Raw genomic sequence first — 144,179 nt, 5'->3', positions numbered from 1 at the left:
CTACTTTCTATTTATGTGATGTATGCCATGCTTTTGTTATTGCTTAATGTAAATCGCTCTGGATTAAGAGCGTCTGCTAAATTGTAAATTTCATCATAATTATGACTACTTGTTGCTTCAGTCATTGTCTTCAGTACAAGCACGGTCGGGTGCTATTGAAAGCACTGTATCGGCTTTCAATCTGTTCAGACCCTGGCATGACCCTGTACCTGCCATGCAGATACCGTCATTGCTTGTCTTAAAACATACATTGGCTTGGTTTTGATACTATCTACCTTCCGTTGCAACGAACTGTGAGTGTTTTCGTGCTGGCCATTCCCAGTAGATCTAATTTAAGGACAATGAACAACAGTTGTCTAATGCATCTTCACTTGTCGATACCGGGCCGGCCTTCACCCTGTGCAGTCTAGAAGTATATTTAGGAAGAGCTGCCCTTTCATGTTATGTACATGTGTCTACTATATGTGTATGACATGGAGAGAGAATGGAAAAGCAAAAGGGAGCTGGCGCCGTCTTTGTTGTGTGTAAAAACATGGTTAACATACTGCTGCCCTCACAGCGTCAACAAACAAATTGCCACGGAAACGGCATGATCCAAATCACTGGGCGGGCAGGATTGATTTAATCAGCTGGTGGGTGAAAACCTTAAGTTATAACCCTCATATTGCAGCTATACTGCTGCTTCTGAGTCACATGTACTGTAATAAAATACTAACTTATCCTTCAAAGAGAGACATTGAAGAGCCGTTATACTTCATGTATTGGGCTTGGAGTTCTTTTTGCTAAAACCTGCTTCCAGACATCTGTCAACTATCACAGCTGTTGTTGATGTTCTACAGCCTTGTGGTTAAAAAACAAAGGTCACCCAGGGCCAGTAGACATGGAATTGGATGGGATGTTTCAGCATTCTTGTTTTGTTGCCATGTCATTTCTGCACAAAAGTGCACTGTCACGTCGGTCTAGATGTAAAAGTCAGAAATATTTTCTCTTCATTCATAATTAGATTTTGTGTTTTCTTTTTTTTAGGTTCATAATATATGGTGTCTCTTTGCCGTTACGACCTGTTAAAGTTCCATCCTCTGCTCATCTTCCAGTGTTCTTCCTTAACCCGCCTTTTCTTCATTTCCTCTCTCTCTCATCTCATCGCTCGTCCCCCCCCTCCTCTCACAGACTGGCCTCCATAAACATGGCTGTCAGCTAATGTAAACACCATCTACTCCAGCTTGGATGGGAAGGATGATAGAGAGAGGAAGGAAGGGTGATAGAGAGAGAGTAAGGGAGGGAGGGAGGCAGGGAGAGGGTTCACTTCAGATATGCAGATATGTTTCTTTTTTTTTCTTTTTTTTTTCTTTTTTACATCTGAGGTAGAGCAACATGCACACTGTAGTACATCCTGACCATTCCCACAAAGCTGTGCTTTTTGTATTAGTCGGTAGTAGTTACTTTAAGGATGTTGGGGCAATACGGCTGTTAGTGTTTCTACTGTGGTGCTAAACGGTGTACAGACTAGGGGGACTGGGGATGGGAGCTGTTATCCAAGGCTGTGCTAATGGCTGTGGGGGATAATAGTGAATGAAATGCACTCCATTTGACAGCACTTATGGATTAATATTGCTCATTAGAACAACACACACACACGCACACGCCCAAACATAGCTGTGGTAATGCAACTAATGAATGGATAAACATACCCTCCTTCCCATTTGACAGATATGCATGTGTAACAACCCACCACACACAAACCCACCCACACACAATCTTCATCTCCTCTTTCACGTGCCCACAGAGGTCATAAAATATGATTTCCTTCTCCCTTCCCCTCCCCTCTTCTTTCCATCCCTAGCCCCTAACATACACACACACGTGACACACTCACACTCACACCAACCTACTGAAGGACTGTGGGTCCGCATTTAATGCACCCAATTACTTAGGCCCTGGCCTCATCTGGATGGTGCATTACGTCAGGCCTGGCAGGCTGTATTTTTAGCTGGGAGATGCCATAGGCCCGCTGTCCCTCCTACTCTGCAGATTGAATTACCAGCCTGTTATTGAACGAAACCAACGGATGGCCAGCAGAGCAGCGGTCATCCAATCACATTGTCAGGCAATTGCCTGATGTCACAACGAAGCACATTTGAAGGGCCACAGCCAGTGAGGTTTGGCGATGGGCGGGGGAGAACCACAGAAGGGAAAAGGTTGTTGGCAGAGTGGTGAGACATGGGTGTGGGTGTGGGTGTGTGTGTGTGTGTGTGTGTGTGTGTGTGCATGGCCTTGTTTGTGTTGGTCACACATCATGCGCATATACAGAAGCTCCTATAGGACTATAATGTGGACTGTGGTCTGGTCAGGACACGAGCTGCCAAAAGTTAAATCTTGAGTAGCTGCACCGCAACACTCTCAGACACCATAAATGACTGGCTTGTAAGAGGAAAAACTGTGAGGAGAGCGCTATGAAAATATGCTTGGGTCTATTTTCAATTTTCCTCCCCATGCTCCCCTCTCATTATTTCGGCCTTCGATAATGGCTTACACTTTGGGGTGCAGTTTCTGTGATGGAAGCAATGAAGTTGTACTCTGCACAGCTGAGACATCAGAATGAACTGTTGACAGCTAGACCCCATGCTGCTGCTGCGACACACACACACACACACACACACACACACACACACACACACACACACACACACACACACACACACACACACACACACACACACACACACACACACACTCCTCAGAAGAAAGCCAGGAATGTTGTCAGTCAGATGCCAAGTGTTTGCCCCAACACTCTTAAGCTAACAGCTTGACAAACAACTCTCATTATCTTCATCCTAGCACGTCACAATGGCATCTGAATTTAGATGCTGCTCTTTCTTTCTTCCTTTGAAAGGTTCCTCTGTCCTAATCAAAAGTGTAGGCTAATCGCCTGGTCTCTATCTTCCCCTGCAGAGTTTTGTTTTGCTTTGCTTGTTTACTTCTCCTAGGGAGACTTTGAGTCATTCATCGCCCTATTCATTTGGGCATCAGAAGGGATCAGCAGGAGATCGTCAACGCTTATGGATGCCCCTATTTATGTTGAGGTCAGGGAAAACAATAGTAGGACATGGAAACGGAAGGCTATCAGAGCTACCATGGCACCCTGTGGTTGATTGACAGCTAGCAAGAGGTCAACATGAGGTGACATTCCAGATCAGCATGCTGTCTTTAATATAGTTTTCCACGCCTTTCATTAAAAGTGTCACATTATTGTGCTTCACTAATCTTCCATTAATCTATGTCCTTGTGGGGAAGCATTATTTTGAGATACAATTTCTTTTTTTTTCAACTTTGTTTTCATTTAGGGTTTATAGACATATTCAAATAAACAGAAACAAAAACAAGACGCAACATAGTACAAAGGCAAACGTCACAACAACCACACAGAAACACAGAAGTTACAAAAAACTAAAATCATATAAATAAAATTACAAAATAAATGACTCAAATAGAACCTTTACTTGGGGATACCTTTAACTTTTCCATTCCATTACTCTTATTATATTTCACCTCTTTTCCATTTATATAGCGACCATTTTTCCCATATTTTTTCATAGAGGTCTTCTCTTATTCTTATTTTGAATGTGTGTCTTGTGTGTTATCCCCTGAGCCCCAGCCATATTTAGTTGGCCTGATACTGTAACTAGCTAGTTTTTGTAGCATCCTTGAATCCAGTTAGTTGGTTTGGCTTCAGAGTAATGACAATCCATTAAGGCTTTAAGAGGTTTTCAAGGTTGTCCCAGAAGTTTTGTCTCGGTTATAGACAGGACCAGTGGTGGTGAAAGATTTCCAGCATTGAAACAAGAGGTTGGTTTATTTTCCTCAATGAGGTTTACTTCATGGCTTGCAATATTGTCCCAATATTCCAAAAGTAGGCTACTCTGAGAGTCGGCACTTGTAGGCCTATATACTATATTGGTTATTACTTGTTACTTGCGCAAGCAGAGCGCACAAGTAAGGTGGTCGTGCCGTCTTTTTTTATGCGTATGCTGTGGTATATAATTATATATACTGATTTTGAGAGTGACGTAATGAAGATATGTATCAATGCCGGGGTATAACTGGCTTTCGATGGTGACGTAATAATGATATGTTTCAGTGTCGGGTGGATTAAAGGTAATGTCTCTATGTATACATGTATGTAATCTGAAACCTATCTGTATTACATCACCATCGAAAGCCAGTTATATCCTGGCTTTGATATATCTTCATTACGTCACGCGTTGCGTCTCTGTCACGTGCGTCAAAAAACGAACCGGGGCAATTTTTTTTTTTTTTTTTTAAGATATTTTTTGCGTCTTACGCCTTTTATTGATTTTTGAAGGGACAGACAGTAGGCTGACAGGAAACGGGAGAGAGATGGGGGGATGACATGCAGTAAAGGCCGTGTCGGGTCCGGGAGTCGAACCCGCGGCACACTGCGACTGGATTACCAGTCCGGTGCCCAGACCGTTACGCTACGGCCTGGGCCAACCGGGGCAATTTTAATGCAGTCACGCAACGCGGGCAGTGGAGCCACCCTTTATTGATTAAAAAGGGAACATTCCCTGACGGAGACGCGACGCTGACGCCCGGTGGAGCCCCAGTGTTACACCTCATCCTGAGCACGACCAGGGACATGAGCTAGTATCCGGAATACGCAGTTCCAGTAAACGCACAATAAACAGAGTAATACAGAATTTGAAACCATTTAGACTAGGGGACTTCTCCCAGGAAAGAATGATTGAGCAAACCTGCGTCAGTATCCAGACACAGTGACTCAGTGCTTGCAGTGAGAGACAGACAGACAGACAGACAGACAGAGGGAAGCTAGATTGAGACTGCATAGAGGGGGGTAGAGGTGATGAAGGGGGTGTGTGGGTGGAGGAAACTGGACACGGCTTAAGGAAGTTCCTTCCTGGATGAATGCCTGAGTGATGACATCACTATTCAGGAGAGCATCTAGTAGTAATACACAGCAATATGCAATCTGACTCACATTTTCAGTTATTCTGTTCAGTAACAAACCTCATCATGTACTATTAATTTAACATGTACTATGTATGACTAGTATGTACTATGTATGATGTAGTGTAATAGGTGGAGTACAGTACTGATTCCTGGTGACACATACTTGCATATTAACTTATTGCATACCAGACGGTGATACCACTCATATACAGACAAACACTAATGTCCTTTGCTCAATAATCAAACATGGCTAGGGTGTCTCAAATGTTTTCAGATTCTCAGATTCTAAAAATGATTAATCTATAAGTGAATGACTTTGAGACCCATGACCTGCTATTTTGTTTTCACTGTGCATTTATTGTTTTGACGCCAATCTTAAGATATTGAGCTGAATGTTTGCCATTAGTCGGATCAATAGATATGCATCATCAAAGACACGTGCTGCCTGATAATGGGTCTAAAGGAACTCTCGTAAGGCAGGGGATTGAAGCATTTTCTGCTCATCCTGTAGGCTTTGATGGAATTCATAGATCAAAGCAGCTGAACCTAAGTACACAGCCCATCACAATACTGCATTTATAGAAGTCAGTGCAAGGTGATCTACAAAACAGCTGCTTTGAGTTCCTCAAATCCCTGCGGTTTTCACCTTCCTTCTGAAGTTGGACATACAGACGCACATGCACACGCTGAGACCCCAGGTCCATCACCATTGTGTTGAGCCCTTACCAAGCGGAGCACTGGGAGCGGAGTTGGGTTTTGGGTGGCATGTCTCTAGGGCTGGGCGATATGACGATATATATCGTATTTTCGATAGAAAATGTCTATCACGAAAAATAATCTATATCGCTTATATCGCCGTTTCGTTTTACGGCAGTGTTTACGGCAGTACTTTACGTCACAGCGCTTATATACGGCATGCCCAGCAGCCGACCGCACTGAAAACAGTGAGCCAACACCTTTCGGATGTCTTCTCTATTATATACTCTAAGGCCAACACGACCACAACACAAGGGTGCTTGCACCTAAGAGGGGCAACGTCTTCATTGTATGGATATGGAAGTGGTTTGGATTACATGAAGGGAGATGATGGCTGAGATTCAGAGCGGTGTAAGGGGCACGTTCGGAAATACCACACCGGAGCGCACTCATCTATCAGTTTGCATTGCACAGTGCGCTATTTCCGAACGCGCCCTTAGAGTAACCGGTCATTCACTGTTATAAATGTAGGTTTCATGTTGGGTCAAATTGATAAATTGCGTGAGCCACGCATGTTTTACACAGTTGAACAATAAGCTTGTCCGTCGTCGGTTGCAAACTTCTTCCAAGACGTTCCTCTTACCTGTGCAGTCCTCCTGCTGCGTGTCTTTTATTGTTCCAAATAAATTATTCCATTTGAAAAGTCCTTACTTCAGCAACAGCTTCCAACAACAACAACACAAGACGCTGACTTTGTTGTGATCATCAAAAAAAAGGAAAAGAAAAACCTCCACTTTTCCCATAATACGCACAGCTGGGCACGGAGAGTTGACGACGCGGTCGCGTTCTCTCTCACTCTATCGCCTGTAGTCAATTAAACATCGTTAAGCTGCCCAACGTCTTTAACAAACTAAACTATAACTACAACAGAACATTTTGATTCCCTATACAGAGCTTAACATGAACTGAAACAACTTTAGTGACAAACTGTGACATGAGGTATTTATTTTTTCCTTAAGCCAATTTAATGCAGACACAGGCCTGTACTTCTGTCTGAATGGCAACGTCTTATTTTTTTCTTTTTAATTGTCATAATAATTATTATTATTATTCATAATAATAATAATAAAACTTTATTTGTATAGCACCTTTCATGACATGAAATGCAGCTCTCAAAGTGCTTTACAGAGCAATGGAGAAAAAAAGAAAAGCAAGGCAACGACATTGAAAAACAAGCAGTAATGCAATACAGTGAGGACATGAATAACAAAAAATAAAAGATCAATTAAAAGCAATGTTGTAGAAGTGGGTCTTGAGCTGTGCTTTAAAAATGTCTACAGAGGCTGAACAATTGAGTTCAGCCTCTAATTATTATATATTTTATTTTGTAATATTTTTGTACTTGCTTTGGGCCTGTCTGTGCATGGGCAGGGCATCAGTATTATATTCATAGACTGGATAATGTGAATTTAATTGTTTTTTGAGTGGTGCAACCACTATAGACAGCTATGTGTGTGTCCATGTCCCTGTATCCGAGCACGGAAATAGCATAATTATTGTCACCACCAAGTGTCACTGTTTTGCAGCCTAACACAGACAGAGGCCAGGGAGGAGAGCTTGTACAGTACAGTACAGTACAGTACAGTACAGTACAGTACAGCCCAAGTACTGCCCAAGTACAGTAAAGTACTCGACCTGAACAAAAAACAATTTTTTTAGATAAAAAAATAGGTATCGTAAAAAATATGCTATATCGTGAGTATATCGTTATCGTGATAAAATAAATTCTATATCGTGATATGAGATTTTGTCATATCGCCCAGCCCTACATGTCTCTGCTTTAGAGGGATCATGGCTTGACTGTAGAACAAAGAGGGATGTATGAACCTGATATCCCTGCCGTGTCACGCAAACAGTAACCTCTTTCACACTCTCAGTCCCCCCCTTCCCCCTCCTCACTTTGACTTTACCCCCTTGTACCTCCCTCTGTTTCGCACACACTCTCAAATACACCAGAAACTCTATGGAATCCCCTCCTCGAACGTGACCCCCTGCCCGGGAGGGACATATTGGTGATGTCCGGTCACTATAACGTAGCATGACACTTCTAGAGGGCTCTGCTTACACGTTCATTGTCTCTACATTCCAGCGTGTTAAAGCCCTTTGGCAGTAGCTTGGTATTGGCATCATATGAATAGCAATCAGTATTGATTTATAATCAATCTGGATCAAACAGAGGAGCCAGGTAAGTGTTCTGGGCTCCATGATGTGACACTGAATTGATTAATTGAATACTTATTATTATATCATAATATTCTAATAAATATAGGATTGTGCTATCAAGGTGTCCAATGTCAAGGAGTTAAACTATGTTCTTTAACTCTATGTTCTTTTAGTTCAGTTTTGGGTAGCGACTCGAGAACCTTTGTCTTTTGCTAGGTAATGACACATCTTTGTAGCAGCATAGTATAATGCTACCCATGTTTTAGACAAATTAATTATGAATTGTTGGCGTCCTAATGTTGATAAAACAATGAAAACCACAGATGGCATCATTGTAGGCCCCCCATTAACTCAGGACTTGTATCTTCCAAACTTGAACGCCCCCTGCAGTCGGCATCAAGCGTATAACCAATTTTCCTACTACTGATGGATTATGCAATGATAACCACTGTACTCTTGTCTCCACCTCCTAGATGTGAAGAAGGACTGGTCAGACCATGCTCTGTGGTGGGAGAAGAAGAAAACCTGGCTGCTGAAAACCCACTGGACCTTGGACAAGTATGGCATCCAAGCCGATGCCAGGCTCCTGTTCACACCTCAGCACAAGCTCCTGCGTCTGCAGCTTCCCAACATGAAGCACATGAAGGTCAAGGTGAACTTCTCTGACCGAGTCTTCAAGGCAGTCTCTGACATCTGCAAAACCTTCAGTAAGTACAGTAACATGCAGGACTTGTATAGGACGATATAGGATGTTTCAAATATGAAACAAGAAAGGTCACTCAGGCTGTGCCTGATTCCCAGTGGGTGGGGAGTGAATTATGAGTGAAATACTGTATGACAATAGAATGGAGGATGGATAGGATCAGGAATGAGTATATCAGAGGGACAGCGCATGTTGGATGTTTTGGAGATAAAGCCAGAGAGGCCAGACTGAGATGGTTTGGACACGTACAGAGGAGCGATAGTGAGTATATTGGTACTAGAAGGATGTTGAGGTTGGAAGTGGAACTGCCAGGCAGGAAGCCTAGAGGAAGAACAAAGAATGGATGTAGTGAAAGAGGACATGAAGTTAGTTGGTGTGAGAGGAGGTAGAGGGCAGGGTGAGATGGAGGCAGATGATTCGCTGTGGCAGCCCCTGAAGGGAAAAGCCGAAAGGAGAAGAAGACCATAGAATGGAGCATGGATTTTGTGCTCAAAACCTTCATTCATTTGGCATGCTCATATCAAACAAACGCTGTTGGTGGTGGATGGTGTCTTCTGCTCTGATGGGACGTCCAGTAATGGGTCTGTACTTGACATGCTGTTGGAGCCAGAGACCAATCGTTCTTACCGCTGTTTAATAAACAGAGATTATCACTCTGACTCAGCCACACACGTGCACAAGACACATGATAAACACTGCGCAACACACACACAACTGTGTGTACACTGCACTAGAGGTACACAATTGTGAATGTACACTGCACTAGAAGCACAACTATTTATATACAACATGCATGCGCCCAATCTTTCTTTCTCTCTCTGACCATCGCTAGTCTCTCGGAACAGACTGTTGAGTCACGTCAATAAATTCAAAGGAAAAGATGGTGCTGTTTTTCCTTGATTTGCCGAAGGGTTCTCAGATTTGATCATCACTGACTGTCTTTTTCAACCTTCCAGCCCATATTAAAGTGCCCATATTAAGTGCCCCCCCCATGGGCCGAGTGGCTGAGTACCACCTAGAGGTCCATTATCAATATTTTCTATCAACTGGTACCCTGCTGCCCTGTCAGAGATGCGAAAGGTCACTCAGTGGAGCACAAAGCCCCCCTTGACCCTGTAACACACCCACTTTTCCTAGCTGGCTCCAGATTCTGCCCCTTTGCCCTTGCTCCCCAGTTACTGTCTCAAGTAGAACATCCAGGTGTGAAGATCCCCCCCCCCCACATTGGCATTTTTCCACAAGGCTCCAATAAAAGGGGTCATGCTTTTATTGGCCTTTTTAAGGCAGAAATGGCCAACTATGCAGTTCCATGAAATGAAAAGAACAAATAGCAGATTCAGTGGAACATAAATACACAAAGATTATTTTTCAAAAGGGGAGGTACTGCAGGGTAGAAGCACGTTGTGCAGCTCTTGGTCTGTCCTAGTTTGGAATGTGTCTACCTCTTCTGTAATAAATCTATTTTAGCTCCACAGAAATTCAGGACAAATTGCTTTTGGCTGACTTGGTGCATGCCGGGATGTCGCAACATGACTTACGGTAGCGATGAAGGCCCATGGTAGTGTAATGCATCACTACTAACTTGCATCACTAATGCACTTACCTCACTTTTACTCTCCCCCACAGTCACCAACCGGAAGAATAACTTTTATTCTCAGATTAGCAGGAAATATTCTCCACACTAACTTGAAGTTGGACCTATGTCATATGATTTTATTTGTCCAACTGGTCTACGATAACCTGACTCCGCCAGCTGGTGGCAGCAGTGAGTTCCTCCTCCTACTCCAATCTGGTCCCACTGGGCAGAGACGATGTACTCCGATCAAATGCTGATTGGAGCGATATGCTGATCGGAGCGATATGCTGCCGCTAGAGGCAGGATCAACGCAAGGAGGAGGGAACTTGTGAACTCAATACTGCCGCAATCTGGCGGAGTCAGGTTAGGTCTATGACTCTACACAGCACGTCTTTATCTTTGCATTATCCCTGGACATAAAAGGTGGTTGCACACTGGACTTGTTTTTCGGAAAACCGATGGAGAAATGCAGCAAAAAAATCTGAAATCGCGCCCGGTGTGTGAGGACCTTAAGACCGTTTTTCTGTGTGCTTCCCACTGACTGGCCACAGTGGCCAGCAGCCTGGTTTTTACTTAGTTGCACGCGGGTGTTGTGTACCAAAAATAGAAGATCGACAAACAAAAAATTGTGACACCCTCGAGCAACTAAATAAAACTCAGGCATGAGAGCTGCTGAGCATGGAGAGCCAGAACAGACTGGAAAAGGTGATGACCTGTCCAACTGGCCTTCACTCCAGACAGGGAGAGAGAGGAAGGAGATGAGATATACTACTGGGAAAAGAGGCTGATGGAGAGAGAGAGAGGGAGGGAGAGAGTGAGAGAGAGAGGACGGGAGACGTGAGTTTCCTCTCAGCTGTGATAGTAACTTCTCTCCTCTTTCCTCGATGATTGATTTCAAGGGGCTTTTCACTCTGGACTCTGCAGTTGATCTTGCAGAAGCCGTTTCCTGGTGCAAAACAAATTCCAGGTTCACTCCTTCAGTGTGGGAGTTATTTCATCCTCTTCGTCGCAGTTCCTCTTTCTCGCTCCTGTAAATATCCACAGTATAACACTTCATGAGCTCTGTGTATGCACAGTTTGCACACATATATTCAGTGTTAATATATTATTCACAAATTATTTCTCATCTCTTTTTCTCAATCTCTCATGCATTTCCCCGAACCTCTGATAGTGAATCTCCTACACACGAGCAGAGCTTACTGTACAGTCCCTGCTGTACCTGCTGCTCTACAGTAAGTTAGATGGATCAAACCAATTATCTCTGCTGTACTTCTCCCATGTCCACTGCAGCTGTGCTTAGTCTCACCCCTGACACAGACACGGTCCATCTGGGCCAGCTGGGAATGGGTGAAGACTCCACAGAATATATACTGTACTGGTACTGGCTAGAATCACTCGGTTACACTCTGACTTTGTACTGTGATTTCCATTGGCAGCCTTCAGATCATGCACCGTATTGCCTATTTTTCTTGTCACTTGCACAGATAAAGGAGTGAAGACATATCACTTTCATTAGGTTTACGCTTTATTTTTTTATTTTGCCACTGTAAGGTCTTTCCTTTTTGTGTGCTTTTCAAGTCCAAAGATTTGTTTCTGTTATGGTTTAAATAGAATGGCCATATTAATATATGGTTTGCATAAAAGGCAAGGCATTTAATGGTGAAATCAAGGAAAGGGCATTTTAAAAGATTTATCTGTCGATGAGTCACATTTAGCCATGACAACCTTGACCTGTCTAGACAAATTGGACACTTTAATGTGCGTGTAACCTCACAGATATACAACCACACAGGAACATACAGTACACACAACACAGAGGAAATACAGTCTTCACCAATGACGAGCGCATGACACTGTGGGCCTAGGAGCTTGAGGTGTACAAAGTTCCACTCCAAAATGCAGTAAAAATGAACATAATTTATGGATAATGGCAGTCACACACTTCCACTTAACCACAGTGTCCTGTCTGTTATGCACCATGTTCTGCCTGTGTCCTGACCTGCTATGCCCTCGTTTCCAGGATACTAGGGGGACAGGAGCCATGGCAGTGGTGCCATTAGTTTGCAGAAGATGTTACCTGGAGGCAACAGAGGAGAGACTAATAGTTTAAGACAAAAAAGGCCAGGGATAATGAGGAAAGATGAAGAGAAGCACAGAAGACTGGTTTAATCACTTTCACTTTCATCCCTATTTTGGGCATTACAGTAGCAGATCTACAAGCTCACGGCAGGCTAGTTTTGAATAGTATAAAATAGGGCCTAAGTTAAGGGAAAGGAGCTGAGCAGCTGAGCTAGCTATTAAAATGGGGTAAAGTTTGCAAAAATAAACCAAGATGAAGGCCAAAAGGTCAATTTTCACTCTCAAACGTACTACTTACTACTCGTACTTACTTCCCTCCCCCATCTTTCCCTCTACACCAAATCTCTTCGGCAAAAATAGCTGATCAATTGTTTTGTGGGTATATGTCATGAACCTCCACGTGTTGGGCTCTTCTGGTGAAACTCCTGGCTGTCAGGTGAAAAGAAGAGCTGCACGTCTATTAGAGGAGGCAAGTGGTGGTCTGCGCCCTCCCCTGACCAACAGTGAGGATTGGCAGCGACAGGGCACTGCAGTATAAGCAAAAGAAAAATCGCTGTAAGCTACAGTAATAGGCGTTGCGTCACAGTGGTCCACTTGATTTATGGACCATCGCCCTGTGGCCTGCTTGACTGGCCCAAGTGTCTTGGCCACTGTTTTCATAACACAGAAGTGTGGTTTTGGCCTCGACTTCCAACTCCTAAATTAAAGATAATTATTTTTCTTAAATTGGATTTCATCACAATGTTGGAATGGGGAAGAGATGCTCTTACACTCGCTAGGCTTAAAAGTAAAATGCTGAGTCATGTTGGTTCTTCATACTGACGTCTATCTCCTTTAGTACTAATAATAGTGTATTATTTGGATTAATATTTACATTGTCATCAATTTCCCCATGAACACAGACCCCGTGTTGTAGATGAAGAGTTACTTGTCGGTCCTTTTATTGTTAATCAATCCACCTCAGAACAAGATCTTGATTTAGCGCCCCAGGATATTGACCGATCAATTACACTCACAGCCTTACACTACACACAGCTTAAAATCAAACTCTGCTGATGAAGTGATCTGATGGAGAGAGGCGATAAAACCACCTCTTCTTAACTTTTCTCACCATGTAGGGTCTCTGTCTTTGTACATACATGGTAAACCACTGTGTTATAAAATTAGAATATGACGGTGTTTGTGATTCCTCTGTGGTCGGGTCATACTCACTCCAGTGAATCATGTGTTCCACGGAGTTAGACCAAGCAACCATTGCTGGCACTGAGTCAATCCCCTCCCCTCTCCCTTGGCTGGAAGCCTGGCCACTGCCACAACTCTGGAAGATGGAAGATAGAAGATGTTCTGCAAGTAAGGCTAATTGTGTAGGTGTGATGTGTGTTGATGGAAATCATTTCTATGAGCTTATTTAAACCCCTGAGCCTTAGTCTCAACTTCTGCCCCTCAGCACAGGTTTTAGTGAGTATGTGAGCCAGGTTATTATTGCCATATTTTGCATGTGATTTATATCTCCACAAATGTACCAGACCACTCTTGACTGTTGACATTTTTATTTTTTATTTGTCATAAAATATAAATACTTTCAGAACAGGGTTTTATCTTGTCTGCTTTGCATATTTATTCTACCAATAATGCACTGAAAAGATTGCCATTCAAATTGTAGAATGAGAATGTGACTTAGAAAAACATAAGAAAACATTATATTAACGCGTTTATATATATTATTTTCTTTGAGAGATGGTTATTTGATAGTGAATGATGTTGGAAAGCTACAATACCATGAATCATCATTGTCAGATCTAGCAGAGGGTGTTAATTTACTTACCAATTATGGGCATTGGTATCACACCCAAAAATACATTATATCGTCCATTCCCTACCCTCAAATCCTGTAATCAGCCAAGCCATCCTCACTAGATGCATCATTGATGTATGCCCTATAGATTCCAGCACAGTGAGCACACAGTAGAAAATAAGATTTCCAGGTCAATTTCTGCACGCAAAGGGTTATATTGTAACACAGGATTTCATTGTGTAGGTGGCATTGACTTGGAATGTGTCATGAAAGTGACGTGGATGTTTGACATTGTAGTAAAATGCCACATGCCTCTGCAATGCCTTGGCTCACGCACACAGCCCAAAACACTTGGCCATGCCCCATCTTCACGCAGCCCAACGTGGGGCTAAAGCTAGGCTGAACGCCTGCACTCACATGGCTGTATAAGGGCACAGCACTTGTGCTACAGTCAGTATAGAGAGAGTGGGAAAGAGGGAGGAGGGAGAGTGTGAGCGCCCATCTGGTAGTCCTTAAAACCTCTGGAATGCTTTTGCTTTAGTTACACAAACTAAACAAGCAATTCTCACCAAGCCAAGAAGTCCTGTCTCTCCAGACTCCTCTGCTTTTTCTCGTTCTCTCTCTCCGTCTTGATAAATGTCTCTCTCTTTCTTGCCATCTCTCTCACCGTTCCATATCTTTTAAATTGACCTTGCATGATCAAATTTGAATGGCCTGGAAAGTGAGTGCAGTGAAATAAACTTTCTCAAATATCAGCCACCTCCCTGATTGGTAGAATGGAATTCCAAAAGAGAGTGAATCCAGCCGAAAGGCCCAGCTGTGCTTTTCGACTATGCTCATCTGTCTGTGCAGACACATTCTGGCAGCCTCACCCACTGCCTCGCAGCCGCCCAAAACCCTGTGCTAAAGCGTCATTACTGTCACTGAGGGATGGTTCCTTCAATCCCTGTCCTAACGCATCATTACTGCTGCTGAGGGATGGCTCCTTCCATCCTTGACTCCTCAGCTTCCTTGCCTCCTTGGCTTCCTAGCCTCAGAGGGAGGAGTGACGGATGAGAAAATAAAATCCACGGAGAGCCATTTCTGCTTTAGGCATTATATGAAACCTGGTGTCGGACTGCATATTATAGTGCTTTTACACAGCTCATAGCAAAGCTTCATTCCATTTACACACACACACGCGTGCGTGTGCGTGCGTGCGTGCGCGTGCGTGCGCGTGCGCGCGCGCACACACACACACACACACACACACACACACACACACACACACACACACACACACACACACACACACACACACACAGTGACACACTGTGTGTAGCAGATTACAGTTTACTTTAGTTGTCGCATCTCACGTGTCTGTCAATGGATTTGGTGGTGTTTTGACATGGGCAGTGTTAGTGCCACTAGAGCATTATATAATGATAGTTATCAAACACTGTGTAGTATCAAACAATGTGTGTGAGAGCGAGAGAAAAAACATGCCTACCCTTTCTCAAATGGGTGGCAGTGATTCAGGAGATAGTGGCAATCTAGTTTCCATTTAGGCCCTATGCAATCAATTCATGTAATGTCTATGAATTGATTGCATCGGGCCTAAATGGAAAAAATACCACAAGGACGTTTTTTGGTGCTATCCCTTTTGAACTGAGTGTTTGTCTGTACTCTGTTGCTGTTTTTACATTTATGTTCAATATACTAATCAATCGACAGTGACAACTCCATAATGTTTTGTCCTGATTTCTGCAGTCTGTCCCTTACCTGCTTCTGATGAGTGATTTGGTCTTGCATCGTTTTCTCCACTCTCGGGTGTGTGACTGAATGGGTGAATGTAATGCACATCATAAAGCATCGTTGTTGATAAATGTGCTATAGAAATGAAGACCATTTACCATTTGGGCTTTATAGCCAGTATTAGATTTGTGCACAGCTGTTCATGAGTTTTACCTTTCTCTTTCAGTATCTCTCTCCTCCTCTCTCCTAGCCTTTTACTGTCTTTGCCTTTCTCTCCCTTCTTGACCTCGTTATTCACTGCAGTTAGAGATGTGTGCGTGTGTGTGTGTGTGTGTGTGTGTGTGTGTGTGTGTGCATTTGGTCCTTGATGCTGTGGTTTATTTGAAGCTAGTAGTTGAAAGAATCCTAAATGATGACTTTGTTGACATGTCTGCTCCTCTTGGGGTCTGGGTGGCTTAACACTGTTGCTGTGCAAGGTACTGTTTATGTGACAAATCAAAACTTTGACGGACTCTCTCCCTCTCCCTGCCTATGACTTTCTCCATGCGGCCGTCCCACCCTCTAGATATTCGCCACCCAGAGGAGCTGTCACTGCTGCGTAAGCCTCGTGATCCCAAGAAGAAGAAGAAAAAGCTGGAGGAAGCTGAGGAGCAGGCTCTGGAGATGGATGGTCCTCTGCTAACCCCTGGATCAGGTAATGTCCGAGGCCTTCTGCTCACGAGAATCCCTTCACCTCCTACCACTGGGAATAGGATTCGTCCAAAGCAAAAACTCTATATACAGTACTCTGTGATCGGCCGATCGGTCTCCAAATGATTTGATCTGTTATCGGCAATTTACCCTATCTGGAGAAACCGATCTTCAGGTATATAGTATAATATCATTCTGCATCTTTGTGACAGGCCTAAACATTCTCCCCTTCCTCACCACACACAGGAACAGTTTTGACGTGGGTTTACTTTTTACATATAATAAGGCCGACATTGTTTTTGAGGGGCGCCAGCCCCTCCTATACACAGGTTTAATGTTTGTCTTTAGTTCAATGTTTGTTTTGTTGCCATTGACGATGAAGGGAAAATGTACGTCATAATGTGCCTCATTTCGTCATATTGTCTCTTTATTGTTAATGTCATTCACCTAATCAACATGAGTTATTAGACTTAATATATTAGCGCCCCTCACTTCACACAGGTGTGATTGTTTTTTAAATCTGCCTCAGGTCTAAATGGGTTAATGTCTGCAACAGGTTGACTAGCAGGTTCCTCTGATTCTTTACAGAGCATCTTTCCTCTGCTCTTTTTTCTAATTGCCCCTGTGGTTCGTAACCACTAAAGCTGCAGATTGCTGCACCCTGTCTTCTACTAGTGACCAAATAAGAATGTGTGAGTTTGAGGCCACTGCCGTGGAGCTGCAGACCTGGCTCTCTCCGCTCCTTGGCAGGGTGGACGAAGAATGGCTGAGATTCCACACATAGTTGGTCACGCTGCCATTTTAAACCCAACCCGGGATACACACAACTACACTCACTCCTCCCTACCTCCCTACGTCCCTGCACCAGTGATGACACGGTTACAGCCATGTGAGTTGAGAGTGGCAGGACAGGACAGGACTGGCCATGTTGCTGTCTCATTAGTTAGCATTATAGGGGACACTCACTCACTCACTCAGTAACATGCTAACTCTATAAGGCAATGTGAATGGGGCTCATTGTCTGGTTTGGTAGAGAGCGGCTGCCCCTCCCCTGCCCTGCCCTTCTCCGTCCTGTGCACAAGTTCTCGACCCTTTTCCCACAGACTGGAGTTTTATCAGACCTCTGTTTAGAGCTGCACAGTGAGAGTGAACAAATGGAACCATATGGACCCACAATGGTCCGTCCTGGACCCTCTCAGAGTTATATATGTATAAATGAACACTTAGGATTTCACTTAGGATTTGTTTTTGTGCACTCCCAAATGAACTGCAAGCTACATAATGTGAAAACACACTATAGGACTGCTCTGATGTTTTGCTAAAATCTATATTGCACTGAGCCAAGAGCAGAAGGAGTTAAAGTCCATGTTTATTTCAGGAGCTACCACGCGACATTCACACCCTGTGTTTTGTCTCTTCTCCATCTCAAGGGTGGGTTTCATTACGATCTCTCTGCATGCACTTCCCCTCAGTCTAGAAGTGAACTCCCGCCACCCCCAGTGCACCGCTTGAATAAATACACTGGTTTCTTCTCTGTGGGTGATTGTGGTCACGTTACGGTGGTGAAAAGGAACAGAGCATCAAGAGGAATGTGCAGAATCTGTTTTCCTGTACCGATGTTGTACTCTCCCTATCTCTCTTGTCTTCTCCTTATCTCTTTTTCTCTGACTCACCCCACACACAACACAACACATGCATACATACATTTAGTCACACATCCTACCGCCCCCTCCCAATGAATCACATGCTATAGTAGACTGTATTTCATGGCCAAGTTGCAGAGAGTTATTCTGTCCCCCTGTGGTGAAGGGCCTGGCCTCTTACCCCGGGTCTCCTGATAGGAATCACAAGGGCCAGGCTGTACAGACAGGCAGCGACGCAATCAGCTCACTGCCTGATCAACCAGAACCACTAATCTCACCCCCACAGCCAACTGCTGCTGTTTGTACCTCTACACTCCACCCCACAGAGACCCAAAGGCAGACTATATTATCGTCATGTTTGTCCGCTCCTAAATCTCCCTTTTCCTCTCTACTTGTAGATTTTATATTTTTGAGGTATATATATATATAGTGTATATTTTCATCTTACACAAACTGACAATGACAAATGAATTGACAATGAAAGGAGAATTTACGTCTTATGTGGACGAGCAAATCGGCTATTTTTGTCCTACACAAATTCCCATTGACAATGAATGGATGATGTACGATGATAAGAGCGCCACTTCACTTCACACGGGTGTGATTCTTTTTTGTTTTATGGAAACGTATGTCTTTTGCACACCTGAATAAATGGATGCATAGGTAAAGTAATATAATCAAAGACGTTTCTTCGAACATGGTCTTTGACATTTAGCGAATGTCTGACCATGTGCGCTGCTGCGCATTATCACTTTTCTTAGACTCCAGGCCGACTCCAGGCCATCTTTTAGTTCCAAAACCACAACCTCCGGGTCATTTTAGAAATGCCAGTCCTGTGTGCAACAGAACGATACTTTACAGTACTGCTCGTTTTGAGTTTGAATGCCATGTTGGTTACTAATCCTCAGCTGTTCCTATGAGTCGAGACTATGTTGTCAGACCACTCCGTCCCACTTCGCCTGTCACTTCTACTGCGTCTTTTATAAATAATTAGCCCAGTTTGTCAGTATGGAGAATGACATTCCTTGGATATCCAGCAGTGCACATCTGTGCTGCAGTGTATATGCCAGAGTAGGTCACATTGACCAACACCCTGCCCTGCCTGGGTTTGTAATCAGCCACGTTGAGTTTGAATGGCTATGAATGGGTGCATGGAAATTGAGCCACGATTGGGCAAACTGAGTCATCTGAGGCTGGCAGTTGCTGGCCGTGGAAACATTGCACCTCGTTCTTCTATTTTCCTGTATTTTTCTCTTCTCTTCTCTTCTCTTCCCTTCCCCTCGTCCTTCATCTTTCTTCCATTGCTTTTCTTTACTCCTTCCCTGTCTTTCTTTCTTTCTCTCCTTCCATCTTAGCCTCTGAGATAATATACATCGGACCTGTCAAAGGTAAGCTGTCCTCTTCTGTCCCTTCATGTTTTCTGCACTGCTTTCTCCTCCTTGCTTCGCCTCCCTCTCCTCCTCCAACCCTCACCCCTACAGCTGGAGTACTCAGGGTCAACTGACAAGCTATAACCTTAGGAACCAGCTGCCGAGTCACCTGACTGCACCGACAGAGGAACTCAGCTGATTTTTGGTGGTCACATGACAAAAGCTTTGCCTCCCATCAGAATTCAACTTGAAGCTCAAAACGCCCATTATAACTTCCAGAACAAGCTCATTGCTGATGTTTGTTGTTTTGCTGGCCACTTTGAAGCACACAGGAGCCATAAATGTTTCCAAAGGAGGAGAGAATATAGATAGATATGTGTATATATATATATATATATATATATATATATATATATATATATTAAAAAATAAATAAATATATAATTCGCTTTTATTTACAGTACCATTCTTATTATAATGTACTAGGACATATTGTACTGTATGAAAATCGGACATTCCCTTTCTGGAATGTGTTGGGACTGAGAGCTAGCTCTCAAATGCACCGACAAAAAAAAAAAACTCCTATAAAACCCATCAAAACGCATTGTTTGCATAGATTGGTGGAAATTGTCCTGCTCGCATAACTCATTGGGAAGTGTAAAAAAGATTTTCACATCCTCAATAGAAGAATAAGATTCTCTTTAAATATTGACAGATAGAAATCTGCAAGATAGTGCGTATATTGGTCATAAATTGTATCTCAAATAAAGGAAACACACACACACACACACACACACAAAACGCTTGCACACAAAGAGACATTTGTTGAATCCCCCCAGAGTTTACATCAAGGGTGGTAAACCCTCTACCACTCCCCCTGTGTGAAAGAATTAGGGAGTCGAGGCATGTTAACATTCTCCATGTCTTTCACCCTGTGTTGGACTCGGTTAAACGGATGGGGAGTGAGAGTAAACGTGGGATTGCCTCGTTGCCTGTTGTCTCCATCTATACTACTTCTCTCTGGATACTTGGGATTCCTCCAGAGACCATAGGGGACATGGGAGTACTCTCCATGACCTGATGACCTCTGCATTAGAGAGAAGCCTTGAAAGAACCCTTAAACAGCCTCCCCAAAAACCTTTCCTCTAGGGATGGTGTCGCCATGGCCTGGACCCTGTTCTCATGACCTACACGCGGGCGTGCACACACACACACACACACACACACACACACACACACACACACACACACACACGGCTCACTTCCTGTTATTAGTAAAAATATGGTTTGGTCACTGTTGCTTCTTGACCCAATACACAGACATAAACGAGGAGTGGGGGTATTGGTCAGTGTGTGGCCATTCATCTGGGCCAGAAGTACTCCATAGAGCCAGCCAAGAGAAAGTGTGACAGCTTCTGCTTGATCTTGCATTTATTTATCTATGAAAAGACCAAATCTAGAGTTAATTTATATTGCCGACAGCATGACGCAACAGTCCACTCCAGAACATTATCATTTTTAGGCACTTTAACCACTTAAATTTAAACCCTATATACAGTACTTAGTAGACCAATGTCCCCAAGTTATACATACCGGTACTTCCTTTTCCCCTCTACGCCACTCTCTTCCCTGGAAATACAAGCTCACAACGTGTTGTTTTGTCTATTTTCATCGAATATCTGCCTATTTTTGGTGAATGTTTGCCTATTATGACATGCCCAGAATTGGTATGCTAGCCTAGGATTCATGTAGTTAAATGACGTTTTATATTTACAATGTACAATATATAGTGGGTTATTATTATTTGTTCCATTTTTTTGGTCAACATTCAAATCCATGTGACCTCGCCTCATCTCCTTCCCTCCCTCCTCCCTGCGGCTGGTTGTGCTGTAATTTGCTGTGTGCAGTGCAGTCTGCAGTGCAATGCACTACTGCAGGGTTTTCATTGTGAACAAACGTGATCATATTGTGTGATCATATTGTGCATCATCTGCATGCCTGACGTGCATCAATCTTGCCATCAGCAGAAGGGACCTACTGTAGTTGAAGCCACTCATTTGCAAAGGGCTCGCTGGTAGTCATGCTGTTGACCGCAAGCTGATGTGACGAGGTTGCATCTGTGTGTGTTGTTGTGAAAATGTCGATTTTCTTGGCGTTTATTACTTTTTAAAATGATCAATTCATCATGTATTTTTTTATAGACCAACAAATCAAGGCAAATTATTTTATTTTCTAAAATAACGCGTCACAAGCTTATGTAGATCTGCTTGTATATCAACACTTTTTTTTCCTGTTGCACCCCTAGCAGGCATGTGTGTTGGTATTGGTTGAATTTAAGAATGCACATTCCTCTGCAAGATAGTTTGTACATTACATGACAAAACAACTACGGTAGATATAGCAAAGTGTGAATTATATATTGAACTGACTGCTGTGTGATTGGTGTCAAAGTGACCACTTCAGTCCACCACATCATGTGACTAACCACTGACCGTATGTTTTCCAGGGAGCATCTACTCCAGCCCAGGTCTGTACAGTAAGACCATGACACCGACCTATGACTCCAGAGATGGAAGTCCCTTGTCACCCACCACCGCCTGGTTTGGGGACAGCCCCCTCTCGGAGGGCAACCCCAGCATTCTCGCCGTCAGCCAGCCAATCTCCTCGCCCGACATCTTGGCAAAACTTTACAAGCATCAGTCCCTCCTGGACAAGGCCAAAATCAACCAGGGGTGAGCCTTACTTCAGTGGAATTCACGAAATGTCCCATTTGTGGAATGCAACTGGGCGCAACTGAGCCTTCACACTGTGTTTTAACACGGTGAATGTGCATTGTGTCTTTGCAGGTGGTTGGACTCGTCCCGGTCCCTGATGGAGCAGGATGTGAAGGAGAACGAGGTCCTGCTGCTGCGGTTTAAATATCACAGCTTCTTTGACCTCAACCCCAAGGTACGACCCATAGACCCTTACTCAACCCCAAGGTACGACCCATAGACCCTTACTCAACCCCAAGGTACGACCCATAGACCCTTACTCAACCCCAAGGTACGACCCATAGACCCTTACTCAACCCCAAGGTACGACCCATAGACCCTTACTCAACCCCAGAGTACGACCCATAGACCCTTACTCAACCCCAAGGTACGACCCATAGACCCTTACTCAACCCCAAGGTACGACCCATAGACCCTTACTCAACCCCAAGGTACGACCCATAGACCCTTACTCAACCCCAAAGTACGACCCATAGACCCTTACTCAACCCTAAGGTACGACCCACAGACCCTTACTCAACCCCAAGGTACGACCCACAGACCCTTACTCAACCCCAAGGTACGACCCATAGACCCTTACTCAACCCCAAGGTACGACCCATAGACCCTTACTCAACCCCAAGGTACGACCCATAGACCCTTACTCAACCCCAAGGTACGACCCACAGACCCTTACTCAACCCTAAGGTACGACCCATAGACCCTTACTCAACCCCAAGGTACGACCCATAGACCCTTACTCAACCCTAAGGTACGACCCATAGACCCTTACTCAACCCCAAGGTACGACCCATAGACCCTTACTCAACCCCAAGGTACGACCCACAGACCCTTACTCAACCCCAAGGTACGACCCATAGACCCTTACTCAACCCCAAGGTACGACCCATAGACCCTTACTCAACCCCAAGGTACGACCCATAGACCCTTACTCAACCCCAAGGTACGACCCATAGACCCTTACTCAACCCCAAGGTACGACCCACAGACCCTTACTCGATAGCTGGATAGTTATATGGGTGTACGGAGGCTAGTCCTAGTGGTTCACAGGGCTAAAGAACGTACTACTATACATACACACATCATGGGTTTAACAATGTGATCATGGACTCATGATTTGTGTTGTGCTCCCACATGGCTACAGTACAACCACCCCACCCTCCCCTCCCTTTCCACTGTACTACTGTATACTCTAACAAAGCATACAATAAGCTTAAACTATTTTTAGAGGATACACAGTGATGACACAACAAAAACATATTTCTCCGTTGTTCACACAGCAGACCACATGATTCTCTATTGTTTTTTTGTTCTTTTTTTTAACCTGAGGAAAGATAATTACTGTGTAATGGCAAGCTCACTGATGATTTTAGGTTGGCTAACTAAAAGGTCCTTACTTTTCTGTTCATGTACTTGGAACTAAAGACTTGTGGTGACGCTGTAAACCCCACCCATCTGATACTCCCAAGGATGTGCAAAGTATTTCACCTACACATAGGTTGTGTGTCCTCCTGTGCATGCAAGTTGAATTGGGGTGTGTGTAACTGTTCTCCACTCATCCCTGCAGTATGATGCCATCAGGGTGAACCAGTTGTATGAACAGTCCAAATGGGCCATCCTGCTGGAGGAAATCGAGTGCACAGAGGAGGAAATGATGATGTTCGCCGCCTTGCAGGTAAATAGACGTGTGTGTGTGTGTAGGTGGGGGTGTGGAGGTGGGATGTGTTTGTGCGTTTGTCTGACTGTGCATGAATGGGTTCAGCAGTGCATTGTCAGTGTCTGAGCAGTCTGAGGACCTGCAGTTCTTCTCATTAAGCAAATTGCCTTTTCAACCACAAGCTAATGAATTGGATGGGCGTTCAGCCCAGAGCTGAGTCTGTTCTGCTGTGGTATGCATACTAAAAGTTGGCTATTTGTTACATTGTTGCAGAGAGAGAGCTAATCAGGGTATTATCGCCCATCCTCCCTGTGGGCTGCTACAGTATTACAAGGCTTTTGAACAAAATGTCCCCGGTGAATTATTCATTATAGTTGATGGTTAACAGTAATTCACTTAGCCCCACTCAATTAAATGGAGTATATTATAATGTTATGAATATGAACATATACTACTTTAACTGACTGATCCACTGAATGGCCATATAAGTGTGAAAATATTTAAATGACGCAACAGGGACCCTGAAGAGTCCTGTCAGCTTAGCGGTTTAGCAGATTTGCCCCCTGGTCCGCCCCTTTTGAGGGGCGCTAGCTCCTCCAATGCATGGCTTTTGAAGATTACGTCATGTGGCACCACGTCTTGTCGTCTATGGACATTTTAATGTTTGTTTAGAGCACTTAATGATGTAAATAATTTGCCAGCCAAGTCTATAGGACTTTAATGTTTGTTTAGGGCACAAAATGACGACGTAAGACCTCATGTGGCCAATATAAATACATTTTGTGACTGATTCCGTTTTATACAATAAAACACACTGCATTCATGTCTTGTAACCTAGTGGCAATGAATCTGAAATCGTGTGGCAGCCACAGTGGGTGCCCCTCACTTCACACGAGTGTGATTATTTTCAATCCTACTGTAACAAATCATTTCTTGTATTGTTTTGGTTGCAGATTTTTACAACACTTTTCTAAAATGAGATCTAGTCTTGAGGCATTAAGGAGCTTCTAACTTAACTGTGTACAGCAAACGAAAAAACACAAAGCCGGCCTGGACCGGCCGAGTGGTCCAGGCACCAAGGCTGGTAATCCAGCCTGACTGCGTTTTGCCGGTTCGAGTCCCGATCCCGACGACCTTTGCCGCATGTCTTCCCCCCCATCTCTCTCCCCCTTTCCTGTCATAATACTGTAAAAATCTATCAATAAAGGTAAAAAGCCCAAAACATATCTATAGACAGACATCTGTCCCGCTAACATGAGTGCCCTTCAGTAACTTCAGCTTTGTTCAAAAGTTTGTTGGAGACATCAAGCACATGACTGCTTTTATATGAACAGCGTAACGTAATGATGGAAGATACATGCACAGAGTTGAGGGGAAAGGGGGAAGTGAATGAGACCCTTTTGCCCCCTCAAGTTGCACCCTCAGTCTGGGGGTGCTATTTCCGACCGTCGTAAAGCTTGGGTGCCAAGACCTGAGGACGCCACCCTGTCCTCACCCCTGTGGTAATTATAGAGCATCTTGAGCCACTGGATGGAGACCCTCAGCACAGACCACCCACCTCCACTAGCCTGAGACCTGCTCAAATTCCTCCACAAGTCCACGTAGAACACTCAGAGGTGTTAGGTGTTTTTCATCAAGGATAGTTATAATTACACCTACAGTACAGTAGCTGGTTTCCGGTTTCCCCCTCATGAGGCGCTAGCTAAAAAGGCTAATCAGAATGGTGTGTTTAGATTAGCAGCTAGTCTGTCGCTACCTGTCTGTTAGCACCGTGCCACCTCTATTTCAGTTGGGTAGTATTAGGCCGATGTTTGCGACAGCTAACATTTCACCAGCCTGGGTCTGAAGGGGTGTGTGCAGGGGTGAGCCTCACTGAGAAGTGATTGTCTGAATGTCTGAGTGTTGTAGGGGTGACTGACGTTAGCAAGGTATAATCTGTGTCCGTGTGGCTTTACTGGCTTGGCAATTACTTGGTACACACACACACACACACACACACACACACACACACACGCGTGCGATAAACAATATACATAGACTTGACAGGCATAGACATACGAGAACCCTTTGTTCCACATTCTGTAACCTTACCTTACTATAGCTTATGTCTTTCTCTCTCTCGCACTCTCTCTCGACAGCTGTTCATTCATATATTGGAGGGGGATGGTGTGGGGTTGACATTATAAATACCATTTGTCAACAAGTTGTATTTAGTGTTGGTGACTCACGCTAGGAGGAAACCATGGTGAGATCTCCTGTAATGGGAGGATCATGGCCAGTTGACTTGCTATTTCCATTGTTAGAAAGAAAAAAGTACAATTCCTAAAACCCACAGTATCGCCACAGTAAAGACAAATGTATAGTTGGTTACAGTTGAAAGATGTGCTGAGAATTTAGTGTTCAGACTTCAGAGCCTCCTACTCGTTTCCCCTTCTAAATCATTGACCAAATCCCCTCCCTCAACCTCCATAGAAAAGCCACTTTCTCACAGATCTCAAAAAGTCTGGTTTTGTCTGGTTTTACATGGTGCATACTGGCACCATTTGCAAGCATAACTCCTAAATGAGCCCTCAAGTATTTATGAGGTGATTATCACAGAGCAATTCGCTTTATATAAAAAGGTTTAGTGGTTGCCCACCAGGGACATGCATAGCAGGAAGCCCTATAGAAATCAGCAAAAATGTCGAATAAGGCATTTGACGAGCTGGCAGAATGTATCTCAATCACTTGTTTAATGCCAAGGACTAGTGATTGTATAGTAGCATTCATATAAGGCTGGTTAAGAAAGACATTCACAACAGAAGGATGCACATTGGCAATATGTAACTTATCCAACCCTGAATTTGTCCTTATGCCATTGTACTCTATTATTATTTTTTTTATTACTTTTTTCGGACAGTGCATCATTAACAAATTAATGGCACGGCTTTCGGTGTTGCTCGACGGTTGACCAACAGTGGCCGGGTTGATTATCTATATTTTCTGAGTTTGTTATTGTGAAGTGTTTCTAAAATTCTGTATAAAAATTCAACAGACCTCTTTTTGTCTTTCTCTTCCTCAGTATCACATCAACAAGCTGTCAATCATGTCTTCAGACAACCACATGAACAACAGTGAGAAAGAGGTGGATGAGGTGGATGCAGCGCTTTCAGACTTGGAGATAACCTTGGAAGGAGGGAAGACCTCCAACACGCTGGTATGAACAACATCCATCCATGCTAGATCTTCTCATTCACTACAGTGAAGTCTTTAAGGCCCTGGATTAAATGAAACAAACTTGTATCAATGTATTTGTTCCACTCCCATATACAGTAAACATGAGTCCCACACTTCCAACTTTGAAGTGTAGTGAAATCACAATCACACAGCTATTTTAAACTACAGATTCATGAACCAGAATTAGAGAAGTCTTCTTTTGATGGTAGATATATCCAGCACACATACTGATCCAATGGCAGGGAGCTATATTATGGCTACAGTGAGACATCACACTAACTTTGCATGGGTCGCTTAATATAACATTGTTCTGTCTGCCCCACCTGGAAAAGTTACATTTATACAGAATTTCACAGGAAGTTGCAAAAGCAGTGTTGTCTTGAGTATTATTTAACAATAACTTGGGAAACCTAGAGTCAGAACTGAGGTCATTGTTTTGGTTATGTTTGACCACCATGTATTTGTTCATAGCAACATGAATTGAACCGTCCCCATGGCGTTTGTTCTTCTCTTTCTCCTAGGGTGACATCACATCTATTCCTGAACTAGCTGACTATGTCAAAGTGTTCAAGTAAGTCCAGATCTACAGAAAACCACTCATTCACTTTGCTTCTGACTCTGTGACACACTCAAGACCCTCAGGTAGTGCATGCAAATACTTTTTGCTTTTGTCCAAAGGATGTAGCACCTATCGGGCAAAATCAGGAAATATTTTCTGGCTAACTGGGAGAAGTGTTGCCTGTTTTGCATCAGCGTAATGAGGGTGGATTGTTTGCCAACAAACATTTGCAAGCTGATAGCCTCGGTACCAGGCTTTCATTTTTGTTGGTGCAAAAATTGAAAGCCTGGAGGAACGCATTGGCCGCTCTGGTCTAAAAGTGGGAGACAACCCTTCCGGGTGGGCGTCGCTCCAAATGATGTGACGTAGCGCTGCACTAGGGGGGAGAGGAGGGGCCGGGGGTGACGGACAGATCGATGAGATCCAATCAGGGCGTGCGCAAATCTCAGCCGCGACCCGCCCCTCTAGACCAGAAACCTAACACGTTAGCTCAGGCTAGCAAGCTGAGATTACATTTTAAAGTTTGGCTTGGGGAAACTCATCATCACAATGGGTCTTTTTAAAGCATATTTCATTTTTTGGATCAAAGCCCTTGCTGACAGGCAGGTAGCCCTTGCGGTTTGAAAGTCTCCTAATGTATATAAACTGCAGGTGGTATTATGTCCTCTATAATGGTCTCTGTTAATGTTCACGCCCAATGCTGGCTCTTCTCCCATTCATCATGCTGACTTTGCACTAAAGCCTATAAAACATTCTCTCCCTTCCTCTCTACTGTGCTTACTTACCGTCTCCCCTTCCCCAGCATCTCTCTACTTGTCTCTCTCTACTGTGCTTATTTACTGCCTTCCCTTCCCCAGCCCCTCTTGGCCATTGATTTAGAAAGGATGGGTTTTTACATTTGAGGTTTGGTCTCTGTGTTGTCGTATATTTTCCAGGCCTAAGAAACTGACTTTGAAAGGATATAAGCAGTACTGGTGCACGTTCAAGGATATCACAATTTCCTGTTACAAGAGCAAAGAGGAGGCACACGGGACACCTGCTCACCAAATGAATCTTAGAGGTACAAAAAAACATTAAACATGCACGCGCACACACACACACACACACACAGGTTACAAGAATGAACACAGGTTAAAAGAATGCACCACTTTTCTTCCTCTTGACATGAGGATGTGATCCATAGTGGTGTGTGTGAAGAATGAGTGTGACCTTTGACCCCTCCCTCCCTCATTGAACTATGGCTTTCACTGCATAGGCTGTGAGGTAACACCAGATGTCAACATCTCCGGTCAGAAATTCAACATAAAGTTGCTAATCCCAGTTGCCGACGGCATGAACGAGATCTGGCTTCGGTGTGATACGGTGAGTTTTGCACACTGGAGTTGACTTACATATATCCTACATATAAATAAGGAAACCTCTGCCGTCTGTCACTCTGTTCTGGATGGTTCTCCTCAGTGGGTTGAGCAATTGATCTGAACTTGCATGGCATTGACCATGAGCACTAGCAGACAGTGACAAAGCTCGTTTTTCACTTTCCCAAAATACAAGCTATAAATGTATTAATTTATGTTGGGTAGCAATGTAATAAGGTGATTAAACTCCCTGTCAGTGAATTATCTCCCGACAATGACCACCTAGCCAGATATTATCCCTTTACATAATGTTTAGATGTTTATGACATAACATAACTCATTCAACTCTCTCACTTCCCCCTTGGCTCGCCACAACAGGAGAAGCAGTATGCCCACTGGATGGCCGCGTGTCGCCTGGCCTCCAAAGGAAAGACCATGGCGGATAGCTCTTATAACCTGGAGGTGCAGAACATTCTGTCCTTCCTCAAGATGCAGCACATGAACCCTGACCCCCAGTATATCGCCGAGCCAATCACCACCGACATAAACCCAGAGTGCCTGGTGTCCCCACGTTACCTTAAGAAGTACAAGAACAAGCAGGTAAGTCCCGAGAAAGAGTTGCAGTCAAGAATGTTGCCGATGGTGCATGGCGAGATGGTGGATACTAGTCCCACCAGCCACAACCAAGTGACACATAATAATAAACTAGAATAGCAGGATCGTAATGTAGGGAAATGGTCTACTGGTAAGCTGTCCTGTAACGATAAGGTCACAGGTGTAATTCACACAACAAAATAATGTCTAATTATGTGTCAAACGTGTATTGACACCCTGGATAAGAGCCACAGCTAACAGACTATCACATGGCCAGGCATGTTGCTCTTATATCATACACAACGGGGTGCCAACAGGGTGGAGTTTCCCATCCCTGCGTGTGACATGAGACCAAAATAACTACTGTGTGAATGTGGACAATAAATAGTCTGAGATGTAAAACATGTCAACAACGTACCATCCTCATTTTGGGCGTGGTGTAGTTTGTTAATGTGAGCAATAGGTAAAACAACATGGAGGATATATTTAATGCACTGATCTCTAGAAAGAGAGAAAAAGTCGGCGATGCAGCATTTGTGTGTTTTGGGGGAGGTTGTTTACATGTTTGATGGGTGGATAATGGGGGTGACATGAAGAAGTGTCTGGTGCTTCCCACATGGGTGCCTCCTGGCATCTGAGTTGTCTTGCATTGGAATGTACCCCCCCACTCCTCCCCTTTTCTCCATTCCTCATTCCCTCCCTCTCTCCGAGGGGAAACCAGGACAGCAGACAATCCTCCCAACTTGCTTACACAAGTGGTGTTTCTTATGTCAGACTCCGACCATGTGCTTAAACGAAGGCCATATCGTGTTTCTCGTCTCCTTTTGTTAATTCTGATTAAGAAAAACACTAGATGGACAGGGATTCGGCCCCATGGGCTGCTTATACCCATGCATCGTAACGTCTTCGTAGATCAGTGGTCTCACAGGATGTAGAGCAGCCGCTTGGGAGTCAGAAGTTTCCCCGAACCTTCATTACTCCTGGCAAGAAAATAACTGCTGGGTGCCTGCCTGCCTGGCATGGTTTACTCGCCGTCTGTGTGTGAATGTGAATAGGTGAATGTAATTATTCTGCATATTGTAAAGCGCTTCAGAGAATTGCAATATTTACCATTTTGTGTCAGAGGTACAGTATATTTGCCGATTACATGCCACCATCTGGTGGCTAAACTCAGTACTGTTGCCAGATAATATGCTCTCGGAGCCTAGTTGAACCGGAATAAATTGTGTGGTGCAGGGAGCATCAGTCCACAGCGTCATGCGAGGTCGGATTAAAGAAATATTAAGCTGTAAACATAGTCCTTTATGGGACAGACTGCAGAAATCCATACAGAACATTTTAGAGTTGTCACTGTTGAGCCATTAGTGGCAAACCAACAACACATGTGCCAGCATATTTCAAAATATAGGCGCTAGAGCGCCAGCAGAGATAGCAGATTTTACTCTGAAAAGCCCCGCCTTCCGTCCCCGTCCCCCCAAAACCGGGAGGCATAATCTTCCATTCTTATCTCCAGTCTCTCTAGAAGCGTTAATATTCCAAACGAGATGCATGCTGAAGTCAGGAATGAAGACAGAACGTTACCCATCTGGTCAAAACCATGGAGAGTTCCCTAGAGTAGGAGCCATTCTTTTGGAGCCGCAAACAAGGAAGTGAACGGCAGTGCGCATGCGCAAATCAACAAGGAGTACATTGCAGAAGGAGAGGCCAAACAAATCGTATATATATCAAAGACCAAAGGATGCCTGTGTGTGTGTGTGTGTGTGTGTGTGTGTGTGTGTGTGTGTGTGTGTGTGTGGGTGTGGTGTGGTGTGGTGTGTGTGGGTGATAGATGTGATGGTTAAAGGGAAGGAGGGTGGTGATGGTTAAAGGGAAGGAGGTGGTGATGGTGAGATGGGTTTGCCTCCCCTTAGGTTACTCACTCAGTCTGGTTTTGATTTAGCTGTATAGGAAATATAGAGCTGCTAGGAGGGCTTGTGTGTATGTTGGGGGAGGGGGGTCAGTAGGATGTTGGTAAGTGATGACTCAGTACTTTTCTGGGACTGGGCTGTAAGTATAGCCTAACATGTTCTGGATGTCTGCACATGAGACTTTCACAGAAGATTTTACTGTGTAAGAAGCGGAAGACAGAGAATGAACGGTGTCTCTGAAAAGACAGGGAGTGTCATTAAACAGGAAATGTTTTGGAAGGGATGCATCACAAACAGCCAGAGGGGTGTCTACCACAATTAGAATGTTTTATTAATGTTGGCATGATGGAACCATTAGTGGGGGTTTTTTCGGAACAGAAATCGTTTGCATGTTGACTCATCATTGGAGCCCAACAGCAGGAAAACTCTGAGAAACAAGTGTCGGCATTTGTGGTTGAATGTGTATGAGCGAGACTCAAAGCATTCCAATTTGTACTCGTAGTGGACCACAGTCAGAAGCGGCGGTCTCTCGTCTCCCCAGCCTGTGGGGAGGTGTCTGTCAGTCTGTCTGGCTTGGCTCCAGTCTTGGTCACAAACCCAGTCCGATAGTGGGTATCCCCAGGCACAACATGAAAGTCCAGCTTTCAGCAGAGTTGTGTGTGTGTGTGCGTGTATATGTGTGTTCACTCATGCACAGACGCACATGTACACCCAAATAGTGGGTGTGGGGGCATCAGGAAATGAGCCGTGCCTAGGAATGCTGGGTGGGAAAAGAGGCTGAGAAAAGCTCCTTGCTCTGTCAGCTGTGGGAGCCATGTGGGGGCGCTGGCCCACTCCCTTTCTCTCTTTCCCTTTTCTTCCTCCTTCAACTGCACTTCCTCTCATCGGACTCTCCCGAGGCAACTTCCGTGCTTCAGTTCCCAGTGGATACACACAGGAATCTTTCAACCGGGAGTAGTTTGGTTTCTAGCCAAACCTACTGTACTGTATATCTTAAGGATACAAATGATGAAGGCAGAAGGCACAGGGATTGGAGGCTCTGCAGTTCCTGTATGACTCTCTGGTAGTTAATGCCATCTTGTGGATGAAAAGCGAATGACTGCATATGGTTGGGGTTTTAACCCTCTAGTGGCCATTGACGTTATTTGCGTGTTAAATCAACAAATCCCTCGTGGCCAATGAGGTTATCTGCGTAGTAGACGTACTGCCCTGTCAGTATGTCTTATTATAACAAAATAATGGAATTTTTTGACTTTTTTTTATTTATTTTTATGTAATCTACCAAAAACCGGCCGAAACCCGCGCGATCGTGCACTATCGTGCACGCGCGCCGTCTCTATGTGATCCGCGGCAAAAAAGGTGATATTTTGGGATGTTCCTGGCCGTTTTTAAGCTTAATTTGACTAAAAAAGCTAATGTTAGCTTAGCAATCCGGACAGCCAAGCTATGTGCTAGGGGTCATATTAGCCTCCTTTGTTTACTTCCGTTTGACAGGAAGTGATTTAGCCAGATTTGACACTTTTGCAGAAATCAGAATAATGGAACGTTCCCGCCATCTGGTGGCACTTCTGGGTATTAATTTGAAAATGAAAGTAAAACGTCATGTATTTTATTTAGATCGCTGATCCCTCTTATTGCATTAAAATGACGAATTAAGAAATGGGGCATTGGCCAGCATTGGCCAGATTTGGCGACTTTTTGAATGGCAATCGGAAAATGTGAGATATGACCACAATGTCACGAAATGTCTCATTTTATAGCTCCAAGTCACTACTTTACAATGAAAAAATAATTATGATTATAGCTTGTTCCATCGTTTACTTATAAGCTTTTCAGTAGACCTTGGTTTCAGTGATAAGTCAAACCAAGGTGTACTAAAATGCTTATAAGTAAACGATGGAACATGCTAGGAACATTATTCTTTTTTCGGTGTAAACTAGAGATGTGCAGCTTTAAAATGAGATATTTCGTGACATTGTGGTCATATCGCACATTATTCTATTGTCATTCAAAAGGTCGCCAGATCTGGCCCAATGCACAATAAGATGTTATTAAATCTAGCAATAAGTGGGTTTTAATTGGACAGTGCTTCTCAAATGTATTGGCTCCAGTAATCAATACCCTATTCCCATTTCCCAGGTGTCTGAATCCAAGTTTTATCATTAAACATGATATATTTTTCCACTTTCTCTCACATACAGATCATGTACCTGCACATATCTTAGGCCTAATGGCCTATGTACCTCATTTGAGAACCACATAGGATATACAGTTGTTATGCTAAATGGTAAATGTTGCATTTATACAGCCCCTTTATCCAAAGTGGTGTGCGTTAAGCCATCAATGAAGGGTGCTCCACTGCCGATTGGTTGTGTTAGGACGGCGTCTGGACAGCATCACCAATTCGCCCCAGTTCATGTTTTGACGCCGTCAGAACGCGGCGCAACAGTCAGTGGAGCCCTGTCGTTAAATTCACCCATTCACTCACACATTCACACACTGATGGCAGAGTTAACAATTATGGACTTGAGCCAACGTTATGTTCATGATACCACTTCTAGCACAGTTAATCAGGAGAGTTGTGGTTTTTCCAAAGCCTAAGAGTAATGTAACAGCTATTTTCAAACATCCAGCCTGTGCATGAATGACTATTCATGCACACTGCACAGGTCCCATGTTCAATCACTCTATGGAACCAATTGTTTTGCCACCTAACACTGTCTACTTGCTGTTACAGATGACTCAAAGACACTGCTGCTCTGCTTTCTCTGAACACTGCATGACCCTTCAGGCCTTCGCTGACTCGTTTTTCCTCATTTAGCATATTTACAGTCATGACCTGCTCTTTCCTGCAATATTGTTCTTAATTTTTTTATGTTTTATTTGTTCTTTCTTTCTTTTTTTTCTACCCCTGTGCATCTCTTTACCTCCTGTGTTATCCTTCCCACCCCCTCACTTCAGCCAGGCTATATCAGGGACTTGGTAAGTTTAAGATGTGTGCGTTTGTGTGTGTGTGCGCGTGTGTGTGTGTGTGTGTGTGTGTGTGTGTGTGTAGTTCTGAGCTGCAGATATATGCATGTGTCTGTAAACACAGATGTGTGGCTGTCTTACTAAACCAGAAATAGTCCCTAGTTAACTATACTGGTAACACTTGCTATGCATTATGAACACACTTATAAGACATTATAATCTTCTCGTAACCATGTATAATTATATTTATAAGCGCTCATAAATAATCATAATACTTTATAACCTTAATCATAACACATTATAAACTTTATTATAATGAATTATAATGTCAAGTATTATACTTCATAACTTGCTTTGTATGCCATGTTTATAACACATTATTATTATAAGACATTTTCTTTATAATTTATTATATATGTTAAATGTTAAATTATTATAAAAAGTTCATGAACTTTATCATAACACATTTTGACTGGGGAGTCATATTTTGATGGAAGTGTATCAACTGTCATAATTTCAAGTATTAGGATGTTGATATTCATATTGTTCATCCTTAGGGCAGTGTCTATTTCAAACACAAAGTGTTTTTTGACTGGGGAGTCATAATTTCACCCCCTCCGTATTGGACACTATTAAGATGTTAATATTAATTTTGTATTCATCTTTAGGGCCCAAAATCACACCTCAGAAAGCACGAGTGTCTATTTAAAACATAAACTGTTTTTTGCCTTGGGAGTAGACAGGCAAATCGACCAATGACAAAGCTTCTATGGAAAATCTTTGAATGCAGATTGTGGCCCCTAGATGTGTCACAGAGACTAAGTTTTTTTGGGAGCGTTTTACCCATTGCTGGCTGTCTGAATACCAAAAATAAATAAAAAGGTCATTACAATTTTGACATATTATAAGTCAGTATAATAAGCTTTATAATGTGTTTTGATAAAGTGTATAATTAAGTACTTTTATAATGAGTTATAAACATGGAATACATAGCAAAGTATGAAGTATTATAATACTTGATATAAGTTTATTATAATAAAGTTTATAATGTGTTATGATTAAGCTTATAGAATATAATGATTATTAGTGCTTATAAATATAATTATACATACATGTTTATGAGAAGAATCTAATATATTATAAGTGTGTTCATAATGCGTCGTTATAAATGTGGGATGCATAGCAAGTGTTACCAAAATACTTGATAGTACTTTATCTCTATAGTGTACTCTAGTTTTCAGAAACCATAGTATAATTTTTTTCCCCTTTTGCTTCTAACACATTTCCTCCTTAGTGGAACTTTAGAGCCGTATTGCTTTGACTAAGAACTAAATTGGAGCTGTCCCTAACACTAACATTGTCATATAGAGTATCTTGATCTTGGAGAGTAAGGTCACTTTACACGTCTGTGTTGGGCTGATCCCATTGAGTCAGAGGTCATGGCTCAATCGGTCAAGTAAAAGAAAACACACACACCCACACACACACACACACACACACACACACACACACACAGAGAGAATGGTGGGTAAAGCTACTATAGCGCATTCATTTTAGTTTGGATCATCTGCACTATCTTTTCAAGTATGTTTGTCTTCTGTTGTTGCGTGAAGTAGACGTGTATTAAGGTAGCACTTTTTTTATGGGCTGACCCTGGGTGCACACCTGGCTTAATGGAAACAGACAGCCTGTGGTGTCCTCAAGTCAGAGCCCAATGGATGGTTTCTGGGTGGTGATGGGGTGGCTTTGCCCTTTGTTAGTTCATGTTAGTTATGGGTTCCACAATTTGAGTGTATAGACTAGTTGTATTCATGTGTGTGTGTGTTTGTCAGATTTCAACCCGCATCCTGGAAGCCCACCAGAACGTGGCGCAGATGAGCCTCATCGAAGCCAAAATGCGTTTCATTCAGGCATGGCAGTCTCTACCGGAGTTCGGTATGACCCACTTCCTTGCCAAGTAAGCCCCTTCCTATCTACTCGATATGAGATTCCTTTCTTGTGTGAATGCACATGGTGTGTGTGCATGAGTGTATTGTGTTGACAGACACAGACATATTTTAACACTTACACGTTTACAACCAATTTGAATGATTCACAGGTTCTATTCACTGAAGAAAGAGGAACTGATTGGCATCACCTACAATCGTCTAATCCGGATGGACGCCAGCACAGGAGACGCCATCAAAACTTGGCGCTTCAGCAACATGAAGCAGTGGAATGTTAACTGGGAGATCAAGCAGGTATTGAATGCTTGTATTGTTTTTCCCCCTGTAGCATATTTTATAGATTTTCTTCACATCACTCAATGTCACTCAGTTTTTTAAAAGGAGACAATAAATGGGACAAAGAATATCAAATCAAACTGGTCTCTGATCTGTTCCATGTGCTCAGGTGACTGTAGAGTTTGCAGACGAGCCCAGTTTGTCATTCGTCTGTGCTGAGGTGGACTGCAAGGTCGTACATGAGTTCATCGGAGGTTACATTTTCCTGTCCACGCGCGCCAAGGACCAGAATGAGTCTTTAGATGAAGAGATGTTCTATAAGCTGACCAGCGGCTGGGTCTGAGTTACTCTGGGCAACTGAACGTGGTCAAAGGTTTGTTGGGCAAAGTTCAAGTGTGCTTGCCTTTCAGAGGGGAGGGAGGGTGGGAAAAGATTATATGGGTTTATTTTATTCTACTATTTCTTGGTCTTTTTTTTTTTTTTTTGAACTGTGCTAAAGAGCCTGGAGTGGCACCACTATTGCCATGGCTGATGCCATTTCTATTGTTTGTTTAGTTTTTTGGCCTGCATTACAGCTGAGATTTTCTTTTTTTTTAAAACACTAATACTCTGCTGAGTGCAGTGCAAATGAACTCTGAACTCTTAATGTGGCCTAACCCGACGCTAGCAGAGGCTGCACACAAACAGGACATTTGATGATGTTTCTCCCACAAACCCTCCTGAGTCTTGACTCCTTCCGTTTCCTAATCTCCTCTTTGTCCTCTATGCCTCTTTCTGGAGTGAAGCTCCCCAACCTACATCCATCACAACCTATCAAAATGAATGCCAAGAGGCCTTTCAATCCCAAAGACTTGTCTCTCTCTTTCTGCCATCTCTCTTATTGGATAGAGGGAGCTGATGTCATCTGACTATCAAGCCTATTAGCTATAACTATGTCATGACAGTAGTCCAACCAAACAATGTTATGATCCATCAAAGTTTCTTATGAACAATAATGTTATTTATTGATCCTGGTGGGTTTTATTTTTTCCACTCTAGTAAGGTGCTGCTCATGTTCTCTGGTTATTTGCATTACATATAATTGCGATCACTTATGTTATCTTACTCGTAGCCTGTTGATTATTTGCACCACCACACAAACCCACACAAACACTTCAATCACAATCAAAGAAACTGTCTACCTTATCGATATGAAGTCGTGATTGTTAATTATTGTACAAGTGTTCACTCAGTCCAATCTGTCCAATTTATGAAGGATTCTCACTTTTCTAGTTCCTTAGTTCACATGAAGTCACACGTTTAAGCACTTCGACAGTATAGAGATGGTCCCTTTTTATGAATAAGCTGTAGTGAAATCAGTTTTGCCTTTCTTGTTTTCTAAGGTCTTTGAACGATGTCCTCTGTGTTGAATAACTCTGGTGCGCTTCGAGAGTTTGAACAGAATCTTGTTCCATTTTAAATGAATGTTGATAGTTAGCATGTCTGCGTAAACACCATTTCATTGTACTGGGGATGAATGTCCTGCATTCTTTACGATGGTGACGCTTGCCAAAAACAACCACCTTTCTTATTTTATTTTTTATTTATTTTTATTTTTTGAGTGACACTGTCATAAGACTGAACATGAATTAGGCATTACCATCGCAAATGCAGACATTGGTTGTCTTCTGTTCAACAGATGAGAAATGTGTTCATCTTCTGGCACTACATTAAGGTTGCTAACAAGAAGCGTGCCAAAATGGAGTAGAATTCTGTCTGTCATGTCTAAGGCTGTACCCACAGAGAGGACTGGATTTGGAAACCCTCAGCTAAGTACACTACAAATATAGGAGGGATACTATAATCTTAAAAGTACCTTCTTTTTATTACACCATATAGTATTATAATTCCTTTCATTGCGCACCAGCAAAATAGGTCAGCAAGATGAATATGCAAAGTATTTTTTTCTTTGTCCTCAGTATGAAGGATCAGTAAATGAAGTATTAGTTTTTGTAACTAATGTAAAAAAAAAATACACAGGTTTTATAGAATTGTACAGTTATTGTTATTTTCAGGGTGGGGGGCTGAGGGTTGAACTTTTTTTTTCTTTTTTTTCATTAGAGGGGGGAAAGCCATGTCAACATTGTGTAGTGTGAAAATGTGTGCCTGCCAATGTTATGATCTTATTGAGTTTTTAGATGAAGATATATATAAATATATATGAAGATAACACTAGTCTCAAACTCCAGGTTCATAGGATTTCATGAAGATTTCTGTCCTCGCACTACATATATTATAATTTCTTGAAAATATGAATAGTATGCCTTTTCACTGTGCTTTATTTTCTTGTTTCTCTATTACCAAGTGTATTTCATATTCTGTTTTCTATCCAACTGTGGCACTGAGTTGCTTTCTGGCTCACTCCTTGAACAAACAATGAAATGTATAATTGATTTGTTCAATGCCTTTTTAGAAATATGAAGTCGCTAATGTCCATGTTTTATCATGATAGAAGCATGTCATTGAATTATGGTGGTATGAATGAGACCCCCATAGCTTAGGCCCTGGAGTTTGAGACAAACCAGCAAAAATGAACTGAAGGAAGAGGAAAAACAAGCTTAGCCTATAAAGTATATTATTTTTCCTCAGAATTTGGTCTTTTTTTGCTTGCCTCCAGTGTCCAGAACAGCAGTGCATGGCCTGCTGTTTTCAGACTGTAAAAATGCATTTATTTTAAAAATAATAAAAAATACTTTTTATTTAAGCAAGGTTGTCTTTCCGTTCTGCTTTCTGTGCATCAGCGCTCCGGGTGTTCATTTTGGTGTGCAATGTACAATTTATAAATGTAATAGTCCCTCTTATCCAGGTCGACTTAACAAAGTGTGATTACACAAACGTCATGAACTCTAGTCAACCAACAACATGGTCTCACCAGACAGTGGCCTTGTGGTTCGTGTCTGCCCTGAAACGGGGAGGTCGGGGTTCGATCCCCGGCCGGGTCATACCAAAGACTGTAAATATGGGACCCAATGCCTACCTGCTTGTCACTCAGCATCAAGGGTTCGATTTGGGGGCAAATCAACTAATGATTCCCAAGCGCGGCGCACGCTGTGGCTCACCGCTCCAAGAGATGGGTCAAATGCGGAGAACAAATTTCACTGCGGTAACGTGTGTGTGACTAATCGTACGGCTTTGACTTTGGTAAGCCGTCCAGTAAACAGAGTGCCAAGAAAACCAATGTGACAAAGTAATTAGACTATGACTTTGTCTTAACTTAAATCATATCGGGATGTGATTATTTTTAAATGCCTTTTCATACACTTGTTAAGCACTTGAAACACATTTGCTCCAGGTGCAGTTTCAGCATCTACACCAGAGGGCAGTGCACAACCATATGTCCATCCCCATGCACCTCCACCAGTCTCCATATACAGTAGGCAACCTTCCAAACTTATTCAATGGGTCCCTGTTCCTAAAGCTGACGCATTTACCTGGCATCCTTAGGGAGAAACCAGATTGACGAGGTGATAACTCGAAGAATGCCTGCAGAGCCTCTGTTTCTATTCCCAGGCTCGTCTAGTAGTCCATTCTCCTCTGGTGACGGTGTTAAGCCATCCACTCTGTCCGTCTGTCACCTGCTGATGTGTTAGCATTAATAGAGGAGCAGCTCCAACCACATGCAGAGTGACAGCAGGGTTAAAGGAAGAGACTGGCATCCTTTGTGTTTGGGCTGCAACAAGTTGGTAACTAGAACTGTGTGGTGGTCAATGGAGCATCACAGTGGCTCGGGTAGTTCAGAGGAGATGGTCAGACTGCCTCTCACAGTGATGTCTCTGTTATCTGTATTTCTATAGAACATCTTAAAACAATTCAAGGATAAATACCAAAAACATGATAACCCTCAATCCACAAAAGCTATAATAAAATGCCAGTAAGAAGCCTGAGGCACAGAAGCGACCTCGCCCTTTAGGCCCGCCTGGGCGAGCGCTGGCTCGTTGGCATGGGGGTTCAGATCAACATATGGAATGGATTCTGTACTGGTCATATATGGAGCTGCAGCGTGTCTTGAGTGTACATAAACATAATAATATCAGAACAGGTCAGGTACTATATATTTGGAGCTCAAAGGGTGGCAGTGGGGGCAGTGTCTTAAGTGTACAGGGTTTGATGAGGGCCCAGGTAGGGCCAGGGCCTTAATTTTCGGGCCTGTTGAGAAGAACTCTAGTTTTCGCTTGCGCAGGGATCTCCATACATCAGTGATCTCCAATCCCTGATGTCACGTGATGTCACCAGGCATGACCATATATGGTCATGCCTGCAGATTAAAATGTTGTAAGAGCGTATTACGATTTTACAAATACATTAATCCATTGAGGGGAGTTGACAAACCTGAACCATGGGGCAACCTCGGACTGAGCTAAAATACATAGATGTGATTATTTGTCAGATTCCAAGTTACACTTTTCTATAAAGACAACTCTCCTATTCACTTTTAAAAATAAAAATCTTCTGAATTTGACCGTCCTACTGGGCTATAATGACCCATTTTAACAGCCACACTGCTCTCTCCACTTGCTCTGCTCAGCGTTTGAACTATAACGAGGTGAGTGGGTGGCATCCATCGCTGTGGGAATAATGAATTCTGCACGAGTATGCAGTTTGATGTTGAAAGAAATCTACATTTGAATAGCTACACAACCCGTCAAAGCACATACCTATAATATCTCTTCTCATACGTAGCTGTGTTCTATGTTATCACACAAGCCACCTCCTACACAGTAACTCTCAGAGTTTGAGGACTTTACTGCGTATAATGGCTGTAACCCATGATATTCCCATAACCTGCTCCGGTGGGAATAGACCTATTGTGTCCTACAGTGTGTATGGGAAGTTGGGACGTCTCCATCCTGGAAGAGAGTGTTTACTCCACCTAGTGACGTGGAATTCCACCGACCTCTTGGGAGGAGGCGGTGGATAATGATGACCTTTTATAGGAAGAGGAGGGGATAGACAAATGGAATGACATCTGCTTGACTTGATGGATTATGAATGTGGCATCCAGGAAAGTCGAGAAAAACGGGTTTACGTCATACGCACCCCATCCAACAGACACAAAGTGGCACCTGCTGGCATTTAAGACAAACATCCTTATGTTTTAAATATGAACCTGTACAGGGTTCACTTCCATGGAAATGTCACACAGTTGAGCTTCCTCGTACCAGGACAGGTTCATGCTATTTTAAAGGTCATGAGGATGACTCTATGGTTTTGTTGAATCTGTGGATTCTTTCTGCTTCTAGCAATGCATTTGCCTGAGAGAGGCCATAATGCCTTTGCAGGCAAGCCGTGACTGCAGATTTTTTTTTCTTTTTTTTCTTCTTATTCCTCTCAAAGGGCTTTGTGTGTAGTAGGGTCTGTTTGTTTGTTTGGAGCACAGAATGGTTGTAGCATGACCTATTGACCCCTTCAGATCATTTGGGTCATTCATAGTGAGCAGCTAATTGGGGACGCATTGGAGTCAAACACACCCACAGCACCACTCAGTTCACACGGTGTGATTTTATCTCTCAGAGCGAAGCAAAACTTACTTTGCGTAAAGCTCACTCAGTAAGTTGTCACCATTCTTTTCCAATAACTACCGGTACTGTTGGCAAGTGACATACTTAAGACATTTCATGTTTTTATGATGCAGTGGTCAATTTAATGGTGATGTCAGAAAGAGATGAGAATCTGGAATATTTCCATAATGGTTTCTGTCATTGCTCTTATTCATTTTGGACACCTGGGTTTAACAAAGAACAGCCTCTCAAAAGTTGAGAGACAGCGTGTTGCGACACAAAATGATTAAGCCACAACGTAGGTCCGCTGTGAATGGATGTCGTCCCTCCTGGTTGATACAAGTAAAATTACTTATTTCCAATAGATGATGCAGTGGTTCCCTAATGTGAGGGTTTTAAGTGCAAACAACATTTGGCAGGCTGATCATGCACAGCTTCATTTTCCATGCCAGTGGAACATTTGATTTTTACGCTCAATTCTCACCATAACTGTCAACAAGAGTGCACAGTCAAGAACAGCTTGAGCTGGTTTTCCATTTAATATGGGATAATAACTCTGTAAATCATCATTCCACTTAAATTGCTTTCCATCCCTTTCCAAATGTTAACTGGAAATTTTCAATAAAATGTCTTGACCAAAATTTGTTTCTTGGCCTGTTGGATTCATGACTTTTAAGTGGAAGTATGTGTTATTGTGATCATTTTAAATGTAGTTGCATTGCCATGGAAGTCTTGATTTATTGAATACTTTATTAATAAAATCACAACAAAAAGGATTAATTTCAAAATAATATACTGCTATGAATGGTGAAATAAAACATGTTTTTGGTTTCTTCCTGAAAGCCTTTGAGTCAAAAGGCTCAGTCGAAATACACCACTTTAGCGACATAACCCTACCCCCTCCACTAACGCCTCCCCCATTATCAGCTGTGGGTTAGGCTCAAGTTCAGGTGGGTGGGGCTAAGTTGAAAACTTAAATGAACTGGTGGGTGTGGCCACATAAAAACATAATTTTAACACTTTCTGTATACTTTTTGAATAAATCTTCCTATATAATCATAGTACCTGATGATCATGTTTTAGGGGGGCGGAAATTACGGCACTCCATTCTTAAGTTAAAGCACTACCTGTTTGTTAGTCTTTGCCCATGCATGGACACAAATGTGCAGAAATTATAACCATGCATGTCATTAAAATCTCAGGGCTGGCCCTCCGGGTATTCTCTCTGCTGATGAGATTGTGTCACATGCTCTTTTATAGAGATGAGATAGGGTTGTTGTGAGCCAAGACACTTGCATCATACTTGCAGTGGCACTTGCATAGACAGCTCATCCGTATTGTACAGAATGCAAATGTAGCGTACAAACTGACCAGGATGAATATGTGCATATGTATGCATGGTATTGAGCACATGCGTGCGCAGCACACATGTTCAAGGGCCAAGTATACAATACAGTATTGTGTATATTGTGCAATAGGCTATTGTCTAGACTCTGAGTCTAAAGCCTAATTTATACTTCATTGTGCAAGCAGACAAAATCATGCGATGTGATATGTGAGTATAAATTATAATAACAAAGTCTTGCAGTTTGTGTATCCTCACGGTGCTCAACTTACATTTTGACAAACACTTAGCATCCAGCTAGTTCTGTTTTCTGTGGGATCTTTTTCTTAGGTAATCCACTTTTCCTTGGGCACCTTAATTGCTCTCAGCCTCAGGCATTGTTGCACAAAATGGGCTAATTTGCATCACTTCAACCACGAAAGCCGATTTGCTTCAGCTAAATCTTGTTTCTCAGCAAAAAAAAATACAATTTAGGCATTTAGCAGACGCTCTTAATCCAGAGCGATTTACATTAAGAAATAACAAAAAGCATGGCATACATCACATATATAAAAAGTAGTTATCATGAACTAAGAACGTAACAGTGGAGTATCTATGTAAACTATACATACTATACTATATTATATATTATACATGTGTACTATAAAGTGCTATGACTACATAAAATGCAATTCTAGTGCTGTCTACGTACTGTAACATGCTATAAGTCTGTTTAAAATACTATCTAAGTCTACATAAAGTGCTATATTTAAAATAATATCTAAGTCTACATAAAGTGCTATCTAAGGGGCTAGTGCTACGGGCCATGGTGGAGTCTGCTAATTGTGTTAGCTTTAAAAGCCTGCCATTATTGGTAATACAGAGGTGACGAGTATTGGCTGAACAGGTCTGTCCCTGAGGCATTGTGGGAACACATTGTCGGTCGCTTCGTTGACTCATCTGGGTCATTTTTTATCGAACTCATACACGAGGAAGGATCAACAGGAATCCACCACTGAGAACACTCTATTTAATAAAATGTTTTGTTTTGTTTCTTATGGCATATGGTTCCTATAATAATAATAATATTATGGTTCCTATGGGGCCAACATGGCTGTCTATGTCTGTAACCCATAGATTACTGAGGCACTACACTGTCCCTGTGTTTAATGTATGTTTACATTGGTTACTCACTGTAAGTTGCTCTGGTTCTCCTCTTAGTCTTAAGGGAGAGATATCGTCACTCTATACCTCATTATTTGACCTTCATTTACCCTCAACCCAAGATTTACCCTATAATCTTTGGGCCCAGGACCTGGAGGAAGAAATCTCTGATGAAACCTGGGAGGCCATTATGGGTCGTGTTCATTCTTCATCAATATGTGCTAAACATGGGGTGTTGCAATGTAAATGTCTCCACCGGGTGTACTGGACCAAGGTTCGGTTAGCCAGGATTTATGATAGTGTCGATCCAACGTGCGATAGATGCCACCAGGCTCCAGCTAATCTTTATATGTTTTGGACCTGTCCAGCCTTACAGTCTTTTTGGTCAGCTATATTTGATACTATTTCAGATGTGTTACAGTTGCCCATAGAGCCATCCCCTATTATTTCCCTATTTGGCGTCCTTCCTGAAACTATCCCCCTACCTAAATATCAATCTGACCTTTTCGCTTTTGTGACGCTTCTGGCAAGACGTCTTGTTCTTATGCATTGGGAAAAAAACATACTCCCCTTCACATTCCCTTTGGATATCTAACATAGTATATATTTTTTATTTGGAAAATATTTAATACACATTGCGTGGCTCAATTTCCAAATTCAGTAAAGCATGGCAGCCTTTTCTATCATGTTGACCGCCTTACACTCAGCTGTCGCCTGACTAGCCAACCTGTCTTGTCTAGATGATGTTTGTGACCATGAACTGCTTTGTATATTGACTATATTGGAGTAGTTTTTTGTTGTTGTTATATATATATTTTTTTTAGTAATATATATATAAAAAGATATTATATATATATATATATATATATATATATTATATTTTTTGTTTTGTTTTGAATGTGCTTTGGTTGTCTTGATTTGGAATTTGTGTTTTGTTGTGTGTGTTTTAGTTTTTTGTATTTGTTACTCTGTATTTCTCAATTTACTTCTATAGGCTATTTGTAAAAACCAAAAAATGAATAAACAGAACCTATATATATATATCTATCTGTCTGGGGATTACGTTGCAAACCATTGCCCCAATCAGCAAAAAATTGCCTGTGAATGCTACTTTTTGGGGATTTATTTTGTGAAGAATCTCGGTTGTCTGGTATCGTCAACATGACGTCAAAGATCCTGTCTTGTTATTCTTTAATAAGCCATTTTAAAATACATACTTTTGTATTATTTTCACGATTCTGTTTGTCATATTGTATCTATGTACAGGTAGACCAGCCACGCCATTTTGCTAGTTAAACTGAGATAAATGAGTGTGCTCAAATGACTTTGTTGGGGTAATGGCATTAACCAAAGATCTACTACCACCTCTGACCCCCAAATCATGTTTAAGGGCCTTGTTGTTCACACTGTTTCCTGTTTTATGGTCTACATATTGCCTGTTTGACCTTCATGATCACATTGCAGATCTTCCCATATACATACACAAGGCTATAATAAGACGTCTAATATTGAATCCTAGCATCCCCATTGCTCACTGGGACCAACTCTGTATGTATGTATTCTTAATGCCTTGTAGTGTTATGGCTGCACAGTAAAGTCCCCAATGTTAATTTATATATATTTTTTAAATTAACAGTCCGGATTTTACAGTGAATGAAAATGTCCCTGTGTGCCACGACTCATTCTGCTTGCAATAAAGACCAAATTGTACTTTGGAAAATAGAGTTGGATCTTGGCTTCCTGAGACACGCCGATGGTTCTGTTCATCGATCGGCTAAATTAGCCGCCTCTGACGGTTATCTGGCAGCAAAGTAATAAAATGGACCGGATGGAAGCGGCTGCTGGCAGACAGGGACATGATAGAACAGGGGAGGGGAGAGGACACTCGGAGACATGCAGGTGACTAATGGTGAGAGTGGCCTGAGCGCCCCCCAGCTTCACCAAATCACAGCATCCATATTCTGGGGGGGAACAATATTATCCGATCTACAAGCTCACAACAGGTCTCGTTGTGAGCTTGTAGAGCTTGGGTTCGATTCCCGCTGGGGACGCTGTGGGCACTGGGGGCGTGTTCTCTCCTCCGCGTCATCAGTGCCCATACCCGAGGCGGGGTTGGCCAAAGGGCCTTTCTGTGTGGAGTTTGCATGTTCTTCCTGTGTCGCCTAGGGTGGTACCCTCACAAACAACATTCGCTGCCCCCCCAGGTTGGCAGAGGAAGTGTACCGCTCAGGATTACATTAGATAATTGACATTGGGTGAAAACAATGGGTTGCAAAATCGTGGGATAAAAAAATTATGTGAATGAAGTGACTAGAAAGATCTTTTCGCCTTTGAACACACACACAGTCAACCAAGGAGACTGTAATGATTAAGATGGATTTTAGTTTGTGCTGGCTAATGGTGTGTAGCACCGCATGTCTATCATCCATGTAGTCTCCTGTATATTTTCAGCACAACCCGGGGTATTAGGGACTCTTCTCAAAATCCTATTTCCAAAGCAAAGTTACAGCCTGCCGGAGAAGACAGAGATTTTTTTTTAATGAATTCCCTAGGTGAGGGAAAATATACTGTAAGAGGTTGAACAGAACTCGAATCCATGGGGTTTCTCGCAGTTATTAAACTGTGAGATGATCCCTTCCATATGACCCTCCCTTTGTTGTGCACTATAGTAGCTGACCTTAGGTAAACAAATGGCAAGGAGATATTAGCTTAATGCAGATACTGAATTCTAAAGTCAAGCTAGTGGCCAGCCAAGTCGAAGATGAAGACATTTCCTCATGTGAAACTTTCCTGCATCTTGAAAAGACGAGTTTCCTCTCCTCTGATATTTTCTTTCACTGAGCTTCACAGATGCATGGTGGCAATTGTCTGTTTAGTGTTTAGTCATCAACTAATCAGTCTAATCTAATTCAGGTTAGTAAGAAAAATAAGTAACAAGTAAATGTAATTTAGTCTTTAGACAACAAGGAAATCATCTTTATTAGAGGAAAAAACTACTGTCATCTTTAGTTAGTTGTCCATAGAGAAAAATACTGTACTGTTTGTTAAAAAAGTGGAAAGCGTAATTGGTTTAGTCAAAGAAAAGACTAATGGTTAAGAGGGATCGTACATTTTGAAGCTTTCTTTGAAGGATTCACATCTCCAAATTGGATTGAAAGCTAATTCCATTGCTTATTTTCAGAGCACACCAAATGATTGATCGTAATATGAAACGAAAAGATTTATGGTTAATGGATTTGTTGAACCAGTTGAAGAGTGATTAAAACATCTGTCTTTAAGTATAATACTCATAATAACAAAGTCAAACACTGATGGAGGCAAATGATTGTCAAGCATCATGTCAATAAAAAGTAGCAGCAATTTTATTATTATTTTATCTTCCTTCCCAATGATAGAAAGTTAATATTATATTTTAATACGTTTTTGGACTGTTGTGAATAAAAGTGAGACAGGAATACGAGGGCAGAGTCAGGGGAGATATGTGAGACAATATAGGGGTCAGATTCAAACCTGGGTCCTTGCATCTGAGATGGTCCGATCGAGCATTAACTGACTGATTGGATTGGATTAACTGACCCACCAAACACCCCAGGTGTACCCCATTATGTTTAATCCCTGTAATTTTACAGGATTTGTTGAGGAACACACACCAGTGTTGGAAAGGTGCTGACCACAGTGAAGATACAAGTGTTATGGAAAGCAGTATATCCCTAGCCACAATGCAAGACGGTTGGATAAGTATTCCAACACATTGTGGTTCTGCCTAGCACAGCGCTCTCTAGAAACACCTTATTTGTATTACCATGTTCCAGTTAACATGCATTTTCTGAATGCAACATAACTTGATTACTCCAGGTGTACTTAAATAGATTTTGATATTAAACAGTGTGATTTAATTTAAATTCAAACGCACTCAGGCATCGAAGCCTAATTTGAACACGAGACATTAAGTTTCAAGCAGGCAGAATATACCAGGCAAAGTCGAGAAAACAGCACAGAATGCAATGCAATGGTGGCTCAGACAGCTGTGACCACATGCTTGTGAGCTGAGTTATCCAACTCCCATCATGTCTTGCATGTCTCCCCTCTCGCTGCCCTCAGTTTATGTTCTCTCTGTACACACTCCTGCCTAAAATACCAAATAAAGAGAACAGAATTCAATAGTTAAGGTATTCACCTCAGAATGCTTCACCTCAAAGGTTGGATGAGTGTGTATTTAATGTGGATAGTTATGGGCTGTGTGTGAAAGATATTGAGTAATGCCCCTGCAGATAGAATGCAGGGTCTAAATAACTTCTCATTTCACACTACTAAAGGATTGAACATGAAGGTGTTCAGTAGGACTCTCTCCTACTGTAGATCATAAACGCACGCACGCACGCACGCACGCACGCACGCACGCACGCACGCACGCACGCACGCACGCACGCACGCACACACACACACACACACACACACACACACACACACACACACACACACTCTTTAAAAAAAATACAATATTTGACAAGCTCATTCTAAACAAGTTCAACCTGCCTGGTAATATATTGATTCAACAAACTGATGCAAGAGACTGAAGAAAATAACAGTGTTGTTTGATGTCCTTAGTTTGATGTGGACTAGACATGCAAGCTGGAATACATATACTCTCTCTCTCTCTCTCTCTCTCTCTCTCTCTCTCTCTCTCTCACACACACACACACACACACACACACACACACACACACACACACACACACACACACACACACACACACACACACACACACACACACACACACACACACACACACACACACGGGTGTTAACTAGGCAAGAATAACATATGGCTCTCCTTATAGTTCTGAGACTGTGCTTCTGTGACCAGTGTATGAACTTACACAGAACACCGAACTGTATAAACAACGAACCCCACGAATAAACCGCTTGAGTATGGAGAGAGAAGGAGAGATGAGGAGAGTGTGAAAGAGAGAGAAGAAGGCAGAAATAGAGAGGGCAGAAGCAAGTTAGAATGGCATACTGTAGACTGAGGGACTGGGAGAGAGAGAGACACTAAGAGAAAGAGAAAGAAGAGGGGGGGTAACAATCTTTTGTGTGCGTGCGTGCGTGCGTGCGTGCGTGTGTGGAAGCCATCTGGCTGTGTGAAGAGATGAGAGGCAGCTGCAGGTTGAACCAGAGGGTCCATGATACTGTTATGCTCCTCTTTCATCTGATCTCCATGTTGGCCCTGCTCTCCACGGGGACTGGGTCGTCTTGTTCTCCCTCCACAAGCACCTACAGCACAGCTCCATTCGTGATGTCATGGGCAGGAAGGATGTTTGTGTTTTCTTTTTTACAGATATCTTTTTGGCTTTTTGCCTTTATTGATAGATTTTACAGTATTACGACAGGAAAGGGGGAGAGAGATGGGGGGAAGACATGCGGCAAAGGTCGTCGGGCTCGAGACTCGAACCCGTGACACGCCGTCAGGCTGGATTACCAGCCTAGGTGCCTGGACCCAGGCCAAGATATTTGTGTTTTCTAACAAGGAGAGGGGTCTGGAAGGAGGGAGAGAAAGATGGTATGTGGAGAGCAGAAGAAAAAAGGCGGGTGGACTGTATAGGAACAAGGGACGCCTTCTAGACTGTGGCTCAGGAGGTAGAGCAGGTCGTCCAATGATCCATGGGTCGGCGGTTCGAATTCCGGCTCCTCCTGTCTACATGTCAAAGTGTCCTTGGGCAAGATTCTGAACCCCAAATTGCTCCCGATGTGCTGGTTGGTACCTTCCATGGCTTCCGCCGCAATCGGTGTATGCATGGGTGAATGTAATGCACAATCTATGTAAAGCGCCTTGGATAAAGGCGCTATATAAATGCACCATTTACCATTTAGATGATGGAGTGGAATGGGAAAGGGTACTGAGAAATTGTTACTTTTGCACCTTAGCATGCATTTGTCTCATTGGTGTTTTCTTTGTTCCTTTCAGCCCTGACTAATAATGACAGTTCTCCTGACATTCATCTAGTAATTTGCCATTTCCAATTATCCAATCAGTCTTGCCCTCTCCCCGGGTACCTGGCTGGCACCAGTCAATCAGCTGACTCGTCATAAACCCCTATCTAAATGTATCTATGCCAGTGGCCTCACACTGAGATTTTGTTCTCTCTTGATTACTGTGGATTGTTATGTGTTAGCTCTTTTTTCTATATAACTTTGAAGTATGGTCAGTCTTTCCAAAACAAATATAGCTCATATCCCGGATACCATACAACTCCATTGTCCTAAAACCTGTTAATACAAGTCCCATGAGCCGTATTATTGTTTTGGTCAGCAACGTTACATGAAACGGGGCATTGTAATCTTTACTATAGGCTATACTGTACTTTGCTTATTCAACCTCCCTGCCCAAGCATAGCCTAAGCATTGCCATGTTGAGATTCTGAAAGGGCTCACCATTGCTTCAGAAAGTTGTTTTATGAAAAGATACGTTTCCCGTTTTTATTACAGTTAGAAATTATGTTGACGGCCTGGACCGCTGGCCTAGCGGTCTGACACCTATAGGCTCCATTACAGCCTGACGGCCTTTGCTGCGTGTGTCTTCCCGTCTCTCTCCCCCTTTTCCTGTCAATGTACTGTATACTATCAATAAAGGAAAGAATTTGGTGGACAACAATATAGAGCTCTATGACATCCAGGACATGAGCTATATGTGTTCTGGCAACATGAGCCAGACTTTATAAATAGTTGAAGTGATGACAAGATTATTTTTAAATTATACTTAAACTTATCCTTTTAGTAATCCACTTGGATTTTTTATCGTGTCCTCAACATGGGAAACAAAAACTAAATCTACTGCTCAACCAAAGAGGAATCCCCTGGGGACTTCTCTGCTGCAGTACAGATCCACCCCCTATTGGGAGGTCCCTTCTTGAAGGAGTTGATAAATTATAGTACTTTGTGTGTAAGATTGACCCTTAAAAAATACTAGGTAAGAACTTAAGAAGTAGATGCCAAACCATTGGCCTTTACATGTGTTAGTTGAAGTATAGTCACAATCTTGTTTCCTGTGATGTTTTATGATGTATTTTTGTATTGCCTGTACTCTCACTTACTGTTGGTGTGAGTGTTGTAAAGATTGTAAATAATCACTTCACTGCTCACATCTTGATTGCACATGTCTAGCTGTTTCTTTCTTTCATGTTACTCACTCTGTTAAAATAAGGAGTGCACATACAGTAACTCATGCCATGTTACATCTCTAATGCTAAACATAACTGTTAAAGGGTAAGACCACTTTTGTAGAGGTTTGGGTTGTGTAGTTACCTTGCCATGATGTCACTCCGAGTCCAAATGTGGACAAGCAATAAAAATAATCTCCAGTGACTAGAAATTGATAATTCAAAATATGCTCCATTGACTTACATAGTACGCTGAAACAGCTCTCAACGTCACTCTTTTAGTATGTAAACAAACACACAAAAATGTGGCCTGTGCCCTGGCTCAGCGGTCCAGGCACATTGGCTGGTAATCCAGTCTAGCATTGTGCTGCGGGTTCGACTCCCGATCCCGACAGCCTTTACTGCATGTCATCCCCCCATTTCTCTCCCCATTTCCTGTCAGCCAGATAGACACAGACAGTTCATTTTTATTTGGAAGAAAACCTGGACTGGATCCATGGATCTGCAATCAGATCTTCAAATAGTAAAATCAACAGGAAGTTAACATTTTTATAAAAAATAATAATGATTGTATGAATCAACTTTGTTTGTGTTTGTTTACGTGCTAACAGATTGACACTTTGAGAGCTGTTTCAGCGTACAATGAGGAGCATAATTTGAATTATCATTATCAATTTATCAACATTTAGATTTACATCATGGCAAGGTAACTATACACAACCCAAACCTCTACAAAAGTGTTAGTCTGGCTCTCGTCTGGCATGATATATTTTGGTTTGACGTGCTTAACCTATCTATTTGTACCAACTGAATCTCATCTGCGTAAGCATACCTGTAGATATACTTGTGACGCCATGGTCATGGCCTTATCAGGATGCCCAATGATACGAGATGCAACTGTTGTACAACTCATCTACATTGCAAACATCATGACATGATGCTTTTTTGTGTACTTATTCATACACTCTGTTCCTTTCTGTATCTCTTATGACTCATATCTCCTCATAAACTTGTCATGTGAATGTGATACTGCCTGCCTGGTGTCATCTTGTTCTCCAAGCACGCCTCTCAACTGAACTGAATCATCACCCCTTAATTACAGTAACACTCTTAGGACCATAATATCAGCGGCCGGGCAGGCTATATATTTCATAACAGTCTTTTTTTTAAACACTTTAACAGAAGTACATACTTAAATAAATAAAAGACCAAAATACTGACATAAGATCAGCTCAAGTACAGTGAGTAGTTAGTTACAAATAGTTTTCCACCTTTTCCATAGAATTCCAGACCTCTTACGCATCTTGGAAACATCTATGCAAAGCAAATACCTGGAGGCTGTTCTGGAGCGTGTGGCGTCAGTTATGAATCCAAAATACTGTTTTAGTGTTGCATTGAGCAATGACCACTTTCAGACTTTTTACAGGATTGTTGAGCAATCTTTCTGTTGACTGTTTTCGAAACCTGGTAATGCCATAGAAACCTTGACCCGCTTCCACACAGCTAGCCAATCTCTCCCTAGAGAGACGCAGCTGCCTGAATTCCCAGACTCTCCAGCAGGAAACGACTAATGCCCCCCTCAGCCTCCTGTACTAGGCTGTTTGTAGTAGGCTGTTTGTCGTGTGTGTGTGTGTGTGTGTGTGTGTGTGTGTGTGTGTGTGTGTGTGTGTGTGTGTGTGTGTGTGTGTACGTGCGTGTGTGCGTGCGGGCATGCATGTGTGTGTGTGTGTGTGTGTGTGTGTGGGGGGGGGGGGGGGGGGGGGGCGGACAGTATGCATGACACAAAACCATGTGACACTACTCTCTCTCCCCCCTCAGCTCCTCTCTCCTCAACTTGACAAAACTGACTCAACCGGTACTGCTTTAGCAATGTTTGGACATGCATAAAGACTATTTCCTCAGTGTCTGATTGGCTATATTGCTGTCTCTATAGCACTGTGACTATAGCAGCAAAAGATGTGAGGGATGTTGTGGAGCAGCAAACACCCCACTGCAGATTCACCACTTACAGTTAGGTAACAGCATCTGTAAATCAAAGTGATAGTCTGGAGGCAAGGATATCTCAGAAGACTAAGAGCAAAACTTTTCAATCCTAAATCCTTGAAAGGAAATCCTTCCCCATGACAAACCAGATGTTTCACTGTAGCATGAAAACACAAAAGCAGACAAACTGCTGAAAAATGATCCCAAGGAAGCGAGAAGTGAGGAGTTAGGACCAATACGTATTTGATTACTAGACCACTGCATGCCAACTGGCAACTAAAACCTCTGTAGGTTCTTAATCATTTCTTGTATTGTGTAAATCAGCTTTTCACCAAATAATCTGCCATGCATATATAACAACCCACTTTGTACCCCATGATGAGTATTGCTAATGGTCTGTTCTTGTAATGATACCTGATGATGGCTTTGGGGCATGACACGTAATTGCCCATTACTAGAACTTGATGGAATCGGGAAAGGCAAAGGCAAACCAACTACCAACTAAATGATCTGCTTCTTCAATGGAGGAGTGTACCTGTAGCTCTCTAATGATGCTAGTCCATCTGCAATTAATCAGATTTTTATCAAATCTTTACTGAGGCATATTCATACTAGTACAACACTCAGTCTGACTGTCTGATGCAGGGACATTATACAGCTATTTTGTGCTTGTAGTGATACATAGTGATGCTGATGCTCATTATGGCATATTAAAACTACTTTCTGCAGTACACAAACTGCTGTACATCCCAAAGATGGTTTAAAAACCAGAGAAGTGATGTTTGGTTTATGGATTAGTGAATCAGTTCACTGGTTAGTCATTTATCATGCATATTCTGCAGTAGGCCTACCTTGTGGTTTAATGTAATCTGACACGTTACATCTGCTACTGTACTTGCACAGCTGCTGTTTTTATTTAATTTATGATAACTGATTCATTCATCATTGTCCATGTCATTGAACAGCCGGTAAGAGACAACAGACTGACAAACTTTTCTAAGGCGAGGCACAATCGTCTCTCATCCAGCAAGCCAATCTTCTCACACGTGTGCATGCTCACACAGTGAGCGTGTGTGTGTGTGTGTGTGTGTGCACGCTCGTGTGCATTCCTATGGCACAGCATGCTGTTGACATGGTTAGGAGAACAAAGGATACTATAACTCTCAGTTTATTGCAGGCAGTAGTATAGATAGACCATGACACTATGGTGGTCTAACAAATCCAGCACCAGCAAGTTAGTCACAAGCAGTTGTACTTTAAGTACTCTAGCTAGGCCTAGCTCTGGTCTAGGCCTAAACCTGGTAATCCAACTATTAATTTACTGTATTGGTCAGGATATCCTATAAACAACTCAAAACGATTAGAAATGTTTTCAATTCAGGGCACCACAGTGACTCATAGAACACCTTACCTGAGCACCGAATTAACAAGATTTCAGTGTAGATTTGTGTCCCTGAGATATCATGACTATCTATAAATGTACTCTCTGTGTATGTACATACGTGTGTACGTCCCCGTAACTCGAGAACCGTTCGCACCACCAACTTCAAATTCAACACATGCGTTCAACACCCCCACAGGGAGTGCAGTGCCCGGTGTCGAGTCCGTCGGATAGCCATTTGTCCAGAACCAGCACAAGGCCTCAGCCTGGGCTCTGGACCTGATCATCCCTCTCCATATATGGAGCTGGCCTGTTCTGACATCACAAGTTACAACACTCCATATTTGGGCATGCCTGACACAGAACTCCATACATAGGAATAAAGGGACACAGAGAGACAGATACAGGGTGGAACCATAGACTGGTTCCACCCTGTATCTGTCTCTACTCTGACACGGGTAGGCCTACAACGGGTATGGCATTGGCATAGCCAGGTGGGCCATGAATCTCCAACTTCCATCGTTAATACAGACTCTGTGCTTTACATACGGGAACCATAAACAACTAGAAAAAGTGCCCTTCTGGGCACAGGTCTCCACCAGGATAGGAATGTAGGACATTGCAGCTTGCCTTCATCTGGTGGTTGGATAAAAGGGCAACAAAAGTAAATCAGGATGGAGTCTGAGAAATCTGAAAGACCGGTTTCGTTGAATGGCTCTAGAGAGACTGTGTACCAATTTGCGTGATGTTTGGACAAAATCTGTAGGTGTACTGTGCAAAAACTTGTTTTGCACAAAGCGGCCTCCTGGTGGCACTATAACAGGCCGTTCTGGAAAGTTTGGGGCAGAGGTTCATCGTTGGCATCCAGGGAGTGTGTGTGCAAAATTTGGCATCGACCGGGTTAACGGTGGCCGAGATTAGCTGCTCACGGACACACACACACGGACAGACGGAGTGCAAAACATACTCTCCCCCCATGCCTTCGGCCTGGTGGAGACAACAAACAATAGGGGTCCTATAGTAAACTGGATTGATTGATTGAATACAATCAATTGCAAAGACAAGCACATGAGAGTTTAGGCTTCAAGCCCAAGAAAGCACTAGGCCTATACTCATATATAGGTCCGGGGTCCTTGTCCTCCTACTTAATTCTTCGAAATAGAGGGTGGAAAAAAAGGTTGGAAATCCCTGATTTAGACAGATTTTGCATTTGATAAGACAGTGTGTGAAACAAACAGACTACGTAGCAGCGCTGTGTGTGTGATTGGCGGCTGAGTCCGTCCTGCTGGGAACCTGCTAGGCTGCTACTGATTTTCCATCGAGACAGCAGTGAGTCAGTTCAGTTGTGGCGCTGGCTGGAGCCCCTCCGCAGAGGCAGCAAGTAACACACCAACAAACTGCCCCACGTTGAGAGAGAGAGGGAGACCAACAACAACTCTTCGGCAACTGAAACCAGCGCGATGTTATGTGCGAAATGCGCTCGTTTGTTTTGAATAGATAGCACAGACGACGAGGCTGTTTAAAGTTGATCAACTGACAGCTGGACACTTTATTGAAGGAGGAAACACACGTGGAACACGTCGCCAAAATACAGTGGTGAGTCTGTCTCTGTCTGTGGGCTTGAATTCCCCGTTTGTTTTCATATATCGGTAGTTTAGTGTCATTTTAATAAGTGAAAAATTGTAAACATAATTTGGCACATACAAAACATTTCATATATAGCCTACCTGTTTAAGACTATGTTGCCACGCGCACTTTCCGTGTGCGTCAACAATTCTGTGGGAAAAGAATAAGTGTTTGTGTGAGCGTTCCAGCAAACGTATAACTTATGAACAAAATTGTCGGATATCGGTGGCCTGTCAGTCACATAATGCCTTTTCTGATAAAAGTAAAACGAAAATATATATAGGATATGTAAATAATATATTGTTTATTGATCATCACACAGACGCTACATGCCTCTCCGTTTTGGAATGCCACCACATGAAATGCTAAAACTAATGCAACCCTTGTTGACTGTTACCTCAGAGGTCTGACATTAGCCTACTGTAGTGTAGAGAGCCTTATCCCCTTCCAATGGAATTGCAAATATTTCAGTCATCCCCTGGCAACGTCACACAAGAAAATAATTAGCTGTTTTCCAACTCCAGTATAGCTATATATGGCGGGGGAAAGGGTGTTACATTATTCTTTGTGTGATTAGGCTACTATAACAGCTAACACAACTGTGTTGTTCATTTGCAGACCTTCAATAACAACCAATAAATGGGTGCATTTGGTTACATAGTTCCATTGATACACTCAGGGTTTTAAGGGTGATGATGGGTCCTCAGCAAGTGAAAGTTTTGTCATGCTGATCATTATGTTCATATTATTTGTCTTTTTGTAATCCATCTGCTGCCAACACTATCAGGATCTTCTATTGATGTGAAACTGCTTCAAATGTCCTGTCATGTTCAAAGCAGGGGTGGGAGGGGGCATTTATTTCCCTATGAGACTAGTCAATTGTTAAGCGAAACAATAGGCTATTATCTTTCATAAGACAGGGTTAAACGGAGATGGTGTAAGTGTAATTTGCTGCTGTTATGTCTGGTCTGAATTGACCTTATGTGCACTGTGTTTGCACTGGATTCATTCAAAGGTTTTAAAAAAGGAAAAAATGATATTTTTTTTAATCTGCAGGGAGCAGCTACCTCGTGTCTTTTGCCAGATAGTCTCTGTGACAGGTTGAGGGCAGGCAGGGTGCTTGGTTCACATTAACTGTGGTGTACTCCTCATTCCTCAAACTAACAAAATAGTACTTGTACCTAGAACGGGTCCAAGGCTTGATTTCCTCTGGTATCTCATAAAAGATAAGCCTATTTTCATGAACTGTATGTACTTTTGGCATCCAGTTACAGCAGCCAGGCTGCATAATGTTTAAACTGCAGAGCTTGTTCTTTCTATGCATATCCATTGATCTTTTACTATACTAGAAGACAGACGTTCTTCAATGTTGCCGACAGACTTAACTAACAAGCGTTCTCGCCTTCGTTGGCCCATATAATGAAGGATGGACAAAAACAGATCTACGCCTGCCGGAGTGACATCATTAGACAATAGCTACACTGTCCGGTGACCACAAGCCATAGCTCTGCTTTTCATACAAACATCTTGCCAATACAAATGTTATGTAGAAGTACCAAGGCCAGGCATGAGACGGTGCTTTTTTGTTTGTTATTAGTGTTGTTTAACTCAGGTTATTTGCTAATATATCAACTCACTCCGACCATGCAAGTATAGCTGTTAGCTTAAAACTGTTCCAGTTAAACCCTCAAGCTATTTGCCAAGTTACTGTTTTAGCTGTTGTGATGATAATCTCACTGGCGAGATGGAAGTCTATTAGAATGGGATGTTCTGTTCATGTTTGTGCTGTTTACACACTCTGCCATCGCTGGTCTGCTGTTACACTTTCCAAAAATGTTGTTTACCATACTGTAATAATTGTAAAAATAAAATGCGGGTTAGATGTTGTTCATTGATTCATGTTTAGCCACTAACACCTCCCTGAGTCCATGATACCTCATCCTGAAAAATAACTGCCTCTAAAGACGACAGTTAGACGTCATCATTGGCAGAGATAGTTAAGAGCTATTAGGTCGATATGCGTTAGTCACATTGTTGTTGCCTTGTTCAAAATCTACCTTATTTTATTTGCAAGTCTGCAGTCCACACCACAAGTTGCACATGAAAACAGTACTTCTTTGAAAAACTTTTGGTCTGGTCTACTCTAATGTGATAGACCAAGTGATAGCTTGTCTGTGTTGTCAGTGTGAGCATTACAATTTTCTTAGTAACACAGACTACTGTGATGTTCTGCAGGACAAAGATAAGATTGGTAGCTTTTTGAATCAGGATGGAATGTTTACCCATCCCAGTCAGTATACTTTGTACAGTATTTTAACTTACATTAACTGTACTATATACATTAGAAAGTAGACCATGTACATCCACTCCACACATAGTGCAGGACAAACAGAAGATCAGCTAAATAATGGATGAATAATGCCCTCATAATGTACAGTATATGGGTTTCTGTGTTTCGTCTAACCACCAGTTGGCAGAGAGAATGACAGGTCAGGTGCAATCACTTAACCTTCACTCAACTTTAGAGCAAGGGAGAAATGTAGCTTTCTGGGCAGTGTTTACACTACGTTGTGGCTAAGTTTGACACTTGTTCTGTTATTTGTAGGATGATAATTAGTTTCCCATATTATCCTCATGACTTATAGTGTGATTAACGCCGTCCATGACATATGCAATCATGATATTCCTAACATATTGCATGACAGATGAGATGACTGAGATGAGTTACTGTATGTTCAAATGATTTTTGGAGTCATTTTTGGACCTTGTTGCTGTAAAGTGGATCTGATCTAATTGATATTGGGGCCATTTCATTTACATTTCCTACACTTAACACACCACCATTTTCAACATTATCTTCATTTGCAACATTGCTTATACTTGCTCTGCATCTCAGATGTGATTTGATTAGTAGAACAATTTGTGTGTATTCAGATTACCCTTGATTGTAATTGGGTGTTGCACCTAACCAGTCTGTCTCTGTGAGACCCAACCCATATGCTACATGAAGATCTCCTTCATGTAGCATACATCTTATCTCCTGATGAAGATCCTTAGGTGATTGAAATGTTGATCTTGCAATAATCATAGTGGGAACAAGTCTTAACAGTATTTCAATGCTCTTATTGACTCTTATGACTCTTATTTTTGAAAAATGACTATACTACCCTAATACATTCCACATTACAGACAAATATTGAGTGCTTTGCAGTTGTGCTTTCTGTAGTACAGTTATTTATTTCGGACCAAATCTGAGTGTTCCAGGAGAGAGTTTTACGAGAGGGAGAGAGGGAGACCAACCTTGGTTGGTCCCAGAGCAAATGGAACACTGCAGACAGTTTATGTTGAAATACTGGTAAAATAAATAGGCTACATTTACTGACTTTCCTAAGCTTTTAAAATACCACAGAGAATTGTCCTCAGCGAGTGTGAAATGTTGGGACTAGCTGTACAACAAAATAACTTAAAGACACTATGGACTAATGGACACAAGGCAATTCACCCATCCAGTGTCCCAAATGTCCTGCGACTAAAGTGTTTTTGCTTGTCAAGGATGAGTGTTCTTTGGAATGACTCTGTGCTTCTCCCTGAGCCAGTTCTTCCCAACAACAGTTCTACTGTATGTCTTATGCTGCCACTGAGAGCACTGTATGCACAATGTCATCATCGCCCCATTGTTTTATGAGAGATGAAATGGGCAAAAGTTCCTCTATTGTATGACATCATTCTTCCTCCAACAGTCCATATATTGTAGTAGCGTCCTCGGGAGGAGAGACAAGGTCAAGAGGCTGCAGATGAGGTGAAGTGCGCTATTTCTTTCGAAGATCTCTGAGCCGAGAGAGCAAGCATGAGTGTTTTCCGTTCTTTAGTGTATGTTCTATAGAGAGAGGGAGTGACTGATTGAAGGTGGGAGGATAGGGAGAGGCCAAGGTTAGTCAGCTGTAGGCGGATGAACTGTTGCCAGAACAGGGATCATGTTGTCTTGTTGAGTTAGTTATCCAGACAGCTACCATTTATTGAAGCCTCATAGCATGGAGTGATGCTGCACTGCTTCATGTCGTGCCGATGAACCATGCTGGACTGGTTTTTGTTTTCGGTCTGATCCCCCTTTCGGCCCTGATTTATAATGTTATACATGTATATACAGTTATAGAAATGTATATGAGCACTGAGTCGGTAACGATGGAAGTAGGCGGTATTGAGATTATAGTACAGTTCCACTTTTGAGCCCGACTCGAGGTACAGTCATCTGAGAAACCTTTTGATTAGGCTACTTTCCTCCACAGAGGAGGAGTCTTGTCCTTTCGTCACACGTTCTTGTCACACCAGAACAGCCCTTAGTGCCTGTCTACTCAACATGTCTTTAACCAATTGCTCTTCCTCCTGCCCATCAAAGCTTTTGTTTGCTTGTTTTCTTCCTTATTTCTTTGTACAAGTTTAGGAAAGAGAGAAATGAAAGTCGGCAGAGAACATTGAGATCATTTCAACAGCATTGCTATTAGCTGGCATTGGAACCCATGCAGTCTTGAGTCATCCAGCACATCCTTAATTGACAGCGCTCCTAGTGTCGTAGTCCAAAACGGCAGCATTCCGTTTGGCACTACTATAGATATTCCTTTCCACATAATTGCGATCCTGTGTGGATACTCTTTCTCTCTCTCTCTGACACACACAGCAGAGCTAAGGAGGAGCTTTAATTCCTGTTGAGTGCTGCTACTGTAGGTGTTCTCTCACGGAATGTGAAAATTGTGAATGAAAGATGAGGCATAGGAATGTGATTTGAATTTCCCCCGTGCCTATCACTCTCTCACACACACACACACACACACACACACACACACACACACACACACACACACACACACACACACACACACACACACACACACACACACACACACACACACACACAGTTTTAATTATTCAATGTGTGGGAGACAGACAAGTCCATTGCCTCACTGTCCCATCAGGCTTCAGAAGCCCTTCACTGTGGCTTAGCTCGCTGCTGTTCACTTGGAGATGGCTCTCTGAGGAACTCGCAAGCACGCACCAAGACTGTACAGGAAGCATGCCAGCAACAGACTTCTAATTCAGAAAGATTAAACCTGTATGGTTCCTCTGAAATTGCTCTTCTAGTCTTTCTCAATGGCCAATTTGATTCTGCATTTGCTAGTAATGTAATAAAAGGAGGTCAAGTATACCGTATGGAAGTGGCTTGATGTTAACCCCAGTCTTGGCCTTTCAGGCCATGATGACACTCCATATCCTTCAGCTGGGTGTTTGGAACCGGGCTGTTGCTGGCGCTGCTGTGGCAAGGTCCCTGTGAGGTCCCCCTCAAAAGAGGCCCCAGAGACTGAGGCGTTGAACACATTGCACTGCCCGAACACATTTCACATTAATGCACTGTTTGAGGGGGGAGCCTGGGGAAAGAGAAGGAACACATATTTCTCCTTTCACTCCTTGGCAAGGTACTACAGCCCCAGTTAATGAAGTGTTTTTTGAAAAGGGCTTTTCTGGAAAATTGGGTGACAAGCAGCAGTAAAATAAATGTAGTTTTCACCAGCACAGCAACAACCTGGATCCCACGATTCCCACCACTGTGATGGTGGCACAACCCATGCTGCCTTTCACTGCCTGGAGTCGCCTGTTCACTCTTTCCTTTTGCCCCCACTCTCCTTCAGCCATGCTTCAGTTGGCCACCTGAAGGGACGGGAGGTGATGGAGAAGTTCAAGACTCTCCTCTGCTGGTGACAGCTTGCAGGGGGGGGGGGGGGGGGGGGGGGGTGTTGGTGTTACATCAGCTGGAGGACCACGGAGGAGAGAGGGAGATATTCTCCTGATTTAGAGCTGCCAGGGGTGAGCTCAGCATTCCCTCGGCATTCCCTTCAATAGGAGAGATGACCAAGACCAGCCACCATTCACAAATTCATTTATATTATCTTGTTTCATAGACATACAGTTATTTAGAGCTCAGTTACAGTATGTGCTATGCAGAAAGCCAGGTTCCAGCTGCTATATGGAGAGGAAGAGCTGTCACCAGTGAACATAACTTAAATATCCAAGTCTGAATATTCAAAACAAAGCCTTGATGTTTGCTATAATGTTCAGTGATTGTTAACAGTTACTGTACAGTACCCATTTTATCTGCACAAAGTATGTCTTTCTTTGCTTTATCAGAGGAGTCTTGGATATTACATAGTAGTACCCATTAACTCACTTCATGCTTTTGACAGCAGGTCAAGTATGGAACAGGTGTCCCAGCTTATCTCAAGGAAGAGAAGAGGGCGGATCTGTTTCCTTGACATACTGTTCAAGATAATTATGTTGGAGGTTTTCAAGATTCCTTGAGAACGCAGGATTATATTAGCCAATTACTCTCCGCAAAATCTTGGCTCCCATCTTTGTTTACTCTTCAGACTTAAAATACTATAATGTAACCCTGGTGATGTAATGTTTGACTATTCGTATCCAATATATGCTTATTAATTGTGACAGTAACTGTCCTTCTGGGTACAGATGCAGCCTTAGGTGTTCTATACCTTATTTATTAGACCTAGTGAAGCTATTTAGTTCAAGCAACTTAATTGTAGTAGACAAAATACCAACAGTAACATTTATTTTTACTTAATTCTTCCAAGTTCTTTGCCCTTATTTCTTCTACAGTAGGTAGATCATTTTGATCACACATTTTATTGACGCGTTGACATTATATGGGGCGATACCACCTACAGTATGGTGAACAATAATGGTGCCACCTTGACACAGTTGTATGGCAAAGTATGAATTGCATTCAGAGCTTCTAGGAGCGGAAGTTAAACTCAACAACCATGTACTACCGCTGGTTCTGGACTGGTTTGGTGGTATCACAATTATTAAAGATTTGAAACAATGCATTATGTGTGGCTGGCTGCTGGATGATTCTTTGAAGCTAACTTGGGCTTTCAGAAAACAACTTAGCATTTGCGGTCTGTTGTTTATTAGCAATCCAATTTGATGAGGGCATTGTTTTTCAGTCTGGGTTGCTATGCCTCGGAGCAGAGTAATTCATCCACTGTTTGAAAGTGACAGTTACACACTTCAGAGTGGTGCGTCGAAAGCAAAGCTGTGTGTGTAATGTTGTTTGTGTGTCTCTCGAGTGTGTGTGTGTGGCTGAGAAAATGATATAGCTCCATAGTCCTCTTGAGAGCATTTGGACCTAATTAACCCACTTTTTATGACCGCATCCTGCAAGTTAAGCACAGTTGGCCTGACTGAGCTCAGTTTTGCCTGTCACCAAACTCACCATCAGCCGGTGACAAACTGTCCCCAATGCCATGATGTGTCGGTCACCAAGTGAGACAAATTCCCCAGCCTAGATGACTGTAATAATACCACTGCTGGTCTATCTGTTGGCGAGACTTAAACATCGACAATATCGGTTAAAGTCATTTCTGGGGAAGCGCCTAATAAGGAGAATATTGAGGCATTTGGAGAGACAAGTTTTGAGATTGGTGCAAACACACAGAAACAGGGAGGCCTGCCTAACATTTGGAGCTGGTTCCATCCTCTGTCATTACATTCTTTTTTAGTGCCATTTGCAGCGAGCTGTAGAAACTGTGTGAAATGAGATTGGAGTGTTGAGGAAAGGAGTGATTGGCCACTAGAAAACAGCCTTGCTTGAAAAGGCATTGATTTCTTTGGCTCACAATTTTATTTGGGCCTCCAGTGTCCTGATGTGTAACAATGTTTAGAAGGTGGCTTGTCTCATCCCTTTTCCTTAATAGTAAATTTCACATATTGCTTCTTGCCCATACCCTCCCTGTCTCCTCCGCTTCAGTGAAGAGTGGTTCTCGTCCCCTCCAACTTACCCCTTTGTCAGCTGCTCATCGCTAGCCGCCTCGAGACATGAGTGCCAAGTCGACCATCAACAAGGAGGTGTTTACACCTAATGATGAGAAGATGCTGGTGGCCGTGGAGGTGAAGCGCAGAACCAAGAAGAGGATTCCCTTCCTGGCTACTGGAGGACAGGGAGACTACAAGACCTTCATCTGCCTCTCAGGTTGGTGGACTTAATACTATTACTGTTCCATAATTTCTTTACTTTTTAGGTGGAGTACTAGCCCTTGCTGCATTTTATTTATTTATTTTTATTTCTTCTCTTCTCTTCTCTTCTCTTCTCTTCTCTTCTCTTCTCTTCTCTTCTCTTCTCTTGTGTGGCGTAATTATGCTCACTGTCAGCCTCATCAGCAGTTGGAACTAAGAGACACACAGTGGAGACCCGTAGTCACATTTCAACGCCCCCCCCCCCCCCCCCCCCCTCCCTAATTCATCCACTAATGCGCACATTGATGAGCATGTTTATGTCTCTGCTGCCAGTGGAATGGTACGCTTAATCAACTTACACCTCCTTGGTTTTGGGGTCAATTCCTTTAAATTAATTAGATTAGGTCTGAAATTGAATAATTGTTTGACTTGAAATTGGGGGTAATTTGTTTTTGTTTAAAACATTTTGTCATGCAACTGAGGAACTAAGGAAAATAGCTAAAGTTGATTGGTGGAAGAAAAAAAAATCCACCAAAAAGGCTGTCTGGGAATAGAAAGCCCAGAAAAATGTATTTTATTTTTTATAAATCCTATAACATTAGGCTCTGATTTTTTTAGACCGTTATTTCTGGGTGTACTCTTCTTTGGAAGTCACAGGTTGCGGAAGAGCGCCCTCTATCGTAAACCACTGAAAATGCAACGTGATGTACAGTACGTCAATGGCGGTCTGTGCGTTGGATTGAAATTACGAATATATATGAAAAAAAAAAAGGTTAACCTCTAACCCTGAATGGAATTGATGAATAATTGCTTTTACAAAGTCCCTCCATTGCTTTAATCCAACCAATGTTATTCCAAGAGTTAAAGCTCACTTATTGTGGACTGGGTCCTGGCCGGCAATAGATGTGAATTACACAGTAAGCATCTGTACATTTGATTCAAGGTTTTCTTCCGATAATCCATTGGCTATGGATTATTATTATTATTATGGATTATTGGCTAATGTGTTTCAATTTATATAAAGGCATGAAATTGAGCCATAAATGCCATAAACTACAGTTTTGCAGGGGTTTACAGTCGAGTCATACTTATTTTCATGTGCAAAATAAAAGTCTCATCACGTCCCTTGCGGCAGCCTTCACCTCGCAGCTCTGTCACTATGAAATGTATTCAAATCATCAGCTCATTCTGCTTGGCATAATTGAAATCCATAAATCATCTGCTCCTTAAACTCTAGAGAAATCTTTTAATCAAAACAATATGCAGTGTCAATGCTCATGGCCCGACATGGAGTTTGAACGTTAGAATCAGGGGTGACAGACGTGTTTGTGACTAGATGGCTACTGGGTACAATCCCTAAAATGGCTGGTAAATCGCTGGACAAAAGTGCTTATTCTCTCCTGGCTGTAAAAAAGTAAAAAATCAGACCCGTCTGAACTGAGGGTTACTGTACTGTACTGTACTGTACTGTACTGTACTGTACTGTACTGTACTGTACTGTACTGTACTGTACTGTACTGTACTGTACTGTACTGTACTGTACTGTACTGTACTGTACTGTACTGTACTGCCACACATTTTGTTTACATGGTTATTTTGTTCTGCACCACTAAGCTATAAAGAGATTAGATTTAATTACTTTGCCTCCTCCTGCAACCACTATCCCCAGGCCGATGCACAAAGAATCTGCTTTTAATCAACGTAGTCTAGCAAATGATTTACTTCCCCTGGTATTGTAGTCTTTTGTTGATGCTGACCCCCTACTAGTTCATTAGGGAGAGTGTAAACGAACACATGAGTTACATTTGTGTCTTTATTAACCAAACAAAAGAAAAACATTTGAGAGAGAAAAAATCTAAACGGAGCAAAGAATAGTTTTGAATGAAAACAAATTAAAGGTATATTCAGTGATTTCACTTAATTCAAATATCACTTATTTTTTTGATTTGTTGTGATAATCCTCCCTACTATAGAGTGTGCTGGCCATATAAGGAGTTCCTCCCTGTCCCCAGTTAACCCCTGGGGGTCAAAAAACCTTAGGTTTCGTTTTTGACTATCCTGATTGGACGAAAGGCTGGGTCCCACAGCCAAAAACGAAACCTAAGGTTTTTTGAGTGAAATCACTGAATATACCTTTAAAAACGCAATCAAAAAATATATTTGCAAGCAAAAAAAAAAAGATTTGAAAGAAAAGAAAAAATAATTGAGAACAAAACTTTAAAAAATTCAAGAGTAAAAAAATAAGGAAAAACTGTTTAAACTACATAAAACAAAATACTTAGTAAAATGTTTGGGTAATAATATGTGTTGTGCTAAATAAAATGTTTTTAATGTTTTTTTTCCTCGTTTGCGAATGAAAGTTTTTTTTTTCTGATTGCAAAACGCCTTCTCTCTCAAAACCTATGTCTTTGGTCTCGATTTTTTTTCTCTCTCTCTCTTGGATTATTTGTGTGAGGGGTGAAAGTTCAGAAGGCGGGCCTACGCTGAAAAGATGTAAGACACCTCTCCATTGGCCACTGTCTTAAACCCTTGCTTAGGGTGCATATCTCAACCGGTTTGGACGGGGGTGGGCTCGTTGTGATTGTGTCGCCCCCCTGGGGGCGTCTTTGGGGGTCTCAAGGTTCAGGGACCCCCAGGGACCCCCAAATGGTAACTCTGTCATTTCTCAACCGTTTTGGACGGGGGTGGGCTCGTTGGAATCGTGTTGCCTCTCTGGGCACATCTACAGTACCCTGTTGAATGCATATTCCTCCTTCATCATACACTTAAATATAAATCCCAACAGCTATAGCCTATGTACACCCACGCCAATAAATCACACCTGCATATACAAATTACCCATCATGTTACAGAGCTCTAACTCTGTGTCAGTCAGTGCAGTATTTTTCTGTTATTTATTTAGGTAGGAACCAAAGTTCTCTAGGGCGGAACCTTTGTGTTTTATCGCTCTTTTCCGCCTGACATTTATTAGCGTTACACCTACCCGAGGAAGTCTTCTGTTTTCGCTGTGTTTCAGTGTTGACAGTTTGTGTATCTGCAAGGTGGCTCATAGCGTCATACCAAGAAATACCAAGCAAACAAACAATTTCCTCTTACAAGTACTGTGCAGCTACTAATGTACAATTTTGTGTTTTTTTTGTCCATTGATTTGTGTGTGAGTTTCACTTGCATGTTAAACAGCTAAGGACTACAAATGTTTGGCTGCAGTCAATTATGAGTATTATTGTGGGGTTGTATGTTAGATGTGGTATTGGAGTTGATGTCATATTACTTTCATTACTGTATATACAAATAAACTTTGGTACATAATTCACATTAAACATCAGATCAGAAGCAAGAGGCTACCAATCCGTTTCGTCCATTGCCGAGAAGTGACAGGTCGGCGATGACAACGAGGAAGGACGTCGATGCTAACACCGCAGCCTCGATTGAAGGACCTCGTGACACAGTGGAGCGTCGCGTGCAACCGCACCACACATTATTGTTTGAGAGGGTCGGACGTTCTTATGAGCCGAGCCCTGTAGTAACTGTGTGTTGTGTTCATTGACTGTGCTTTGCATTGTTTTTTTTTGTTATCAAATGTTTTTTATTTTAAGACAAAAATCACAAGACACGTTAACAACATGAAAGACTTAAAGCAAACAAAACACACATAAAACAACACACAAAAACAAACAATCCCACCCACCCCTCCCCCCCCGAGACCAAAGATGTCACAAAATGTCATCACTTCAACCACTGTGCAATGAAAACAAAAAACAAATAATAATAACAATAATAATGATCAAACCATGCCCCCAACCAAATCTGCAATACCAGACCAAATCTCAACGTTTTCCTCTTTTGCACCATGCAATCTTGCTGTAGACATCTCTAGATAAATGATATCCAGAAAGGTCAAAGCCCACTGGCGAAATGACAATGTATGAGGCGGTTTCCAGTGCGAAGCAACCATCTTCTTTGCGGCCGTTACGCCAGCAAAGAAGACACGAATACGGGTGTTATTTAATGGCAACTGGGATACATCGTTCAATAAGAATAGAGATGGGGAGGGTGTGATGTTAACTTGTAGAATAGTCGAAAGGTTAGTAGCAACCAAATTCCAAAATGTGAGGACACTCGGACACTCCCACACCATATGAAAGAATGTACCTATGGTGTTTGAAGTGCAGAAAGTGCAGTTGTGATTATTTAAAATCCGCATAGCACACAATCTACGGGGGGTTAAGTACGTCCTATGAACAAAATTTAGATGAATTTGTTGATGATCAGGATTCCTAGAAGACAGGATAACATTAGACCACACTGTATCCCAACTCCAATCTGGATCTAGATTTGGTATGTCATTCCTCCATACAGTATCGACAGGCAAGGTCCCATAACTAGATTCTAATAAATAATCATACAATATGGAAACAAAACCTCTTGACCTAATACCACAGATAAGTCTATGCAAAGGGTGCATTGCAAGGGGGGTCTGCCATGGCACCCCATATGTCCTCATGGCAGTTCTCAATTGTAAATAGAAAAAAAAAGAGTTACCAGGCAAGTTAAAAATATCACATAAATTCTGGAAAGAACGTAAACCATTAGCATCAAATAAATCACCCAAAGTATGAATCCCCTTGGAACTCCATCTTGGAAAACGAATAGGACGATTGTCCAAAAGCAAACCATCATTGTTGAACACTGGGGAAAACGAATTCCATTTCAAATCAATCCTGCGCAATTTTTCAGCCGCTCTCCACACTGTTACTAAATGAGAAATGATTGGCCCAAAGCGAACTTTGCATTGATTATTCGTTATGTTTGAATAGATCAGATCTCTCAATTCAACAGGATGAACCAAACTCTCCTCAAGCTCTCGCCAACAAACCTTTATAGTTGAGTCGAAATATCTTAAAAGGGGGCGAAGAGTGAAAGCCCAATAATATAATTTGAAGTTAGGCAACGAGAGACCGCCATCAGCTCTGGTCCGCTGTAACAAGGAAAGTTTAAGACGTGGGCGTTTCCTATTCCACACAAATTTAGATATAGCAGAATGAATCTTAGTCCAATACTGTGCTGGCGGTGGCAGTGGGAGCATAGAACTCACAAAATTAACCCTAGGGAGGACATTCATCTTTATGATTGATACTCGAGCTCGAAGAGAGTTGGGCAATGACGACCATCTGTCTAAATCAAGACAAATTTTGTTCAAAGTGTCACTATAATTGTTTTTAACAGTAGCTTGAAGAGACGGGAACACATCTATGCCAAGATATTTAAATTTGTTCACTACTGGGATTATGGGAGGCAGAACAACAGATCGCATCTCCTCATTTAGCGGCAAAAGGGCTGAATTTGTCCAATTGATTTTGTAGCCTGAGATGGCACTGAACTGATCAAAAATCTTAAGAATGTGTGTAATTGACTGTGGAGCATTCTCAATAAACAGTAGGATGTCGTCCGCATATAAAGAAATACGATGTTGTGTGTTGTTAACTGAGATAGGTGTGATCGCTGTGGACTGACGTACTGTCTGCGCTAACGGTTCGAGCGAGAGGGCAAAAAGGAGGGGACTAAGGGGGCAACCTTGCCTCGATGACCTGCCTATCGTGAACAGAGGAGAACAAATCTTGCCTGTTAATACCATCGCTGTTGGATTTGAGTACAATACCTTAATCAATGTGATGAATGTGGGACCAAATCCCATCTTATCTAGCACCGCCCACAGAAAAGGCCACTCCAAACGGTCAAAGGCCTTCATAGCATCGAGCGACAGCACCGCAGCAGGAGATCGGAGGTCACAAGCTCGGTCAATAATATGCAACAATCGTCTAACATTATCAGTGGCCAATCTGGTGCCTATAAAACCTGTCTGATCACAATGTACCAACCTAGTCATGTAACCCTGTAAACGACGTGCGAGCACCTTAGCAAATATTTTTAGGTCAGCATTCAACAGTGAGAGCGGCCTGTAGCTCCCACATTCCGTGGGGTCTTTGTTCTTCTTCAACAACAAAGATATAATGGCTACATTAACGTCTCTGGAGAAGGAGCCCCTTTCAATCGCAAACTGAAACATATCATGCATGTGCGGACCCAGATCATCCCAAAACAGAGTGTATAGTTCAGGTGGTATCCCATCCAAACCCGGTGACTTGCCTTTGCGCATCCCACTGACTGCTTCCTTTAATTCCGCTCTAGAAATTGGTCTGTCTAAAGCCTCTGCGTCGGCCTCGCTGAGGGTTGGTAACTGAATTGTAGATAGAAAGTCATTACATTTACCTACATTATGAACGACCTCAGAGGTGTAGAGCTCATTATAAAAATCACGAAACACAGCATTGACCTCTTTAGGTTCTGTAATCATGGCTCCAGTTGTTGACTTGACACTTACAATATCTGCAAAATGCTCATTAGACTTAAGACGTAGTGCTAGTAGATGGCTAGGCCTTGCACTATTGAAATAATAATTTTGTCGTGTACGTTTCATTTGAAACTCAGAACGACGTTTAAGAATGGAGTTAATTTCTTTCTTAACTAGCTCTCTCTGGGTTGCTGTACGTTCATCAAAGCTATTCTGGAGAGCAGAATCCAACGTGGCAAAGCGGGCCTCTAGTTCAACCAGCCTGGCCGACCTTAACTTTCTCACAGTAGAAGAATATAGTGTCGAGTTACTTCTGATAAATCCCTTAATTGAATCCCATAAAATTCTAGGGTCATCAACTGAGCCCACATTGATATTTAAGAATTCACGTAAACCAGATTGGAATTGCTCTACAAATGGCGTACTGCGCAATAGTGTGGTATTAAACCGCCACCTAGGTGCCCTATCCATCACCTGCCGTAGAGATGCTACACACAACACCGCTTTGTGATCCGAGAGAGACATTGGAAGCAATTCAACCTTGTTGATTTTGTGAAACAAATCCCTGGGGGCAAAGATGTAATCGATCCGGGAAAACGAACCATGCCTTCCAGATAGAAAAGAATAATCTCTAACTGTGGGATTAATTAATCGCCACATGTCAACCATGCCGGTCGAGCCAGCCCAAGCACGAAGTTCTGCAGATGTTAGTGACTGTTCTCTGCTTTCTGCTGCAGTGGATCTGTCCAAGCCATAGTTCCACGCCGCATTGAAATCAGAACCAACTATGATTTTAAATTCCGTCAAATCCAATAGAGTTTTAGTTAGTAATTTGTAAAATCCTTTGTCCAGCACATTGGGAGCGTAGACAGACACTAAAGCAAGCATTTTGCCCTCCAAGCGGATTTTAGCAATAGTTATTCTACCATCATTGTCAGACCAATCACCCAAAAAATCTAGTCTAATTCTGCGTCTCGCCAAGATTGCCACTCCTTTAGCTTTGGAAGTTGCAGCAGAAAAGGCCAAAACACGGTAGTGTTTATGTGCTTTGCATTGTTGAGATAACATTGTTCATTTCTGGCTAACATCAAGGGGATCTATAATTGCTAAATGCTAACATTTCTACCAGCGAAAGTGCATTCATTTGCCGTTGCAAAGTGTCGTTTCTAACGTTAACGTAAACAAGAAGACTTGACGTAATGCCTTATGGTGCCGTCCACTCACAGTTAACAGTTGTATTGAGTTGTACTTGAAATGTACTGTAATTCTGCAAACTTAATAAACCAATCTATCAATCATGACTTGAAAAAGAAGCGTGCAAATGCACAGAGACTTTAGTCGCTTGTATATCTGCTGTTAATGGTGTGTTTCGTCTATTTTTGTGTTTACAGTCAAATGTACCTGCTTTGCACTAATGCATGCTTTAACGAGGAATGCTAACAATCGAAACATGCTAGTTAGCTCACGCATCGTACGGACTGGTCTAGTTTATTGTAACCACAGTTTACATTAGTGTATGTGTTTATTTTTATTTTTATATAAAAGCAACAAAATACATTTTCGTTGTGGCTTGAGTGTTTATTGCATAGTAATTGCGAAATTGCACAGTTTTGTCGGGAAACAGCGAGCCTTGTCAGAGGGAAATCGCTTGGTTAAATGTCCATATCAAGTGATATCTGAAAAGTGTGTGAGAGAGAGAGCTATAGTAAGAAGAATATGCAGATGAATATAAATTGTTCTCTCTGTCTCTCCCTCCCATCAATAAAGATCTATCATAAAAATGTCAAGAGTTACCATGTGGAAGTCCCCAGGGGTCCCCGAACCTCCAAAACCCTGATAATGCGCCCAGAGAGGCAACACGATTCCAACAAGCCCACCCCCGTCCAAAACGGTTGAGAAATGACATAATTACCATTTGGGGGTCCCTGGGGGGTCCCCCGAACCTCCAAAACCCTGAGAACGCCCCCAGGGGGGCGACACGATTCCAACGAGCCCACCGCCGTCCAAAACGGTTGAGAAATGACAGAGTTACCATTTGGGGGTCCCTGGGTGGTCCCGGGGGGTCCCTGAACCTTGAGACCCACAAAGACGCCCCCAGGGGGGCGACACAATCACAACGAGCCCACCCCCGTCAAAAACGGTTGAGAAATGACAGTTACCATTTGGGGGTCCCTGGGTGGTCCCGGGGGGTCCCTGAACCTTGAGACCCACAAAGACGCCCCCAGGGGGGCGACACAATCACAACGAGCCCACCCCTGTCAAAAACGGTTGAGAAATGACAGAGTTACCATTTGGGGGTCCCTGGGGGGTCCCTGGGGGTCCCTGAACCTTGAGCCCCCTAAAGACGCCCCCAGGGGGGCGACTCGATTCCAACGAGCCCACCCCCGTCCAAAACAGTTGAGAAATGACACAGTTACCATTTGGGGGTCCCTGGGTGGTCCCGGGGGTCCCTGGGTGGTCCCTGAACCTTGAGACCCACAAAGACGCCCCCAGGGGGGCGACACGATTCCAACGAGCCCACCCCCGTCCAAAACAGTTGAGATTTGCACCCTAAGCAAGGGTTTAAGACAGTGGCCAATGGAGAGGTGTCTTACATCTTTTCAGCGTAGGACCCGCCTTCTGAACTTTCACCCCTCACACAAATAATTCAAGAGAGAGAGAGAAAGAAAATCGAGACCAAAGACATAGGTTTTGAGAGAGAAGGCGTTTTGCAATCAGAAAAAAAAACTTTCATTCGCAAACGAGGAAAAAAAACATTAAAAACATTTTATTTAGCACAACACATATTATTACCCAAACATTTTACTAAGTATTTTGTTTTATGTAGTTTAAACAGTTTTTCCTTATTTTTTTACTCTTGAATTTTTTTAAGTTTTGTTCTCAATTATTTTTTCTTTTCTTTCAAATCTTCTTTTCTTTGCTTGCAAATATATTTTCTGATTGCGTTTTTAATTTGTTTTCATTCAAAACTATTCTTTGCTCTGTTTAGATTTTCTCTCTCTCAAATGTTTTTCTTTTGTTTGGTTAATAAAGACACAAATGTAACTCCATAATGATCCATCTGATACACTTTGAAGTCTCTAGCCGCTTCTATTCAAATGGCAGGCAGGAGTTTCACCAGGAGGACATACAGTAACACATTTGGAGGGAAACACTATCCCAACCAGTTATACTCCCCACAGTACAGGCACACTGACCAATATGTAGGAGTTGCTAATAGCAGCTAAAGAGATCACGTTCAGCACTTGGCTTCCCAGCTGCGAACACTGCCAATTGTTTACTTTGGAGTGTCTGGCAGAGCCAGAGGCACCATGGAGGAATCAAACCCATAGTTTCAGCGGTTGTGGGCAGGAACTTTACCCCTGCGCCGGCAAATTATTTTTGAGCGGTTAAGCCGCTCCAATGCACAGCTTTGTGTGTATGTCTGTTTGTCTATCTGTCCGTTTGAGCACGGAATGTCCGTGGCACCATGTTGTTGACATTATCAGTCGTCACCATTGTGATGAAAGGCACCGCTCACTTCACACGAGTGTGATATTTCTTAAAGGTGGTCTGATGAAACTATCTGTATCTGTGAGTAACAGGAAACGCCAGATTGAGAGTTTTCACCCCACAGAGTCCTGACACTATCAGAACTTGGGATGTTTCCTTCTGACTTAATGTGCGTTTAATATCCAACTATAGAAGAGTGGCTGTTATTTAATTTCTTTCTTTTTTTTTTAAACCACATGCTATGTCATCCAAACACCCGGTTCCACTTTTGCATGCTGGGCTCCACGTGGCACCATTTGTTCTGAAAAAGCAATTCCCTGAGTCACATGTGTTTGTGAATTTGTAACTGTTGCAGAGTTAGCAACAGTACACCAAATTTACTTTCTTGTATAAACCATCATATCGTTGTTGTCGGGAGGAAACCACCTAACTCCAAAATGTTCATTTTTCAGGAAATTAACAATTTTCATTTTTAAGGAAATGAAGAAAAACTTATATTTTGTTAAACGATGCAATACTGCCTCATCAAAGTTGGTGTTGTGACTCTATATATTGTAAATTACTTAGGAGAGAGGTGGTGGAGTTAGCTGTTTTAGCAGACAGTTTGAAGGTCCAATGGAGGTTTTGTCCAATCTGTTTTTTACTACTTTCCATTGGTTCAATATTTTTTGAAACAACACACGTAAAGGGTGTTCAATAGCACTGATCTATGGAAAAAAACTCTAATTGAGTTATGATGTTTCCTCCCGACAGCAACGATATGTGGCTTGCTTAGCAGCATAGATTACAAACTAACTACGGTCTGCCACTACAATTCTTTGCTTAAAAGGAAGTGTGATGTAGAAACCTAAACTAGTTTGGACTATTGTTGACTATTACCTACTGTACATCTGTTCAATTAACTGCGTAAATACAGTACTGTATTTCACTGTGCATACATACTGTGCATACATACTTTTTGTGGTCAAATGCTTCGACAGTGTTATGTTAATCACTCTAGCTTAACTTGAAAATCCGTTCTTTTGTGTCCTGATATTATTTCAAAAGGAGTAAGCCAACTTTTTCTGCAGTTTTCATCTCACTGAAATGTCCTGCTCTGTGTTACCAGCATTGTGGTATAATGTATTCAGAATGCACAACATGGAATCATAGCAAAACACCATGTGGTCTGTACTCTGTACTGTGGGTGTGGCCCACCACCACCACCATCACTACTACAACCAACATGACAACAGCTAATTTCTCACTACTGAGGTTCACCCATTATGGGATTTTTCTTCCTAGTAACAGACCTTCTGTTGTGTTGTATTGCGTGTGGGAATACAGTAGTGAAGGCATGCCCTGTAGTACAGTTAGTCATGTGCAGTCTGTAAATCCAGCCAACCATTGTTCTCTCTCTCTGTGTGTGTGTGTGTGTGTGTGTGTGTGTGTGTGTGTGTGTGTGTGTGTGTGTGTGTGTGTGTGTGTGTGTGTGTGTGTGTGTGTGTGTGTGTGTGTGTGTGTGTGTGTGTGTGTGTGTGTGTGTGTGTGTGTGTGTGTGTGTGTGTGTGTTTCACTGCCCTACTTATTAAATAATGCATGGCTGGTAAACATGACTGTGTTTGGGGGGACACACACACACAGAGACATTGACAGTCACATAGCTGTTGTGGCAAAAAACAATGTTATGTAATCTACTCCTGGACAGTGTAATAAACTGTCATTGTCACTTATATTCATATTCAAGCTGAGCAGAGCACCAACGTGAACGACCAGAAAATCACATCTGAGACAACTGTGAGTGAACAACACGCAATATTCTGTAATATACATAACATATCTGTAGCGTAAAGAAAATGTATGCACTAGAATAGTGCCTGACCGATCTATCGGCCACCGATATGGCCTCATTTGGCATATCGGGTCATATCGTATTGGTGAAATGTCTCCCAATATGTAATTCAGTCAGGGCTCCAATACGACCTATTTTGTCGCGCTCTTATCGTCATACATCACGTTCCGTGCTCATCCAATCAAATCACCACATTCCGTTCGCTGCTAAAAACACACCTACACAAAGCTTGTATAAAGTCATTGCTTTAATGCTTGTTTTGTACTATCACTGTCACTGTACCTCTTTACATAATCATCATCGGTGGAAAATTTCTTTGCACAACCCACACAGAAAATGGCCTGTTTTCATTCCCGCTAAAAAGATCACCATCTATTGCATATCGGTTATCGGTGATTGTCCCCCTCTCTAAAATCGGTTATCGGTATAGTATCGTAGTATCCTTATCGGACGGGCCCTATACTAGAAGACTTAATGATGCCAGTTAAAATAAGATGAGATCACTTTAGTTTCTGCCATTGCCCATTGGGGACTTATTTTTGGTACGTCCTGAGCAGTTCTCCAGATACTTCTTATCTCAGCAGAAACAAAGCACTCTTCACAGCAGTGATATGGAGTTCATGCAACTGGCCTTGTTACTGCAGCAGTAAAGGAGCACCATTACACAGGATCTTTTCAAAGGTGGAAATCCTGAGAGCTTCTATGAATATTGGTTCTTTTGTTGCATTCATAGCATTGTTTGCCCAAGGTAGAAAGCCATTACCTCTCTGCGCTGTAAAATCCTGAGTGTTCATTTTGCTTTGAGAGTACAAATGGAAAATGGATCCTTTCTGGTCCATTTGGATCCACGTGGTTCCATTTATACACTCAATGAAATTATAACTGAGGATTTTACAGTGTAAAGCTTGCATCGGCCAGTCAGTGGAACAAGAACCTCTATACTGTAGCTGTGGCTATAGTTACAGAGTTTGGAGTCCTGCTACAGGAAAACAAGACTCACTGTGTCAGCCTCAGGATGAAATCTTGCAGATGAGTCAACAAAACGGTGTAATAGTAATACATATAAATACAATTCCCTTCATCCTTTAACATTAGAGAAAGCTTATTTCTTGCTTCAGGCCTACAATATATCAATAGCCTCATGTTTGAGTCTCCTTAGGAGAAAAAGGAAAAAAAAGAAGGCGCCAGCTGTTTTGGATGTGTGATTAAAACATTTTAATGGAATGCAGTTTGAATTACAAAGGAAAGACACGCAGAGAGACGGCAAGATGCACACACACATGCACGCACGCGCACACACACGTACAATATGCATGTGCGATATGCATGCCATTAGGAGTGTTTGTGAACTAGGACTGTGCTAGACCAGTGTGTGTTCAAAGTATGGTTTGTGGACCCCCAGGTGTTCTTGGGGGGTTCCAGGGGCTCCCCATCTAAATTATGAACTACTAGAGAATATAAAAGAAGACATTTTGAATAAGAGTTGTGTTGTGTTGTGTTGTGTTTGGTGTTGTGTTATGTTATCTCTTTACCTAGAATAAATATAATGTACAGTAAAGGCATTTTGGGCCGAATTGATTGATTGAATACTTCATTAACATTTTGCAAAATGTACTAGGACAAGTAAACGGCATGAGACTAACCAAGCTGACATAGCGTCATCAAGGGGCCTGCGTTGGTTGCTCACCCTACTCTCAAAACGTTGTGGCCGAGACTATGGCCACCTTTACACAGCAACGGTCTGTAGAGAAAACACCAAAGTCCTGTTGCTTTCTCACTTTTTATTCAGGGTTTACACTGAGACGCTAAAGTGATTTAACATGCTGTAGTGTGCAAACTGTGCATGGCTCGGTGGCGGTAACGCAAATATGAATCCCACCACAGCTCTAGGATAGACCCGTGGCGTGGCTCCCGGGCAGGCATAGTTTTACTGAGGTTAGGTTTAGGCATAGTTTCAAAAACGAAAAAATCACAGTGACTACTGGCTAATAAACATAAGCTCTGGAAGAGGTTTTCACTTTGTTACCTTTTCAACCCCTGATAACGCCATTGCCGTCTAAACGGAAGGCACTTCTGATATTTTATTTTGATGTTTTTGCTGTGTAAAGGTAGCCTAAGATTTCGCGAGAGTGTGTGTGTGTGTTTGGCGCGCGCGCGCAGCTAATCTCCAGGACTGTTGGCCCAGGCAATGTGAAACCTTGCATGCACACTCTGTAGAGGCAAAGGAAATACCTCCACTCCAGCTTTTTTTCACATAAGATTGACTACTTCTACTTGCTCTGATGAGCACTTTTTTACATGCATTCAAAATGGCTGTAGATGCACAAACATACAAACTCCTATGCCTTTATAATCACACACACCCCTCCCCTGACGGATCTCCTGACATCAGTCTATAGTAGTCAAGACAAGTCTGTTTGCTGTGCCAGACCTAACCAAAACAACATGCTTTCTCTTTGATCACTCATTTCCACATTGGCCTTCCATTAGTCATGAAGGGACTCAACACTTCTCCTGTCTTTCCATTTCTGTGTGGACATGTGGTCATTACAAGGAAAGAACCATTTTCAAAATTCCTATTGACAGTAATAACGAGGACATTTAGCTGGTGCTCCATTTTGAAGTGATAGATCAGGGTTGGGGTTAGACATGACAAATGTTCAAATTTGGGATGGAAAGATTGTGTGTATGAGCCGTTTGAACGGCTGCCCTTTTATCCTTTGAGTCGCTCTCTGCCCTTTTCATGTTTTATTTTCTCTCTCCAAATTTCTTCTGTGATCCCACTTTCCCACGTGTGTGTGTCTGCACACATGAACTGTGTATGACCCTTTAGAAAGGGAGCGTTAGGGAGGGTTTAGTGCCGGAAATAAGGAGCAGGCCGTCTGGCCGTGCTGGAACCGTTTTAGTGGAAACCAGTAATGTTCCAACGAGCCACACAGATGAAAGCCAACATTCTGCCCCATATGGAAAGGGAGAGTGGAAAGCAAGTATATTCTCATCCCCAGGGGAGGGGAAATTACACAAACACAGATACACAACAGATACACAGTAACATTCTCTGTGTTAGTTTTTAATAGGTAGGTACTGTTCACATTCTATATGTTAAATATGTGTGGGCTGGGCTCCTACAGTATGTGTACTGTATGTGGGTGTATTCATGCCCTCTGTGTGTGTGTGTGTGTGTGTGTGTGTGTGTGTGTGTGTGTGTGTGTGTGTGTGTAGGAGTATTCATGTTCATGTGGGTTGGTTTACATGCAAAATTAACTATGTTATGTATTGGGTTATTATGCTGATTACTTGGTGTGTGCTCGCAATTCTGTGGATTCCAGATATTATATATATTGTTTTGGTTTTCTGAGCTCAATTGCACCCACAAACCCTGACCTTTTAACATTCAGTAGATCTTCTGTGGTCTGGGGTTTTCTGGCTCAAACAAGTGCTCTGATTAGCGGACTGATGTAAGAGTCCACAATTCCCATATATGACATAACAATTTGCCAGCAGATGTCACTGTTGAGGCTGTTTTCATTGCAGCTCAAAAGGCTTCAGAACACAGAGAAAACCGCAGACCACAGACAATCCACTGAATGTTCAAAGCTCTGGTTGTTTGTGGGTAATTGAGGTTAAAACCTAAAAGAAAACAAATAATACAAATTAATGTCATGAAACCTTTATCTTGTGACCAACAGTCCCCCCCCTTTCTCCAACACATCTCTGTTTCTCTGTCTAATGAACACATTCATTCAAGGTCTTTATTAGTGTGTTCTGTTCTGTCTACTTTCAGAATGCAGAGCTGTGTAGAATATTCCAGCATGTTGTATATTGCTTTACATTCACATGAACACCTATTCATCTATTTGTCATGTGCAGCATTCATACTGTACATTATTGATCTGCGGGATGGATGGGACGGCTTCAATGGTAGATTAAGCTGCTTGGCCAATGGCCATATCAGAAAGTCAGATGAGTTTTATCTGATCTGTTTTACCGTGCAAAATACACTGGGTAATTATACGGATTCATATGTGTGTATAAGTGCATGTGCATATCCGTGCGTACGTATGGTTGTGCGTGCGTGCACGTGTGAGTACAGTATTATAATAATAATTTGTTTGTGGCATTGTGACTTGAGTTGACTATTGATGTCATGTAACTAATGAAGACAACCACTATAATAAATTTGTATGTGTGTGACATTGCTCTTGCATCTACCCATGAGGTTCAGCGTAGATTTATGCAGTTATATTGGCCATTTTCAGGGTATATTTTATTTCATAGATTTTTACAGCTTTTTAATATCTCAGGGAGCTGGGACAAATGCTTGTTAGTGGAGGTCAAACCAGGCGTGGGTGGTCCGTCTGTGTTCTGTTATGAGGAATGCTGCCTTCTGTGGGTTTGATGTTAGCGGCAGACAGATTAGATTGATGCTGGCCTGCACTTACCGAGCAGAGAGAAATACAGCCCACACATGAACATGACAATAACACTACAGCGACTCGTGTCTATCCATTTGTTCAGCCTTCATACTGATAACTGATACTGCTTTGTAGTGGTATGCCATAAGCATCCTTCCTCAGGCCCTTCTTCCCCGTCTGCCCTCCAAACTTGAAATGTCCAACTCACCCATCATCGCATACAAACGTGGTCTCATTCCTTCACCCCAAATCTCTCCTCAGCCAGGATGAGGGTCTTTAAATCTGACTTGTCTGAAGTGAGTGGTGCAAAATAACTCTGCTTCCCATCATGCACCTGTGCATAGTGTGAACCACAACAGCGCCACTTTGTCACCTGTTGGTACTCTAAACATACATGCATACACAGGGACAGACATTGCTGGGTGCTGCACCCTATGGTTGCACCACTCAAAAACAGCCCTCAGCACCCAAGTGATCTGAGGAGAGGAGAGGAGCTGAGATGAGATGAGGGTTGAATGACAAGGTTGTCTTTAAATGTTTTGATGAATTGAACAATGTGGACCCTGTTGTAAACAAGTGTAATGCTTAATTGGGTCGTCCACTCACAGTTGACAGTCTTTGTATTGAGTTTGTGCTTAAAATGTACTGTAAATTCTACAAACTGTTAATAAATATTTCAATCAATCAATCAAACAAGCACCTGAGCGAGATGATGGAAAGGTAATCTTTCTAAGGCTGTAGGAGGAAGGAGAGGAAAGGCTTTGTGTTTATTTGGACATGCACGCATACTAGATGCAGTGTTAAGTTTCCGTGCCAGGTACGTCTTGAGTCTTCTTGCCTGTACAGTCAGTAGAGATGCATACATCTGAATGCGCAAAAACATCAAGCTCCCATGCGTTCTGGTCTTGCATGCATGCATACAGTACCTACACAGCAGGCGAAGATGGAAAGATGAAAGGATCAGGTGCTCTGCAGATGGCCTGAGTTATGTGTGCTGGTATGCATACAAAAGACCCTTTCTCTGTGTGTGTGTGTGTGTGCCTCCATGTAATGTGCATCTCCAAGTGTGTACATATGGACGCTCACGTCCCTCAGTGGTTCTGACAGCTCCTTCACTGAGGCCAAGCTGTCCGTCATCCTTCCACATCAAGTCCCTCCTCTATATTCCACATTCAAGTCACACAACTTCCCTCTCGATCCTTTAACCTCCTGATGATTCCACGGAGCAAAGTTTGCTATGCACTTGTGACTTACTAGAGTCTAATGCCATGGTTTCATGTTGTTTCTCTGTGAATATTGTGTGTCCGAGTGAGACAGATTTTGAACGAAGGCAGACAGCGATATGTCTTTGGCCACTGACCGTGTTTTTTCCGTGCTGGGCAGGTTGTGTGGGTGCTCTGTAATCTGTCTACTGCTGAGAGAGAGAGAGAGAGAGAGAGAGAGAGAGGAGAAGTAGAGCAAGTATAGAGAGGTAGGGAAGCTACAGGGAGAGGGAGTGTTCCATGCTCAGCGCAGTTCTCGGAAAGCCCCGCTGTGATTGGCCAGTAGTCGAAGACCCACAAATCTGAGTTAAAGTCAGTGATCACAGCCACAAAGCACAGTCGTACTAGTCTCATTACGTCACGGTCTATGACTTGGCCAACCGAACCGTGCACTAAGCAGGAATGTGCACAAAATCATTTGCATTGTGCTCATTTGCTTTGTGCTCAATTTGCACAGAGGAATTTGGGAATGTAATTCTCTAAATTATAATACTACAGTAGGTGTCGCATGTGTAGGTTATTTTTATGTTTTCCCGGAAAGTTTTCCAATGGAAATTGCAGGGTGGTGGGGTCGTTCCATTTACTCCAACTGGAATCGGATGGTTGGATTGAAGGAGGTTTTGTGTGGTTGTCTGTTTAGAAGAATACCCGTTGCATCCCCCACCTCCTCCTCCTCTCGCCTCACTCCTTGGCTTCCGTCGCTGCTGTTCAGCTCCTGATTTAGTGCACTGCTCAGCGCAGGAGTGTTTCCCTGTTCCCACTGGAGATGAGGACATGAGCAGATGAGTGAATGTTAATGAAAGAGAAGAGGTGAAGGGTGGGGTTATTGTTTCTTTGCATCATTTAAGATTGGACTTCCTAAAGTCTATGGAAAAAGGGAATATCCGCACTCAGAGAGTGCGGATATTCTCTTTTTCCATTGATCTTCAAGAATCTCCACCCATCAGCTACAGAGACTATCAACTTGACTCCCTGAGTAGAGCGCGCCTTCAACTATAACAGTTTTGTTACTTCCTAAAGTCTTGCATCAGTAGGTCGCCTGAGGTTTTCTGTTGGCTGTAGTCAATGTTAACAGAGCTGCTGCAGTCGGTTGGTTGGTATTGGTTTTTGAGGGTCGGTAAGCTTTGTCGGTCTGTGTGAACACAAACATTGGCTGATGAGTGGTTGATCACACCATAGCGATGATTTAATTGGCTGAGCAAAGTACATATTGAAGATAAAAGTGAAGAAGCCAAAAGTGATTGGCCGGAATTACATTTGTGATGATTTGATTAGCTGAGCACGGAATGTGATGTATGATGAATGATGATAAGAGCACCCCTCACTTCACACGAGTGTGATTTTTTCCCCCTTGCTGTATTTTTGTTGTTGTCTGTTTACAGAGTGTTGAGACATGGGAGCCCACAAGGGCAAATGTTCTTAATGTCAACGCGTATACCGCAAACATGAGACTCCTCAGTCCTCGCTCACGCCCGATTTCTAAAGATTTCTAACCACTTTGGAAAGTAGCCCAGGAGGAGTGTGTACAGCACAGAGATTTATCTACGAGTCTGTCTGCCTTTGAAGCAGAACCATAAAGACTTAATCCCCACCTGGTGGTCCACTAGCAGACACAGCTGGTCATTATGACAACAGAACTAGGTGTGGCCCCTCTTAACCTTGAGACGGATGACTTCTCTGTCCTGTTTTGACAGAGGTGTTTAGAGGGAAATGGGGATTGGCTCCTGGCATCCCTGCTGGGGTGTACTGTACTGTGCTTGATTTGAAGTTTGATAATGTGGCTCACACATGTGGAAGTGTTGATGTCAAGGGACAGTAGAAAAGGGGCCGGAGACAGGGGGGCAGTGAGGACACTTGACGACTATTGAGGAGATAATTATTGCCAAATCTGGTCCTTGCTACATGTGTTTTTGATACTGTGTACTCTGACCATAGGTCTTGGCTTAATGTTATGGCAGAGGCCGCAACAGCAGAATTCCCCAGTTACCTGACAGGAGTCCTCTTCATAGTATTTTCAGCTGTTGTTTCATGGAAACAGAGCAGTGTTAGCACACGGCGCACCTCCTGCCTTTCATCTGCACACTGCACAATGGGGGGAAAATCAAGCAGGCGAGGAGAAGGGAAGATGAAAGAAGAAAAGAGAACCATATTAAAATAATCCAGAGTGCAGAGTCTGCCGACCTTGTAAAAGGCAGCCATCCATATAATTGGGCGACTCACAGTTCTTGTCGAACTTGTTGAGAGCCTTCTTGACTTAACACTTAATAATCCACTTTATTTACCCATTCAAATGGACTAGCCAGCACATTAGATTTAGCTTTATTAAAACGAAATGGATTGCATGAAGAATGAGGGATTTATAAGAACTGTGTCCCCAGTAGAACGGTTAAGTTTATTACTTGCACAAGCAGAGCGCGCAAGTACTGTAATCGGCTGCGTATGTCGGTGACTAAGGTACGTTTGGTCATTGGCTGGGTGATCTGCTGGGTATGTGTATGTATGTAAACTATGTATGTATGTATGTATGTTGGGGTAAGTACGGTGGTCCCTGATTGGCCAAGGGACAACACTGACATACGTGACTGATTGAGACAGTAAGTTGACAGGAGTCAGCAGGTTGCGCACAAGTAGGCCATTCATGGCCTACTTGTGTGCATAGCGCAAGTTGGCAGCTTTTGAATGGCCAACTTGTGTGCATAGCGCAAGTTGGCAGCTTTTCTAATTTCAGCTAAGTTCAAATTTCACAGTGTATTGATGGAAATATTTTTTCATTGCTATGAACTGTACTGCCAATGGCTAATAAGACTGCATACGCTGTAATGCTCCATTTCTCCCTTGATTATCTCCCACTGGAGATAATAATTTATCTCGATCTACTCAACGCGGAAAATTGTTTGATTGCTGGGTAAACACAAACAATTTCTAGATGTTTATTTGGCTTCAGATAACTAAGTAGAGGTGGAGAGAGAGAGGAATGGGGAGGGGGCATACATATCTCAAGGGACGTCTGATGGTCCTTACTGGAAAGCAGGGGCGTTGGAGATTGAAAGTGTGAGGTTATTAGTTATCACAGTCAAATTATGTCTGAATACTCAAACCAAGGTGTTGCTCAGTAGATCTATAATGTTTCTTGTGAAGTGGAAACGGATGGATATACGTAAGTAGACTGCTTGCAGGATTATAGCAGATCTATTGTCAATGTCAAGGGTAAAATGCCTATTCATGTAAAAAATGAATGCCTATTACTGACATGTAACCATGACTCAGCCATAACCATATAAGGAGTTCACAATGCGGCTATGCCCAAATATGGAGTGTGTTGTCTTTTTTTGTATGTTTTTTTTCGTGGCTTTTGCCACTCACATGTGAGTGCCTAGTAAAACCCCTGTAAATGTGTTAATGGACCCTGTTTACCCCACAATGGAACATGCAGCAGATGGAGTGCTATTCACAGTTGGAAAGGTGAAATTAATCAACTCTCGTCATCAACACTGCTGTCTCAGAGGAGAATGATGAAAAAAGCGATGGTGGTAGATAACTCACAGCTGCTCAGTGCAGTGACTCTGTGTAATTTCCTTTCAGTATTGTGACGACTGATACAGAATACTCAGGAGACAGAACCACAGTATGCCAAACCAGGTAGCGTTTATTAACAGAAAGTTAAATCACAAACGTCTTTAGTTACGCACTAGTCTGCCAGGTCAGCGCGTGCCCCGTTGATGCCTGGGATAACGAGACACATAATACACAACAGTAAGTAACAATTTCACAATAACGTAAGAATAGAATGGGACGTGAAATAAAGTGGTTGTCTGCTCACCGCCCAACGTAGCTCGCTTCACCTCGGATCTCTATCAATGAGGCAGAGAGATATGGCTTTTATATTGTTTGCTCCAGCTGGGCAGGTGAACACAGGTGACGCGCATTCCAGCTGATCAAAGAGATGGTGTGGGACATATCTTCCTTCCAGAACCCTGCCCAGGCTGTGGTGCTGTCTTCTTTCTCTCTGCCTCACTTGCTCTCCAGAGGCACTCTTACCTGTTGGGCGGCGGTTAACTAGCAAGGCTCCACAGTATGAAACAGTATTGTGATTTGCTTGCATGCTAATTGCTAAAATTGCGTTTTTCTAAAATTGCTTTTCAATGGAATTGAGTACAAAGGACCCCAATGGCTTGTCTATGAAAACTGTTAAAGTATTCAATCAACCAATCAATCAAAAACGGGATACTTTTATATTAGTGTAATGCATATACTGTTCCCTGTGCTTCTGGCATATATCATTGTCAATTTCCCACCATTTTGTGTCAGTAATCCCATGTCTGTATGCCTAAATCCAGTGTAAACTTGGCTAGTTAGCCAAGTACATGATAGAATAACAATTCTCGCTTTAATGCATTTCTGTCTAAGCAGACACCGTCTTCCCAGCATTGCTATTGAGCCTGACATGTTCTAACCCAGCGTTGATGCATGTTATCCCGATTTATGACCCTTTAGATGGCTTGAAACGTGTGGTACGATCCCCCCCCGGCACTGCATAAATAATTTGAGCTTCCGGCCCAAGCTCATGGAGCTGATCATTTCAAGCACGTCCACCCTCTGTGGACGTGCTTGCCACAGTCTTGCCATGTGCATGCAAGCACTAACGCATATTCTGTTTCTAAAGTTTTCACCCTTCAACATAGTTCTTCCTGTCATTACCATAGATGGTTTATGGATGCTGATATACAGTAAATCTGAGCCAACACCACAGATGAACTGTCATGCTGAGGAAATCTGTCAGATGTTGCAAAGCTGCACTGACCTGGGGAGTATGTTTGCCTGGTTCAGAACAAAGCAACATGCTTTTGTTTTGGTATTTCAGTATACTCCCTGCATTCTATTCAGTTTCAATTTGACACACAGATTCAAACTAACACTGATCTTGGCTTATCTTGTCTTATTATCTTGGCAGCTGAATCGCTTACAACAGTAGCTACAGCATCACAATGGGAGGATGTTTTCCGAAGCCTTTCTTAAAATCATAACGTGTCAGTGTCTTCTCTACAGAGATATATTCATACATATATTCACATTATGGTCCCGGGTGTGCACTCGGGACCACTTTGCAGATGTTTTGGTAGTGTGAGCGATGCGTACCGTTCCCGGGAGCGGATCACCCAACCGTACCCGGGATCGCAATCAATCAAGTCTCTGATACGGATTGCTGCAATGTGAAAGCCATCCGTACTAAAACAAGGAAGTGGACTATAATCATCATTTATATATATTTCTTATAATGACACATTATTTTACCAAGGTAGTTCTACTTGAATGTAGAAGGGTTGATAATCCGCTAGTGTTTGAGTAGCACGAGTTGTGGAAAATAAAACGCAAACAAAAAAATCACATGCGCTCCAGCTAGGACAAACGTATCAAGGATTAGTCAGTGACATCACTGTTAACATAGTAATGACACGTACGTGAGTTATAATAATAAGCAGTGTGTGCTGATGGTCTTAAAGGGGCATTCCACTTATTTTCAACATTTTACTATGTCATTAATATACCTTAGAGCTGTTGTGTGGAAATAATTTAAAAAAAGTCCCCCCATTTTGTGTTTCCTAGAACTGGAGGTCTGGAAAAAAATCATTAACATGGTGAATCACATGTTCAGTGTGTATCCCCTATAAGAATATATGGTTTAAGTCGGTGGTTAACCTACTTATAATATGATATTTAGCAGCTTGGACTCCTCATGCATAGAAGAGGTCAGTCCGCTGCCCCCCCCCCCCCAGGTTGGCAGAGGAAGTGTAGCGCCCAGGATTACAATAATATGCATTCTGTGGTATTTCCCCCATACCAAATCTCATTGTATAAAATAACCAATAAACATGCTCACACCACGACGCATTGTGAGCTTGTAGATCTGTTTTCCCACAATGTCACAATAGGGATGCTACACTTCAAAGAGCTAACCACAATTCCTTTTTGTTTGTAACTACATATAACATGGAAGCTCAAAGGGGTATTCATTGTGCCTTTTATGAGCCTGCAGTCCCTCACAGGGTCACTGCGAAACAGTTCTTCAGGCGAAGATATTGGCTGCCTGTAACTTATTGAGGCAAAGTCTGTGAATTATCGGTCTGTGACTTCTGCAGCACGAGATCTGCAACTTTCAGGGCACATTTGTTTTATATCATCACAGATGTCGATGAATAACAAATACAGAATTCAACCGTGGCAAACATTTAACATTCCCAGTCATCCACCCCCCCCCCCCCCACCGCCACCGCAACTCCACCCATAAATAAAGAGACCAAGGGGAAGTGCTGATCCCTCCATTCCTTACTGCACGATTCATGACCTGTATCTGCCAGTGCAGAGGTGTGCATCTGATTTGCTTTTCTCTCATGTCATGAATCACATTGTAAAGTGATGTCTGGGCAGTTTTGGAGGATCATCCGATTGGTGAGCTATGTCCCATAGCTTCAAACATGTACACAGATCATCCTTGTTGTCTGTCCTCTGCAGAATGTTCAATATATTTGCAATTCCCACAACTGTGTGTTTGCTTTCAGATCTGCCTTTTGAACGCTGGCGTGCAGGGACACACACACCGGCAGACGCTCTCACTTCGATGAGATTAATTGCACCCATAATGAAGCAACCCTACGATGTGGGTGTTTACTTTGATCTGTTGTACATACAGCAACACGGTGGCATACACACAAACGACAGACATTGATATACTATACACACAAAATGTACATGTATCCCTGTGCTATATGTGCAACCCCACAAACTGATATGCTGTTTGAATGCTAATATGCCAGAACTGCACGCACATGCGCACACATGGATGCATACATGCGCGTGCCCAAAATCTGATGGAGGTGGAGTTGCTTAAACTCATAATCCATCCTTGTCTTACCACATGCCTGGGCTGCTTGTCTTCATCCATCTCTGTACATGGAAAACATGTTATGTATTAATCTCTCAGCCTCCTGGCATCTTCCTTTTGTTGAGGCAAGTATTTCTGAAGGCATGCTTATTGCATTCATTTGTCATCGGTCGTGGGGGCGGGAAACCATGAATAATCCATGTTCACACATATAGATCACAGCCCAAGGCTTTCTGCCAAATATTCTGAAAGGGACATGTTTTTATATAGATCCGACTTGACTACTGTAATGCCCTTTATGTTGGTGTGAGCCAGGCCTCCCTTTCATGCTTGCAGCTGGTCCACAATCCCATTGCCTGTATTTTTACATGAAAACGCAAGTGAGAGCAAGTGAAACGCAAGTGAGGGCACATCTCCCCTGCACTGGCCCTTTTATTGTTTGTCAACATAACATTAAATGGGCTAGATCTAACCTGTATATATGACCAAACACATGCAAGATCAACCAGGTCCACTGACCAGGTGCTTCTGGTTGTCCCAAGGTCAAGGCCAAAGCACAGGGGAGATCTCACCAGTTGTAGTCCCCAAATTATGGAACAAGCTGTTTTTAAATTCTGTCTTAAAATGCAGTCGGTTTACTATTCGCTCAGTCAGTGGTATACATTTCAGCACTTGTCCAGGAGACCTGCGTTCAAATCCAGGGTAGAACAGGAAAGTTACACAGTGCAGCAATACATTTCAACACTGTCTTATTGGTCTCAGTCCTAGATTTGTTTCAACACACTTGGCAGGTGAATCCATTACCTTGTTGGTTTTACATTTACCCTGGTTAATGTATCACAAGACATTTCCATTTAACCCTTCCCAGAACTGTCCATTGTTTATTTTTGAATGTGTTTGAGCCATTTACTCACTGTAGTTCTGCAGTTCTCTGTCTTCTTCAGCAGAAATGCTGCCATCCAGGCTCTGACTGTCAATGGGGGCAGGAAAGAAGGAAGGAAGGACTGAGATTTAAGAGCGAATGGTGCAGCTTAAGGAAAGTTTGTCAAGGAGTCTTCTTTTTTTTTCCTTTTTTTTTTAAACAATATATATTTTTTTCAATTTAGTCATTAGTTATAGCTCTCTTGGTAAATGTCCAGAAAAAACAAACATAACAGATACACAACAAATACATAAAAAATACAATCACAACAAACACATATTAAGGCATAAAAGGATGGATCTGATTCCACTATGCCAGGCGAGTTTCATGATTCTTAGATCTTTTTATAGCGGCCACCATTGATTTTGAAGTGAAGCACATGGATTTGCTGAGCCATTGCATCTGGAGTTAACTCGCTATCAGTCTAGCGGGATCCAGGTGGGTTTGATTAATTTGTTCCGACAAATACAATAGGCTGTGTTTGTGGTCAGTAAGCGTGCAGGCGTGGGGGGTGGGATGACGATGACTACATTCAACGCTGTAGTTGTATGCCTTAGCGGCTAGACCAGACATCAATGTAATCTGCAACTGGTTGGCTAAGGCTTAGCCAACCAGTTGCAGTCTGTCTAGACTCCGTATGTAGTGAATACTTTGAAGGAATCTAAGGCATTGTATATTTTTAGGCAAAATGTAAGTTATTTGTAAACTCAGAGGGCATAATTTTTGTGCCAAATATCATGAAATTACCTTAATTTCTGAGATATCGCTTTCATGAGGTTGGCACAGACTTACCTACTTCATGGATTCACAACTAGTAACTAAAGGAATGTATTTGACCACGGCTCTCTGCCAACTGAAGCATGACATTTTAATTATTTTAATTTGACAATGGCATCCGAATAAGAAAGAAAAAAGGCCTAAGGGGTTATTCTAATTGTTTTGCGATAATAGTGTATCTTATACAGTAGGTATAAGTATATTTATCAGCTAGTGCCATAGCAATCCATTTGTGGAGTTGCATCCATAACAGCTCTGTTTGTGTACTGTTGCTGCACCTGCTGCAATAAGGAGCCAAGTGTTTCCTATTAAACCATGCAGAATGCTTACACAGGGCCAAAACAGTCTCACAGGTCCGTTATTTAGACACTTTATAATTATTTCTCTCAGGCAGAGAGAGAGTTTGAGAGGGTGAGAGAAAAGGGATAAAAAGCAACATAAGAACTGCTCTAGACAGTGATTATCGGTTTCACATTGACTTCCAGGTATAATTATTTACTCAATTTACTGCCAGCGTTTTTACTCATCTTTCAAGATCCACCGTTTTTTCTTCTTAGCTTGTTTTCACCAAAAACACAATCTGGGAAAATAAAACGGAGAGTTTGTTTTGGATCACGTGATTTCCGGGTGTATTCTTTGTGTGGGAATTCTTAGTGCATACGGACACATGGACAGGAGCGAAAACCTAGTCTCCGGCCTGGCAGAGACAAATGGCTCATTTCAGTTGTAGAGATTCTGTGACAAGAAAGGAGACTGGTTGAACATTCACAATTGTAAGATTACCTTGACAGGTACCAGATGTTATTATAGTTGTTTGTTTGCTCTTAAAGTATATCTGGCTTTGTGCATGTATGGTTGTGCGCGAGTGCCTTTGTGTGTGGCTCAAGCCCTGAGCTGTGGATCACAATTGATGCGAACAGACAGTGCTGGATGTAATTGGACCTTGTGGGGAATCTCAAACCCCCTTTGGTAAACAAACTCACAGAGACACACACACAAAATGTTACATATTACTTATTGTTATGGTTATCAGATAAAAGTTGGCTTGCTCTGAGACCAAGATGAATGGCCTTTTTGGATGGTTTGCCTTAGATTTGTGAGGCTTCCGATAAGAAATGAGAAATCACATGCTGCTTCCAAGTAGAATCAGATTGAAATCAGAGAGAGAGAGAGGGAGAGAGGGAGAGAGAGGGGAGAGAGACTGAGACTGAGACTTCAGTCAGGCACAATGTTCTTTATTGTCACAGGTGTGAGATGCCACGTCTAGACAAAGGCTGGTAGTGTTATCTATCATCCCTGTGAAATATTTGACAGAAACACACTAGTTCCTCTTAAATTCTGGACCAAATTCAGTTCTAAAATAGAGGTTCTTCAATATGATCAGTCTCACAGAGTTCCAAAGTGCCTTTATTCCTTTTTCTTGCCTCCTGAATCATTAATTTTACCTGCCATGCCAATGGCAAAACACTTTGACGAAACAATTGTAATTGTTGATTTTTATTGTAGCTATCCTGTTGTTCTATATGTTCTCTATTCCACATTAATATTTGTTAATATTTATGCACCTGCTCAGCAAATCCTAGTCAAATGATCAACGTGAGCTAGCGTAATTTGGAACAAAATGGATAATTACTCTCAATCAAGGTTGCATGCACAAAAGTGTAATTACAGAATGAGCACTTTAGTCGGAGACATAAGCAGGGCCAACTGCTATTGTAGCTCTTTCCTTCTGCATTGCACTGTTAATGATTCAATGAATCAGCGTTTGTGTGCAGAGTTGTAGAGTGAGAGGGGAGAGTAAACGAGTAAATTAAGTGTAATAAAGGCTATATGTTTTCACTATCTCCTTTTTTATAGACATCATATTAATTATTACCTACGCAGGGGTTGACACTAACGGTTGCCCGCTTGCCCGGGGCAAGTAAAAAAAAAGGTCAGGCAGGTGAAGGTTGCTACCGGCTTGCCCGATCGGGCAAGTGTGCATTTTGAGTGAACGTCTTAGTTTAGTTGGCTATATAAACATTTACACAACATGTCACAGAGAGGAAATAATGACGATAGAAAAAGTAAATGAGTCAGAACGACGTCAGCGAAAGTGGACTGTCACATTTCCATGGCTGCTACTACAGCACCGTCCTTCTCTGCAAAGTTTTGCTGTGACTTCCCCAGCTTTCTGACCGGTATGTTCAGTCGGTAAACAATCTAAACGTGGCATCATGACGACGCCACAACCCGCTTCGCGAGTCGCCAATAAAGCTCTGCCCGAGCAACACTATGCGGCGATAGCCTGGTTAATAAACCAGACCGAATCAGCCGTTGGCAAAAATAAATTGCCTGCCGGCGGATTAAGGTCTGGAGAGGCTCAATTGTACGCCCATTTCCTACACCAGAGAAATAGGGCGGCCAATCGGGACACGGTATGCAATATGGGCGGGCTTTGGTACAGTGACTTCCAATGCTTGAGACCTTTGACTGACAGTAGCTCTGACCAATTGCGTCAAAGAGAAAATGTTTCAACCCGCTCCCCTGGAAATGAAATCCAAGCTGAGCCTCCCCAGACTAATATCCCGCGGTCCGTGCGATATTAGTCTGGTTTATTAACCAGGCTAATGCGGCGATGCTCCGTCGTACGCCTCGAATGTTGCATGCATGCTTCACAACGCGTGGGATGCGATGCGCTTTGAGCTTGTGTGTGGATCAGCTGTTTTCGGCACACAACACCGTTGTACCACAAAGTAAATCTCGCAGAACGTGCACAGTGCACACATCAATATACATTGCCTGCCAATTGTCAACAATACTATCACTGGTTGGTTTATTGTGTTTTCAGAACGTCGTTGTTTAATGGTTGCCAGTCATTCAACACTCATCTCACGCTGATACTGATAGTATGCTAATGGCTGTGTGAAAGTGGGACCTCCAGTAATGAGGTGTCCTCCCAATGGAAGAACAACTATGAAGAGAGCTACCTCTAATGTTAAAATAAACCTCGTATTGTTAAAATAAAATATAGTATTTACATAACTTGATTGTTTACTGTAGCCTATTGTGACTGTGAGTTAAAAATATCAGTTTTCAAAGTTTTCAACTGGGAAAGGAAACGTTTCAAGCATGCAAGTAGAAAGTAAAAAATACGTTAAAATAAACAGTAATGCAAAATGTAGGCCTACAATATATTTTGGGGGGCAAGTGGAACATGACCTTTACTTGCCCGACGGGCAAGTGCCTCTGAGACCTTAGTGTCAACCCCTGCCTACAGTCGCAATTAAGGTATTACACCATGCTGATGTATTTTTGAAGGATAAGTGTATGTGGACAACATAAACACAGTAGGATTAAGCCATCACCTGTGACCGTGGTCTGTACTGACATCCCTCTCTAAGCTCTTCTAGGGAATGTGTTTAGCAGCTGACAGAAATCAGTGACGGTTTACTTCCAAGAATATTCAGTCACTCCATCCATCACCCCTCCCACTGGCCCAAAGCAGCATGCAAACCCAGCTGTTTAACCCCAGATCTTGGGTCAGAAAGTTCTTCTATACCAGATTGGGTGTCTGCTCATTCTCTGTATGCAGTCTACACCCCCCAAAAAGTCCAAAATTCCTGTAGTATTAATTGATTCTGTGTAGGACGGAACCCACCTTCACTTGCACACATACATTTCACAACCCTGTACCACTTGTAAATTATTATTATTACTAGAATTTCGCCGCCCTTTGGGCGGCTCATCCTAGAGTTGCGTTGCAGCGCAATATGGGAAGAAGGAAATTGCGGGAGTTGACAGACTCCACTTCATGTTTCAGCTGTGTTTTTAAACCCAGTATTGTGCCTTGCAACGGATGGGTTATTAATTATTATATGTTGTTGTTCACTCAAAAACAAAATTCCTGAAGTAAAGGCCTGAGTTTAAATCATCGCCTTCTACCATGCTCATTATTTTCTTTTGGAAGTAATGTAAAGATAGAAAGACATTTAACATACTCCTCACTCGGTATAATTGGCCGGTATTGCCTTGGCTGTAGCACAATATTCTTTTCCCCCAATTTGAGTGGTGCAGCTGCACCCTATGGCTCCAATGCCCGGCAATGCATGTGTCTGTCTGTCTGTCTGTCTGTCTGTCTGTCTGTCTGTCTGTCTGTCTGTACAGGGTACCAACAGGTGACAAAGTGGCACTGTTGAGCTTCACACTGTGCACAGGTGCATGATGGGAAGCTGAGTTTTTAACAGCCATGTGGTGCTGTTGAGCTTCACACTACACAGCTGCATGATGGGAAACCTAGTTTTTAGCAGCCTTTACGTGATTTTGGGTGTGACAGTACAGTACAGTAGAGGGACCCCCTGGGGACCACAACACGGTAACTGTCATTTCTCGACCGTTCCGGAACCGAGCCAGCACCCTGGCCGCGTTCCTGTGGTTCTGGAACTTCCGGAGACCCCCGGGGACCTGCACACGGAGTTGCACTACTCACTTCACACGGGTGTGATTTTAACAGTACATTCACTCTTTTTATCAGTAAATTCCCATTCACCCGTTTCATAGCGAAGAGTAAAAGAAGAAATGGTCATGAAGACATCATCCCAGTTAGAGTTATCCCGATCACGTGATTTTTAAATGATCGGAAATCGGGGCATTTTATTTTTTAAAGGATTATTTTATGGACCCATACTAACTTTTGCCATAATCAATTTTGCTCCTCTTGAGAGAAGCCAAACCTCATGTCAGCAAAGAATGCCACTGTGCTCTCACTTCAACTCTACTACCAAGTGAACATGAGTAAGACTGTGAAGTCAGGTCAGGTCAATGCCCCATGCAATATGAAATATCCATAGTTGTGTACTCTACCTTGGGTTGCGATTTGAATAATATGCTCTGGCAAGAGATCTATTAATTTGCATAAATAGTCTCCAGTATTGTGAGCATGCCAGAAATCTAGCGGTCTAGTGTAATGTAAGCACTAAGCAATCATGTTTCAGTCTGTTTAAGATTTCCATAATTATGGGTGAATTTGGCATGTTAATAAATGGACAATATCCTAATAACTGGCTTAGCCTTGTCTATCTTAATCACTGTTTAAATGCATACTGTATAAGTCAAGATATTTGTGGAATGATATTTTCTGGGCTTTGGATCAATTAAGACGTTGCGGCATGATATCATTGGAGAACATATGCAGACAAACAAGTCTGTGGTCATGCAGTTCTCTCAGAGAAAACAGGCCCTTGTGGTTAGATAAAATGCTTGCTTATAGACAGAGACCTAAGGCATGTTTTAACTGGTTCACAACATCATTGTCAGATTTACCACCACATGTAAAAGGGCATTAAGCCACCCGCATAAATGGAGAATAACAACTTTAGAAGGAGTTGCAATGTACTCACAAGTAGGCAACTATAGGCAAGCAACAATTACCTAGTCAGGTCATAGGTCAGGCTAAGTGTTATGCAAGATATTATTCCACACTACCATTCATATTTCGATGACACAGAAATACAGTAAGCATTTCCAAGTGACAATCAGTATACAAATACTCCATAGCATAAATTCGGCCCCACCGAGCCCACTTTGGCCCAGGTCCTTGTATATGGAAATGACTGGTATGTGGACATGCTCTAGTCTATAGGATATAGTGAAAGGTCCTGAAAGATACATAATGTCAGTCTTACCCAATACCCAATCTTTCTGTTTTATGAACACAAGGCTGCCGTACTTTATACCTCATACTTTAAATGCTTAGTATGAGGTATAAAGTACACCATGTGTTCATGAAACGGAAAGATTGGGTATTGGGTAAGACTGACGTTATGTCTTGTTTTGTGATGGAACCGGGGAGGGTGGGGTATATGTGGGGTTGTTTGTCTACAAAAATTGAAAATCTTATAAATAAAGTTATATAAAAAAAAAGACTGGCGTTATGTATCTTTCAGGACCTTTCACTGCTTCATCTCAACCATTACTCAATGGCTCTGGTCTCAGACCCCGCGATATACTCACGATATGCTATATTGTGAGTATATCGTTATCGTAATAAAATAAAAATCTAAATCGTGAGATTTTGTCATATCGCCCAGCCCTAGCCCATACTGTACATGTTCAGCTATGCATCAAATAGTCATAGGGTAGCATTATTGACATTATTATCTTCTTTACTATAATTGAAGCCAGGCCCCAGACAGCCCGTTTGTGTGCCTTTTGTGACTACAAACTCATAGCACAGCAGTTGTCAAATTATCTTTGAACATGCCACAAAAGTCCCTCATGGCTCTGACTTGACAAATATTTACTTTTCCACCTTCAATAAATCAATAAATGCTTGCCAATTTCTCACAGGTTTTCATTTACTCACAGAGGCAATATAGTACACACACCTTCTACTGCCCATGCGCCAGACTCGCATGGCGCACAGAACACTAGTAGAAGTAGTAGCTGCATACCTCTCTTCTCTGTTACTAGGGCTACATGCGAGACGTGTGTGTGCACAACCTTGTATGGACATTTGTATTGGAGGCCGATGAAGCCGTGGGACATAATTAAAGCGCATGAGGAATTTGACATTACAATCTACGACAGAGCAGGTAGTCCTGCGTCCTGTCATCACTGCAATGAAGGCAGGTCACAGAATTGGTACCGGAAATGTACCGGTACATTTCTTTTACAAATGAAGGGCCAAATAGCTTACATACAATACTTTTAATTTCTTTCTTACAGTACATTTAAGGCCCAACAATTCTACTAATGCTACAAATTATTACAAAACCTGTAGCCTATATCTACTCATTTTGGGCCATGTACCCTGGATACATTTAGGTCTGATAATGATCATGTATAGTAAGCCTTGCCGAGCCATATGGCCCATAGGACAAGGAGCCTATCTCCTCTGCTGTTTCCTTAGCGTGAGGAAGGCAGCTTGATGTACAAGTACACCCCCTGGACATGGGACTTTCACATAGGAAGTGGCCAAACCCCTGAAGGGGGCTTTTATCTAGTTAATTTAAGTTAGGATTAGTGTTCATGTCAAGGTTAAATGTTCTGTTGAACCTCAGACACTGTAAATAATAGATTCAAATTCTCACATTCACAGTGCTTTTCTTTTGGTCTTTAAAATCCAATTGGCTATTCAGAATTTGCTGCAGATTCTGACCTGCTGTGTTTTTGCCCATCTCCACTTGACATGTGCTTACAGTACAGCATCCTTCCCCAGCCATGGGTGCTTCTGATTGGCATGCATGTTAATTGTAGTAATGAAGGTCACTTCAAGGAACAGCTGGAGTTCCTCTGTACTGTATCTACAACTCTCCCTTTAAGGAAGCTGAGGCCTTGGCGCGAACCTTACCAGGATGCCAAAAAACCACCATATGCTCACCACCTACTACTTCACACCTCTCCCTGACCTCCCACTGAGAAAATATTAAATCACAATCAGAGCTCAAGGAGCCTTGTAGGATACAGTATCTGAGTCCCTGTGAGCTTTGTGCACAGAGAATTAGCGTCTCCTCCAGGGTAGCCATAGCTGATTGACCAGTATCTAAGGTTGGCTTTCCAACACGTCAATGTTTACGTGTAGTGTCCCTGAGCAAGACACTTGACCCCGAACAGCTCCCACAGAAATTGAATTTCCCTTTAAAACTGGGATCAATTACTAGAAAATCGTCCATTCTTATTGAGTATTGCTGCAATGGCGTTTATATTTCTTGAATCCATTCAGTTCTGCTTTTATAAACAAAGTGACAAGTCGAAAAAAGAAAACGGGAACAAGAAAAAGAAACGCAAAGTCCTCAACAGTTGATGATGATGATGACGCTTATTATGGCAGTATATCTCCACATATCCCTGTTTTGTTAACCAGCAGGTGTTTAGTAGACTGAGCCAGTTGATGTTTTAGGCGTTAGACAGGATTAAAGGTTAAACTGGATGAGGACTGGCATATTGGCATCTCTTTCTCTCCAGGCAGCTATTTGACTGAACGGGCTTTGTGACAGCAGATTGCAGGAGACCTGGGGCTCAACTGCAGGGACTTCCTCTGCCAAGCCCTGGGTGGGTTCTCTGGTATTTCACACTTAAGGGCACGGCCCAGAGTCCCTGCGTGCTGCCTGACAGCACTCGCTTCCATAAACACACACCCTGCTCTTATTAGAATGCCAGACACGCACACACACCCGTCCATGCACTGAGGAAGAAGCCTATTGTATTTTTCTTTAACTTTGATTCATGTGGTAGATGAGATCACTGGAATTTATATTATTGCCAAATTTGTTTAGGTTTATAGTTGGATATGAACTGAACTTTCAAGATGAACTGAAAGTTTTGGTGTCTGTTAATCCCAGGTGGACAGAAAAGAGAATAATGGTAATAATTTCCCTAAACCCCTGCTGTGCTGTTAGCTCCATGGAACATAATTTACTGCAAGGCCATCAATAGAGGGAAGAGAGTAAACATCTCCTAGTGTACTTCTTCATTCATAGTGTGTGTGTGTGTGTGTGTGTGTGTGTGTGATATTAACCTGCAGGCCGCATTAAGTGAAGGTGAGGGCCACATGTGGCCCCCGGGCCGCCAGTTGCCCATGTATGGTCGACATGATTCTATGACTCGATTGGCTTCAAAACATTCCAGGGAATCCGGACTCAGAGCTGCAAGAGTGAATAACGGAGGAAGCTGACACACACACACACACACACACACACATCATTATTCAACTGATTAATGACAAATAGTATTTGATTCATTTCCTGTCCATCGATTAAGCAATATCTTTTGGAACATTTTCATATTATTCTTCTAAATCTTGGGGGTTGTGGGAGTGAGCCAACACCCCCAATAAGTAGATGTCAAGAGTTAACAAAAAGTGTGCAATACATTATGACGGAAAGGTACAAAGATCGGCCACACAGACCTTCTTGGCCAGGAAAGCGTCTGTGGAGGAGGATAAATACCCAGTGAGAGAGCCAGAAGGCCTAATTGGATGCTTGAAACGAGTATCGATCTGGTTTTGGGGTTTGTCAGCTTTTGCATGAGTGAGGCTTTTCCAATATTTCACTGCCTCTGGGCCGTTACTGTCAGTAACTCTACCCTCCTACTCCTTGTTGATCTTGCAACCACTACCCACCCTTGACTGCTTTTCTCTCAAAGTTATTTTATTAACTCAAAACCTCAAGACACTGAATTAAACACGGGGCCGCCAGTTGCATATTATCAGCATAAAACATTAATGAAGTCGAACGAAGCATAGAATTACATTGATTTATAGTTTTAGTCGTAGCTTAGTGCCTGGGCCTTGTGCTTTCATGTGTAGGTGACGTCCACTACACTGTGGCATGGCTCATAAACTCCACAAGACACGTCCAGGATCTGATGGAGAGCCATGCACCCCTTTTTAATATATCACTTGGCAAACATGTGTTCAATATAAAGCACCTTGGTTTATGAGGCGACATCACCGTCTCTCTCTCTGTCTGAGTCATTCATCCCCTCCGACCTCTGGGTAATGAGAACTGAATTATTCATTCTGCAATCCCTCTCCTGTCTCCACTCTCAGCCAGATGTTCCTGAAGAGGACAGGATGGATGGACGCCTGTTTGCCTTTGGATGTCTAGACCGCTTCTCAAGTTTCTAGACTTTCACCTCATGCAGTTGCAACTTTGACTTGAATGCTATTCAATGGAGTAGACCATATTCACACAGTAGCCATCTTGCCATTAACACCCCGAACGCCCAGGGTTATTTAATCCATAAATCAGAGCGCCCAGCGATTTATAGCAGTGGAGCACATTTAGAGACGGACCAGGTGCTATCCCGAATGTAGCTGAAATAGCTTGACAGGAGCCGTCAAACACATAATCTTTGCTTAGAATTGGATGGAATGATTTAGATCAAGAGTTATTAGTTAAGTAAGATGATAGATAATTTCTATCTGTTTATATTTTATGCTTGATTGACCATTTTCCTTTGACCTTTTGACCCTTTTAATCTGGTTGCCCCTGTGACTTCACGCTGTCTTTTGGCGCTTAGTTAGTGTTGTACAGTTTCTGTCTCCCTACATGAATTTGACCTCGCATGGCTATCTTATCAGCCGGGTGCCATAGCAACCGGGCCGGCACCCCCTTCCCTGACAAATTTATCCTTTGAGGCCTAGATAGACTTCTGTGTTTTGTATTTTTCCATTCCAGTACTTTTCCATACTTTGAGTACGATACTCCTCGGTCGTGCCACGTACCATTCTCCATTTTGTATTGTAGAGTATAAATACTGTCTGCCATTTTGGAGGCAGTAGAGAGAAACCATCCACCGACCCGGTCCCACGGGGCCGGGTTATCTGTATTTGATTGTAAATGCTGTGTTTTGTGAATCCATGTTCCATTCTCTCTGAAACGATATAAAACGACTAAAAACCTCCCTCTGCTATGGATGTCTCTCTTTCTGGGGAAATAAGGTAATGTTTTTGCTATATGGAGTAATCCCTCTGTTCATGTTTGCTAATTTACTTAAAGTATTTTGGTCAAAGCTAAAGTTAAGTATAAGTATTGTTATGGGATTACTCCTAAAAGTAAATGTACTCTGAGGCATCCGGAGCAGTTTGGCTGTGCTTCGGAGTGCACTCGCAGCTATAGCCTCGGCTAACGAGAGCTATTATTATTATTATCTTTATAGTTTACAGGGGCTTACAGTCCCCCCTGTCATTTTATCTCCTGATGGGATAAAATACTTATCAAATTGGTCCTATTCGAGTCTCCTTTGAAGTGCGTAAGTCTAATTTATTTAATTAGCTGTTACCGAAAAGGCAAAAAAGAATCAGATAAGGAAAAAAAAAAATTCCTTCTTCCTTTTTTTTTTTCCCCGAGAGCTCCGCTGAGTTATCTTCAGAGGGGTTTGTTTTAAGTCGGCATTATCGATTCAGGAACATTGGATTATCCTTTTGGGACACAGACCAGCTAATGGGGTTCGTGAATGCCTTCACGAACTGGACCCGTGGACCACGCGTGTCCATAAGTCTGCGCCATAAATCTGCTTCCTGAGATCTCTCTTCTCCGTCTCCTGCGCTATTCTTGAGTTAAGTAATCTATTTGTTTTTATGTTTAAACTGTTATTATTGTTTAAAAGAATTAGGACAGCTTCAGCGTTTATCTTATTTCTTTGAAAAATAATTATTCAGTGATTTGTGTGTGTGATTAGGGGGGGGAGGCAGTTTCTGTGGACGCATGGTACTGCCTATCTCTCTCTCTCTCCATGTTTCCTGTTGGGAGTCAGTCTCCCTGCCTGTGTGTGTGAAACATGTCTCTGTCTGTCTGGAAACATGTCTCTATACGAGGTTTCCATTGTGAATGTCTGCTCTGTGTTTCTGTTTATTCATGTGTTTCCTGCTAATGAATGTTTATAAATAGGACGTTTTTCGATATCTTGTGGAATATACTGGGGCTCAGCTCTTTGGAGGGGGTCAGTAGACGACATAGGGTAGCGATTTTTTTCCTTTTCAAAGTCTCGTTTCTGCCTTGAGTCGACACGAGGAGAGAGATGTAAATTTTGAATCATGAACATTCTTAGTGAAGTTGATAGTTAAATTAGTTAAATATTCATCATTTTGGCATTCCCCGTTTGCCACACATAGTATCATAATAATCTGTGTTTCCGGGCCTTGTGCTCGGCAGACTTTTCGGTGTCTCTTCGCCATTTTTCTAGTATATGCAACAATTTAGATTTAATACAGGGTACCACTAGTGTCTCAGATTAGTGTGCCAACCTCTGGAGCGGACGTGACTGCCGCTATTTGTTGTAAAGGTGAATTGTTTGTGTGCGGCAGTAGTCAAGCCACAGGCACATAGCGAGTCATCGTAATGTTTAGGAGTACAATGAACGTACTTTGAACATAACATGTATAGTTTAGGATTCAACGGTCGGCAAACCTCTCTATCTAACTCCATCTCTCTCTCTTATCCTTTTTGAAATCATGAGTATTGATCGAAGCAGAAGACAGACACATGTTTGGTGGGTAAAATAGATCTCTTAGATACGGAGAAACTTGGGGGTCTACCGACAAATAATGATCTAACTATCACTCTCTCTCTCTGACTACAAGAAGACAATCTCTCTCTAACTCTCTGTACCATGTGTTGCCAACGTAGGCCCACATGTTTGTCGAAGTTGAAAATTTGAAATATACATACTTTTTCTCTCTATCTAGATCTGTCTGTTTGATACGATGTTATTTTTATTAAGAACCATTTGTTCATTTATTATTCTCCTGCCACTCGCCTGATAATAAACTGTGATATACGTATATTAAGATCAACACCTGTTGTTCTAAAGATGCTCTCCCTCCATAAAAGTTCAGTGATATAGATTGTGGCGGGTTAAGAGTGAGGTGAATAGATATATAATGTGGTTTTTCATGTCATTCACCAGTTTGTACTTTGTTTTTGTTCTGTTATCTACAGAAACGGACTGACTGCTGTGTGGGAGTCTTGGTCGGGAGACAAGCGGAGAATTTCAAAGCCCACAACTAGGAGGGAGAGTCCTCTTTGCGTGGAAGTCTCTGAAAAGTTTGTGGTTGATTGTGGACTTCGAAATTCCATTCTTGTATACAGGGTTTGGCCCCAGACCCGACCCCCCAGCAGATCCGTCTAAATTCACTGTTTAGGCCCAACCCCAGAACAGTCTAACTAGTTGCCCATAGATTTCCCATTGGGAACAAATTTATTACATTTTTTTGTTTTTATGTTTCATGTTTATGTGGTTGTTGTTATTTTTTCCTTTCCTGTTTGCTAATTTACGCTTTCCAAGCTACGTTTAATCACCTCCAATTGTATTACATTATTGTTGATTTCATTTGATTTTATAAAAAGGTTTTAGTCATTTCATATTTCCCCTAAATTGTCAATATAGGAACATTTCCTTCTACATTTTATTATTTTGGTTTTTATCATCATGAGTTTGATTGGACTAGGCATTAGAATAACTTGATTCTATATTTTGACCTTTTTATGGTACTTAAGGGACTCCCAAAGACATTGTTGCGACATCGCGCTGGAGCGCATGCAGAATACCCCGTTTCCCCTCTCCCAGCTCTTGAACCTTGTCTGTTTGCAGAGATCGAGTGTATCTGTGAACCTGTCATTAGGGGGGGAAGGGGCGAAGAATCGGCTCCGACAACGAGCCCAAAAAAGAACTCTCGCAGATTCAGTTCTGACAACGAACTGATGACGAGCCAAAAGAAGAACTGCTCTAAAAATGAACATTCATGTGGTCAAATGACACATCTCGCCGGCCAGGTAGGCTGCAACGGTTTGCTGGGGTGGGTGCCACTCCCGAAGATCATCTCCATCATCATCATCAAAAGAGAAAAGCCATTTTTTCTCTTTCCCACGAGTACCATTTAATTAAGGATTTTATGCCTAGTAAAGTTGAAATCATTGTGTTTTTTATTTTTCATTGTTCCAGTAAAGTTTCCCCTGAGGTTTTGATTTTGTCAAAGGTCATATGATCATTCGCGCATAAAATGCGATGGGTTTGATAGATAATTTCTATCTGTTTATATTTTATGCTTGATTGACCATTTTCCTTTGACCTTTTGACCCTTTTAATCTGGTTGCCCCTGTGACTTCACGCTGTCTTTTGGCGCTTAGTTAGTGTTGTACAGTTTCTGTCTCCCTACATGAATTTGACCTCGCATGGCTATCTTATCAGCCGGGTGCCATAGCAACCGGGCCGGCACCCCCTTCCCTGACAAATTTATCCTTTGAGGCCTAGATAGACTTCTGTGTTTTGTATTTTTCCATTCCAGTACTTTTCCATACTTTGAGTACGATACTCCTCGGTCGTGCCACGTACCATTCTCCATTTTGTATTGTAGAGTATAAATACTGTCTGCCATTTTGGAGGCAGTAGAGAGAAACCTGCAACCATTCTACTAGACCCCCCCTACGGGGGTCTAGGCTCTGTATTTGATTATTATTGCTGTGTTGTGAATCCATGTTCCATTCTCTCTGAAACGATATAAAACGACTAAAAACCTCCCTCTGCTATGGATGTCTCTCTTTCTGGGGAAATAAGGTAATGTTTTTGCTATATGGAGTAATCCCTCTGTTCATGTTTGCTAATTTACTTAAAGTATTTTGGTCAAAGCTAAAGTTAAGTATAAGTATTGTTATGGGATTACTCCTAAAAGTAAATGTACTCTGAGGCATCCGGAGCAGTTTGGCTGTGCTTCGGAGTGCACTCGCAGCTATAGCCTCGGCTAACGAGAGCTATTATTATTATTATCTTTATAGTTTACAGGGGCTTACAGTCCCCCCTGTCATTTTATCTCCTGATGGGATAAAATACTTATCATAAGATTTTCAATCTCATCCGCTAAAATGGGGGGGAACATTTTCGATGACGTCCCACCGGAAAATAACATTGAATGTTGCGCAACAGACGCTCCCAGCCTGTGGAGCGATGCGATCGGTTTTGATATCAATAATCTCCTTCCTTTTTAGCAAACTCTGTCCTGAGCGCTGGGCGTTACTAATTGATTGAACGGAGAACTCTGTCCTTGCCGCTCAGGGTGTTAAGTTGCTCATGTTCACAAGGCAAGGCTGTAACGTTTTAATTAAGAGGCGTTACAAGCAAGTTTAACATGCTGTCTATGATGCTGGCCTTTTTCATGTTTCATTTGTAGTTGACCACTTCAGAGTTCAGATTCAAAGTTCCAAGAACAATTATTTCGTTTTGACTTCACATCATCAAAATAAATAACAAATAGCAAAAAGAGCCAACACATTGTTTTATTCACCATAAATGTTTACTGTACTCCTGGGAAATTATTTCTGATACATTTTTAATCTTTAAACGTTTGAGGAAGTGATGACTTTTCAAAAGTGCTTCACGGTATGCTAATTGAGCGATCATAATTTGTCTTTCAGGAAATGTATTCCTCTGGCACAATCCTGTACATTTTGATGAAGTAATTATTGGCAGCGCATTTATTTCTATAATCTTAAAGTGTCTTCCTTGCATGGAGGGTCTATATTCTTGGATGTTTGGAGTTGTGCATATTAGACAGACAATCCTCTGCTTAATGCTTTTAGCCTGTTAAACTATCTAAAAGAGAACAGATGGGCCAGGAAATGAGATCAGGAAATGAGACTGGAATTTGACACCTTTGCTTTGATGCTGAATTGACTTGTAATGTTTAAAGTTCAAGGAGGTTAACAACTTTTCTTAAACCACCTCCCCCAAGATTTTTTTCCTTTTCCCTGGTATGCATACTTGGCTCTGACCAGAGTCAAATAGTATTTGCAAATAACGCAACTCATTTGTTTCAAACTGTCAGTAAAACAGTAAAACACTGATGCATTCCAGGAAAATACCATGCTGAGTATGCTGACTTGGACAATATTCAAGTCAGCATAGTATTTACATTTTTGCTATTTGGAAAATTAAGGTGATGGTTTCATCTATGGTAAATTGGTGAAGTACAGAAGTTGGCATTTCCAAATACCATTTGATCCTGTTTCTGACAGAAACCTGTTTTTTACACATCAGTTTAACATTAGGTCATCCTGTACAAGAACTAAGTGTTGTGGAATGTGTCTTGTTTGACTGTTCGAAAGGCCTTCGTGTGGGATTGCATGATGCTATCCAGATTGGATTATTATGAGGTCTGTAGTATCTTGCTGTTCTCTAGGGCTCTTAGACTAGATTGTTTGATCTTTTCCATGTAGCACATTGTCAAGCTAACTTTATGTTGTATTTTAGCAACATACACATAATCTTATCTTATCTTCAGCTATCTCATGTATCCATATCTTACCAGTGCAGTGACTAAATGTATTTCTTTTCTAATCTCCCAGTGGAATCATTTCAGTTGTTCTATCTAACTCTGCAACAACAACCAACATGGTAGGGGGTTGGGTATTAGTTCAGCCCACTGCATCTCAGTGGGAAACGAGTCCCAGGTCAGTGCCCCAGCATAATTAAATGTTTCCTCACTTCTGTGGGCTCTGGAGGAATGCATAGCATGTGGACTGTGGAATATAGGCCTAATGGCTGCGTTCTTAAGTGGTCCGTGGAGCACTTTGTGTGATGGATGAGCACAGGGGCCACACTGTGGAACCAGGGCCTCACAAGAGGCCTTGTCTCCCGTAGTAGACCAGGAGGAACGATGAGGAAGTGATAGAAAAGGAATGACCTGCCCCGATGGAAACTGCCTCTGCATTTGATGATCAATGTGTCCCTTGCTTACTCTTTATGTGGCTGGCTTACCCATGATCATGATTAAATGCAATCTATACTTGACCTTGGTTTCAGATATTTAAAAGTAGTTAAACAAATTATGATGTATGGTATGGTTCTCGTGTTTACATACTTATTAACCTTGTGAACGTAGAACTCTATAACGACATGCCTGAGAATCTGACAAAAAGCAAGTCGGTAGCACCTCTCAAATATGTTCTCAGAACTTGACAAAACAAGTTGGTACCATCTCTCAAATCTGTTCTCAGTAATTATCTTTATTATCTTTTCAACATTTCTCTGTCTTGATTTATTCAAATGTTTTTGAGGGCCGCTAGCCCCTCCTATATTCAGCTATTAGTGTAGATTTTCGTCTTACACAAACATTAAATTCCCATTGACAATGAATGGAGAATTTACATATGTGTCTGAGAAAAGATAAGATCGCCCATCACTTCACATGGGTGTGATTTTTTTCAAATACAATACAAAAGCTCTGAAAAACAGAAAGCCAAAGTTGTGATAGCGATGGGCATGACCAGAACATAATGGACCGTGGACCCCGATGACTCCGGGAACAAGCTGGATTAACATCCGGATAGATCAGCTATTTTTACAATAATAACCTAATGACCTGCCCAATTAATTGACTATTTTACAAAATTATTGATTTCATCCATTTTTTTCTTTAGTGTTGCAATCCTACCACTGATAACTTCCGTCTACATGTGCCCCATTAGAGCCTACATTAGAGTGTGCTCCCTTGGGCGTTTGTCACGCTCGTCTGATATCGCCTCGTCAATCAAGAAGCAAGCTTCTCTGATATGCCGAGTTAGCTGACTTGACCAAACGACACTTCATCTCTCATTAGTAGCTGATCATTACACATCTCTTTTGAGAAGTATTACAACCCCTAGAAAGATTATCATCAATATCATCTTCCAATCTACGTAGGTCATCAAGGGCTGTACTAACAATAAAAATGTGAATACACTTAAATATTTAGTATAAATATATATTTTTCTTAGCTATATGCTATCACTCATAAGGTCTTTACACGCCATGGAAGGATTAGCACATCTTATTTCCAATCAATGCAGCTACACATGATTTCTGAGTGAGCTTTAGGAAATCTATATACAAGCACACAGGAAAATGACAACAAATTGATTCTTACAATGTAAAGAAAATCCATTAATTTCATAAATGTACAGTTTCTTCATGTTCTTGTATCCTGCTATTATTGTATCATCCATTAGCATTACCCCCACTTCCAACTACTTTCACAGCTATTAGCAATACTGTTTTATTTTATGCTGTTCCTAAGCATAATTGTTTTTATTAAAAAAACACAAATATCTGCGTGCTCTTAGCAGTTAGCACCACAAAATGCTGAAGGGCCCTTTTGAGGCCCATTAAGCTCACATGCATAACTTTTCTCCTATCCTACATCAAAGGATATTCACCCCTGAAAGGCGACAGCTGTGCTTCTTATATTGAACCATTTTGAGAAATGTATCTGTCCGTCCGTGTCACTGTCATCTGATAAATAATTAACCCAATGTCTGTCTGTCTGTCTGTCCTAGACACCTACTCCTCGCTTGCCCAGGTTATCTGCATTTGAACCCAGACATTGACCACTCCATTATGCAGTGACTCTCTGAGCCTTTTTTCCAATAGTATATAATAGTATAGTATTTACTAGCTAATATTCACTCTGTATTTCTCCATTTTAGATCACGTGACAGAAGCGGTTGCGTTACACCATCATTCGTTGCCTATTGAATTTTGTTCCCTTCCGGCCGCAGCATACCCTCTGGACACTACAAGCCTCATAACAACACTGCTTACACTCACGTGAACTCACTCGTGTTTTTGGCCTTCAATCTGTACATTGATGTGACGTCCACAAACGAGTTGTGTGTGTGTGTGTGTGTGTGTGTGTGTGTGTGTGTGTGTGTGTGTGTGTGTGTGTGTGTGTGTGTGTGCGTGTGTGTGTGTGTGTGTGTGTGTGTGTGTGTGTGTGTGTGTGTGTGTGTGTGTGTGTGTGTGTGAGAGACACCTCTATGAGTCTGACGGCATGCTTGGGGGTCCGCAGACCACCTGCCTAATAATACGATTAATTTTGTGCCCATCCCTGTACATAATTTGATGTTCATATATTGGAACGGGTAAGGATTAGTCAGATAAAATGTGAGTACGGAACAGTTCCATTTCCTATATATTTATTCTATAACACTTGTACAATAGACCCTTTTGCTTATGCATACATAGACGCACGCATGCACCATCACACACACAAGCATGCACAGACACACACACACACACACACACACACACACACACACACACACACACACACACTAGTATACAGACTGTATGCTGCTGTTCTGTCCAGTCTGTCTTTCTTTTGTGCGATACTGATGAGTACAAAATAGCCTGTACACTTATCTGTATGCTCTTCTCCTGCACACAACGATGTGTCGAAGAGAGTACGGAAGTGGCCTTCTCTCGATGGCGCCTCCATGTCTCCGCTCTTGTCACACAGGGTCTGATGGTGTGTGTATCTCTTGTGTGAGTAATGATTAACTTGACCCCCTGCTGTACTGAACCAGGCTGCGCTCAATTCTACAGCTATCATGTACCATGCACGTACTATATACAGTACGTTTCCCCTGGACCAGTGGTGCCCTGCCACAGCATGGGCCAGCATGGCCTCGTGGAGCGTGGACACAGCAGGCCTTGTGTGATTGTGCCCATGAATAGACTGTGGGGGCAATTGTTCTGGGCTGCTGTTGATAGTCTATCTCTAGCCAGTGCGGTGGTTGATTCCTGAAGATAACAATGTGTTCCAGCTCCAGCAGAGTGGGCGCATCTTTAAAATAGACCTGTAATCATAGACCCAGACTGAAAACACGTCTCATAATAGAATGCCCACAGAACCCAACTTGCGAGGCAGACTTTTCTTTTTTGTCTCATGACTTACTTTCCTTGGCACCAAAATTACAGTTGGAGTGTTTAATCATATTTTAAAGCTCAACCGTAGCAGCGTATTAAGTTGTTGATGTCATCTTGAGACATAATTGTACCGTCTATAGGCTATTTAGCTAGACTCATTTAACACTGCCTCACTGCCTTCAAGTATACAATGTTGTGTTGCATATGTTGCAGGTGTGAAGGACAACATTCTGCATCACTACCCAAGGCAATTTTTTTTGTTTTAATCTAGTCTTGGTATTCCCTAAATTATGTAAAACTAATCATTTGTACTCTTTCCACTGGGTCTTGTGTGTTTAATTTTAAGAAACTGAAGGTTAACAGGCTCCAGGGGAATACTTTAAAACTTTGTAATTTGCTGTTTAGTGTGAATTATAAATAAATAAAATCCACCAGCTCTTACTTGGGTATTATTAACACATTGACATTTCTCTTCTTGTCTAAGAGTGGTCTGACCTTTTACGTAGGGAATTGTGGCATTGCCTGCATTAGTATGTGCATATGCCTTTAAAACAAGGGAGACCCTCAACCCAGCAAAACAAGCTAAAACCATTCTTCCTCCTCCCTGCCATAGCAGCAGTTTCCTATAGGGATATAAAGTGCAGTAGGCTATAGAACAGGGTTCCCCAATAGGCGGCCTGCGGGCTCCCAGATATAAATGGCATTAAATGGGGGTCAGTAGCCTATGCATGACAAACTGGGCCTCCTTTTCAAATGGGGTCTTGGCAAGACCTTGACCTCACGTGCAGACTCGGCCCCCAGCCTGGTATCCTAGTCAAAATATGGCCCTTGAGGAAAGTTAATTGGGGAACCCTGCTATAGAACAATAACTGAACTAAAAGTTGTAATCCTATGTGGCAATTCAGAAGAACAGATATGCAAATGGAATTGCCATAGTAACTGTATTGTTCTTAATGCCAGAGCAGAGAACGGATTGACTGACTGAAGTATCTGATTTCTCAAGAGAACCTTAGCCCACCTGGTCGAGATGGGAGCTTTGAAATACTTCTGAGGAGTGGCAGTGAGGAGGACGCAAAAACACTTTAATCTTTCAAGCTTGATTAATGCTTTATTTTCCTTAAAGGAAAAAAAGTGTAGGGCTGCTGATGCAGACAGTAAGGATAATAAATCGTGTGTGTGTGCGTGTGTGTGTGTGTGTGTGTGTGTGTGTGTGTGTGGAATTAAGTTTTCTGACAATTTGTCAGATGGGTTGGCATTTGGATCAGCAGTCACTCTGATGGGCAGCGATATGTAATCACAGTGCCACAGTATGTCTTGTTACTTTCAGTTTCTCATTCTATTTCACTGGATTACTACTCCACCTATTCATTTCTGTGGTTTTGTAACTGTTGTGGGAATATGTAGCATGAATATCAAGAGGCACTGTTCTATGAAGTTTTGATTTGAGTGAATGTTAACACAAAGACTCAGTAAGAGAGGAAATCTTTATGCTATGACTATGTGGGTGGTCCGTCTCTATATTCTGTGAGCTTTCGTTATCATCATTGCCTGAAGCTAATATTTCTCTGCATTCCATAACAAAACGGCTTGCTTTGGCATAGGCTAAACTAGATCATATTTTGTTTTCATTGAACTGCAATCAATATTTCCATGAAGTGGATGGACCCATTCATAAACTGACAACCCGCACACTTCTCACATGATCAGCTATAAGCATCAGCACTTTCACTAGGATCCTTATGTTACTCGTGTTGCTATGCAAACAACCACAACTATGATAATATAACTGTGAGGGTAAGCTGATCTTGGGAACATTTCCTCTTCTGGTGTCCTCCGTTTGTTTATGAGTTTCCTCTCAGGCTTCAGCCCTCGCTCATAGCCAAGCACAACAAGGCTTCTGATCCACCAGAGGAAATTAGAGCATGTCACCATCGTTGAGACTAGGACAGGAACTCCAGTAGCGCTGTTCATCTGACAGCCAGTCCACAAGGAAACGTGCCTCTGGCAGGCTCTCAACAGTTGTTGACTTCTGCATGTATTTTGATAGGTTAATTAGGGGTGATGGAAAATGTTATTTATTATGCTTTCATACTGTGGGGATGTTGTGTCTGAGATTAGTAGGCATTTGATCGGTATACATGAAGGGAATTGTTGCCAATATTGTTGGAATTGGTGCTCGATCACAACACAATACATTTCTTCATTATTGTTGTCTATCTTGTGGAATCACTGGTGAAGTGTCCATATATAATTGAAATAAACTTCACAGTGTTTACTTTTACAATACAGCCAGCCTCTGTTGACGTTCAATAATTGCTTAATAAAAGCTGGAGTAACTCTCTGACAGGTGTCACAGGTTGGTGTCAAGAGCCTCCAAAGTGTCATTCCAGAGCCTCCAAACTGTTATTCCAATTGTTTGGAAAGAAGATTTTCAAAACAGCCTTAGGTTTTCCATTGAATATGCAAATGATAACTGTCATTCAAAGCTGGCTTAAGTTCTAGAAGTGAACTTAAAAATGACTTGACATTTCACACATGATTTTTACATTATTTTCTCCACTCTTATATATTGAATAATTGTGTCCTAGGTTCAAGGTTCAAGGTTAGCTTTATTGTCCCTTGCGGGAAATTGGTTTGCAGCCAGATCATAGTAAAAAATACACACAACATTCAATACAAGACTACATCATCAAGTAGGTTCCATACCACCAACTCAAATGGATTCTCTCCATGTGAGACTCCTGTGTGCATTCAGCGGCAATGTGTCTGCCACACATGTTTCAGACTCCTCATCCTCCATCGACAGGCTGCCTCTTGTCACATTTTTCAATTAATACATGATTGCAATTATAACATGATCTGCCCTCTCTGCTCTCACCATTGTGACTGAATCCATCTCTCCTTCATCCCTCTTCTTCCTAGCAATAGTTACCCCATTTATCAATTGCTGCAGTACGACGACTTTTCTGGTTAATCGTTTTGGGATGAAAATGGCTCTGCAGTCTATACAGTGTGGTGTGCCATTTACTGTACAGTATGTTGCGGGGGGGGGGGGGGGGGGGGGGGGTTAATTCCTGCTGGGAATTGGTTGACCTTTGTTTCCAGACGTCTTACCCTTTAACTCGGCTTCATTATATCCACCGTTCATCCCTTTATTAAATGTTCTGGAGTCTGGACTGTAGAAGTCTCATTACTCCCCCGTGTGACCTGAGATATATCTGATCACTGGCCTCATCAGTTTTTCATGGCTCTAGCTGTCTGGTCAAATAACAGTAATTTCACGAGAACAGAACGAAGGAGAACAGAACAACATGCCTGTCTGTCTACCTGTCCATCTGTTTGCCTGTACTGCAGGGACCACAAGTCAGTACCTCTGTTATAAGTTACAGCTGTCCAAAGGGATATACAAAACAAAACAAGGACTCTGCTAGCAGAATACATCATCTTATTGCAACATCCAGCCTGCGAACTGGTCATACTGATGAAAAAGTAAAAAGATGGCAGGGGAAAGGTGTGGTCCTCCTGTTCCTTCGAAATTAACAGAAGATAACAAACCTCCAGATGGCTGTATTTGTGGAGGGATGAGATGCATAGTTAGACAGCCACACTGACCCAAACAGGTTCCATCCATCTGAGATGACACAACAGCAGATGTGGGAAGCTAGGGCCAAATGTCAGGGCCTGTGAAAACAATACAGAAGGTGCAGCACAATGCCCTTCCAAAGGACAGAGTTACTGTCCAGCCACTTACATGCACATAGGCTAGTGGTTCGGACAAATGGCCTCTGGGCCTACAGTGAACTGTAATCAAGTTACGTTGACATCTGCATGGGAAAAGTTAGCTAATAAATTCTTCCACGGGAAAGGAATGAACGTTTACAGTATGTAGCAATCTGAGGCCAGCTCAGGACATAGTGATGATGTCATAATGGTTTAGGAAGTGCATAGTGGTGTTTGGCTGTGGGCCATTACCGGGTTTGACGGAATATTCCATTTGGACCTTTTACTTGCTAGAACTGAGCATACTCCACTAGTTTAATTTATGTTTTTTACTATATACACCGATTTGTTCTTTTTAGGCAAGTCGGAGCATAATACATAATACAGAAATGTTTTCTCTCTCTGACCACACTCCTTTTAGACAGGGAATAACTTTGAATGAATTTTGATACCCCTTATATTTAAACAACTGCTGACCACACTCTTTTTTTAGACAGGTAATAAGATTGAATGAATTTTGATACCCCTTACATTTAAACAACTGTGTCATGGAAGCAATACATCAGTTTTATCAAGAAGAACAAAGCCTAATTTATTTCCAGTTCAGTCAGACAACTCACGAATAGATTAAACAATATTTATTGAAGAATGAGTAATGAGTGTGCATATGATATTTGACTTGGCGTTCGGCTCTGCTGGATTTCTCCCTGCTCGGCATGATTAAGCAACATCATAAAACATAAGAGCAGGGAGATAGATATACAATAACCCCCCCATGGGGAGCATAGATAGCAGAGCCCACCGGTGGTGCTGGGGTGGTGGTGGGAGAAAACATCGCATACAACCGGGGAACCATGAGCAGAGGAAGGCAGGAAGAGCATGGAGTCTAGTGAGCTTAAGTAGCCTGCCCACTTAGTCAGCTGACTGCCGCATCAGCGAATGACGTGAGAGACTTGCACACACGTATACTCCCACATAGTAATGCAGCATGTTAACCCCTTGAGCATAGTATGGGCCTTTGAGCAAGCAAGAACCTCCCTTGAGGTTGACTGACTGAACTGACTCCGCCGCTCCGCGTGCTGCGTTTGATTTGTTTGGCACAATGTGAAAAAACAAACGCAGAAACGCAGCAATCTATATTTTGACAAGAACAATAAAGGCAACACAGTTCAGCACACCACTGCATAATGTTGTAACTCGAAAACAAAAACATACTCCCTTTTCATATCAATTTAGTTTACACATTCTGACAGGAAAGATATAAGAAAGTCAAAGCCCTGGTCACTGGCCGGTCTGCTAGGCTGTGTCTCTCTTAGGAAATGTTACGCTAAGCTTCTGTTGTTATTGGCGGCTACAGGGCAGGCAAACATACATTTTTAATGCATTATTTTGTTTCTGTCATCAACAGATGTGTGAAAGGAAGCCTGTCAATCTTGCCATTCTTGTTGACTCTAAAGCTTACACAACTTCTACCCTGAAATACACCGAAATAATTATCCTGCTCAGAATATCAGAAACGCATGACTTCCAATATCCACAGAACCTGTTTCCACTGAAATTGGTTGTTGGTTTGAAAAGGCTACGTAATGCATGGCATTGTTATTTTACATTGATTGCTATTCTTTTTCTGTCTCTTCAGTGACGAATAAGAAGCCGTCTTGTGTATCCATCACCAAGGTGAAGCAATTTCCAGGCTCTTCTGCTTTCGCCAAGAGGTCACAGTGGACCATTGACCAGCTACGGCAGGTCGACGGCATTGACCCCAACAGAGTAAGTCAGTGACTTCTAACCCTCTTAACCATGTACAGGTTAAATGGAAGACTGCATGCAGAACTCAAGTCACAATACAATTGATTTTGGTTTTTCAAGTTTGATATCTGTTGCTATAGCTGATATTTTCACGTCATGCTAAATTTCTATCTCTCTCCCCCCCAATGCACACAATATTCCTCTCTCCCCAAGGACTGTCCAGAGTTTGACCTGATGTTTGATAATGGCCACGACCAGTGGAATGCTAGTTCAGCGGGAGAGAAGTGCACCTTTATTCAGATCCTCCATCACACCTGCCAGCGCTATAGCTCAGCCAAGATACCAGAGTTTGTCAACTGTCAGTCCAAACTGCTGGGAGGTAAAAGATACTCACTACACTTACCATCACACACTGCACAGTACAATCCTCAGTGTTCATTATCCCTGAGAGTGTAAAATGAACACTGAAGATTTTACTGTGTACTCAAACCTCACATTAGCTCTGCAATGCTAAACTTGCCCATCTGGATATTGTAAAGGGAGACCATGAAAAGTTTTAAAAGGATCTCATATCCATGGAATCCATGGAAAGGACCTTATCTGTGGCTAAATTAGCATTGTTTTCCATGTTTTTGGACTATATCTATGATATTTATAATATGCACATGGTTGAATAGCAAAAGATGGCAGGTGTGGGTGTATGTCAGACCTGACCAGCATATTACTAGCATGTACAACATTGTTTAGTATCAGTGTCATAATCTGCATCTGTTGTGTTCCTTTGAGATTTATTATTAATATTTGCCAGATTGGACCCCAAGGCACAAATGGACTTTTTTTTGCAGCATTCCCAGTTCACTAGTACCAATACATATTTATTTTCTACTGTAGATACTTTTATTATTATTATTAGAAATGTTTCACCCTACACTGTACCATGTGGCTGCCAGACTTCCTTCAACGCAACGCAACAAGTCTATCATTATTATTTAATCCAGATATTAATACTGTAAGGCTGCGAAAATCAGTCCATTGTGGATAACCCCTTATCCCTGAAAGAAGCATGAATGTATGACTCCTCTAAACACAAAACTAATTTCAAACTGATTTTACTCACACATGTGAGTGCATAAGTGGTCATTTCCTGTGCATGTGTGTGATACCCCAGAGGTGTAGGCCTTAATCAGCTATCGATCTGTTTACCCGCTGGGCTCATCTTTGAGCAACACTTGAGGCTTCTGTATTATTTATGGATTTATTTTTGGAAACTCAACCCCACCCCTCTGTACGCTGAGTCTCTATATCCGACTCATACAGGGGGGACCAGATGGGGTGTTCGAGGCATCAAGCCACAGAAATGCAGAGAATCAGGAAAAACTGGAAAATAGCGTGGTACACACCCATTCACTCTTTCCAGATTCAAATCCCAATTCACCTCGTCAGTGAACTATACACTGTAAAGTCCTCAGTATAAACCCATAAGGGTCCATTTGTATTTATTTTGTCCATTTGAGTTAAATTAACACTGAGGAATTTACTGTGCAGTTGTTTTGTATTTCTTCGTTGGTCTGTAATGATGTTAGTACTTCATGCATTTGGTTGCCCAAGCTGTCAACACACTGTAAAATAGTGAGAATGAATATAGTTTGAAATGCCAACAGAAATTGAAAGCATTACTGTGTGTAGACATACCCAGCAGACGCTATTGCAGGGGTTTGCAAGTGAGCTTGACCTCAGGACAGTTATGTTCTAAGCCATTTGATGGTGGGTCCGAATATAATCAATGGCTAATTTAAGAACTGGAACTTGTGATAGACTGCCTTCAACACAATAATAATAACCTTACCATACTGCTATAACAGTAAAGATCTGTGTGGTATAATGCATACTGATAAAACTGTGTATATAATCAGATGTTACAGGTGCAAATAGGAATGTGTGTGTAATCATTTTGCACAGGCCACATCCTTGAATGTAGTGTAATGTTCAAGGTTTTTTCTTATACACAGTGTAATACTTAATCACTTAAACTGCATATATTATCCGGAGTCCTCCAGGGCGCTATAGTTGATCCATTCCTCCCCCCTTCATTACAATACGTTGTGAGCTTGTACTGTAGATCCACTAATTTTTGCTGAATGCTCGCCCCAAAATAGGCACAATAGGGTTCAATCATGACATGTGGATAGCTGAATAAGGCATGTGAAACACAGGTTTTTTCCCCATCTCAGTCTAAGGAGGAGGGCTGACAGTGAAAACAGACTATTCAAATGAATAATGGAAAATCCTACCCAGTTTCATCAGTGTAAAGCCTTGTGTATTATCTGTCCACATCCACTGATTGCACTATGAGGGGTTCAGCTCCACAGTGTGTCCTGCTGCCTAATTCATGTGCCAATCATTCACTCTCAACATGGATAAAAGCATAATAAGCATTCTTTAGATAGGGTAGAGTCTGTATTTGGACATTACAGCCTACTATATTATGTGGAACTGTCAATAAGATATTGTAAATTATTTACCAAATCTTCTCAGTCAGATATTATTGCCAGCGGGCTGCCTGTTGCTGCTCTATAGTGTCTGTGGGGGAGGAAATACGTCCAGGACTTTAAAATATGTGTGCATTTACACAATACAATCCACAGTGTTAATTTTTTTAATAACTAGGCATTAGTTTTGTGTATTTTCAAAATAACTAAGTATTTTCGTGAAAAATCTTTAAAAGTAGTAGCTTGTAGATATTCTGTTTGCTATTTAACTATGTAAAGTACATACATGTATGTATGTATGTATGTAAAGACGTGCACGAATGTGTTAACTGACTCTGTTCAATACTGTCCCTGACTAATCCATATTACAATAAAACAAAACCTCAATCTAACACTAAAACCAATGAACTGAACTAAAACTAAGCACATATATTTAAAACCAGCCTAGTAAACCTGCATTGAAAAGGGATCAAAGTCAAAATCAAATAGAAAAGAAAAATGCAAAACTATAATGAACTTGGTACACACTGTCAACTTCCCCCACTTTGTTGGAAGCAAACTAAAGCCAAATGGATCAGATAGGGATTCAATCATGTTTGTTTGAATTTGATGTAGAAAAGATTGCATTCATTATATTTCTATCTCACATCCAGTGAGATGCTGTTGGGTGGATCAATAACATATTTTTGAAGAAGCAGTCCCCCCCCCCCCCCGGGCTGTTTGATAAATCCAGAGATGCTGTTTAAAATATTGTGCTTTTTACAAGATAAGGGACACTACATGGAGTAAAATTGTATCTGTTCCAATTTATTTCTTGCTGCAAGCTGTGTGTGTGCGTGCGTGCAGAATGCTTCGTTTGCTTATGGATGTTACCCTGACATCACCCTGACCTCCCTCCCACTCTGCAAACCATGTCCATATTTACCTCATTCACACTGACCCTAATGAAGTAAGTGTGTGTGTGTGTGTGTGTGTGTGTGTGTGTGTGTGTGTGTGTGTGTGTGTGTGTGTGTGTGTGTGGGGTGATGTCAATGAAGTCTGGAGGGTATGATTCAAATGCAGATGTTCCACCTCAGCCACACGCCTCCTTATTGTAGACTCGGAGGACTTAGACGTAATAGGTTACAGATCTCAGGTTCTTCTGCCGCCCATCATTCTGTATGGCTGCAGGCAATTTAAGAAGCCGTTCTCTGATGTGTGTTGTATAAGATGCGAGGAAGATTTTATATAAATGATGTTTCCCGTGTTGTTTCCTGAGTTGTGGCATTATGTACAGTATTTAGTCCAACCTGTGCTTTTGCCCGAAGCTATTTGCATTTATGCATTTGATGTAAAAGACTTGCCATTATGTATGCAGATGCAAGCCATTGTGGGTTAGGGTTATGGATCTGCGTATAAATATAGACCCGGTTGTGTGTGTGAGAGCCGTAGGCAGGGTTCCTACGCAAGTATGGAAAAGTATGGAATTTCATGGAAAGAAATGCTGTTCTGTTTTCCCGGGCAGGGGACTCACCGGGGAGGCCTTCGGTCCCTGCCTGGTCGGTGATTCCATCTTGTGCTGTCGCCTTAAGGCGTATTCATACTCCAGTTTTAGGTGATAAAGTGACCACCAAAACATGATGTCACGCTGCGGTGATAAGCCACTCACACCAGCACCGAAACGGTGGTCACCTTATCACCTAAAACTGGAGTATGAATAGCCCATTAGGTGCCTGCGGTGTCCGTACTCCCAGGTTAGGGCTTTCACTGGAAACGTTTCTAACGATTACGATTAGCTCAAATTATTGCGATCATGTAATAATTGTAAAAGCGCCTAGTGAGAGGGAGTTGAGTGTGTTTAGACACTGTGGGTGATGGACAGACCGACCACACTGAGACAGGAGGAGCAGAGACCGTGCCAGATTGCAGCCAATCTCTGTCCACTTCAGTTTAAGTCTCACACCAGTGCAAAACAAATATTATGACGCTGCTCAGGTGTGGGACCATAACTGTGGGGGTCACCTTCTACAGACGACAAAATTGGTAGAACTCCCCAGAAAGACAGGAACCGGTTAAGCCTGATTGATACTTAAGCGTACAACGCTATTCCATGTCGAAAATACTTGTATCCCAGTGCATTGTGAGCATTATTCACTATATTTGATCAGCATGGGACACTCGTAGGACAGAGTAGAAGTTTACAAAAAATTACAGTTAATAAATTGGACATTTTAATTATTTTTCATTCAAATGGAACCTGTCCATCATGGCTTCAATTATTGAATGGAATCAATAGGCTGGACTGTTTTAATAATAACATTGTGGTTATTACTTCAAGTCCTAGGCTTGTTACATTCATTTCACTGCCAAAGACTATTCAGTCTCGTTCTTACAGTATATACACAGAGTAGAGGCCGTATTGATGTAAATATACTGTATACTAAGTTATGGTTGACATTCTTCCTTATTAGGATTTGCCAGAGAGGTGAACTTGAACCTCTCCGCTACCTCTCCACTGGATCATCTTGACAGGCAATTATCTATTCCACTGAAGATTGCCGGTCAATACCATCTCCCTACTGTTGGCCATGTAAACACAGAAAAATTGCTTGTCACTTTGCCAGTGTTTGCAACAGTATGGGATGAGTTAATGAGCTTGTGCTGGAGATATATATAACGGCTTGGCATGACAAAGTTTCTTTAACCGCCGAGAGTAGCATATGTAACAGGTCAGCTCCATATATGGAGATCTAAGGGTTTGTGGTTTGAGGCCAGATGTAGAGTTGCTGTCCAATATTGATGAAATATTGATTACATTAGGGATCTCCATCCCTGATGATGTCGCATGATGTCACGACTCATGACCACATGGTCATGCCTGGGGGTGACTGACTGACTTGACGGGAAATGCACGTTTTCATAGTAAATGCGACCTGTGGTACACATACATAATCAAATATAAATAAATAAATAAAAGATACAGAGCCACCTCCCTGACATAACCCCCGGAGACAGTTTTCTTATTACGTGATTTATTAAGAGTTTTGAATGGGAAAATAATCTTCACGATCAATCCGTTTATGACGTCAGACTTAGATACTCCTATTGCAGGCCACTAGAAGATATCCTTCTGATTATACAGTATGAAGGCTAATTACCAGTAAGACGCCCTGAGGGAGAAAAGCTTGCCTTATTATTATCTTTTTCTTCAGAATTATATTTTTGAGTGGTGCAACCACTCCTACAACCAGCAATGTCCGTGTACCTGTTTACCTAGGCTGTGTACCTGTTTGTATGTATAAGTGAGCACGAGTATGTGACTTATTTATACCAGTAGGGGGCGCCAGAAACAGAGGGGTAGTGCTGTGTCTCTAATGAGAGAGAGAGAGAGAGAGAGACAGAGAGAGAGAGGGGGGGGGGGGGGGGGGGGGGGGGAATTGCACCACTCAGTTCACACGTGTGTGATTTTTTCTTTACATACAGTAAACATTCTCAGCTCACAGTAAAGTCCCAAAAAATTGCAGCAAACCCATAAAGCCAAGAAGAGAGATTAGCATGGGCTTGATACCCGCACATGTTTTTTGATCTTTGATGGACCGTGTAATTGGTCCAGAAATAAAAGCAGTATTGCTGGACTAATTGTGTAAATGCCTTGTTATCAGTGCAGACGCGGGCCGCCGGCCGCACTGCTTCACCCTCATTCCCAGCAGCTCCCCTGAGCCTTTCTGCCTCACTGACAATTGTACGTGACTGGAATTGTGAAAGAAATCTAGTTTGGAGTTGGCGAGCTAAGTCGATCATTTTTGATAGTCCTGCATTAATAGGGGAGGGGAACAAGGTAGAGGAGAAATATGTAGGGAAACATTTGTGTTATCAGTTCTATCAAGAGCACTGTAGTCCCTAGGGGAAGGTGCTAGAACCAGGCTGGATTGTCCAGTGAAAACAGACAGACTGATTGAGTTAAGTTGGAAGAAAGTCTTATCAGATTTGGCTCATTTCACTAACGTTTGATTCCAATAACATCATTAACCATGTACCTTTACTGAACTTAAAATATCCTTTGTTTTGTCAAATTGTGATTTGACACCGTAAAAACACAATAATCAACCACTGTTATTGACAACTGAATCAACACTGGTTAACTGTTGTGATTTGGAAACTAATTGGGATGAATATAGTTTAATAAATTGATTGAAGTTAACTAATAAAGTGACATTAAAATAGTGGTAACCTATTTTGGGTTTGTGTCTGGGTTTATGTCTCAGTTGAGACTGAGATTGTTGATCTGTTGATGTGTTCTCGCCACAGAAGATCCAGACGTAGACTCGGTTGTTTTCCGTTGTAAAGTCTTTATGAACAGAATGAGGAAAGGGTTGGTTTCCGGCCACAGTCATCTACGAAGACAAGGTAAGACAGGAGAAATGAACAAAGCTCCTTGAACTCCACTGACAATAATGTCTCCCTATAACTAACAGGTGGTATGTCAATAAGTGAGACCATGTACACATTTTCATTTAATTTGAGTGAGTGAAATTACTATGTTATGTTATGTCAGTACTCGGTTGTAACTATTTTGAGGGATGCTCAAAAACGTGTGTGTGTGTGTGCGTGTGTGTGCACGTGTGTGTGTGTGTGTGTGCACGTGTGTGTGTGCTCGTTCGTGTTCTACCCCAGATTTGAACCCTGGTCTCCAGTGCAATTGCTCAAATAAATAAAAGTATGACTGAACTAATAGAGCCTGCTTGCTCTGGGGTGAATTCTTATTTTGATCTTTAGGTCAACCAGAAATGGGATGGTGTCCAACCTACTTTGTAGACAATACATTTGTGTAGGAAATACATTTCTCAATAGTAGAGCAGGGACACCAAATACAACCACCAAAATTGTATAAGTTGTATTAACACACTCTACAGTACCATACCGATTGGACAAAAACAAAATATCATTTTATTCACTGAAAACAATTACATAATTGAGATAAATTGGTGACCATGAACTGATTGTACCTGATACTGTGTGATATAAAAGTGCACGCCACTTACTTATAAATGTCACCCACTGTGCAAATTCATTCATTCATACATAAGGCATATGTTATGTTCTCATTATAATTTCAGTACGCCAGCTTAGAGTAGACCAGTTACCCTTTAGATGTGTAGGCCGCCCAACATACAGTATAAATGTCTCATACCATATGTAGAAAACGTTTGAGATAATACTGTCAGCTCTTAAATGAAGCATAACACAATCAAGCCCTACAGCCATATCTGGTAAAACTGACGACTCTGATGGAACGTGCTAAAATGCAGATAAGTAGGTGGTGCAGATATTTAATATGAAGTGTTTATAACTCTTTCCCTTCAAACAACCACACAGAGGTTGCCTGGAGCGCTATTCTGGCACACAATGTAATAATGTAATTACTATATTATAGTAATTAACTTTGCCAGAATGGAAATCTGTATGACACTCTGTCAAGCATCCAGCATACTTTACTTCTTGTTTGCACACTTCTCTTGTCTTTATTCTGAACAGGATGTATAGCTGAATGCATGTACGTTTGAATGCATGTTTCTGAATTTTGTTTTTCTTTGTGCTTGTATTGTCATAGTTCAATGTGCCATAAGAGTGAATATGAATTTTTAGACATCCTCTCATGTTACATGATTCTGAGATAACAAGTAGACAAGGAGAGGGTGGGTTTTAAATGACCTTTTTCCTTCCTGATCCTGTTTGTTGATTGCTCATAATTCCTTATTTCAGAATTTGTTGTGCCAAAAGCCATTAAGCAATTGTTTAATGGACCCTCCCTGATTATATTGATATCATGGGGTGTAAAGGTCCTACTGCATTGTTGAAACAGGTCTGCCATGGATGTAGGACAGGTCTCAGCCACAGGGGGTCTAACAAAGCCTCTATCATATTCATCTACAGTATTCAAAATTTAAGAAAAGTCGCAAAAAAAAGTGTCAAAGTGGAAGCTGTCTAAGCCCTTCCTTAGCACAGAGTAAGACTGCTGCTCGCTTTGGGGCCCATCACACAACGCCACGGCGCATGGACAGCCTCAAGGAACCTAGCGTCGCACAGCCCTGTCCTCCAGCCTCAATGTCCACTGCTTGCAGGCACAAACTATTTGCTTCCACTATTTCAATTTACTTATTTATCTTCCCGCAGATCACGCGTCACAAGTGAAATGCATGTTGGGAGGGACACAGATTAATGTAAGGGTCACAGTTTTCCGTGCAACACTCCCCTTGCCTTACCCACCGCACTGGCTCAACACGGTCGCCTACCACTTCTCTCCTGCTTCTTTCTACCACCACCGCAATCTACAAAGCCATGCCAAAGTTATTTGCAACGTTGAAACGGCTCGCACGTCACTCAACATAACTTGGAACTACATGCGGGTGACAAACTCCTCCAAAGTTATTTGCAAAGTTGAAACTGCTCGCACGTCACGGTGACACACTCCTCTCCTCCACCACCTCCTTCGCCGTGCCAGACAACTAAAACAGGGTTTTTCGAGTCCCATTCAGCCCGGTGCCAAGAGATGCACTGTGGTGTTTCGACACCACAACATGGAATGCGCGGGTCCATTTGGCTACACTCCCAAACTTACATTACTGCGACAGCGCAATGACCGCCATCCCGTGCCGTCGGTAAAATAAAATGATAAATACACACAGAGATGCAATGACAGTTATCTATCTATCTATCTATCTATCTATCTATATCTATCTTATAACATTAATATAGTGCCCAAGTTCAACCCAACTTCACAACATCATCCGTTAACAATTCCCTTCCAATCAATGTGATCTATTATATCACATTACCCACACTGTACATAATGTCCTGTTCAACGGGTAAGGCCCTAGTTCATTATATTCATCAGTGTAGTCTACTGTAAATTTTAGGAAATAACACCCGGCTAACAAAGAATGAAGGAACATCTAACTACCGGTACTGTAAACAAGATAATGGAATTTTTACTCGTATAACAAGTTAGTTTTATTCTTGTGACAAAGTGTGTAGTGAACGAACATCGACTCCTACTTTCAAAGCATAAGAAAACACAGTTTTAAATACTGGAATTATCACCGTCATCTTGTTCTAATCTACTCCTACACATGGCTTCATTCGTCTCCTCATAGGCTCCCCAGATCAAGTCAGTAATTATTATTCACCAACAGTGGAGCCCACGCTTAAGCTCGAATGACCGATTTCGGAGAATCGAGAGGAAAATCACTTGGAGAGAAGGAACAGTGACTAGATGAATAAAGAGGAGCTGTTTTTTGGAGAGGGGAAGGAAGGATGATGGGAGTATTATTCTCCGAGGAAGAGAGGATTAAGAGCGATCTGTCTGAAGGTGAAAAGGTCCATATTCCTCCTGGAAGGGGGGGGGGGGGGGGGTGTTGGAGCCTTTAAATTCAAGATGAAATGAAAAATGCCATTTTAACCCTTTTAGACCATACCTACAGTGTACAGTAGTCATCCTGTGCACAGTGCACCCACTTAACAATCGTGTTTTCTTCCTGTGAAACAACATTATGTGTTAACCCCATTCCCAGTTTGATCTGGAAAATCCTGGAAAATAACTACTGTTGCACTGAAAGTATAACCAGAAGCACAGGAAGTACAGCGCTACATGTTGTCCAGCCTACTGGAACTTCCTGTAGCTCTGTACTTCCTGAACTTCTGATTAGATACTCTGGGCAATAGTTTTTGTACATCCTAAACATTTTCTTACATAGATAGGTTTGAATATCTACTCATCATCCAATGTTCAACTTCAAACTTTAATTCTCCATGTTTGTTTGTTACGACATCCCCACTTTACGTTCATATCACATCACCTTCGAACATTATGTCTCGCCTGCCTACCCTGTTTCACTCAGAAATACATGCCTTGTAAATGCAGATGAATTTTGATTGCAAGTAGAGTGAATGTGCATTGTGATAAGACACATCTCTGTATGATGCACCCTGTGCTGGGATTTAGACAATATTTGGATGGTCAAAAGCCTCCTGCAAATTGCTTTCTGCTACCTGCCTGACAGGCACAAGTACATGTTCTTCTTGCACAACATTAAACATACTGTAAGTGCTGTGCGTGAAAAGGACAACTGCGTCGAACATAAACTAGCAATGACACTTGCTGTGCGCTGTTTTGTGCTGGCCCATAGAGTTAAAATAAGCATACAGTATAGTGCGGAGACTTCATGCGTTATGTGCAGTGTGAAACATACATGAGTAATACAAATAATCACAATTGGGAAGCCGTAGATTTACACCCCTACAATACAACCTATACATAAATTATACCCTGCAATCAATATTAGTGTTTTTGTTAGAAGAATACTGACCAAGTTAGTCTAATGTCTAGTATGGTGTGCTCAAAGTAGTTTTAGTTTTGTCCAAATGAAATGGAAACACTGCAGGTATAAGGCATATCCTATCATCCAAAACTTCAGCAAATGAAAATGTGTATGCATGTTGATGTGGTCCCCTACTGCCGATAAGTTGGATACAGAAAGAAAGATTTTACTTCTCATGGACAGCAATCGAAACACTGTCTGTAGGGGACAGGCTAATTGTGGTCGATTTAGTCTCCCTGGGAGATTTGCTGTACAAAGCCATGTGTGTGTGTGTGTGTGTGTGTGTGTGTGTGTGTGTGTGTGTGTGTGTGTGTGTGTGTGTGTGTGTGTGTGTGTGTGTGTGTGTGTGTGTGTGTGTGTGTGTGTGTGTGTGTGTGTGTGTGTGTGTGTGTGTGTGTGCGTGTGCGTGCAATACTTCATCTTTGTGTATATCTTCACAGATTGCTTTGACTTTTACCAAGTTAACTTCTTTATAGGGAACACCAGCTGTCCTTTCCGTCTGCTTTTGGGCTGTCGTATAGCCCACTGCAATGATGCTGTCCCAATTATCTGTTAGTCAGCTGACCCACCTTGATTCCACAGGACATGGACTCACGATACTGGAGGTCTCCTGTGGGAGGAAGCAGAACATGGCCAGCCATGTCTTAATACAGTGTGTTTTCTAGCCTGTGCTCTGTCTATCCCTTCTGCTCAAACTCATTTATCTCCAAGATATACTGTTGAGTCTACAAGAAATACGATTTCAAATCTGTCTTAACTTCCCAGCGGGTATCTGTGGTGGTTTTTCAATTTCACTTTCTAAAGTGGAGACAATGATGGATAGTAATACATTTTTGATTTGTGGAAGTTTGTCACTAATTTGTGGCTGCCTGTTAATAACTGAGCCAGGAGCAGTATGGGTTGGCGCCCCAGCCTGCATCCTCTGTGAGGAGGAAGCCCAAAAAACCTTGGCTTTTAGGAGGGCCATTCGAGCCGCAAGTGGAGCCTGCAGTACCACCGTTGCCCAGGTGGAGCCATTGCAAGTGTCTGGTGCAACGCACAGGTCCTGGCTGTACTCCTGGTGAGAGCAGGAGTGGACCTGGTGAGACGTAGGAGGGGCCCGGACAGGAGTCAATCCACAGAGCCTAGTCCCTCCACATTCCAGAATTGTGCCTCCCAGTCCCGGCAGAGTAGTTCCGGAGTGGTTTCAACGGATTGTGTGGCCCTGGTCTTTCCCTAGTGGGTCTGATCAAGGGTAGCTACTGGGATGTAAGTCAGGACTTGATCACTCCGGTTGGGTCAGCCGAGTGTGGGGTATGATGTTCGCGAGACCCGAAACCCTGATGACCTTGGGATACATCACTGAGGAGGGAGGATACGTCCCAGGTGCATCCATGCGATGTATTTTCGTTCTTTCGTTCTGAACTTTACAGTATGTTCTATTATTGCCCTGGCTTCAAATAAAATCAGTGTGATGATTGTTCTCTGTTTTCTGTTTTGGTTTTGTGCCTTTGTCACTGTTTGCGCTCTGTGGTACCAGTCCGTTATTCCAGTGAATAATGGTTTGTTCAGAAACTTGGCACAGGAAACTGAAAGTCCCCATTGTCTTTCTGGCCAACCAAAAGCCAGTAATTCATATCGACAACAGAACGCAACTTCAAACGTACTGATGTTTTCACCAAGTGGCACACCGCCCTTGGATATCTACATAAAATGATGAATTATACCACACTGGGAAATAACCAGGGTAACGGCAACAAAGAGAAAACGTCTGGGGAAAGAATGCAGCTTCTGGTTTAATTGTTTGCGTGGTGCTTAATGGCAGCCCAAAGTGTAGTGTAGTGTAGTGTAGTTCTCACCCTCATTTCTACAGCCGAGTCTTCAGTGGCACCCACACACAGCCATAGGTCTCATGCCCTCTCGTATAATTACCATCTCTAGGAACATGGAGAGAAATCACAGAGCCGTTGCCATGGGTATAAAGCATTCTTGAATATGCTATGAGGAATGATGGGACATTCATAAAGAGCGACATTTGAATGAAATCTTATTGGCAAGAGAACAAAGACCATACTGTAGGTTGAGAGAGTACATAGGTGTGGCAGGTGTGTATGTTGCATATACACTATGGTATGATGGAAGTTCCATTCATTTGATCTTCCCTCACAGGGAAATAGTTTGGAGGCAAAACCCATTAACCACCTTCCTTCCCATGTCATAGCCACTAGATAGAAGTTAGAGATTACTCATTAAAGTGTTGCCACCTGCTATGAGACGTTTCAAAAACACTTCTCTTGTAGAGATAGACATTTTACTACCAGACATTCACCAGTAGAATCCTAATCAGTAATTCCCTGCTTTTCTACCTTTTTCTCTGTTCCATTTTTTCCTATATCCTCCCTTCTCGCCTGTACCTGCCTCCCACCATCTATGTCTCTTCTCCAGGTAACAGCATATTGCACTCGGCAGCAGGCAGTGTGACGAGTGCCGTACAGAAGGCCAGTCAGGCTCTGAACGAGCGAGGGGAGCGCTTGGGTCGGGCCGAGGAGAGGACGGCAGACATGATGAACAGTGCTGAGCAGTTTTCTGTTACTGCACACAAGGTGAGGTTTACATTACCATAATGCACTGCATGTATATACATTGCATGTATATTAGGCATACATATAAAAATGGCATACATATCTTCCTTCAGCACAATAAATTGCAGGTCTAACTTTGATGCACAGATAACATGGAGTCAGAAGCGGTGAAAGCTACAACCCGGGACTTATTTTAATGAATAAAATCATGCTGAGTTGCTGTGCTGAGTTAGGACTTAGGAGCCTCCCAGCAGTGTTATGGTCTACTCTGGGTAGACGATGATTCTTTTCTGTTCCCTTCATTTGTTCTCTCCTTCCAAGCACTTCTCCGTGGGTTTTTTACATTTTCTCCATTCATCTCTCTCTGACACGCCAGTAGGATTGATATAATGCTTAACGAGACCATTAGCGGAAAAGAGAATCGACTGCTCTTAGATTCTAAGTGATCTTCCTTTCTATCATCACAATAACATTCCATCTCTCACATACTGCACATTTTATACCCCTATCCTTGCTTAGGTGAAATCCATTTGAGGAGCCTACTATACAGTATACCCCTCGCTGTTAGATGAAAATACCAACTGTGCTGAAATTATAATACAAAAAACAAAAACTCAGAGGAATGCATTGTTTTCTTGAGACCAGATATTTTCATACTGTAGCATTTCTTGTGTGAAAATCAGGCGACCTTACACATCTTGCAGTTTACCCGTGACTTGTCTGTGACCGTGACATGGAGGAAGGCTTGATGACATGTCATACAGCATAGATGGTGGAAGGGAGTACCACATGTATTATAGAGGGACTTAAGAAAACAGTCGATTTAAATGAATCATAGCAAAAGGGTAAATCATATGGAGCATCAGCAATGTTGTTTGGGTCGCCTCCCTCTGCCTGCCATCATGCAGTCAATCCCATCTGCTGTGCTTCACATTGTTGTGTTCTAGTCATAGACCTTCGGTTGTCGATGTTGCTCTGCTGCCCCCACCTGTCAAAGCCGGATATTTCATCTCTGTTCTTCATACCACAGCAGAAGCAGCCTATAATAATCATGCTTTAATTTTATTACATGTATTTCCGACTTATACTTTATATATCCACAAAGGAAAAGGAAGACTGAATGTACATGCCGGGGGGGTTATCATTGCCTGAATATAAAAAGCAACCGATCAGTGCCTGAGGAATAAGCACATCAAAATAGCCATTACTCCTCTCTGGCAGTACAATGAGTCCAATATACTGTAGGCTGCATTCCCCCACTCTATTAGTCACTCTGCCAACTACCACTGTATTTTATAGCTTTCCCCAGGTGGAGTTATCAATCAAGTCTACTTTGTTGGTTCTGGTTGGCTAACATTGTGCTGATGAGGTTACTTAAAGTTGTGCCACTGCTATATTGGGAGGGTTTCTCACTGCATCGTACAACTTTACCACACTCAACTTGTGACTTTCCCCGTTATCTCCTTTTCTCTCTTTTTTTCTTCTCCCCTCTCTGCAGCTTGCCATGAAGCACAAGTCTTAGACCCAGGTGCCAATCGCCATACAGGAGATGGATTTAAGATTTTATTCTTTTTAAGCCTTTTAATACTGCTATTTGTTAAGATTGTTAAAGTTTTAATAATTTGGGGTTATAGTTTTCTTGTGCATCACATTCCTAACGATGAAGATGATGTGATGTGGCAAGCGCTGAGCAGAGAGGAAGAAGAGAAACTCTGTAGGACTATAAGCAGAATGTTTCATTTCATGGCTAACTTCTCTATTCTGTTAGCCGTAAAGGAACACCTTCATAGGCAAGCCACAGTGATCCACATTCACTCCATCCCACTTGTTCATGCCCCCATGCACAGCTACTGTAGGCCCACACACATACTGTACGCATCACCAATACAAGCTAATAATGACTTACTCAAGGCTCAAGTGATGCGTGAGTAGCAGTAACTGAACTTACTGAAGCCTGAAACAGTACTGTCTCCAGCAAGACAGACACACACACACACACACACACACACACACACACACACACACACACACACACACACACACACACACACACACACACACACACACACACACACACACACACACTCTGTCTCTGTCTCTGTCTCTGTCTCTCTCTGTCTCTCTGTCTCTCTGTCTCTGTCTCTGTCTCTGTCTTTCTGTCTCTGTCTCTGTGTGTGTGTCTCTCTCTCTCTCTCTCTCTCTCTCTCTCTCTCTCTCTCTCTCTCTCTCTCTCTCTCTCTTACTTACTTTTGACAAATGCTTTAATCTAGAGACATTTCTCACACTCTTTTGGGAGATGAGAGAGAACACACACCTCCCAAAGTGAGTGACATATTTACAAAATGAGAGTAAAGGTTTAACAGCTTCTGGTGTCCTTGGTCTGTTTGGCATCGTGACGTTCAGATGATCTTCTTCTAGTGATCTTCTTTCAAGTGCAAATTGTGCAATCGATACAGTATTAGTCAAACTTGTCGAAGGCGTTTTAGAATCTGCTCATTGGACTGACCAGAAACAAGAGGACATGTTTAGAGTGACACACTGTGGTAGAATAGTGAAGTGCATTGCTCCTTTGCAGGACTTGTCGACAACCATACAAAGGAATCCTAAACTTTTTAGTTATACAAAGGTGGGCAGGGATAGACAGCTCAATGGCATTGTAAATCAGCTTCAGCATTGTAAAAAGCATACACAAGCATTCTGTAATTCTTCTACTAGTAGTAATATCAATGTAAGTAGAGCTGGTTTGCCCCATAAACCTTTAAAACTACTCATGGCTGTATTTCTATTCCAATATTTCCATAGTAATAACTAGTATTTTTAGTATAGTATAATTTTAGTATAACTTGGATTGGTCATAATGGTTGTGTTCTGATGTACAGTACTCTGTCTCTGACAGATTATGCCCCCATCCCCTCCACCCTCCCTAATGGCAGCAGCAATGTGTATACTAGTCATCCTTCGTTTCTGTCGGTGGTCGCACACCTGACTGTGTAGCTGTTGCTTCCTCACTGGCAAGACCCTCACAAAGGAGATGTATTGGATTGTTACTTTTATATGTTGGATTTTATATTTCATGCTGTTACATGAACTGTTAACTCGCCTCGCAGAGGACTCTTGAGTTCATAATGAAACGTTCCAGTTGCCTAACTTCTAGTTCGCTTTTAGTCCTCTCTTAACACTTTGGATGTTCATTGTTTTAATAAAAAAAATATATTGAAACTAAAATTTGTATTTGTATTATGCCAATGTCCTGTTTATAACTAACGTTAACACCACCTTTCAAACTCCAATGGAAGCAAGAGGAAGTGGTATTTTTCATTTGATTTAGTTAGGTATGCTGTTCTGTTACAACACCAGCTGTCATGAGCTCTAATCGCTGTCTACATGTCTGTTACACTCACTCACTTTATGCTTAATAAATGCTCTTTATACAGTGGACTCTACTCTCCCATACACTGTACACACTTAATCTAGTGTCAAAACATCTCATCCACTGTCTTAATGCAATTGTTCTTTATTAGTGCCTTTTAAACTGCATCTCACCTCCGCTGCCATATTGAAAATTAACTTGTCTTGCTAACACTGCCTCAATTCATCACCAAAATACGTTGGGTTGTAGAAGAGTTAATTAAGTTCTTTAGATTGTGTGGAGTTTATACTGGGACTTCTTAAAGGAAAGATGAAAGAAGGAATGATGACAGAAGCCACAGCTAGCATGAATAGATGAGGTACATTCTTAGAAGCCAAGTTTTGTACAGTTCACACTAGTCATATCTGTTATTATCTAAGGTGAATATTATTCCAGGTTTGCGCATTTAAACATTTCTGAATGTTAACCACATGCTCAGTTTTATTGTCTGTCTTGTCTTGACAACTTTAATTTATTTCTTTCCCTGGATTACATTGATCTAAAGCGTTTGTTTTCCTCATAATTTATTGTAAATACAGTATACAAACATTTTGACAGGCAACGTTTGAATTTGTATTTGAGTTTTGTCAACTTATCATACAGGACTGTGTATCTCTTAAAAATAAAAATAAATAAAAATCCCTCAATGTGTTTGTTTTTTTACACTATTTGATACAAACGGATACTGATCTGCATACTGCAGACCTGCATATAGCCAATATACATTAGCAGAGAAGTCAAGACATTCACAAGATGCAATTCTATTCTACCTACACTAAGTATTCATTCTTGTTGAATTATTGCCATTACAGTGTTTATGTTAAGTATTAAAGGTTTTATGACATTCATTTTCATTTATTTTTCTTTTTCTTTTTTCTTTTAGGTTTTATGACTTCAATTACACCCAAAAAACCTGAACTTTGAACATTCAGTGGATTTTCTGTGGTCTGAAGTTTTCTTTGGGGTTTTTTGGGCCTTTTGAGCTACAATGAAAACAGGCAACACAGTGAAACAGTGACATCTGCTGGCAAATCCCATTGACATATATGGGATTTGCAGTAAGTGATGTCACTTACTGCCGGCCAGCAACTCTACATCTGAGCTCAAACAAATAGATCTCTATATCTGGAGCTGACCTGTTCTGACATTCCATTACGTTGATCCTTCCCCATCCATCCTTCCTCTTCGATGTCTCCCTTTTGACTGATACCTGTCCATTTAAACTTTAAAGTTATTAGTGCAGCCGGCGAAAACTAGAGTCCTCAACAGGCCTGAAAATTAAGGCCCGGCCCTACCTGGGCCCTCATCAAACCCTGTACACTCAAGACACTGCCCCCGCTGTCACCCTTAGATCTCCATATATGGAGCTGACCTGTTCTGACATTCCAATATGTTGATCTGACCTCATCAAACCATGTACACTCAAGACATGCTCCATGCGCTCGGGTGGCGCATTGGTAAGTACCTGCACACCTTCAGAGTCTCTGTGTTCAAATCCACCGCGGTGCATCCGGCTTTGCCAAAGTTTCTCAATCGTCGTGACATTTTGCTGAGGTCGGTAATGAAAACAATGTCTGTGTGAGTTTCATTCAAGAGTCTGCTTAATCGCGGCGCCCGCTGGGCTAGTGGTCCAGGCGCATGCTGAGGGAAGTAGGGGTGCTGGGGTGCTGGAGCAACCCTTCCCCCCAGGCACAGCCCCCTCTCGGACAGAAGAATAATAATTTTAATCTAAACAGATGTGTTACTAAGCCTAATAAATATGCTGTATCACAGTATCCGCCTTATCCTGGTTGTGTCAGTTTGCTAATGCGTGTGGAGAGGGAAAGTAAAAGCCACTTTTTTGGTGCCTTGCATGGTTTCCTCTGGCATCGGTGTATGAATGTGTGTGTGAATGGGTGAATGTATTGCACAATCTTTGTAAAGCGCCCTTGATGCACTATTTATCATTTACCATGTCTCTCCCCCTCTCTCCCTCCCTCTTTCCATGGTTTCCTCCGGAATCGGTGTATCATTTACCATGTTTCTCCCTCTTTCCTGTCCATCTTCACTGTAACTATCAATACAGGCACAAAAGCCAAAAACAAGAGTCTGCTTAATCATAAGGAGAACAATCTATTGACCACTTCCCCCAGTGGAAGTGGTCGACTAGAATCATTGTCCCTTGTCCCCTTGTTGGGGAGGCATTTTCAATACTTTATTTGATAGTGACAATGGAGAGAGACAGGAAATGCCAGGAGAGAGCCAAGGGCCCCAGGTCAGACAGAGCCTTAATGGTACAGTATGTGCTTTACCAGGTGTGCCTCATCCCTTGTTCCACACTAGCTCAATACCATGCACATTTAAAAGAACCTCTACACTTTGGTAAAGGTTTGGATTGTGTAGTTAGTGTCCTTGTTTCCTTGCTAACTCTAGTTGCTCCACTGATAAGAATGTGTGGTGCTGCAGGAAACAAAATGAGACTAATGGATCTTGTCAAAACAATCAATATTATATCCCCCTTTTCCGCTGCCCAACAATTAGTTCATTAATCATTCAATTGAAGATGCGGGTACCTACGACAAACAACAAGGGTGGGTTGTGTGTTTTTGTATGTGGGGGGTGTGGGTAATAACGAGGTAGAAATAGACAACATGATCAATCTTTACTGTCAGAGGAGGGGGACCTACAGTAAGTACCTCATAAAGAAACACATGACTCTGTTGCCATAACTCAGCATTAGTACATCCTGCGAATACCCTACTCTGTCCTACAACCTCCTCCTATATGAATGTGTCTGCTCAACTCCATCTTGCCCTCTCTACACTACATGCTATATTATCTAACCTACCCTAAAGCCTCACCTCCTGTTCTCATAAGCTACATACCTGACCCTTGTTTGGGAGTATCACGATCACGTACAATCGTTCCCTACAGTCTACACTCTACACCACTGGGCAGTGCACTAGAGTTTTGGAAAAAACCCATCTGTTGTGTAGCTAATGGTTATATTGCTCAGTGCTTCATTACATGTATTGATTGCTGATCAATAAAGAGGTGATAATCAGTGTTCAGTTTCAGTGTAATGGATACATTGATTGTGGCATAGAAGTGTGAATTAAAGCCCAGCACAAGCTGCTCAATTTGCTACAGGTAATGACGTTCTGTAATTTGGATACACCCTAGCTGCTCAGGCATGAAGCATCTGCCTAAATTGAGGTTGTCCATAAGCTTTTAATGAACTGGTGGGTGTGTCCACATAAAAACAACATTTTAACAAATGCTGTACACTTTTTTGAAAAAACATCTTCCTCCTTATATAATAATCCCTGGTGATGAAATCAAAGCACTCAATCTTTAATTTAATATCATGCACTAGTAGTTATATAGTTGTCACTGTTTCCAAATTAGCTCATTTGTAATGGAATCTTAAATTTAGACTCACTTTGATACATTTTCATGCATTGATGCAGCACTAGTATGGTGATACACATCAGGGGTCCCTTTCATGAATTAGTTTAGCACACAGCTTGAGAATCTGTCTAGGTGTGTAGGTGTCACCTTGAGAAGGGCATTGAGATTCCAGTCAGCCTGCAGGCTCATTCCATCAGAGAGATTTGGTGCCTTGTTTACAGATTGTCTGTCTGTCTGTCTGCAGATTGTCAGTCCCTGGCAAACATCTATTTAATCTGCCAAACTCCCAAAAGCAGCACCAGAGTGATTACAAGCATACACAGACAGGTCAGCAGACAGATTGGGGCTGCAGCACGGCACCTCTCTATTTCTCATTATCGCTCACCGCCACTCTCTGTAATGGTTTCTGAGTAGTCCTATTAGTCAAGAATGGAATGCACACCAAGTCAAAGTTTAATAACTGCGGCAGGATATTGCGTGTGCGTGTGCCCCCTGAGGTCTCTTTGGATGTGTGGGCTTCGCAGGAATTCTAGTTTATACATGGGCTATACATTTTGAAATTACATTCCGGAAAGTGAAAATGCTATTAAAAGTCCCTGATGTATAGGATATAATTAATTTAATATACAGTACTGTGAAAATGACTTTGGGCACAGCAGTGGCAAATCCAATTTAAAACAACCTTTCTGAGCAGTAAATGTTTGTTTGAATGTTTTTATATATAGCAATGACGTATACTTAAAAAGATGTTAATGCAATAACAAAACAGAATGTCTTCTGCTTTTAATTAAGTTGATTTTTCTTTACTGCAATACAAAAACACAATCACATAATTTGAGTTGTGAAGAGATTGGAAAGCTGTTATAATGAGGCTCTGTTGGTGTATACAGTACAGAATGTCACTGTCTGCAGTCTCTTTAAAAATTAGATCTCCAAGATCAAGAGGCACACACTGACTACATGCATGTGTTGTTGGTGTGCATCCTATTACTTACTTACTTACTTTATCCTCTTCGTCCCAGTTGGGGAGGCCAGACAAAAAGCAGCACTGGTGCTCCAGGTTGGGGATTGGGCGTGGCACTAACAACCCACCCCCCTGGAAACAAAAAACTGTTACAGAAACTGTGCATCCTATACCTACATTATTCACATTGTCAGCCTCACATTCAGTGTTCCAAAAAGTGGCTATAGGTGACCTTGAGATTTTGACTTGGAAAACTATTTTCATAGTATATGGCACACTTTCCCTTTTGTATTTTTTGGGAGTGTGTGGGTTGAAAAATGTGCTTATAGAGCATGTGTGCGTGTGTGTCTCTCTATGGTGGGGAAAGACTGTGTGGAAATTACAGCACACACACACACACACACACATTACAAGTTATATAATACTGCTGTCTACTGAATGATGGGAACACAGGATCTTTTTCTCATTTCCTGGAAATGAATGGTTATGGTCTGGACATACACGTTTTCTGCCTGACAGTGACAATATGGATCATGTGTGAGAGAGAACAGGGAGAATGTGGAAGTCACCTTGGCGCTCTGCCCACAGTGACTTGGCAGATGTGTGGAGAGGCGAAGTACAGAACAGCTGCTTGCTCTAAATCGGGTAGCTCATCCTCCCCTCTGCCTTTGAGTTCCTGTGGAGTGCAATGTCAGCCATGCCGGGGCCATCATTCATTATCCTAATCTTCAACCACCTCATGCACACCCGTGCGTGCACATTCACAAGCATATTGCGTACGCACGCACGCACACACACACACACACACACACACACACACACACACACACACACACACACACACACACACACACACACACAATCACCCTCCCCATCTTTTGCTCTCTGCATTATTTTAGCTTATTAAATTACACTTTACTTGTTCTAAAAGGGAGGAGACTTAGTCTAGATTGGCAGTTGATTGTGTTGATATTTAAAGGGTGGGGGACTGGTGTGTGAAGTACAGTAGTATATGCTGGTATATGGTTTCGGCAGGTTTATGCTCAGTTAAATGGGGAATTAGGGCCCGGGCCAGACAACCGATAGTAGTGTATTGTGTATATCAATGAATCCAGTGGGTTATGTCAGAGCAGGAGGGTAAAAGTGCTCCTCTTCTTTTAGTTACAGAGTATAAATACTAGCTTAGGTTCCTGTGGAAATTAGGTTATTCAGAAGAGAAATAAGACGATCTTTGAAGAAAAATAACTGCAGTGACCCATTTTTTTTTGTGGACCCTTGAGCCACTTACAGTATGTTCACTACAGTATTCTGATTGTCTACACAGTTTCTGGTTTAGTTTTGTACTGGGGTTGACTTGACCAGTACAGGGGCATGTTCCGTTTTGTGAGCACGTGCCCTTGTCATCACATGCGAAATGTATGATCCTTCATCATATTATGAAGGATCATACATTACTATATATTATAGTCGGCGGTAAAATAAAGTGTGTGTGTGTGTGTGTGTGTGTGTGTGTGTGTGTGTGTGTGTGTGTGTGTGTGTGTGTGTGTGTGTGTGTGTGTGTGTGTGTGTGTGTGTGTGTGTGTGTGTGTGTGTGTGTGTGCTTGCGCGGGCGTCTGTGCGTGCGCATGCACACAGATTTATGGTTTACTGTATGTGGGAGAGTGTGGCACGTGCAGCCATGCCAACATGTAAATTGAGTATTTGTGCACAAGCTACAAATATGATGCAGTATCATTCATCTAGCAGCCATTTGCCAGGTGATTCAACCAGCACCATTATTGACTTGACTGTGGAAACAGATTGGCTTCAAACAAGCAGTGACATACAATCACTCGCCCACCTGGGAGCTCTCAAAGACCCAGCCCAGGCACACAGGGAGGTTGATTATGTGAGCCACTGAGCCTCTTTCTCTGCATATATCAAATAGGGTGTTCCTCTGCTTCACTCTAGTTGAATCTAGCCCCCTTCACGCCATTGTGCTGACCGTAGCTGAACTATGCCTTACAGGTCCACATCATTTCCTTCCATGTCTCCCTTCCCGTAGCTTTAGTGAACATGTCAATGGTAGCCCATTATGGCTCAGAATGGCACGGCTTCGCTTGTGTAGCAACTCATAATGTAATAGCAACTCATAATGTAATAAGGGCTCAAAAAGGCTCATAATGTAATAAGTTAAATGTAATAAAAACTCATAATGTAATAATCAGCTCATAATGTAATAAAATCATGAGCGCATAACGTAATAACAGATTTTTCAAAAAAAGACGTGTTACATTATGAGTTGCCTTAATAGGCAGCTCATAATGTAATAAAAGTTCATAATGTAATTATGGCCCATATTGGTGAGAAAAGTCTTACACTGTCATTGTTATTACCTCTGTTGACAAATGTAGACTTTCATATGGCCCATATAGTCTTACACTGTCATTGTTATTACCTCTGTTGACAAATGTAGACTTTCATATGGCCCATATAGTCTTACACTGTCATTGTTATTACCTCTGTTGACAAATGTAGACTTCCATATGGCCCATAGTCTTACACTGTCATTGTTATTACCTCTGTTGACAAATGTAGACTTTCATATGGCCCATATAGTCTTACACTGTCATTGTTATTACCTCTGTTGACAAATGTAGACTTTCATATGGCCCATATAGTCTTACACTGTCATTGTTATTACCTCTGTTGACAAATGTAGACTTCCATATGGCCCATATAGTCTTACACTGTCATTGTTATTACCTCTGTTGACAAATGTAGACTTTCATATCGTCATCTTATTAAACTAATTAAACTAAAAATATGAAAAAATATGACTATTGACATACAAATAAATGTGTATGTCAATCATGTAACATGTAAGGATAAAATGACTTAGGCCAATATCTGAACATGCAATTTTAACTTAGGCAATTATAAACGTTATTTAGGCCAAATTACTTCTGCAGTAAGTGACTTAGGCAAAATGTTTTATTCCAATTATTTTTAATAAACCATGGTTTAGGGTCAGCCACAGAGTGTTTAAAATAATATCAGAGAACAAAGACATTTGACACTGAAGGGGAGTGAATTTGGAGTGAATGGGAGTGAATGGGAGTGAATTTGGACTGAATGGGACTGAATGGGAGGTACTGTTACTATGGGACTGAATGGGAGTGAATGGGACTGAATGGGAGTGAATGGGAGGTACTGTTACTATGGGACTGAATGGGAGTGAATGGGAGTGAATGGGAGGTACTGTTACTATGGGACTGATACTATGGGAGTGAATGGGACTGAATGGGAGTGACAGTCCCATAGTAACAGTACCTCCCATTCACTCCCTCACTCCCATTCACACCCTTTCACTCTGAATGGGAGTGAATGGGAGTGACTATATGGGCCATATGAAAGTCTACATTTGTCAACAGAGGTAATAACAATGACAGTGTAAGACTATATGGGCCATAAGAAAGTCTACATTTGTCAACAGAAGTAATAACAATGACAGTGTAAGACTATATGGGCCATAATAAAGTCTACATTTGTCAACAGAAGTAATAACAATGACAGTGTAAGACTATATGGGCCATAAGAAAGTCTACATTTGTCAACAGAGGTAATAACAATGACAGTGTAAGACTTTTCTCACCAATATGGGCCATTATTACATTATGAACTTTTATTACATTATGAGCTGCCTATTAAGGCAACTCATAATGTAACACGTCTTTTTTTGAAAAATCTGTTATTACGTTATGCGCTCATGATTTTATTACATTATGAGCTGATTATTACATTATGAGTTTTTATTACATTTAACTTATTACATTATGAGCCTTTTTGAGCCCTTATTACATTATGAGTTGCTATTACATTATGAGTTGCTACAGCTTGGCTTAGAAGCAAGAAAAGGGGGTCATTGTGTGTACCGGTTGATTGAGTTGTGTCCTTGACACGACAGGCTTGAAGTCAATGAAATGCAACCCTGACCCAGCTTTGTTTGGCTGCATTGATGTAATGCCTGGTTTACACTTAGTTGCATGCCAGTGTTGTGCACTGTCAATAGCAGATCTACAAGCTTCATCTGATGTTTGCAGACACCCATGCACAACTAAGTATATAAGCTGAAATACAGTATGCCTCCCCCAGGCTCAATTATAAGACTCTATACTGTACATTTGTATTCATGCACAGTATCTCACTTAACATCTGAATTGCAACGAAAGGAGTGATTAGATTCACACACACACACAGTCACACACACACACACACACACACACACACACACACACACACACACACACACACACACACACACACACACACACACACACACACCTCAATATCATGTCACAGCGTTTGAAGGATAGCAGGCCATTAGTCGTCCTTACATAGATCAGCCTGCTCCAGTCAGCTTCGGTTTACATTGATCTGTGGACAGAGGTGGTAGACTGATTAAATTCTGCAAGTGTGTGTGTGTGTGTGTGTGTGTGTGTGTGTGTGTGTGTGTGTGTGTGTGTGTGTGTGTGTGAGTGATAGGAGGGACCCTCAACACAGTTCAAATATGGTCAACATCGTAACTCTTAGTACGAGCAGCTTAATTGCCTTGCCAGTTAGTGGGCTGTACACATTGTTGCCTTTGATAAGCTCTCCTATCAGTTGAGAAGATCTTTATTTTGTGTCTTCTTGAGTATTACCTGTCCTTGACCTATATTTGTACCACAAGCATGCCCTCTCGTGATTCTCACATCAAGTATTCTTGCCAACAGGTATAGGCCACAACACATACTCACCCCCCCCCCCCCCTCTCCCCATAAAATGAACAGGCTGTCCTCATAAACACAAAGAAAACACATCACAACCATGCCAATTCTCCACTTTACTTTACTTGGTCTGCTTTGCATTTCCACTGTACTCTGTGTAATGGGTCGCCCTCTTAGTACCCCCACTCCCGGAAGTGGTGGGGACATGAAAACTATCTTCCATGCTCTGTCTAAACAGTAGATGTCACTACTTTCCGGCGAATCCACACTGCTGGTAACATGAACAGATTCAGCGTGGGCGGTGGTGACAGTTTCAGTTGTGAAACATCTGGAGGGGTGGGTCTCCATCACAAGCAGAACATCCGGATGATACGGGGTGAGTGTGGGTTGGACTGGAATGGCTCAGCATTAATAAATCATATCTATAGGTCCAGCAAACAGTTGGTGATTATGTCACCTCCAGACAATGTTCTCAGTGGTCCTGAGAGGGGGGTGGGGGCTGGTCAGCTTTTGGCGGAGGGAGCCTTGTCCCTGTGAAGGCTTCAAAGCTTGTTTCATGCTTTGAAATAAATATCTCTGTTAATCCATACTGTAAGTAAAGGGGTGATATAGAGCAGAGTTAATGTGTTGCCCACCATTTAACTCAAGGAACCAGTGGTTCTGGGAAGCCAAATTGACTGTAGTAGCCTTCTTCACAACATAGGAGACATCTTGCATAGGGAGCTCACTCCGTCTTGTGATGTTCTGTAAGGTTTTAGTTCCAGCACATCCCCACATCCCCCAGTGATCACTACAGCCAACAGTTTTGACAGCACTGGGGCAGTCTGAGTGTGTTGTCTCATTGAGCAGAAGTGATAGGAGTTTCCTCCACTTGCCTAGTAGAAAATGTCGGGCTGCTGCATGTAATGAGTGATCCACAGGTACTGTAGGGGTATTCTAGAGAGGCCGTCTGCATTTGCATGCAACTCGTTGTTATACTGTATGTGTGAGCAGCCAGCTTTTCTGCATCCAACTATCTGCCAGGGGTGAAATTCCTGTAGGCCTATGGGGGCCAAAGTTTGTTGGCTGATGGCCTGTCAGAATGAACTTCCTTCCAAAGAGGTCTATCTTTCGACAAAAAACCCCCAAAAACTACGTTTCTCTGCAATTCTTGTTCCATTTGCGCATAGTTGCTTTTTGCTTTAACGTGTGTGTGTGAAGTGAATTATCAAAGGGAGAGGTATCATATGCAAATAGTATAGTAAGGGCAGTTTTGGCAAAAATATCTGGATGGCACAACAGCAATGGTTTAAGCAGAGAAGACAGGTTCTAATTAAACACTTTCTTTCTTTATTTGAAGCCTTTCGCAACATCCAGTCTAATTTCGCACTGTACAAACACCTGTGCGATCAGCGTAGCATAGCTGTTATATCAGCACCATGGACAGCTCTGTGTATTGGCATTGTCAAAAGAGTGAGATTTGAATCTAGTGGTACACTTGCCGCTATGTACTGAATGATCATGACTTGATCACAGAATGTGATAAAATCCCAATATGAGGAGTTTAGCACCAGCATGGTGCTAGTGATACTGGACACCCTGGAAAAGAAAGAAAGAAAAAAAAGAAGAAAAAAAAAGAAAGGCTGAAAGCCTCAACCAGACAGAAGAAGAGAAAGGACACCTTAAGGCACGGGTGGCTCCTTATGTGATGCCAAAGAACGGGAAGGTCTTTCTTTGACGCAATGAGAATAAAACTAAATTCCCCACAGAGACACTGGGTGTTCATTTACAAATTCCCACTGATTGCTTATTTTTGGTCGCCCATTACTATGTGTACATGATTGACCTGGATCTAAATACATCTGAAAAGATCACCAAATGAATGGGCATTGTGCATTTACCGGTAGTTAGAACTGTACCTTAAATATATATTTGTTTGTACCTTGTATGCATTGTTTGCTTTATATTTTTAATTTGTTATAACACTGATGAACTGGCAGCCACCTTGGATTTGACCTCTCCTCAGAGGTCAATTCTGACTCCCCTCCACATCTGAAAATAAACTTTATGTGATTTACTAACTATGCATGCTAGTGCACAATTATTTGGGTTATTTACTGCACTACCTCTGTGAGGAGGAAATAAGTATTCCGATGACACCCTGCAGTTTTGCAGTTTTGCAGTGAAGCCTCTATGGCACAGAAATATGCGGGAGTGAGAATTCATAACAAAATCTGTCACTCGCTATTTGTCTATAATACATCACCTCGGCCTTGTTGATATTCCAAATTCCACCGGAGTATTGGGGTGGGAGCTGGGGGTCTGAAAGAGGGAGTGGGTGTAGTAGTGTGTGTATAGTGTGTAGTCTATGTGGAGTTGTGGACTTATTTTTATTCTTATTTTTTGTTTGTTTTGTTCTTCTATTGGTTTTGCAACTGCAGCTGCATGATACAAGAGGGAGAACTATCCAAAGTAGGCTATCCATCTCTCCATTGACTGACTCAGAGGAGATGTATCTGCCGGGCAGAGAGGCGGAGCTAAAAACCAGTGTATCAGCAAAGCAGCCACAGCGGTGACACTGGTGACAGGGGGCGGCAATTAACATTAATTAATCACAACCTCTCCCAGTCTTTCTCTACCACACGCACACGCACGCACGCACACCTAACGAACGCGAGACGCCACACACACATGCCTAATTGCCTATCCTAACCTGTTATCCATACTTGACATCAATCTTTACTGGTTGCCTGTTAATGATATTGTCTCACCTCA

General features: G+C 42.1%; 2 protein-coding genes across 6 annotated transcripts in view; both read left to right on the top strand.

Moving 5' to 3' along the window:
• The window catches only part of fermt2 (FERM domain containing kindlin 2), a 51,394-nt gene extending 14,236 nt beyond the window's left edge, over positions 1–37,158 (top strand). Inside the window, exons 3-17 of one of the 4 annotated variants that reach the window (XM_083792098.1) lie at positions 8,382–8,615; positions 16,361–16,489; positions 19,484–19,516; positions 22,005–22,230; positions 22,345–22,447; positions 23,840–23,947; positions 26,991–27,125; positions 27,667–27,716; positions 28,640–28,764; positions 28,960–29,066; positions 29,438–29,659; positions 34,522–34,542; positions 36,363–36,487; positions 36,629–36,770; positions 36,922–37,158. In XM_083792098.1, coding sequence (XP_083648224.1) covers positions 8,382–8,615; positions 16,361–16,489; positions 19,484–19,516; positions 22,005–22,230; positions 22,345–22,447; positions 23,840–23,947; positions 26,991–27,125; positions 27,667–27,716; positions 28,640–28,764; positions 28,960–29,066; positions 29,438–29,659; positions 34,522–34,542; positions 36,363–36,487; positions 36,629–36,770; positions 36,922–37,095 — 1,934 coding nt within the window. In that variant the 3' untranslated portion in view covers positions 37,096–37,158. The remainder of the gene's footprint in view (positions 1–8,381; positions 8,616–16,360; positions 16,490–19,483; positions 19,517–22,004; positions 22,231–22,344; positions 22,448–23,839; positions 23,948–26,990; positions 27,126–27,666; positions 27,717–28,639; positions 28,765–28,959; positions 29,067–29,437; positions 29,660–34,521; positions 34,543–36,362; positions 36,488–36,628; positions 36,771–36,921) is intronic. The other 3 variants (XM_083792100.1, XM_083792099.1, XM_083792101.1) reach the window with 3 other exon arrangements.
• A 19,463-nt stretch (positions 37,159–56,621) lies between these two features.
• Positions 56,622–132,964, top strand: stxbp6 (syntaxin binding protein 6 (amisyn)). Of its 2 annotated transcripts, XM_083792029.1 has the most exons (7): positions 56,622–56,894; positions 64,741–64,962; positions 115,398–115,528; positions 115,721–115,886; positions 122,284–122,382; positions 128,778–128,935; positions 130,413–132,964. In XM_083792029.1, the coding sequence occupies exons 2-7, from the start codon at positions 64,809–64,811 to the stop codon at positions 130,434–130,436; spliced, it is 732 nt and encodes a 243-aa protein (XP_083648155.1). In that variant the 5' UTR covers positions 56,622–56,894; positions 64,741–64,808; the 3' UTR covers positions 130,437–132,964. The 2 variants fall into 2 exon arrangements, with proteins under 2 accessions (XP_083648155.1, XP_083648154.1); XM_083792028.1 differs by lacking the exon at positions 122,284–122,382.
• The last annotated feature ends 11,215 nt before the right edge of the window (positions 132,965–144,179 follow it).

Source organism: Protomyctophum parallelum, assembly GCF_964188405.1.
Source record: "Protomyctophum parallelum genome assembly, chromosome: 20".
NCBI lineage: Eukaryota > Metazoa > Chordata > Actinopteri > Myctophiformes > Myctophidae > Protomyctophum > Protomyctophum parallelum.
Note: the sequence above shows the minus strand (reverse complement) of the source record. Positions and strands in the feature narration are given on the sequence as shown.

What these genes read in the sequence shown, in the direction of transcription:
- stxbp6 (XM_083792029.1), top strand. Translation starts at nt 64,809, where the DNA reads ATGAGTGCCAAGTCGACCATCAACAAGGAGGTGTTTACACCTAATGAT. An exon ending in GACCTTCATCTGCCTCTCAG is followed by an intron (nt 64,963 to 115,397) that starts GTTGGTGGACTT and finishes CTGTCTCTTCAG; the next exon opens with TGACGAATAAGAAGCCGTCT. An exon ending in TTTCTGTTACTGCACACAAG is followed by an intron (nt 128,936 to 130,412) that starts GTGAGGTTTACA and finishes CCCTCTCTGCAG; the next exon opens with CTTGCCATGAAGCACAAGTC.